The sequence below is a fragment of the Calidris pugnax genome, unplaced genomic scaffold (assembly GCF_001431845.1).
Source record: "Calidris pugnax isolate Ruff unplaced genomic scaffold, ASM143184v1 scaffold20, whole genome shotgun sequence".
Lineage (NCBI taxonomy): Eukaryota > Metazoa > Chordata > Aves > Charadriiformes > Scolopacidae > Calidris > Calidris pugnax.
In genome coordinates this window covers 22,719,438-22,863,616 of record NW_015094510.1, presented here as the reverse complement: position 1 = coordinate 22,863,616, position 144,179 = coordinate 22,719,438, and the positions used below count along the sequence as shown (strand labels likewise).

General features: G+C 44.0%; 1 protein-coding gene across 1 annotated transcript; it reads right to left on the bottom strand.

The window, feature by feature from the left end:
- Nucleotides 1–27,957: 27,957 nt before the first annotated feature.
- Nucleotides 27,958–88,875, bottom strand: UBL3 (ubiquitin like 3). Its single transcript, XM_014966022.1, has 5 exons — nucleotides 87,873–88,875; nucleotides 38,797–38,905; nucleotides 35,069–35,155; nucleotides 30,693–30,770; nucleotides 27,958–29,754 (listed from the first exon to the last, which is right to left on the bottom strand). Exons 1-5 carry the CDS (start codon nucleotides 87,897–87,899, stop codon nucleotides 29,702–29,704), a joined length of 354 nt encoding a protein of 117 aa, XP_014821508.1. The 5' UTR covers nucleotides 87,900–88,875; the 3' UTR covers nucleotides 27,958–29,701.
- Nucleotides 88,876–144,179: the final 55,304 nt, after the last annotated feature.

Here is a 144,179-nt window from a genome sequence, read left to right as displayed (position 1 = left end):
ATACCACTTGCAAAACAGAAACATGATATGGCACAGAGTAAAAGCCCTTATTCGGTTTTTGATCTGCTGGAACAGCATTATTTGGCAACTGCAAAAGAGAAAAGATCAAGAAAATTATACTGCAGAATAAATAGATACCTGTGTCACGACTCATTATCTCTCTACTTACAAAAACCAAAACCAACCAAAGTACGGGATCCAGATTTTCTTGATCTGCTCAGAAGTAATTTCCCTGATGATGAATTTTGCTCTCCCGTCTTATTCCTCTTCTGTGTGAATCCTGTCCTTGTGATAGACAAGCACCAGCTGTCATTGATATCAGAAGGGACTGAATCAAGGACTCTCATTGCTTCCTTGCTCTCCATCACTGTTCTCTCTCTTGCTTTGTTGGGTTTTTTTTGTGGGTTTTTTGGTTTTTTTTGTTTGTTTGTTTTGAAAAACAAAAATCACACAATCAATGACATGCCGACATGAGATTCCCTTTATTACTCACCACCTGGATTCGCAATGAAATTGTGAAATCACAGTCTTCAACAATATTTGATTGATGGCCTTTGAAGGTGGGACAAAAAAGTCAATAAAGTCTCATTTCTTCAGAATGTCTTCTCTGCTGCTTTCTCATATTTGCCCTGTGGGATATTTGGCAATTTTTCACAGAGAGCACATAACCAAGTTGACTTATCACACACAGTTCTTTAAAATAACACTGGAGGAATTCAAGGATTTTACTTAACATAATATTGTGAAGAAATACATCAGAGCTCTGTTTGCATTAGCTATAATTCCCTAACGTACCAATGGGTCTGTTCAGATGGAGCTTGAAATGAAGCTATAGAAGTTCTTTAGGCAATAATTAAGGTTTTAATAATGGAATTTTATATGGAGATGTCTTTGGGGAAAATCATTACTTAAGAACCTCTGTCCAGATCAGTGGTGACTTGGGGTAGACAAATGTCTCAAAAAGAGATTAAGATGATATGCAGGGCATTTTCTATGACACAGACAATTGGCACTGGTGCCTCCTGTGGAGTTTATGTTTGAGAGAGGAGCGAGCAATTCAAACTGCAATTTTCCAGCATTCCCAAACCCTGCTGCTTACATGGTCAATAAAGAGAAGCCATCAAAACACCCTAGGGAGGTACCTGTAGATTATGGTTTGACTATATGCCCTGCTCCTCAGCCAGGCCATAGAGAGCCGACACTGGGAAGTCAGGGGTGTAAACCCCTTCCTTGGATATCTGTGCCACAGGGGGCATTTGGGCAGGACACTTAAGGACTCAACCATCCTTTATGTTAAGGCTTAGCCCTTAATACACAGGGCAAGTTTTTTCATAAAACACAAGCCAGGTTGCTTTTATTGCAGGTTGTTTCATTTTTACTGCCTATGTCGAGCAGAATTCCAGTGCCACAACCCTGTCCACAGAGGAATACCCACTCTGTTGGCCTCCAAAGCAGCTCTGCATCAGGATGAGGTCGTGAGCCCTCAGCAGCCTATTTCTGGTGCAGCTTGCTCCACATGAATCTTGTGTCCCACCGTGGGACGCAGCGTTTCCACAGCCAGCAAAGCAGGGGTTCCTGTGCCCCAGAAACTTCTGAGGGACACTGCAAAGTCCATCAGCTTCTCCCCGGGTCTTCATTTGGAAGGAAGCTGCGTTCCTGGGGACAGCTCTCCATGGCCCTGCCCGTGCAGCAACATCAGTGGGCCAGATCCTCAGCTCCTGCTCAGTCTCTGTGCTGGGCTTATTTGAGAGGCTGACTGCTGTTTACCTTAATAAAGAACAAGCAAGAGACCGACTACTAGGTAGAGCAGAAACAGTTTCTCCCCTGTCTTTGAACAACACATGAAATGATAGAGTCCTCACCCTTACTGAGGGCTTTCTGGTGTTATCTTAATAAAAATAATTATCCTAATTGCTCACTTTTAAGTATCCCAGGTGCTGACAATAATAGTGCCTTATAAGTGGAAACATGGAATGAAAAAAATAGATGAAGCAACTACTCTTACAAATAAAAACTTAATCTAAACATCTATGATTCTATGATTAAAGCCCCATCACAGCACCAAACCACACGAGGAATGTGGCTGTAGCATCAGCATCAGACAGGGCAAGTTAGATGTATTCATCTAGTACTAAAACCTTCCTCACTCCACCAGCATTTGGGTCCTGCTTGTGCCCTGATCTCCCCTGAGGAAACCCATGTCTGAAGATGAGGACTTAAAGGATGCATGTGCCTCCAGGCTTCATATCACCTGGAGCTGGGTATAATGTGAGTGTCCATCTACATCCAGTGGAGAATATCCGTTCCTATGGGTGAGACACTCACAACTTGCAAAGTTCAGTGATGTTGCTCTTCCAAATGGTTATCTTCTGCCAAACCCCTGATCATTTCACCTTGAGGACCACAGCAGAAGAAACAGAGTGCACTGCACCAGCACGGTGTGCAAGGGGTGCCCTGACAGATGATAGCCATGTCCGCAGTAACCTGTGGTGACAGGTGGGAAAGCTGGTGGAGCAAAAAACTCTGTGTCTATGCTGTGGTGCTAGCGTGGGGCAAGTCTGCGTTGCCTCACATTGACATGGGAGGTCACCCCTCATCATTTGAAGCCCTGGTGAACCCTCGCCCGCTCTGCTCAGCCGTGTGCAAGGCAAACAAATCTCCTTGGAGCCAGCAGAGATGGCTGCTGGGTGTCTGGGGGAGCCACTCTTCCCTGTCTGGAGAGGACACTAATGGAGTGGGCATTTCAAGCCTGACGAGAGGAGCTGAGAGGGACTGTGAGCTCTCTCCTCATGCCTCAAGGGCAAGCAAGGGAAGGCTGAAGAAGCTTTCTGAACTGCAAACCAGTGCTGTCACAGAAGCCAACTGATAGCAGCTTGCCATGGCTGCACTTCAGCTGGGCACTCTCCGAGGGTCCCAGTGGGCTCAGAGCAGCCTCTGACCTGGCGTTCGGGGCCCCACATCCACCTGGATGTACTTTGTGGAGTACTTTGAGCGTGTCTTGCAGGGGAGCCCATATCTGGGACAAACTTTACAAGTTCCTAATTTTAAAGTACAGGTTTGTGTGACTTCAGTCTCTTCTTGCTTCTTTCCATAGTTTGTCACTGCCAGGATGATCCAGCCGTGGAACAACAGAGGCCCCAGACTGAATTTTATTCATTATGAAAATTTCAGGCCACCACATATCTTCAAGAATACATCCCTTTATAGAACTGGCAATGCTCTGATATGAGTCAGTCTGTGAATCACAAGAGATACAGCTAGAAACTAAATTAGACCATACCCTGTTCTTTAACAATAGAGAACTATTTTTCTATCATATCAAATGAATTTATTCTCTCAGATCATTACTTTTCCCCTTCCCTCTCCCAATTCTTTTCTTTTTTTCTTTAGAACAGTAGTTTATTTGTCCCTGACTGGAGGCATGTCCCAGCCCCAGGTCTGCATGCTGGTGCATCCCCCTTGTCACTGGGTGATGAGACCTGTGTGTGGGACCAGTGGGGATGCTCCTGGAGGTCATGATACTCTTTGCTCCGGTGCATGCTGCAGTGGGGAGCAGAAGTGTTTGCCAAAACTGTGTAAAAATTACATACGTGATGCGATGCAGGGGTGTTTCAGAGAACTGCAGAGTGGAGCCCCAGCTGGAGCTCTTGTCCAACCTCTTTCTCATGTGGAAGGGAAGCTTCATGTTGGAATATTTTGCTGCCCTGGTCCAGCCAGGGTGAGCCCACACAAATGCAAGTCTGGGATGGCAACCTCCTGGCCTGGGCAAGCAACTCTGTTGCTTGTAAGAGCTGAAAGCTGATTTTCCTGATGGTGAGTATGGTTTTTCCATGAAAAGCAATTCTCTGTGTGATGCTGAAGTGTGGAAAATAGATAGAGAGAAAAACTCTAGGGGTGGGAAAAAGTTTCCCATGAATTTTCTATCTGGTGCTAAATGATTTTACATTCAACCCCCTTCTGGCCAAGTTTTCAAGGGGATGAGCTGGCACGGTCATGCTGGGGAGGGAGAAAAGCAGTTTTCCCACAGGTGCTTCAACATCCATCTGTCCGTCCCTCAACAAATAACCTGACTCCAGAGCAGAGAGAAGCTGCAATTGGAGCAATCCCATTCATTTGGTAGATACAGACGCCCAGGCAGAAAAGAAGAAGTCACTTCTGCCTAGGCAGCAGATCCACGCGGGCACACTCCTGCCAGGGACAAGCCCAGGAGGAACCTGGGTTGGTTCCTGCTGCCCCTCCACCAGGGCTTTGATTTTCCACTTTAGCAGACAATGTGCCCAAACCTTAGTTCAGTTTGCCGGCAAGTTTGGAGGAGGGCTTTTCCCTCCTCAGTAAAGTGTCCCCTCCTGGTGGCATGAGCGCGCTCCCAGCCTTCATGACCATGCATGGCCAAACTGCCAGCCTCATTCTTCTTTATTCCTGGGCTGCTTTTGGTGCAAAACACAAAGAAACCTGGACACCTTCTCCCATGCTGGGTGAGCTCCCAGTTCCTCCTGGCTCTTCTGAGCTGGTGCTTTTCCCAGGTGGCCATGGCCACAGCGGGGCAGGGGAGGGGGCAGAGGTGGCTGTGCCACCTTTGTGCATTTCCATCAGGGGGTCCTGGGAAGCAGAGGGAAGCCAGGGAGCGTGCAAGCAAGGAACTAAAGCTAATGAGAGTAACTAGCGCTGTGTGGGGGCTGGAATTTCCATTTTGCAGGGAATTCCCCCGGTTTTGCAATGGGCTTTTATTCTCTGCTGGATCGAAACCAACAAGTTTTGGAATTTCCTATGAAACTAAACTCGAGAAAGACGAGCAGATCCTTTGATGCCTGTCAAAAGCGTTTGTTGTCATTTCAACAACTGACAGGGCTTTTTTTTACATTAAATGAATTTCAGAACAATATGTTGCCTCACAAAAGAGTAAGCCAAGCATTTCACCGTGGAAGGGTTGAAGCAAAGTATTTTATCACTTTAAGTGCAATGCTTCCTTCTTTGCTTCCAGGATTTTATTCAATCTTTTTTCTTTAGCTGTTCCCTTAAAAAAATTCCCCTAAAATGATACTTTCTCCTGGAAAAAAAAATGATACTTTTTCTTGTATTACTACAGCTCAGCAATTTTATTGCTTTTGCAGCCACAAGTCCATTTCCAGCACTTCTTGAATGCTTGAAAAACAGCCCTATGGAAATAAAGAAGACACTTTTTCCTTTTTCCTGGGTTTTCTTGAGTGCCACCGATGCCGGGAGGTGCTGGAGGTGGGGGACCGGTACCTTCCTGAGCTCCCCTCCCACCCCAGGGCCCCCGCTAAGAGAAAAGAAGGTGATACTGTTGATATGGTGAAGGATTACAGCAGTCACCCAGGCTGGGATTGACTGAAAATTTGATGACTGTGGGAACAGAAACAAAATTCGGCCTCTGAGCAGCTGCCTTTGACAGGCTGACAGCTAAATCCTGGAGAAGAGCAAGCCCTGATGGATCTATCAGTCAGGCCAGCTCTGCATATGTATTTATAGCTACAGGTTTTCATCTGTAAGAAGAAAACACACACACTTTATCCATGTCCCCAGTTTTCCATAAAGCACGATCCCCCTACAGTGAGGAGGTCCTGCAAACCCAGGTGCTCATGCCACAGGGTTCACCTCACTAGTGGCAGGAAGGGAGGAAGTTTTGAGGTGTCCCTCCAGAGGCCATCGGTGGCATGAGATGCACAGCCTGCCCCGCTGCTTGCAAAGGGCTGCTTTCCTTTAATTAATTTTAAGCAACCACGTTCTCACTTGATGCACTGATTCCTCCCCTGTTTTTCCCTGGTGGCTGTGCCCAGAGGCATGGTCCCCCTCGGGTTTTGGTGGGCACGAGAGCCACTGCAGTGCAAGCCATCCTGCCTGAGGAAGAGCACCCCTTCAACAATGTAAATCAAAGCTCTTGCCCTCTTCCTTGGCCATATTTGTTATTTCAACTAAGTCAGTCCCATCTGCATTCCTGAAAGCCAAATACCCTGATCTGCATACATAACGCGTTTTATCTTTATGAGAAGAGCAATGGGATCATTTCTTTGTATTGCTTTCTGGTTTGTGTCTGTACTAACTGCTTCTCTTCATTTAATTATTCATTTAATATCCGCCGCCCCTTTGCTGCTACCTGAAGTACACTTCAAAGCTCCAAAACATGAGCTAGGCGCATATAAATTTCAATGTAAATCAAAGCAAAGAGGAATTTCAGAAAACCATCAAAGAGCTGCATGGAAAAGCTTCCTGAACCGTCCCCGCTCCCAGCAGGCAGCCATGATGCCCCGTGGTTCCTCCCTGGTAGAAAAAAAACTAAGGAAGGATGGTGCTCTTCCAGCAGCAACAAGGATTACAGTAGGTGCCTAGATGGTCTGAAAACTGTTATTCCACAGGTTTCAATAAAATATCCAGGCCTGTCCATGAGTTGTGTCCCCCAAACAAACAAGGGACCATGAGTGCATGCTGCTGGCTTGGCTGTAAGTAGTAACTGGAGGAGAGTGCTGGATCCTAATGCCCTCCCCAGGGTGGGATGGCTCCTTCCAGCTCCTCCACAGCTCTCCCAAGGACACTGCCCTACACCAGCAGCTCCAACGCCTGGGTGAGAGGTGCTCTTTGGGTGAGAGGTGCTCTTTGGATCAATCAAGTCAAGGTTTAAACCCTTCTATGAATGAGTTGAACCAAGAAAATTACAATGGATTTCTATTTTTTTTCCCTAGTCCATCAGCTCAGTGAAGAGGTTTCTTTCTACCCTGTTGGTCTTGGAGTAGCTTTCCTTGTCTTCAAGCCATTTAGCTCAGTTTTTCTCTTCACTCTGCCTGCCCTGTGCCCAGTATTCTTCTATTTCTAGTGCCTCACAGGCCCATACGCGTTGCCATGTAGGGTATCTTTTAGGGGCCATTCCTGACACACATCCAACTCATCACAGCTGTCTTTTTTGACTCTTCAGTAGCAGGGCAGTTTCTCATGTTAGCTGTTTCCATCATCACATCATCTTTTATTTTCTGCAGCTCTGGTCCTGGCAGCCTTCTTTCCAGCCGGCTTGTTTCCACGGTCCCCATCCCTGGGTCACTGCTGTTTCTCATGCTCCAGCACCCTGACCCATTCAGTGGAGCTGTCTTAGACGTGCTCATTCCTGGCTTCGGCAGAATGTTGGGAGCACACTCCAGTCCTTGCAGAATTTCTAGTCCTGTACTTCTCCCAGTGCCAGTTTCACAGCCCTTATCACTGCCATTAGTTCTCCACCAGGTCTTGTCCTTGTTTTCCACCTCCCATTTCAATCTTTGCCTCTTCCTGTTGTTTTCCATTTGACACGATGTTTACTGGCACGCTGAGACTCTGTCCAAACTTTCTGCTCTTTTCGGTCCCACCTCGTCAGTTATTCTGTGCAGATCTTTCTTCATCAGTGATACCAGGTCAACAAGAGAACTGAGCTGGGAAAATGGCAATGAATAATTTATCTGACGAGCGTAGCTCCTTTGTGTGTCATGACATAGCTGTGAGCAGCTTGTGTTTCCCTGGACTGCCTCCAAGTCCTAGCCCCGTTTAAAAAGTCTATTAATCACCAGCAGTTTCATTATTCACTTACAGGCTCATCAGCCCCGGGCAAGCCAAGCCCTGTAGTTGTCCAGGCTGGGTCTCACCAAGCCCTGGCCCCCATCAGCACCTGCAGCTTGCACCCAGTACTGGCACTGGCAGATGAATGATTTTCCCCATATGGGTGCCTCACTGCTGATACCCTCCTGTGGAAAGAGCAGGGGAGAGATTCCCCTGGGGGCTGAAAATCTGGTCCCCACACACTTGTGGAGGCAGCTTGGCTCTTCCCCATCACTGAGGATGAAGACCAGCGAGGCTGTGCTGGGCAAGCGTGCATGGAAGCCTGTTCCCGTGGAAATTTTGAGAGGACCAGGGGATGAGGGGCTCTTCGTGGTACACAGCTGGGAGCTTGTACCTGTCTCCCATCACTGGGAAAACTCCTGACTTCTCCATAAGGAGTTGCGTGGACTACCAGATAATTTTAAAACCTAATTTCAGCATCAGTTAAGCCAGAAGAAAAGGTTGTCAGGAAGCTGTATAGCATGGGGAGACCTCTGACTCTCAGAAATGTCAAGGATTAATCAGGGAATCCTGTGCTCAGGACACCGCCTTTCAAGTAATCCTTTTAATGAAAAATGGATATATAAAGTGAGCCCAGCCCTTCCTCCACTTGTAACCCTGGTTGCAATTAAAAGACAGGCAGAGCAAATGCAAGCACAAGAGCATCGCGTGCGTCGCTAATGGGTTGTCTTTGTTCTCTGCAGGGACGGGATTTTTTTTCCCTTTTAGCTTCCAGCACTGCCTTTGCTTGCTGGACTGCAATGATAATTAATAGGAGGAAGACACCCATTGACCCAAACCAAAGCCCATTACAGTAAATGGATGCTGCCCATTGATTTTGTTGCATCCTTCCTCCCACAGCTTACTGAGGACTGATGTCCCTACAGATGGTCTGCAGTGATGCCGTTGCTTGAAAAATACTTGGGCCAGGAAGTTGGGAAGGTGCAAAGAGGAAGGTGTCTCTGGGAGAACCCTCCCGTGGGACCATGGCAGATCAACCCAGACACCAGTGACAAGGGGAGTTCTTCAGGGGTCAGTATTGGGACTGTTGTTTAACATCTTTGTTGGCAACATGGACAGTGGAATCGAGTGCACCCTCAGCAAGTCTGCTGATGACACCAAGCTGTGTGGCGTGGTTGACATGCTGGAGGGAACAGATATCATCCAGAGGGACCTGGACAGGCTTGAGATGTGGGTATGTGCAAACCTCATGAAGTTCAACAAGGCCAAGTGCAGGGTCCTGCACCTGGGTCATGGCAATCTCAAGCAAAAATACAGACTGGGTGGAGAATGGCTTAAGAGCAGCCCTGAGTGGAAGAACTTGGGAGTGTTGGTGGATGAGAAGCTCAACATGGCCCAGCAATGTGCACTCATAACCTAGAAAGCTAACCGTATCCTGGGCTGCGTCAAAAGAAGTGTGGCCAGTAGATCCAGGGAGGTAATTCTGTCTCTCTGGTCCACTCTCGTGAGACCCCACCTACTGCGTCCAGCTCTGGGGCCCCTAACATAAGAAGGACATGGACCTGTTGGAACAGGTCCAGCGGAGGGCCACAAGGATGATCAGAGGGCTGGAGCACCTCTCCTGTGAGGACAGGCTGAGAGAGATGGGGTGGTTCAGGTTGGAGAAGGCTTTGGGGAGGACCCTATAGCAGCCTTCCAGTACCTAAACGGGGCCCACATGAGAGATGGGGAGGAACTCTTAGTCAGGGAGTGTAGCGATAGGACGAGGGGTAATAGTTTTAAACTTGCAGAGGGGAGATTTAGATTAGATACTAGAAAGAAATTCTTTACTGTGAGGGTGGTGAGACACTGGAACAGGTTGCCCAGAGAAGTTGTGGATGTCCCGTCCCTGGAGGTGTCCAAGGCCAGGCTTTTGAGCAACCTTGTCTAGTGGGAGGTGTCCCTGCCCATGGCAGGAGGGTTGGAATTCGATGATCTTTAAGGTCCCTTCCAACCCAAACTATTTTATGAACACACCTCTGTGTCCCCAGCTCCACCAACACCAGTTTCTTGTGCGACAGGCTTTGGCTCTGGCATATTGTGACATTGCTTTCTGTGAAGCTAAGGGTACATACAGTTGCACCAAATTATTTTCAAAAATCATCACAGTGATGAACAGCAGTGGAAGAAGCCATGCAGGCCGTGAGAGGGGGGTGCAACTGCGTACGTAAACCCCCTGGATGTGGTAGGATTCACTCCAGGGGCCTGATTCACATCTCACTGACTCTGAAAGGCGCAGGAAGGGAAAAAGGCTCTGGAAAGAGCAAGTCGTGGCAAGGGAAGGCTGCTCCTCTGAAGGGCCCGATGCCCAGTCACATCATGCAACCAAGATGTGTGCAGACCTGGCTTCATCTGTTGGAGACAAAAGGTCTTTTAGTGTTGCAAACCTGTGTTTTTTTAGCATACTCTCATCTGGTTCATGGGAGATGACCAACCTACAACCCAGTCATCATCTTGCCCTTGAAAAGCTTCCCTTTTATATTGTTGCACTGGGGCCTGGAGATCCTAGTGGTGCCAACTGGTATGAAAGCCACCACTCCAGACAAATGTAAGATGCCTGCAGCTCCTTCCTTGCAATATCATTGCAAGGCCCAAGCAGACAACAAGCCCTAAGAGTGGGTTTGCCTGGATATTCACAAGCGGGAACAGGCATGACTGAAAATGGAGGTAAAAAGACCAACGGGCAACAGACACAAATTCTAGGCAACAGAAGAAGAAACCCTTAAAATACATTGAATGCCCGGGGCTGTTTTCTCTCCAGATTAAAATAGCTTACAAGACTTTAAATATTGGCTAGATGTTTGGACATAGCAAAATGGCATCTGTGAGCCAGGGAAGGTTGCTTTTCACCTGGGATCTGTTAAAAATGTTATTATGACCATTCAGGGAAAGTTAGGGGTATTACGCCACAGGCTCTTGGACACCACTCTGCAGCACAGTCTTATCCCCATAAAATCAGTGATGTGGCAAAGCAAGCCCTGGTAATATCTAGACGTGTTTCCCCCTGCAGCCTCACCGTGGGGCTTATGATGCTTGAAAATGGAATACATAGTGTGTTTGAATTTATGAGATTTGGAATGATTTCTGCGTAAAATCTCCCAAAGATATTTTTAAGTCTACATGTTTAAAGGGCCAGAAAAACAGAAAAGATGAAAAATGAGACAGGAGTTACTACAGTTAATCAAAATATTATTTTCAAAATGGGAAAACCCTTCCTCACTGCTCTCCACCCTCCTCTTGCTGCCGGGAGCCTGCAAACCCTGGGGAGCCCCAAGTTCAGAGAGCACATCCACAGGATGAAAAAGGACCATTTGGTTCCCTGTTCTGTGCCAAGTGGTGCCCTGGCCTCTATCTGCCGTGCTTGGCACTCGGTGGAAATATAAATCAGGGTTTCCCAAGCTGCGGTCATAGCCTGCACAATAGGAGTTAAATTAATGAGCACGTGGCCTCCTGAAGGCAGGCAGATCCTGGAGGCAGGGGCGGGCAGGAAGGGAGGCAAAGTGCCCGGTCCCTCGGACCTCACACGAAATGCAAATGTGTTGCCCTGCTTTGACCACGGGGAAATAACAGGGAAATAACGATGTCCTCTGGGCCAGCCCCGGGCGGCTTCTCGCCCGCCTCCGCCTTTCCCAGCTGCCCAGCCCGAGCTCTGCTTTTGTAGGCAGTTTTCCTGGGGATAGCAGAGGGAGCAAAGCCTGATGTCCTACCAAGATGGGTCCAGAATCTTCACCCGCTCAGTTGCTCATCTCCTTAGGAAGTCGTAACTCACATCCTATTTCCCACCCCTATCCCCAGCTGGCATCCACCTACCCAGTAACTCCAGTGGGAGATGGGCCATCGCCACGCACTGTGCCATGGCCCCTAGATCCCTGACTTGGCCATCAGTGGGTCAAACCAGCAATGAATAACCCAGTTCACGCTCCCACCTTCCCACTCCATGTCTCCATCCTGCCCACCCACTCATCCCCTCCTCATCTCACCTCTAAGAGCTTCTCACCGCTGGGACCACCACCTGCCCGGCAGATTGAGGTAGGGTCGATCAACGGCATCAGAAGCCATTGAGAGCAGACAGACCCAGCTGGCTGCCTGGCTGGTGAGACAGATGGTCAGACAGCTAGAATGAGTTTACACACGTCGTTTCCTCAGATATCTAGGCTAAAATTAAGTTTCCATGGTATGACAGCGATCGTTTCTATGATGGTGTGAAAAGGTTGCTGTGGGGCTCGCTGCACGTCTTGGACAACTGAGAGCAAAAGGTCAAATGATACATATATCTGGCAATAAAAATCTCCCAATAACACAGACTTTCTTATTTCTATGGCTGACAAAGAAATTCACCCCAAGCACAGAAGCAGAGACACAGAAAATAAGGCCAGAGAAGCCTTTAAATACCAATCCAGCCTCATGCTCCTCAGCTGGTACCCCTGCCCTGGGGTGGGGGGGTCTGTCTGCCACTGCCAGATGAGGAGGGGGAGGGATGCTGGCTATGCATCCCCCTACCCCCCATGCTTCTGGTGTGTTGGGGAGCTGCTCAAAGACATCTTTATGGCCAACAGGACCTTCACTCATGCAGTGCTGGGTCCCAGCCCACCTACTGCCCACCTGGGCTCAGCTTCCTTGAAAAAAACAGTCAGTTAAGTTTTATTTAGCTCATCCTCCCTTGCAGAAAAAGCTGTGCACTGCTTCAGCCCAGGGAAAAGCCTGTTCTGTCCTTTTTATCCATCTCACTGAGGAAGGGAGGACACAAGTTGGCCCGGAGCAGTAAGGTGGTGGTGCAGGATTTGTACCCACTGCCCAAGCGTGTCCTTTCAAAGGGACAGCACTGCTGCTTGCCAGGCTGGTGCTGGCCCACAGCCTATCTGTGGGGTGTCTCCCACTTCAGGGGAAGAGCAGAGAGATCATTCTCTTGCTGCGTTTGTTTCTGCTCCATCTGGCAGCGGTCACAGCAGAACAACACTAGCAACCTGCAGGTGGTCCCCAGCCCAGAGCCCCCAGGAGCTCTTTGCAGCTGTAGTTCTGCTTTCTTCCTTCCCACCCCGCTTGACAGACCGGAGAGGGGACACCCAAGGGTGGTCTCCAAACAGTGTGCCTACAACTCAGCGCAGCAAACACGAGCAAGGGTCTGCCTGGAGCAGCCCATCACCTCTAACCCAAGGACAGGTCATCCTGACCTGACCCTCCCAGCTCTCCTTCAGGAGGGCTTTTCCCAGGTGATGACAGCCTTTTGGATCTATAGCAGTAAAAGACTGAAAAAGCAAATTTAAAAATACCGTTAAGGGACATGAGATGAGACCAACATCTCCTGTGTCCAGACACAGGGTCAATAGGCCAGTGCAGGCAGGGGGTGCTGGGGACCAGAAGCACTTCTGAACCTTGCTTTGGGCAACTTACTTTTGGCAAAGCCTGTACAAGAGCCCAAATGCTTTCTTCTCTTCAGAGCACAGCTGCGGCTCCGCGCCACTGCACACGTGTAAGTCTCAATAAAATGTACTTTAAAAATAGATGAGCGAAACCCAGGGGCTGCTCCTCAGGCGAGGAAGTGGCCACCGTTCAGTGCTCCTCCACTTTACCGCAGCTGACATACTCGGCGCGGCCGGTGGCATTTTGCAACCACCCGTTTTTGCTTCTCGTCACAGTTTGCTGGTGCCGAGAAGATGCCAACGCTTTGCACCAAGAAGCAGGGAAGGACTACCTGCAGCCATCCCATCCAGCCGTGCCCGTCTCTGCAGGCAGAGCGTGAGCATCCAAGGCACCCTCTGACTTGGAGCAGTCTCTGCCTGCCTTCAATAGCCAACAAAAGAAAACGTTGCATGTGAGCAAGATACACCTCTGGGGCAGATCTCCTCCCCATCTTCTCCCTCTTCTTCCTGGTTTGTTGAAGGTGAAACACATGCTGCACCCTGACCACCCACATGCCGTCTTCAGGATGCTCTCCATGGCCGCGCCGTGCCTGGCTCCCGGGGCCAGGTGAGGGCACGCTGATGGGCTTTCTGTGTTTGTGAAATCACAAAGTGACACATGGCTGCTGCTCGGTTCCTGGTGAAAAACAGGGACACCAGGCAAGGGAAACAGCAGGGACGAGAGGAAATTTCCTGGCGTTCAAGCAGAAGCCACAGCTGAGGGTATTTTCTTTTTACCCAGAATTTCACCTGGCTGCAGCCATCCTCCTGGCTCCCCTTTTGACATGAATCTCAGTTGACATCTCACTCCTATAATTGGGTAATTATGTCAATTATGAGGGTGAGGGAAAATTTTCAAGCTCATAGGTGCCAGCACGGCCTTCTGGAGCCAACTTCTCACCACACAGCCAACGCCTATGGCTCGGGAAGCCTTCTGCATCCAGGATGAGAACCACCCCAGGAGAGACATGCCAGGACAAACCCATGTGCACATACGTCATCCATGGTCGGGGAAGGGCCAGGGCTGGACTATGGCCGTGTGATTTCCTGCTCGTCCCCCTCCTGCCTGATGTGGAGGTACCTCTGGGTCTGTCCGTACCCACTGATGCTCAGGGCTGTGGTGGTGGGAAGCTGCTGCCTCCATCCCTGGAGCACCACAACATGTGGCTCTGCTGTGTAAACGGCAGTGAAACAGACACACTTCTTTTTCTCCCTCTCCTTCCAAGCAGGCAAATGAACCACTCAACCCTGTGAAAGCCGTGGTGTGTGGCACGTGCCCATGAGCGATCTGGGCCCCACTCCATGTCCCTGCTGCAGAGCTTGGGAGCAGCAATGCAGCCTGCAAGGGGTTGGGGCTGCAGGGAAAGAGGCAAGGGGGGGACCAGCAGCATCCCCTGTCTCGGGGCACACACACAGAGGGAAAGGCATGGAGCTTGGGAGAGTTTTCCCCACGGTCTCCACGAAGAATATATCAAGGTATAACCTAAAGCCATTCTGCAAGCTCAAAAACCTGCTGAGCTGTAGCTAAAACTTGCTGGAGAGGGTAAAAGCATCTTCATTTACCTGATGATGTAGCACTAAGTGGGGGTGCTGCACAGCTGTGGGGCAGAACCAGGGGCATCCCACTCCAGAGCATGGGGCAGGAGTGGGGTCCAGCACTGCCCCTGCCTGAACCCTCTGAAATAAACACTGGATTTCCACTGCAGCAGCTTGTAACGGAGCCTCACAGCACTTGGGCTGATTTGCAGCAAAGGTCTTACTTATTCATCAGGAATTACCTTCTCGTTATGTCACCGATGGCAAATGGCCTCACAGGGGGATGGGGTGGCAGAAGGAGTTGCAGCTTCCAGGGATGGGGCTTTGTGGCGACAGAAGAGGGAAATGCCTTCAAACCAGCAAACTGAGCTGGGGCAGGGGAATCTGATGCTTTCTTGCAACGTGCCCAGCTCAATAGGCAAACCAACGAGCTCAGCAGTCTGCAGGAAGAGCGGCGAAGTAACTGCAGATAAGTGATCTCAGAGGCACAGGAAGGACTATATTGATTTAGGGGCTCAGAGACCACTTTCATGCAGAGGATGCACAGGAAAGCCAGGGCTGTTTAGCTGAAGCTGTACAATTTGGGGTTTTTTAAGCTGTGAGTGATCTGCCAGAAGAAAAAGATGGCTCAGATAAGAAATTAACCGCCTCGTACTTCTGTCTCATTACCCATGTATTTTTTTGACAGAATCATCTGGAGACACTGCTAAGCGCAACTGAGAAAATAAATTATTATTTTTCACACTGGCCTCTCCTACATTAATCTTAATATGGATTGCTGCTCCCCCATGTCAGTTTTCCTCCTCTGTCCCCACAGAGCTCCGTTGGAGGATGCCACAGCCATTCCTGTTCTTCTCCCCCTCCCCAGGGAAGATTCAAAGAGCAGGACTGTTTTTTTCCTAGTGGAACTGGACTGAAATCTCTTGAATTCAGAAGAGGGACGAAGTCTTTGGCAGGAAACTTCCATCAGAGCTCTCACCAGGTTTGGTATGGGCCAAATGCAGAAAAAAATGACTGGAGTGAACAGAAAACTTCCCTTGAGCTATTGTGGGTATCGGATGGGGCCACATTTTTCAGTACCCCTTTTCTTTTTGCTACTCCTATCTATCTATTGGCAATCCTTGGAGACCAGCCAAGTCTGCTTCCTGTGCTCCTCCTTTATCAGCATACTCCTAAAAATCAATATCCTTGCACTGGTTACTTCTGTTAGTGCATTATCATTTCCTGCAACAAGGATAGATTGACAAAATGAAGTTTCAGCTAATTAAAGTTTGTAAAACAGTTGTGTTGACGCTGGGTCTCCAGCACTCTCTAGGCCATTTCATACAATTTCACGGAATCACGGAATTGTCAGAGTTGGAAGGGACCTCTAGAGATCATCTGGTCCAACTCCCCTGCTAAGCAGGATTGCCCAGAGCACATTACTCAGGACTGCATCCAGGTGGGTCTTGAAGATCTCCAGAGAAGGGGACTCCACAACCTCCCTGGGCAGCCTGTTCCAGAGCTCTGTCACCCTCACGGTAAAGAAGTTTTTTCTCATATTTGAATGGAACTTCCCATGTTCCAGCTTGAGCCCGTTGCCCCTCATCCTGTCACTGGAAACCACTGAGAAGAGTCCGGCTCCATCATCCTTCAACCCACCCTTTAGGTACTTGTAAACATAGATGAGGTCTCCCCTCAGTCTTCTCCAGGCTAAAGAGGCCCAGCTCTTTGAGCCTTTCCTCATAAGGGAGGTGCTCCAATCCCTTGATCATCTTGGTTGCCCTATGTTGGACTCTCTCCAGTAGTTCCCTGTCCCTCTTGAACTGGGGAGCCCAGAACTGGACGCAGTATTCCAGTTGTGGCCTCACCAGTGCAGAGTAGAGGGGGAGAATGACCTCCCTCGACCTACTGGCCACACTCTTCCCTATCCAGCCCAGGATTCCATTGGCCCTCTTGGCAACAAGGGCACATTGCTGGCTCATGGAAAGTTTGCTATCCACCAGGACTCCCAGATCTTTCTCCTCAGTAGTGCTTCCCAGAAGATCCACCCCTAACCTGTATTGGGGTTCTTCCTCCCCAGGTGAAGGACCCTACATTTGTCCTTGTTGAACTTCATGAGGTTCTTCTCTGCCCAGCTCTCCAGCCTGTCCAGGTCATGCTGGATGGTGGCACAGCCCTCTGGAGTGTCAGCCAGCCCTCCCAGTTTGGTATCATCAGCGAACTTGCTGAGGATACACTCTGTCCCCTCGTCCAGGTCATTGAATATGTTGAACAGGACTGGGCCTAGTATTGACCCCTAATATTTCTCCTGGAGGAGACTCCAAAAGGTCTTGATGAGACTTTTTGCAGTTGCTATCCTTGCATGGTGCTCCGTCAGGGCGCTCCATCCCCCATCCATTAATAGGGATCACTTTGATTTGATTGACATGAATATCCTCTAGACTCAGTGGGCTGGGAGCCCTTTGCATCCCTGGCAGCACAAAAGCACTGAAAGGCTCCATCCACATGCAAATTGCACATCTGCCAACGCTGAATCCTCCCTCCCTCCCTCGTGGCACATGTGGTCCTTCACATGAATGAGAATCAGCCTCCCTGATTTCCAAAATGTTTGCAGCAGAGCACATGCCTGCTCTGAAACAACACGCAATTGCCAGATGGTTCCCAGCTTAGGCAGCCCAGTCACAACTTGTAGCCTTTGAAAGGAAAGAAGGGAAATTGTACAGCAATTTCTAGCTTGCTGATAAATTCCAGGGTTGTCTGCGCTGAGGAGGACTGAGCAAAACCCAGCAGGCAGCCGAGGCTCTCACACAGTTCACCAGGCCGGTTAAATTTGACAGATTGAACAGACCAGTTTGCACAACAGCATCAGGTAACACGTCAGGTAACGTCATGCATTTATATAAGGTGGATCCTCAGCTTTTAAGACAGATGCAAAAATAAAGCACCGAGGGACCAACACAGGAGTGAAGTTAAATAAGGCAAAATCAGTGCAACCTGCTTTCCCATCTGCCTGTTTCCTAACAGGGATGTTATATCAGCTTAGGTTTGTGTTCACATGCTGGTAGGAAAATCCCTCTTTCCCCTTCTCACTGCATGTGAATATTTGGATGCCCAGCTTGGTGTAACCCAAATGCAGAAGGCCCCAAAGAGAAGCTGCCATGGAAGTGGAAACTAAGAGCAAGGGTGCGAGGTGGCCGCCAGTGAGAGCAGACAGCAGGTCTCCACTGTGGCCCCCGGCATTCCAAGATGTTCATTTACATCAGCCCAAACTCAGTCATCACATGATGTACCTGCACATCAGCCCACCCCCCTGACTTTAATCTAAAACATTTTAGATTCCGGCTCGGAGTACAGCAGCCTCATTTCCTCCCTCCCCGCGTGGCTTGCAGGATGCAGTCCTCTGCTATTTTCTCTGAACTTCTCCTGTGATTGCTTAGTAATGACTGCATTAGAGCCAGCAGCTATTACTCTGCACACAACTGCATCCTAAAAGATGCCTACCTCATGTGAGGAAATACAATAGATTCCTGCTGCTGCAGCCCAGCAAACCAAATTTGGTATATTCCACATAATAAAAAAAAAAAGTATCTAAATACACAGAGCAGTGGTACAGGATCCACACAGAGATACAAAATGGGGACATTATTGTAGGATCTTACTAAAGAAGTTCAGAGACGTGCCCGATCATAGTTTTGTGATCCTGAAAACCCAGCAGCCTCATCCAAGGTCTGATCCAGACCCAGAGGAGTAGGTGGGGGTCACCACCACTGTCCGTGCTTGGACTGGCAGTTCCAGGGGGAGCAGTGATGGAGCAGCCATAGAGAAGGAGATCCAGCTCCTCTTGCAGGCATGGCAGGATCGATGGTGCAGCGTTGCCAAGAGTTTGTGCTACACAGAAAGGTGATTTTTCTTGTGGATGAAGTGAAGCCAGTACTTAAAAGAGGTGTAAAGAAGGGACATCACACAGGAAAAAGTAAATTTTTGTTGAATCAGGTTCAAACATTGTGGCTGGATTTTCAGCCTAGAGATGAGTAATAGCATCTATTACACACTTCTGCATCTTCAGTGGAATATACAGAATCTGATTTTTTTCTGGATTTGAGTAGAAAAATACTGGTATTTCCAAAACTAGGAAAAAAGTCAAGCTACTTTTATAGTACTGTAAAGTTGAGTAGAAGTGCTTGCTTTGGTATTTATCATTTGTGAGATCTTATTTTCGCATTTAAGAAAATGACAGTGAGCACAAATATCCCAAGGCAGCAGGAATGGCAGCAGGGACAGGAGGAAAAGTCCTGCTCTGCAGGTGCTGTGAGCACCTCATCAGGACCCGGCAGGAACATCAGATGAGAAGCCACGGCCTCTGCTCCCCACCCCAGCCGCTTCTGCATTTCCTAATATAACCAGCTCCCCTCCCTTGGGGTGTTTCTGAACACAGGGCTCTTTTCACACACAGAAATTGTACCTCTGTAAAGAAATAAGAACTCAAGAACTGCAGTTGTGAAGGACTATCATCAGATGTTGAAATTCAGCACCGGTGCCCAGGAATCAATAGAGCCTCAACACCACAGTCTGCAAAATCCCAAAGTGCCGGGAGCAGCGTTATTTACAACCAGCCCCTGGATGCTGATGCCCAGACACTGCAGTTCCCTCTCTCTTCCCCAGCCCAGTCGCACTCAGCCTTTTTTCAGGGAATCACAGAATCTTCTAGGTTGGAAGGGACCTTAAAGATCATCTTGTCCAACCGTCAACCTAACTGACAAAAATAGACACCCGCACAACAAACAAGGAGCATCATCACTAAACCATACCTCCCAGCACTACATCAACCGGTCTTTTGAACACCTCCAGGGATGGTGCCTCAACCACCTCCCTGGGCAGCCCATTCCAATGTCTGAGAACCCTTTCAGTGAAAAAATTTTTCCTAATATCCAGCCTGAACCTCCCCTGGCGCAACTTGAGGCCATTTCCTCTTGTCCTGTCGCCTGTGACTTGGGAGAAGAGACCGACCCCCACCTCTCTACACCCTCCTTTCAGGTAGTTGTAGAGAGCAATAAGGTCTCCCCTCAGCCTCCTCTTCTCCAGGCTGAATAACCCCAGCTCCCTCAGCCTCTCCTCATAAGACTTTTCCTCCCCCTCCACAAGCCGTGACACCTTTCGCCTTGGAAACTGGCATCTCCCACTACTTCAGGGGAGCTGAACAGATCATCTTTTGATCCTTCCGCAAATACTTCGTCCCAGTTTTGGCTGAAAGACCTTTCCACATGTTGGGCCAAACCATGCAATTAGGGATTCACACACCTCTAATTTAAACCGGCCACAGGCAGCTCCACCCCGCAGCTGCCGAGCCCCTTGCTCCCTCCTGCCCACGCTGGTGCCAGGGGGGCTGGGGCTGCCCCACGCTCCCCGACACGGGACCAGGGGCACTGGGGGGCTGCCAAATCTCACCATCTTCTCACCCAGTGGATAACAAGCTTCAGTCCCTGATTTTGCCAATCCCACTGGCTTTCCTCAAGGAAAGGTCCGGTGAGTCGGGGAGTGTTCATAGCTACCAGAGTCCACTACGTTTGTGTGCCCTCAGCAAAGGTCATCTTCTCTCTCACCATGTCCCTGGCATTAATGACCACAACGTGCCAGAGGTACAGGATCTGAACCGCTCACATTTAAATACCTATCAGCAGCTGAAAAGGTGAGCTCTGCATTAGCTGCCAATTGTGTTGTGCCCTCAGAAGCTTCATTACCTCCAAGCTCTTCTGTTTGTGACGACCCACTCGAGTTATTTTTGTCTCCGTTTTTCCACCTGAGAGGTATCTCTCTGGGTTTTCACAGAATCATGGAATCATGGAATTGTCAGAGTTGGAAGGGACCTCTAGAGATCATCTGGTCCAACTCCCCTGCTAAAGCAGGATTGCCCAGAGCACATTACTCAGGACTGCATCCAGGCGGGTCTTGAAGATCTCCAGGGAAGGGGACTCCACGACCTCCCTGGGCAGCCTGTTCCAGGGCTCTGTCACCCTCACTGTAAATAAGTTTTTTCCTCATATTTGAATAATCAAATATGTAATCAGCCTGCAGGGATCAGAAGAACCCTTCCATTTTTCCCTGGTAGCAGCTACATTTCACCCTGAGGAAGATGCAAAAAAGCCCCACGTTGGCTTTCTGTTGGCCAACCTATCCCCCTTGGAGAAGAGGGGAGTACCTAGACCTGCCCTCCAGGCAACTATTTCCAGCAGAACTGTTACCTGCGAAAAAAGGAGTGGATTAACTTCTGCACACTGGAAATGGGAGGGAAGTTCTTTGCTAAATGGAAGGGGAGGGACAGATTCAGACGCCACTACACCCACCCAACGTCTTTAGGAGGATATTTCCTTCAGCAGCCCACGAACGTGTGCACGCAAGCCCTGCCACAGCCGGGTCCTCCCATGCGTGGAGGGAGCAGCACCGTGCAGCCCTGAGGAGACAGCCCTCCCCACGGGCAGGGTGGGTGCCTGGCACGCAGGCAGGCAGCAAGTCATTGCACCTTCCAGATGCCTTCATCTCCAGAAGTAACGAGAGGCATCCCACTGCCCGGCCGCAGCCTCTAGAGCTTGACCTTTAATTTTCAGTTGATTAAAAGAGCCAGGCGCAGCAGCGCACACACGGTATTTAACATGAACAAAAGCCTCCTCATAGCTTTTACCCACCAGGCAGAAGGAACTACGTCTTTGAAGAGTGAAACCACCTGTGTCACCACCACCACACCTCCAGTCCCCACCTGGACGAAGCTGCCAGGCCAATGAGGCAAATGAAGGCCACAGGCTCAGACCTGGTCCCTGGCAAGCCCTTCTGGAAGCCCAAGTCTCCCCCCGTCCCACTGGTGGCAGGACACCTCCGGGGAGCTCACGGCAGCATTTAGCCCCAGAGGAACTACCTGCTCAGGTGTGAGTGCTGGTTTTTGGGACAAGGGGAAGGCAGTGTGGCCACTCCTTGGTAGACAGGCTGAGCCGTGCAGCACCACAGTAATCAAGGTCAGCTTCTGAAATCAGGGGTGGAAGCGAAGCCGAGCAGTTGAGCAGCCCCAGGAAGCCGGCAGAAGTGATCTGCACTGACTGCACTTCCCCAGCAGCTCTCCAAGGACAGGGCTGGCTCAGGGCGACCCAGCCCTGTGGTGACATCCCAGCCTCCCAACAGCCAGTTGAGGATTATTCTCATCATCACAATCCTTGAGATGGGAAAAATCGCGTTGGCAGCTGAGCAGCCCCCAGGCAAATCCCTCCCGGGGCAGCTCGGGGAGCTGGAGCCAGGGTTAGCTGTCTCAACCCTGCCCCACTAGGACAAGGAGGTCCAGCAGCCAAGGAGGAGCATGGCCAGGTCCCAAACCATCTCCCCATGCTCTCAGCCCCGTACCATCGTGGTGCTCACCTCAGCAGTGTGGGCAGAGCTAAGGGTACTCCAGACCCATGTCTGCTCTCATGACTTGTTATGGTTTGAGAAACCCACAACAATGTATTGTTTTATAGACAACTATCCTGTCACCCAGTGACCCCTCCCCACCCAGGGAGGGGAATCAGGAAAAGATAAGGAAACCTGGGGGTTGAAATATAAACAGATTTAATAGAATAAGACTAGATAATTAACATTAATAACACTAAGGAACCAATATTGATCCCAATACCAATATAAGATACACAAGGATCATACTCAGCCCATTCTATCACCAGGCAGCTGTGCACTCCCAGCAGTGGACAGCAAATATGGGACACTGTGAGCATCACGGCTTCTGGAGGAAGGGAAGAGCTCAGGGGTCCAGCATGGGGGCGAGAAGTTCTCAAGATCACAACCATCAAGGGAGAGAGAGAACTCCTCAGCAAACTTTCTAATTTATATTGAATGTGAGGTGCATGGTATGAAGTAACCCTGTTGGCTGGCTTGGGTCAAGTGCCCAGGTCTCGCTCCTCCTCATCCCTGCACCTGGCAGGGCTCGGAAACAATGAGATCTTGAAACCCACATACCAGAGCTGGCTATGAAGCAAATATTTTCACAAATTCAGACACTAGAGTCTTCTAAAAGTGGAGTCACTTTTAGACACTAGAGTCTTGCTCTTCCCAAGCATTAGAAGAGAAATTAGTCCTGTGTCGCTCAAACCAGGACACAATTAGACGAGGAAAAGCACCCAGGGTTACAGCCTCACTGCTGCAGGAGGTGCAGTAGCTCTTACCGGTTTGATCACCAGTGAGGTTCCTTGCTGTGACACTCAGTCCTGCCCAATTTGAGAGAAGCAGAAGCAGCTGGAGCTGGGGCCTGGCCAGTGCCATGAGTGGTGGGTCTGCCCTGGCTTGGAAGCTCAAAGCCTGTTCCTCTCCTCTGGGCAGTTCAGACTACCCACCATCGACCAGAGTCAGGGAGGAGTCCTGTCTGCACCTCAGCAGAGGCTGCTGCAGAGACACGCTGCATCCACACTACCAACGTCTTTTTCCAGTCCTTGCCATGGACGCAGCTCAGCAGAGCAGGTGTCCAGTGGCGATCACTGCCATCTGTGGCCAGAAACACCAGGCTGGGAGAAAATCAGAATGATGGAACCCTTGAAGACTTTGATAACGAAGCCAGAGATGGTCATTTCTCAGAGGACAAAAAAAATAGAGTCCGAGGCAGCCTTCATATCTGTTTGCTGAGAGAGCACCTTTCCCTGGGATGCTGGCAACTGGGGGGACCCGGAACCAAACGATTTGGCTGACATCACTTGGTTAATGCAAAAGCACAAGAGAAGACTCTTGTGGATCTGCTTTCCAGAAGAATACCCTCTGGATTTACTGCTCCGAAAGACAGAACACTCAGCTGTGGGTAGAGCCACAGGGATTTGGTGGAGTTCCCTCACCCAGGCACTTGCTGACTTGCCACGTTGATGCTTCATCCCCCTGAAGACGTAGGAGCTCCTCATCTCGCAGCGGGGTGCGCAGTCACGTCCCTCGGCGAGGCGCGGGGTGCCAGCTCCCTGCCAGCTTCACTGCCTGCCACGGCAGCACCGTCACCTTGGCAGCACCGGGGATTAACGACCCGTGTTGAGGGACACGTGTGAGCTGCAGAAATTAATGAACTGAAACTCAATCTTTCTTTAATTTAGCCAGCACAGGTCATGGAGACACCACTATGTGTTTCCCTGTCTTGGTCTGGAAGTGCAGTATCATCCCTCCGGCATAGCTGACTTCCAGTACCATAGGTTTGTTTTTATACTATTTTTTTTTTAAATATATAACCTTTACAGTTAGTTCCACTCTATTGTTCTGTCCCTCCAATGACTGGCACAAGATCCCAACCCCTTTTTTTTGCCAGGCAACAACCAAAAGCCTCATCAAGCGACCAGTGATCACCCCCTTCTGCCCTTCACTCACAACCTTGGCCACTTCACCCCAGCTATCAGTTGCCACACTGGGGGCAGTGGTCACCTCTTTCCCCCAGTGGCTCTTTGTGGCACAGATAGCTGCTGGTAGGTGAATTCTCACCAGCCATTTAATGCTTGATCCTACAGGAGGCATCTGAAACCTCTCCCATTATTTCTGCCCAGGGCCTCGTCGAGCCTCACCTTGAATCTCTCCCTGGACAGATTCAAGGAGAGGCTCAACGAGGCCCTGGGCAACCTGGTCTAGTTGGGGGTGTCCCTGCTGACTGCGGGGAGGTCGGACTAGATGACCTTGAAGGTCCCTTCCGACCCAGATGATTCTATGATTCTATAATTCTATTTAGTTCAAAGAACAGATAAAAGACAGCACAAAGAGAAAATTGTTCTGTTTCATCCTAGTACCCTGCCTCTGTTAAAAAAAAAAGAAAGAGTATTTTCTGGTAGAAGAGTCAAAACATTTACTACCTATAAATTCAGCGTCCCCTGAATGGATACAAACAGGTGCTTTCATCTTGCACCACTCAAGAGGCGTTTACTTCTGCCCTGAGGAACTGCAGGCAGTTCACATTCTCCACCGGCTGAAGGCAGCCACCAGTTCCCTAAAGCCTGCTTTGGGAAAGCACAAACATCACCTCAGCTCCCACCAAAAGTTCTCCTGGTGCAGCAGCACGTTCATACAGATAAATTTTGACCAATGACACGCTCGTCCTGCCCAGGCCAGAGCTCATGGTACACAGTTGCTGGTACACAGAATCATAGAATGGTTTGGATTGGAAGATCATCAAGTCCCAATGCCCCTGCCATGGGCAGGGACACCTCCCACCAGACCAGGTTGCTCAAAGCCCCATCCAGCCTGGCCTTGAACACCTCCAGGGATGGGGCATCCACAGCTTCTCTGGGCAACGTGTTCCAGTGTCTCACCACCCCCACAGTAAAGAATTTCTTCCTAAGATCTAATATAAATCTCCCCTCTTTCCATTTAAAACCATTACCCCTCATCCTAGCCCTCCACTCCCTGATGAAGAGTCCCTCCCCATCTCCCCTGCAGGCCCCCCTCAGGCACTGTAAGGCCGCTGGAAGATCTCCCCGGAGCCTTCCCTTCTCCAGGCTGAACAACCCCAGCTCTCTCAGCCTGTCCTCACAGCAGAGGTGCTCCATCCCTCTGATCACCTTTGTGGCCCTCCTCTGGACCCATTCCAACAGGTCCATGTCCTTCCCGTGCTGAGAACTCCAAAGCTGGACAGAGTGCTCCGGGTGGGGTCTCACCAGAGTAGAGGTTGGTAACACGCCAGAAGCACTTTTCCCCTTAAGAGTTGGGATCCTCATTGGAAGTTAATATAATGCCTGAAGGACAAACATTACTACACCTTATTGAGAAAAAGCTTGGCGTAACTAATTAGGATAATTCTGGAAATTCTATCAATTTTCATTGATACAGTGATCCATTTTCCTTTAAAATCTTGCTCAGCTTTTCTCCTTGACTTAGTCCTGGTGGAAGTGAGTGCCATTGATTTAATGAAAAATGTTTCTATCGGATTTGAATTTGTCACCTCTGCTTTAAAGACAAATGCAAAAACCAGGCCGGTAAAGCTACAAGACAAAAATAGAAGTTCTCCATCCATTTTCTCCATGTTAGTCATAACTGTAGCTATTTGACCCTCTCATTCTCTTCAATCTCTCTCTAATATTTCTGTCGTCTCCTTATTTTTGTTGTCATTTTCCAAACCCTGTGGGACTTGCAATACAAAGTGTTTGCCCGTGATGCCCAGAACTCAGTCCCGGGCTGATCTGGGCAATTTTAATACTTCAAGTTGTGCAAGTCCTTTGCTTTCTCTCACTCTGCCAGCCTTTGCGTTCAGAGCTGAACTTCATTTCTCACCGTGATCCATTCCGTGAGCCTGATAAGGGACCGCTAAATTTCCCTTTTTCTTTTGTGAGCTTGACTTTAATAACCTTCAGTATTTTCTGTTTCATTGCTCATTGCTTTTCCAGATTAAGAAACCCTTATCAATTTAAAAAAAAAAAAAAAAAAAAAAAAGAAAAAAAAGAAAAGAAAAGGCAGAAGTCAATCAAAACTATTGGGAAAACCCAGAGCATAAAGAGGTTTTTGTAATTTTTCAGTCTCATATAAGAAATCAGTAAGCAAATCAGCTATTACCTTGTAAACCCCTTGGCAGGTATGTACACGTGGCAGGGGACAAGTACCTACTCCCTTATGAGGATTCTTAACAACTTATTATCATGAATCATGCATTACTGTCAGCCTTTCGGATAACAACAAAAAGGCCTTTTAGTGCCCTCTGAAAAGAAGCTTGATACTGACAGGCTGTGGCCAAAACACAGTATCTAGGAAGAACCTAAGTACTTCAGGAAAGTACAGGGCGTAGGGACTCTCCTTTAAGAACCGTCACAGCCCTTGGCATTTCCCCTGATTTAAGCACAGAATTCCCAGCGGTTTCAGTGGTGCAACTGCTGTTAATGGTGTAAATGCCGCCTTCCACAAGACATATTACCCAAATTCTGCTTAAGCTTACCCATTTCATTGGCATAAAGCTAGTGAGACAGCTTTAGTTGGAGAAGTATATCTCTCTTCCTACTTGCTTCTGGAAGTAGGATTTGTATAACAAATCTACCAGGAGCACGCACAGAACCACAAAATCCACAAGCTTTACTTTACCAAAGAGCAGCAGAAACCCCCGACTTTTGCCCAGCCCGGGAATGACTGTTTTCCTCCTTGCCTATAGGAGAGGAAGGAAGCTTTCTCAGAGCACCGTGTGTTTCTCTTCTAAATTAAATCCCCGTTCCCCCGTTGTCACTGCAGTGTACGACGGAAAGGTGTTCAGAGCCTGCAGTGCTCACCACTGGATTAATATCGATGCAGCACCTTAGCAAAGCCCTTAACATTTAGTGGCCATACTTTCCTCCTCCAGCAGCTGAGCGAATCCCTAAGACTGTTTAAAGTCATACTTTCACTATCCTTTAAGAGAAGTTACAGACTACTTTCATTACTACCAGATATTCCTCAAGCATGTGAATATGAAGGTATGATTGATAACACACACAATGGTTTGGGAGACAGATGCGGCCCCTTCATGATATTTTAGAACACGAAGGGCTTCAATTCATCCTTCCCTTCCTCCGTGACACCCATTAACTCATCCATAGGGAAAATATCATTTCTATCTAACAGTGAAAATCAAATGTCAAACTCTTCAGCGTCTCATCAGACCGTCCAACAGCCTGACCCTGAAAAGACTGAGCTTTAATCTTTATGGGCAGCAAGTATCCTCTTGACTCCAATCAGTGCAGAAGAGAAGCCTATACGTGAACTTTAGCAGGGCTGAGGAATCTGGAATTAAAAGCTACTGCTTTTTGTTTTGGCAAATAGACAATCTGCAAAACAAAGCGTCCAAGGAAAAAAAAAAAAAAAAACCAACAAAAAAACCAAACACAAATCTTTTAGCAGTTCTCCCCCACAGTTTTCCACCGGCCTCACACCACAAGAGAAACGCTCTGCGACGGGCAGGACTCTGGCAATTTGCAAGAAAATTAAGGCAACGGTTCCACCCGCTTTCTGCGGGAGCTATTTTGGCAAACGCGCACTTTAAATGCCAAGCAGCACCTCAGGATTTGCTTGGACACGCACGTATGTGCATCTTGCTCATCTCAGCAAAAGGGAACCCCACATACTTTGCTCTTCAAGCTCGCCAAATATTTTATCTAGAAGCTACTGGATTTTCGTGTACTTACACTGAAGTACCCAGCTACTTTTTCAAACCGAGATTACGTTTCAAACATTCATTTCAAAATCAATGCATCTGAAAGACTTGTTTAACTAACAAAACATGTCACGCCTCAGTCCATTTCTTTTTTTCTTTTTTTTTTTTATTATTGTCATAGCCATTTCCGATCCCAGCCTGTGTTACTGAGGTGTTTAAGGTGTTGACCAATTTTCAGCAGGTTTTGCCTGCTCCCCCCCCAAGCTTTTTTTTTTTAATAAATAAAATGGAGTCCATCCTTAGTTTCTAGATTAAGAAGTATTATTAAAAGTAGTTACAGACCCAATTACAACCCTTAAAACACCACCAAAATGCACTACAATATTCTTTTATTTAGTTTACAGAAGAGTCTATCAGTACAGGTTGCAGAAAGAAAATGTTTAGTGCTATTTACAATTTGTTTTAAAACTCTGCTCTATACAAATTTAATTCTGATCAGTATGAACAATATTTTTGTAAATCTACTGCATATAAAGCATTTCATCAAAGCAGTAACAATGAATAAAATAACCTGATTACATTTGAATGATGCCAATCATTCAAAAAACAATTACACAGAACATCTGTAAGAGTTGTGGACACTTAAGTACAGAACACAATGTCAACCTGTGACTCAATTTTTTTTTTTAAAGGCTAAAGCTATTTATATGGAATATTGTTCTATTATACTACACGCCAATCTATATTTAACTTCTATAGTTATGTATTTTATAAGATTTTTATTAAATATATTCTACACATATTTGTAATTTCACCCAGGAAGAATTCCTCCCCAGTGAAAAAATATAAAATCTTTTATATTTTTTTAATTTTTATTTATTTTTAGTTTTTACAGATTTAGATGAAACTAGCTCATGCTTTAGTGCTGTGCAAATTTCTTTAGCATATCAACGTTTAAATTATTGATATGAAATAAAAGAATGGTATCCTTTTTAATTACGTATGCCTTCAAAAATCAGCTTCTGATTTTAATACAATTGCAAGCACTAACACCAAATGCAGATTACGTAAAGAAACAAAACTAGTACTATGGCAGAGGTTTTTCTTTTTGCTTTTTAAACTTTAATAATTCTTTTGAAGTCTCTAATGAGTAAGCATGACACTGGACACTAAGGTACAGATGAGAAAAATGACTGAAAAACACCAATTGCCAATATTCAAATACATAAAATTGATTAGTAAATGATGTTTTCTAACATTTATGCACAATAATAAAAGCCTATGAACTACAGGAAATTACCCCTCCCATATTAAGGCTAGGAAATGCACTCTCTGCGCTTGTTTGTGCTGTCTGAATAAGCACTCAACTAACGAAGGAGATCAGAGTGCACGCAGTAACCAAAAAAATCAGTTTCATCAGCCCTCTACAGAGTGCTTTTAAATTACAGGCACATAGTTTTTTTGTTTGTTGCAGTGAAAATATATATAGTTAGACTTGGTTTAGTTAGTATTCTGTGCCAGTTCGGCCACCAAGGTTGACTTAGGTAGAATTGACTTAACAGTTTTTCCTTCGATTTGGCCATAAGTGAGATTTGTACTAATTATAAATATACTATTTTCCAGTGTTGCATTATACATCGTAGGTTATTACTAGGTGTCCCCAATATTGTTAGAGATTGTTGATGAGAAACAGACCGTCAACCATATTTAGTGCAAATTGCATCTAGAAAGCTTGACTGGTTAGATCCGGTTAATGGAGATTTTTGTGGTAGCAAAATTATTCCTGCTATGGAAAACAACACATTAACTTTTCTGGAGATTGAATTCTTTCAAGAACTGATGTACTGTTAAGATTATTCAACAAACAAAAAGCAGGAATTAAAAAAAACCAAAAACACCCGACCGAAAACAAAACCATGAAAGTGTTCATAGATTTTTCTCTCTTTTTTAAAAAAAAAGACTAACAAGACAGTGTTCGTGTAATATTTCAGTTCCGTGGATTTACAGACAGGCTCTTCCTACAGGTGTCTGAAGCAAGGTAGGGCCTCTTCTATTCCAGCAGCATGAAAGACAAAGACTATATTACATCACACTCAGCAGGTAAAGCTAACGGGGTTTACAGGATTACACAGCAATTGCTTTCTCCAGTTTTTTCACGGTTCCTTTGACCTGTGGAGCAAGAAGGAAGTTTTACTTTACATGCCATTTCCAAAGCAATTAGGTTGGTTAGTGTGTGAGTATGTTTAATACAAGTATGTTTTTATTATTTTACGTTTTAAAATATTTTTTATTATTATATATATGCATACATAACTGAAAAATAAATAAATGGCTTTTAACAATAAAAACAAAAGGTTTTAAGGCTTAAATAAACTTCTGCATTCTACAAAAAGAAAAAACAGAATCACAGAATCTTCTAGGTTGGAAGGGACCTTAAAGATCATCTTGTCCAACCATCAACCTAACTGACAAAAATAGACACCCACACAACAAACAAGGAGCATCATCACTAAACCATACCTCCCAGCACTACATCAACCTGTCTTTTGAACACCTCCAGGGATGGTGCCTCAACCACCTCCCTGGGCAGCCCATTCCAATGTCTGAGAACCCTTTCAGTGAAAAAATTTTTCCTAATATCCAGCCTGAACCTCCCCTGGCGTAACTTGAGGCCATTTCCTCTCGTCCTGTCGCCTGTGACTTGAGAAAAGAGACCGACCCCCATCTCTTTACACCCTCCTTTCAGGTAGTTGTAGAGAGCAATAAGGTCTCCCCTCAGCCTCCTCTTCTCCAGGCTGAATAACCCCAGCTCCCTCAGCCTCTCCTCATAGGACTTATTCTCCAGACCCCTCACCATCTTTGTCGCCCTTCTCTGGACCCGCTCCAGCACCTCAATGTCTTTTTTATGGTAGGGGGCCCAAAACTGGACACAAGAAGGTTAATTTCTTAGCTTTTTTTATGAGCAACATGTACAAAAGCACTCCATTACTTGCTTCACAAAAGCCCACCAGGACTTGACTTTACTATGAAATACCCCAAAAGCCTGTAAGTGATCTGACCACTTTGCCACCCGCTCCAGTAAGAAACACCTCTAGGGCACAACGTACCTTGAGAGTTGGGCTCTGGCAATGTCTCTCGAGCCACCAAATGCATCACTGTTGTTTTGCCAAAAGGAAGTTTTAATGCTGCAAAAGGAGAAAGGGAGATTTGTTAATACATTACAGCAGTCGCCTTCTTCACACCACTCAGTTGAAACTAACTATAATTGGATTAGCATCTGTTCAAAAGTTCCGGCTGTTTGGTTTGAACTGTTTACTAAATACATCTATAAAGGCGTTTCTGGCTAAAATTTTGTAGATCACAGTCCTGGGGCACTACAACAATCACTTAAACCATGGTGTTCTTAGAAACATGATATTCCTGTTAGGAAACTTAGCCTTCCTCTTTTCAGTAACAGTGGGCATTCAGTACTCTTTATTGATAAGGACACAAAGAAGTGGCTAATTCAGCCACTAAATCGTTACTCCTGAGCCATCAAAACACTGAGACCCTACTACAAAACAGATTTTCCTATAACATACTTTGATACAGGTTTTCTGAAATACAAAATGTCTGCATCTTGCCTTTTAATATTAACCTGTAACGTCAGCTCCGTGTGAAAAATACGAAATTTGAAACATTTTAAATCAGCTAAGGTAGCTCTCACAATGCTGCCTTTGTGAGCTTTAGTAACACGAAATAACAAAATTGGAGCTCTCCACAATTCTCTCTGCTTGTTGCTGAAACTAAAATGATCATTTTCACATCCTGGTTTAAGTACACCAGCACAATGCTCTATTTATGTTTTTAGCACTGTAGTATATAATATTTTTCAAAACTTCTAGTCTCCTCGAAATGAAAGGATTCCCTGTTGCTCACTATCTTTAGCAGATTCTGTCAGATGCAATATTCTGAACTGGACTTCTTCCAATTATTGGGGGTAGGGGAGGAGTTATTTTTAAAAGTTCTTTACAAAACTTTAGTTTTGTTTCCGCTCTCTAACTCTTAAGATCAAGTATCTTGATTTTTTGATTACTTTTCGCAGAAAAGTAAGGTAAAGATCCTCTCTCTAAGTTTTGCGCTCCCCCCAACCTTACAGAGGGTAAGAGAGTTAGTGATAAATGTAGCAAGAATTTAAGCCTAAATACACAAATTCTGACTTGAGTAGAATTTGTCCTCTCAAATTCAATTTACATCTTCTGTTTTCACATACAGTGCACCAAGGCATTTTTAGGTTAATAATGAATGTCCAATAAACCTGAAAAAAATGCAAGTTATGATTAAAAGGCAGGTGTAAGCATCCAGAGGGATACAGAGACCCACAAGCTCCTCTGAAGTAGCTTTACTTTGAGAAAAGCCATCTCTACAGAAAAGTAGATCTGAAAAGTTGCTTGGATGACTTGAGCGCTGCCTCTGCCTGCAACTAGATGCTATTGACAGCTTACAGTCTGACAAGCATGAAGTATTTTGGGTACTTGATTCTGTGATACAACTGGAAACTCTGCAAAGAGCGTATTCACAGCCTGTTAAACTCAACAGCAAAGGATTGTCTTCACGACATAAACTCTTAAGAAGCCATTACAGAAAGAGCCAAATATGACAAACTAATCACATCAGGGACATCTTTCATAATACCAAGACACTTGAGGAGACTTGATTAGTGAGCCGTGGAGATTAATTATTTACAGTAATCAAGTAAAAGTATGCTAATATTTCAATTAACTAATTTCAGCTAGTAGCTTGCATAGTTCACACAACTTATTAGCAATTTCCAGCTTCTTGCTTGGAGCACCATGGCAGAATGTGAGCACCATACCCTGTGCTCAGTAATCCTTTCTTGCTCTTGTCCTTATTCTCTCACCCCTTTCTCTCACTTAAACTAAACTTTTATTTCATTCCTTTCCCATCTGTTTAACTCCATCTGTTTTCCAGATTTTCTGCTGTCAGAATTTACTTTTCAGCAGCTCTTTTGGTACGTGCATGGCACAGGGTGGGTTGGCTTCCCTTCCCCCCTCCCCAGTAAATAAGGAAGTGCAACGTTGCTGACTGCCATTATCTAAGAAGAAACGGAGAACTGTCAGTTATGTTTTACCTCCCTAATTAATATTATTTCAAATGCAAACTGCAGGCCAAATATTTAGCTAAAGGATGAAATTTCCTGTTGGAAGCTGAACAAGAGCCTCTGCCTCGCCAGCCAACTCCCCAGCCCTTCACGCTGGCAGGACAGGAGAGAACAGCGTGGCTCAAGCACCGCAGGCCGGAGTGGCACAGCAAGCTTCACAGAGGGGTCTATTCTTTTTTGTTTTACCACTTCCAGTGCCATTAGCTCCACTGTTCTTGTAGTGACAGTCCATTCAGAGAAGATGGCGAAAGAGATGGTTTGTTTAAAATAAAATTTTCTACCCAAAAGCCGATTTTTCCCTATCAATTTGTCATTTTTTGATGCTTCTTAGTTTCAAGGAGTCTCAAATTTTTAAGACACCACGTAGAGATGTGAGGTTACAACCAGAACACTACAATGTCATTTTTAAATGTGAACAAAAATGGACTCCTCTTAAAAAAGAAAACACCAAACTGTTTCCTTGGAAACTTTTGTTTCACTAGTTGATAGAGTGACTTTCAGTACAGCGTAGGTCCAAATTCCAGTCAATATTTCCTAATCACTTAAAGCAAATAAAACACTAAGTACTATCTCAGTTATAGAGAGCTGCAGATAGAAAAGCTTAACAGAATGGTGTTACAAGAGCACAAGAAACTATTGTATTCCCTTCCTCCATTCCTCCCTCCCCTTTAAAGGTAATTAGTTCGCTTAGGGTTACATCAAATGAACACCACAAACTTTTTAGTCTTCTTCATGAACTGCTGTTCCCCTTTCAGCTACATAATCCTAGTCCAGATAACTACATTAGCACTGAAATATTAGCTATTGTTTCAAGAAAAAGAATCACTAATACATTGCAGCAACAAAAAGATCTTTGAAAAACACTAATATAGATGTAAGATCCTTAGGGTAAAATAATGATGATTAAATTGCAATGCATGAATGATTAAGAATGAACTAAAATGAACCCAAGTAACTGTTCGAAATCTGTAGACCTGAGTTAATGCAACTGCATGCAGCTATTATTTTCCAGCTGAACTCCTTAAACAATTTATTAAATAAATATTCAAAGTTGTTTCGGATTTAGACAGCTGTTACTAAAGGGAACAAGCACTCGGGGCCAAGAGAAACACCTAGAGATGAATGGCAAAGAAAATCCCATTTAGCTATCCTTGCCTGGAAAATGCAGGGTAAGACTAGCATCTCTAATTGCAGAGACGATTCAAAACTGAACATTTGCCTTTCAGCCCTACTCCAACTGCTACTAACCACACTCATTGGCACCTGGTAAACACAACAAATTAAAGAGTGAATAAAAATTTCAGAGCTCTCCCAGTTGAATTGACAATGATCTTGTTTGTATATATAGCAGCATTAAAAATTGATTTATATGGAGAGTAAATCTATTCTAAAAGTAGATCACTAGCCAACATCAGTAATGGTAGAAAGCAAATCAATGGCTCTATCATCCCAGTCACTTCTTCATAGAAAGATCTCCATAAGCAGTCCAGAAATAATCTTTTCAGGCTCATCTTAACTTCAAGAACATTTCCTTGGTGATTATGTATCTCTGTATTGCATTCAAGTATCAAATGCATGAACAATCTGAACATACAGAGAAAGCAGAAGCATTAATTTATTTTTAAACTGGCACAGAGAATAGACTCTCAATTTTCTTGGTCATTGGTGTAGTTGATATTCACACAGGCAACATTTATCTACAAAAGGAAAGATTATTATTAAAAAATTATGTCGTGTATCTAAGATACTCATCAAAATATATAATTGTGAGGAAAAGCTTGCCACAAGGGGGCGTAGTTGAATTGCAGTTCCTTAGCATATGAAGTGAAGCCATTTACTTTTGTTTTCGCATAACTATGCAATTGTATCCCTGGGAGAGCACTGGACAGCAAGAATGCTTCCCCTCATTCTCATTCATAGAGTGTCCTCCTTCATTGCACTAAGATTTAAAGTATTTTTTAACCAATTATTATAAAGTTCATCAAACATTTCTAAATACTTCAGACATTTATGAAGTCGTTTATCCCACAAGTGCAGTGTAAGAGAGGGGGAACAAAATATTCCATTTAGAACCAGAACAAAGAAAAGCAGCATTACTGTTTCTTTATGCAAGAGAAGACTTGACTTAGCAGGTGGTACCTCCCAAAGTTTAACAACTAGTGGCAACAAGATGGAAAAATACTGTAAGATACAATGACACTCCATACAGAGGAAAAATAGTATATAGCAAGCCATACTGTTATCTTGAACAGTAAAGTAGTATTTACTACACTGTAAATAAATATCCCCTTTGTCTGGCTGTAATGAAAATTATTTTCATACCTCCTAATGTCACATTGCCATGAAGAAACCTCCCTTGATAAATAAGCCGCAAGATATTTGGACTGCTGACTTGTTCTTCTTCCCAGTCTGAAAAGAAATGAGAGAATTTTCACAGTTGCACTGTAATAAACACATATTTTGTTATATCTTTCACCTTTACCCAGGAAGAAAACTAAGAATAGGGCTCTTGCATGAAACACTAAAGGGAGAGCATAGGCTGAAGAGACAGAAATTCAAGGCTAGCACTCCTAAAATCTATTATTAAATTTATTATTTGACACGGGGCTTCGAAACATATAATTTTATGCCTGTAAGTATAAATATTACTAACTTCACAGACTGCACATACATAAGTCTTCCACAAAATATTTCAGAGTTGCTTCCTGAGGCTTAATACCCACTCGTCTCAAACACCCTTCATTTCTTCCCGTTCAGAAGATTGCCAGCCCGCACTCCTCCTCACCAGTTAGCTGTCTAACTGGAGCCCTTCCCCAGCACTGGGAAGCAGCCTCACACGGAGTGAAAGCGCATGTGATGGGTCATTTGCAGTAGGGCTCTCAGATGACAGCGCTGACAGCGCTCGGTGGTGTTCAATGCTGGCCAGATCCCACCAGCTACATGTCCAGAGGGGCCAGTGACCTGAGCAGCCCCGAACAGTCACTGGGGAGAGACTGAACAGAGGGCTCTCACAGAGCAGCCCCCGACGGATGTGTTTTAAGGAACTTCTGACAGAACAATCTGTGGATGTTTTTATGTGGCAAACAGTGATTCAGGAAAAGCTAGCATGCGTTTTCCTATAATGCATCTCCTATAACGCTTACACCATCATAAATCATTCATAAGCTTAAATGATCTTCTCTTGCTCTTTTACTGTTCCCTGTCACAATGCGAACAACAAATAAATCTGCACTCTGCTTTCAGAACAAATATCATAAAACCTTAAAATGTTGAATTTAACTGAGCTCACTGGGAATACAGCGTCTTCTGTTCCTCAGCTGACCAGATATCTGGTAACAGCTGTTCACAAATGCTCTCTCTTTCTGCTTTTGTAGTGCTCATACACCAAAATGAATATTCAGTGAGGGATCACAACAAGCAACAGAAACCAACCTGTTCACTGGGAACACACCATTAACATACGGCCAAGTAGCAACTGGCATCACAAAAGAAGAAGAACTGAAAAGGGGAGAAGGGGAAGCATTTAAAACAAAAGCCACTGCTGCGGAGAGTGTACGGAGAGGCATCTGGTGTGAAAAAGCAAGAGGGCAGAGATGCGGGCAGCAGGAGCCATGGCAGCCCCAGAAGATGGTGGATGGAAGGCTGGTACCACCAGCAGAAGCTGCAATATCCCCGGGTGCTGCCATGTGCTTAGTTTATGAGATTAGATCAAATTAGGTAACCAAAGCTATTTGAATTTCAAGTCTTTCCACCCAGGGTCTGATTCAATTGTCTTGCAATTCGAACACAGGCCCTTTTTGCTATGCCTGAAGCGGGCTACACTAACAATCTGAATTATGACATTGCTAGGGTAAAGGATTATTTTGGAAGATACAATTTTTTTTTTTTATTTTTTACTCCATACAGTCTGAACTCCACTATACTACTGCTGTAAAGAGAAGTTCAGCCAGTTTACAGTGCCATGACGCAAAACAGCAACCAGAACAAGACAGACAATATTTTTGGCACAGGTATTTGCTCTTTGGTAAGCTGCCAATTTACCCATCCTTTTAATTTTTGCTTTTTGGCTGGCAGTCTGAAACATTTCTTTCTGACATGATTTCAAATTTTAATTTCCACTGATGACTAAGTGAGCCAAGGAAAAAATATTTACCCACGCCATTTTTTCAAAAGAAGTTCAGCAGATAATTGCTGTACAAGAAAATGGTTAGTATTATTTTGAAGAAGGGGGGGAGGCCAGAACAGGTAACCTACTTAGATGATATATATCAATATAAATTTGGCATTTTCTACTATAAGTCAAGAGATCCTTAATTAACAGCTTAATTTACATCTATATTGCCAAAGGTGGGGAGGAGAGGTTTGCCTTAATCCTGGCAGCATGTGACTGAGTGTATTTCATGACTTTGTTTCCCCACAAAATCATGACAAGTCAAAATGGTGGTAAAAAAGAATAAATCATTTCATATCATCTCTATTTCAAGGAAACCTTATTCCTCAGCAGATTTCTCAGTACTGTGACAAAAAAAAGAGCACTCTCAGGCCAAAAACAGCCAGTGGGCTAATGTTTGTGAAAACCTATATACTATTCTGGAGCAGATTTTTCCTCAGTCTTTAAACTGACACTATTCTTCTTTGCAAAGGCAATTAAATATTCATCAAGATTTAGTGCACTCCCTCAGGACAGCAGGTATTTGAACTGAGACTTCCAAGTCAGGTTCTACCTTTCTGTTTCTTTAAAAAAAGAATACTTTAAAGTCTGGGTTTCTTCCCAACTCTAAACTCAAGAATCTGCAGCCTTCAAGGTCTTCACAAGACTGGGAACATATGACCACATGGTCATGAATAAACTTGAGTATGAAAAAACCCAAACAGTTCTGCCTTTACGAATTCAGATAAAAGTACACAAAGAACATGTGGTCAGGACAACTATGTTGTAGGCACACATTGAAAGATGTACAGTAGGTACACAGATGCTACATCAACCAGATTTTAGTGTAGAAGTGTTTTACATCTATATTTAACAATTCAGAGGACTAAAAGCCTCTTCCTTCATTACATATTTTACTAAACAGATAATGCTGCATCCCAGCAAAACAAAGAGCAAACAGGTCCCCTGAAACCCTGTTCTTCCTTACCTCAAAGACCACCTTAAAGCCTAAAATATGGATTATCAACACTAGCTTTTTGGCATGAATTATGAGCCACCGTACTTTTTTGACAAAGCCACCACAGAAACAGATATTGTAATGTTTTAGTTTGTAGAAATAGTAGTCTTTTTTAACATCAAAACAGTAACCAAAATGAAGTCCTGTACCAAAAGAAGCATTTTCTTTCATTGTATGTAATGCTATGTCTGTGTTTTGGCTATTTTCCCATGAAGTCATAGTCGGGGAGAACAGAAGCACTTTGTTTTTGTGGAACTATTCACATATGTGAATACACGTCTGAAGTTTTCAATTCCATTTTCCAAAGCTAGTGTTTCTGCATAGCACTAAACATATTTATATAAATAACCTCAGTTTCCCTTGGTCTTTCAATGTCTTTTAAGATATTCTTTTATATTTTATTTTTTTCTTGGAAAAAATATCATTACTACAGATCCTTTCCAAGATAAGGCAGTAAGGAAGAAGTACTTCAGACTAATTTCAGTAATGCATTCCTGTGACATGCCACATTTTACATTAGCTGTTCTCACATTTGAGGTTTTATATCTCCAACATTTCCTCACACTTACTAGATCCTCAAACAAGATTGATCAAGAAAAGTGACTAAAGATAAGGGGAATGAAGTACTTCAGTTCGGGAAGCAAATTTTAGAAATACAGAGGGCAACAGTTCAGACATCTAAAAATCTGCCCAACCGAAGAAACAGAGAAAAAGAAGGCAAGAAGATAATTGTATTTCTATATAAATCTATGTCCAGACATATAACAAACACACTTAATTTGAACGTTGAGACCAGAGATTGGTTTATTGACACTTAAGTCTGATAATACAGGGAAGCTTCTAGCTCGCCAGTCAAAAAGCCAAAGCCACACAGCTACTCACCCATGGGCCAGTTGTCATACACATGTTTTGCAATATCTGCAGCAGAGTCATTTGGTGAAAATAGGAACTCTTTTGTTTTCCCGCTTACCAAGATGAGGCGCAAATTTATCTGTTGAAAAAATAAATAAATACAGTATTAGGAAACTATCCAGAGAAGACTTAAATTATTGTTACTCTTTTTTAAAGTTACTAAAAATTTGCCATTGGTTCTAGAAGAAGATTAATCCAAAGTGATTTGAGAAAACAGTTTAAGATGGTATTAAAAATAGGGTCAAAGAAGTCAATAAACTTTGTCTATACATAATCTAGGAAGATTAATAATCTAATCTAGGAAGATTAATATGGCAATTTTTGCTGGCATTTTTGATTATAAGTACCAGAAGATTCTGATAGGTAGTGATTGAATCAACTGTGCCATTAAAAAAGCGCTTTCAGCAGAGTATAAAAAAATTGCCAAGACACACTGGCAACCTACCTTCTTGAACAAAGAGGAAAAATATAAAGCTGAAAAATTAACTGAAAGCACTAAAACTACCAAAATCTGCACCTGAATAGCCCATGACCCTCAGTAAAAGCCCTGGCACACTCCCTCCAGCATGCCATTTGTCAGCCATGATCTCCCCCACTGCATCTCCTTCAAACCACGGGGAGTCAGACAGCATCCTCCCTCAGTCCCAGCTGCCACAGAACTTGAATCTCTCTGACAGTCTTCTGAATCCACAACTTTGTTCCACCACCATCTTTCACTACAAAGTAGTTGAGATCCCCATGCAATACGGTAGTTACACCACATCACAAGTTTTTCTATCATTGATTTCCTTTATCTAACCATCAGCATCTTTAGCTATAATTTTCTTCTCTTCTATTTGCAATTTACTGAATATAATTCCTTTTTCATATAGCATTAAAATAACCTGTATAAAGAGCTCACTATGACATTACTTACAATGCAAAAAAGATTGAATTTTGTATCCTCAAGCAACTGCTAGCAAGGTCACAAAATGTGTTTGGGTAGCTAGCACTTACCAATGCCCACAGCAAATAGAAGTCTAGCAGCTTTTGTGTTTTGGCTTACAAGCCTAAATTGCATCAACTTTTAGCAAGACTTTAGCATATTAACTACTTAGACCCTTTTTTCCAAGTCATGCTCTCAAACTACGGCTCTCATTTTGAGTTGCAACAAAACTTTCCTTATTGGAATTCAGTAAAAAGTTTTCTAGATCAAACGCAGAAGGAAAAATTCACAGCGATGCTCAAGTTTTCAAGACTTCTTCAGAGTCAAAAATCTCAGCACATCATCGTATCCACAACATAACAGCCCTGCCTCAGTTACCGACTCTCTATTTATTTCAGAAGCTCTCCAGACAGATTGCCTGTTCTCTCTTGAATGCTTTGGCTTGGATTCATCCCACCTGTCTTTAAGCACCTAATGGAGGTACCCAAATTACAATCTTTATCATCCCACGCACTTCAAGGTCAATGAAGAAAAGGATGCCTCCAAAAAAGCAATTCAGTCTCTATTTCAAAGTGTAGCAAGGATAAAAAGAGTTAGCACAAAAGGGCTGGGTTCCCTTCCCTGTCCCCCTGCTAACTTCCTTCAGAAAATAACAAGTTCTGCAATTAGCCCAGGAAAGAAGCCAAGCAGTAGCTGTCTCTGAGAAGGCACCACAGCCACTGTAAGAGTATTGCTGCATACCAGGAAATCGCAAAAAAAACCCTTAAAGGACAGAAGCTGCAGGAATGCTGTTTAGTCAAAGACAATTATTCATAAAATTCAGAACACATCTGGCTGTAAAACTTAAAGTTCCATTTTCTTTGATATTTCCAGAATGATTACGGAATTCTTTTCAAATCTCACCAAGATTTAGCAGAAAAAGTAGACTAAGTTCCACTATTCCTTTTTACTCCCCAAACCTGCTATCCTCCCAAAACTACTGCAATCAATTACAACTTCAAAACGTTATGCCTAAATTTAGCAATGGCCAGATTATGTCCACTTGTTATTTTGCTTATATTGTCTTTCAGTTTAAATAGCTCCCTTCCCCCCTTAGCTGCCTCCACTTGTGTATGTATAGACAACACTTAATATATAGTTTCTTTAGTTGGAGTACCCAAGGCAAGCTTTGTCTAGCAAAATACCCATTTCCCCATTCATCCCAGGAGCCTGTTTCTGCACATTTTAATTTTGGCTCTTTTCTCCTCAAAACTAGTGACTATTTCTGAAGCATACTAAATGATGTCTCACCAAATGTTTGTATAACCCCACCAGTCATTTCCTCTGTCTACTGGAAACATCTTCTGTGACCGTGTCCCAAGAGCACAGATACCTTCTTCATAACTGCACCATCTCATTTGTCTTCGTACCCTTGTCTACTGTGATCCTTTCAATTATTCAGCCTCCAAGCTTATAACTGACATTTTGGCTGTAATGTGCTAAAGCACAAGGCTCCAGATTTCATCCCACTCCTATTACTCCATCCCTCCCAGGGAAAGGATGGATGTTAGGTGGAAAGAAGCATTCTGCACCACAAAGATGTTTCCAATTTCCCCCATGTCTGTGCCCAGGGCCTATGAATTCCCCCTCCAAAATTTCTTTGTAACACTTCTTTCTCTCTACATTTAAACCACTTTTCAAACTTCATGTCATCAACAAACTCTAGCAGCAAGATCCCGTTACATGTACCTTTGTCATTAAATGAATCAGGAAACGTAAGACTGATCTGACAATTTACCCGTAACGATGCCAGTAACAAGCTCTCTCTGAGCTGGTTTCCCCCACCTTTCAGTGAGGACCTTACTGTCAGGCCCGTAACACAGTCACAATTCCTCTATTAAATCCTAATTTCTCCTATTTAACCAACACTTTGAAATATGGCACTACATCAGTTACTGTGTACACATTTAGATGAAGCTATAAAAATGTCTATGTAGAAAATCTGTTCTTTTCATCTAAAGTCAGCTTGCCACGCTCCAGCTTTCAGAGGCATAGTGTGCTGCGCTCCAATCCACTTTCACTATACCTCATTATCTTTAATTATCCTTTAAGCGTTAATGCATCTCATTACACAACCAACACACTGCCAAAAACTTCGGAGGTTTAGACTGCGTCACAGACTGCTTTGTACTTGGGAACGGGCCGCCTGTTTAAAAAACAAACAAACCAACCAGTGCCTGCTCTAGGCACTAGTGGAGAGGAGCTTCTCTACCATCAGCCCTCCTGCCTCTCGCTTGAATTCCCCCACATCCATTTCCCCTCCTCTAACTGGCTCCTGAGACCCCCCCCTCTTCACTTGCTCCCTCTGGCTAAGCAGTCCCTCAGCTCTGTTTTTATGCAGTTTATCTAAATCATAGATGGTTTAGGTTGGAAGGGACCTTAAAGATCATCTAGTTCCAATCCCCTGCCATGGACAGGGACACCTCCCACTAGACCAGGTTGCTCAAAGCCCCATCATATCTAAAACCTAAGGATTTCTTTTCCTTCATCTGTGTGTAGTTTATCTGTGGTGGGGATTACCTGTTTTCAAGATATTAACACTTCCCTAGGCAGTAGACATATCATCAAACCATCAGCTCCCTTGAGCTATCTGATTTGGATCCTACAAGGAGAGGGTTTAAAAAAACCCAGAAGATTAGCGCTGCTCAGCACTTAAAATAAGATTAGAGCAGAGCATTAATATAGAACTAAAGTTATTCTTCAGCTAGCATAACATTAAGGAGACACATTTCTTTTTACTCTCACTACTGAGGTTTGAGGCTACCAGGCACACTAAAGTGAATACAGAAAAGAGAGTATCATAAAGAAATAACCAGAACTAACTTGGCTTCCTGGAAAATTTAATTAAGTCATACTTCTGCAGTTTATATCTAACGTCAAACCAATATAAGCAACAGCGTGGTAAAAAGTGAAAAAACATTAGTTCCTTCCTTCCCCTCACCTCCCCAAGAGGGATAACAATAGTGCTCAAGTGTTTTGTTGCTAAAGAGCATTTTTTATAGTCTTACTATAAAATATAAAAGGCATATCAAGACAAATTAATAATTTTACAGGATATACTACAAAGTATGCGTAAAATGCAGGAGGAATATTTTCATTTAAAAAAAAAAAAAAAAGAATATCACCAAATATCAGCAGAAGCCCAAAATAAATCCTTAAATCAGTCAAGCAGATGTTGCATCAAGTGCAAGGAAACAGCTGCTCTAATAAAAGGTTAAAGTATTTTCTTATTTATAGTACAGCATGCCACTGACACATTTAGTTTGCATGTTTGTCTATATATATATGCACACACTTGTATATATATAATATATATATACTTTTTATTTATATTTCTTAATCTTGGCTTGAAGAAATCTTAGTTTTGAGTTGCACATCACACTAGCTCAAAGGGTTTGAAGCAAAGAATCCCAAAACCTGCCCTTAAATTTAGAGTCTAATCTCCTTCCCTGCAAGAGCATTGAGAAATGTAATGGCTCGCAACTGCTGTACTACTTATTCTGCAAGGCTGAGAATCCCACATCAAACAGACTAGAGGGGATCTGAAACAAACCTTTATGGCAAAATGCTAATATATATTAAAAAAAAAAAAAAAAAAAAAAAAAGAGCACGTGGGTATATGCATTTACTCAAAGGAAAGTACAGGAAAAAAATCTTGGGTTAAGTAGAGAAGTTCTGACACAAAAGCAGCAAATCTTAATTTTTCCAGTTATGAAAGGATTCCTAGTGCTCTTATCTACCCTGTATCCTATTTCGTATGTTAAAAGTTAGCAAGGAAGTTGCATCTGTACCCCTTGTATGCTTAAAGCTCCTCCACCTATTCTTGTCAAAAGAGTCTTGGTCATGACTGGCCCTTGTGGCCCTGACAAGTTTGCCCTTCCACAGGTGACATAACAATGACCGTCCTGAATTATTTGTTTTTTAGGCTCCCAAAGGGAATTCCAGCCTTTTGCCCCAGCAAACTGATAGTCCCTCAGCAGACACATATCCTCACACTTCTGCACTGTAGCACCTACTGCAATGTTACTCCTGAAAGCAGTTAAAAAGAGCCACGGTATCAGAAGTGGGATTAAATACAATTTGTGGAGGACATCCCTCCCCTCTGCCTGCTTACATAATAGCCCATTCTGTCTGTGACCTCAAGCATGCAAACCTTGTCTGCTGTCCCCATCCCCCCACCCACCTCCAACCTCACCAGTACTGCTCCAGGAACTACCCCAGCACTTGCATCACATACACAATAAGAATGTCAGTGTAGATTATATAGTGTAAACCAAAAAAAACCCCAAACAAACCAAAAAAAAAAGCAAAGATTGTACTATCGACTGTGACCACAACTGTTGGAACAGAAATTTGGGTCACGTACATGCAGATGCAGCATAAGTTGTGTTTTGTTTGTTACAGGCATCTGCACCAGAGTGTGTTGTTCATTCTTTAAGGCCTAACAACAAAATGCCTTAGTGCCACAGTGCTTCTAATGTCACAGCTAAAGTTAAATAAAGGGGAAGCCACTTAAACATCAAAAACATTGTGTAGGTTGTAAATCTCTCATTTCTTGATGTTTAAGTGACTTCCCTTCTATTCAGTGGGACAAGTTATTTTGTTATCAGTTTTATGTTCCAGAAGCACCTTAAGATTCCTCCCATCTTAGAACTAAAATGCAGAGAAGGAATAATGTCATCTCACCACATGCTATATAATCCCAAATTTAAACACTGCTTTTCTTCAAATGATTAAGATTAAAATGCATACACAAGACTATTTCCCCGTCACTTTTCCTAATGTGAAATTGAATTTAACAACAGACCAGAAGGGAAAGTGATGCAACGAGCAGTCAGAAATACAGACTGAAGTTTCATTTCTCACAATCCAATACATTTACTTCCTAGTCCAAGTTCATAATTGTAAGAAATAAGTTTGTTCTCCAAACATGCAAAGGTTCTTAATGACTCCAGGCCAAAGAGAAACCTCACAGCACCACGCAGTACACTTTAATTCCACTAGATTCATGTAAGAGGTTGAACCAACCCTGAACAACAGTCCAAGTGAAAAAGCAGCAGTACCCAAGCCAAGTCAGCAGGGACCTGCAGGTTCTAGACTCCAGTCCCCTCCTAAAGTAGATGTATCATCTCGCATAATCCCTTCTGGAAATGTATTCACCTGAGCATAATGAAGAATTTCAGTTTTTATACTCCCTGGAAGGTTGCTCTAGACTTAACTGTCCCATCGAATGGAGCCGCCTTCTCATTCCCAGCATAAGTGCACTCTTGGCCAGATTATATTCATTGATGCCAGGTCTACCTTGTGTTTTAGTTATGATAGGGTTTCCCTCCCTTGGGGTTTTGATGTCTTTCTTCTGCACCTGCAGACAAGGAAACACTTCACTAAAATAAACAAGCAAAGGTTTTCCTCATTAATAGGCTGGCCCTTGGTGTGATCACTGTCTTCAAAGCTCTGAAGCACATCAACAGAGGTTACAGGAAATTGGGCTTGGTTAGCCTGGAGGGCACCTATTAGCAGCCTTCCTATGCCTAAAGTACCAAAACAACCACCTCTCTACAGGTCCAAGACAGAAGAATAACAGTCATACATGGAAACAAGATGCTTTGAACTGTGATATGGGAAAAAGGCTTTGCCTTGAGGGCATCAAAGCAGTGGAAGAGGTCACTCAGAGATGCTTTGGAAGCTCTGTCCTTGGAGGTTTTCAAGGCCCAACTGACAAAGCCCCCAGCAACCTGATCTGAACTCAGTGGTGACCCTGCTTCCAGCAGGACGTTGGGCTAGAAAATTTCTCAAGGTCCTTTCCAAAGTGAACAATTCTACAATTCACTTTAATCTGCATCTGCTTTAGTTTTGATTCATTATTGCTGAAGTATGCAATCAGAATGATACATATTTCAGGAATTTACAAAATGATACTAAAATCTCAAATTGACTGCAAACACCTCTCCCATTTTCCATACGATCAGCACAACCATCTCACATTTGCAGTGCATCAATCTTGCAATGCTTTTCTCTAGTCCACTTGTTTCCATGACATAAGCCTTCAAACTTGCAGTACAAAATGTTGCTTTTAACTACCCATGACATACAAGATATTTTTATATTAATACGATTAATTTTGTTGTTCCTAATAATTCATTCTTTAAGATAATCCAATCTTTTCCATACAACACCATGGTCTTCTATACTATTGGTGCCTCCAAATTTTCATCATCAACAAATTTCATCAGCACACTGAATTTCCTTGTGTTGGTGGCATAAATGAAAACACTAGAAAAACAGCTAGTTCCAAAATTAATCTCTAAAGAATTCCACTAAACATAACTGCCAGCCTGACACTTCCACATTGAACAATGTCTTACCATCTTCTCCATCCGAGTCCCACTATCAAACTCTGCTTTTCTAAAGCAATCCTTTTCCTATGCAACACCAACTATCTCTCTGTCCAGACAGATTATGTCTCTTCTGCATTTCCTTCATCTGAAAAACACTCTCCTTCCAAAGAAAATTGCCTGATGAATCTGTGATAATCTAACTTGGTAAATATGTGTTGTGAATTTTAATCCATTATTTCTTCTCTGTTCCCTCTCAATATCCTTCTTGAGGTAGTTATTCATCTGTCAAATTCAGTCTCTCTCTCTCCATCCTTTCACTCATCTAGCACACAAGTATTTTATACCTTTAATGTCATCAGTCTGAAGAAACATCAAGATGACAAATTCTTCTGATGTAGTAACTTAGTACACTTAGTTTAATCAGCATCTGCCCACTTGAAATCCGAAGCCTTTATGTACACTCCTACTTTGTTTATTCTTCCATTTGATTTTAACTGTATCAGCTCACGATCATTGGATCCAATGTCATTTTCCCAAGCAGCCTTCTGAAGATTTCCAGAGCTTTCTGAGAATTTAAGAGATACATCTAGAATAATAGCGTTACCACCTCCTTGGCCAAGAAACTAGCATGTGGAGGGGCCAAGATACTTTCTTATGTTACTCATACTTCTTGCTCCCTTACAGGTAAATCTATAGCTCAATGATGCAAGCGTTCTCATAAGCGAAGAGATCCTTAGTTCTGGACTCTTGTTCAAGAGTCACTTGGTAAAATAAATAAAACTACAGTTCTTATGAATCACCCTTCTAGACACCAGTTTTCAACAGATACTTTATAGGGAATACAGGTAACGTAACAGCACTTCCTCAACCAAACACCCAAAATTTCCATTTGGCAACACTCAGAACTCCTCTATTAAGCTTTTAGATGCACAAAGGGGCTTTGCTGTACCCTTACAATACCTGGCACCTATAAGAAATTTACTTTGTATCAGAAAAAAAAATAAATACGAGGAGAACATGAGAAGTAACATAAATTGTCAATATGACTGATCAAAGCTCTGAAGTTCCATTGCCAGCTGGCTGACAGACCTGCGTAACTCATTCAAAGCCACATCACTTGTGACCCCATGAAAGCACGACAGCACCTCACATCACCCTATTCAACATTAAGGTGAACTCAATAGCCAGTTTCAATGACATACTCATTAGATTATTACAAAGAGAAATAAATACATTTTTTTGGGCAACTTCTTTCTTCAAACAAGGAGTGGCTAAGACAACTTTGCACTGATAAAAACTAAGCTAGCGAATTCCAGACAAGTTTGAAGTGAAGGGAAAGACAAAACCAAAATGAAGCATAATCAAATTTTATTTAGAGGAGGAAAAAGCAAAATCCTATAAGCATTTAACTCAGTAGCTACGATAGAACTAGCTGTTTCTATGGAAACCAGGACATTCTTGAACTTAAAATCATAGTGCTTGGTCACACTTCAGCCATTCCCTCACTTCAGTTCAAATAACACAGGAACAATGGTAATATATTCTTCAATATCCTTCTAGGAGTTCCAGGGTTATCTTTTAAGAAGAAATGTCTACGAGACATTGCTCTTCAAATTAAATTAATACAGATACTATCATAAATAACCAGAGGAATACAATGGATTCCAGTGGCATTTACGTACTGTTTCCTTTGCTATCCTGACTATTAGCATTCCTGGGAAAAGGCTAGTTTTCCCCTTTTTTTTTTGGAGGGGGGTGAATACAACACATCAAAGTGTCAGCTGGAACTAGTTAAGAATTTTCAGTGAAAGTCAGTTTTAGTAAGAAAGTAAAAAAGAAGAATAACCTTTTTTTGAAACATACTATCATCAAAAGACTTCCCAATAATTTGATAAATTCGAGCCACAAATGACCCCCCAGGAGTAACTTCTCTCTCAGCAGTATGAGATAATGGAGGCACTCCATTACCTGAAATAGTGCAAGGATTTGGGTATCTGGTCCTCTCAGCTCAAATGGAATTTTGTCTACTGTATCCCAGGTGCATGCTTCAATGGTATGGTGCAGAATTAACCTGTCTCCTGCTGGCCCCCAAGTGAATCCACTCTGATAGAAAAGGTTCCAAGAAAGACATACTCCGATTACTCACTAGCCAGAGACAAGGCAGTTTCACCGAGCACATGCAAAATAGATCTCTCTTACATTGTCCAGAATTGTCCAAGTCCATCATAACTGCATTGTGTAAACTACAACATAGGTAAGACCATGTTTTAGAACTGAGCTTAAATACAAATGGGTAGCGAAAATGGCAGAAAGAGTTAACCATGTGGTGTTCAAGCTTGCTCTTTTCAAAGTGTATCCTTTCAACTCAGTGCTAGAGGAGTAAGTGTCTTCTCACTTGGAAATAAAGTGACTAAAACACAAAACAGAGAAACTGACAGACTCATGTTAACACGGAATTTTGGTAGAGATCATTTTAGCACTCAGTGTACCACGCTGAGCCAGTCATTTCAAAACACAAGGGTGGAAAAAAATAACAAAACTGCATCAAATGGCAATGCCCACATGAGAAGCTTGCATTTGCAGAATGAACTGGTTAGCTCTGGTGAGCACGGCCACAGCGAGCTGGTTTGATAACTCCGATGTTTTAGAGCTTTTGCTCTCAGGAGGAACTCACACAGGCTTTTGTGTAACTTCTTCAGAACATACATACAATAACAGCAGAGAAGAGCATTCCAGGTTTTCTTTCTGAAGTGGGAAAGAATGTGAGTAGGAGAGAGAAGAAGGTGTCTGTGTCTATTTTTTCAATCTCTATCTCCCTAAAAATATCGTCTACTGACATGCATCCCAACATTGGACTCCAGAATTTAAAAGTGAAATCACCACGTACCATCTGTGGTACTGTCCTGCCATCTCTTATCAAGAGCTGCCCTTGGATAAGCCCATCACCTTGTTTACACCCTCTCATGCCAACTGGTATTTAAAACAGAAGTTCACTACGCAACCGTGAATAATGGAAATGCTAGGCACTTACTTAAATTTGGATTTAATTCTGATATAACATAACATTTGATCTAATATATAGAGAATTTACATAATATTTTAAAATATTATTTAGGACAGTTCAAGGCCATCTTTAAAAAGTTTGTGAATGCTTGTTTTGTGAAATGCCTTAACCTTTCAGGTTTGAAAGTGAATACTACCGCTGCTAACAAAGGAGAAAATATAATTCCAAGGAACCAGTTCCATATGTAGCTGCTTTTTCCAAATCCTCGGGGCAGAAAGATATCCTCCACTCCTTCTTAATCTCCAATTGATTATTTTTTCCTATCTTTAACCAATTTTGTGGGGCTCAATTTGATTTAACCCACAATCTTGTAAGTTTCAGATGCAGGTGTTCCATGGTTACATTGAATAAAAGGAAACTAATGATGGGCAAGGAAGAGTATATTGAATTCTTTATTTGTACACTAGCAGAAAGCAGAAAACTGAGTTTCCTGCTGCATAATGGAAATTTCAAAAACCATGTACAATATACCTAGACTTGGAGGTATTACAATTTTTATAAACAGAATAGGTCAGTGAGACCACAGACAAAGCTGAAAGTAATCTTTCAGTTACAGCTTAGATGAAAACAAACATCAGCTTCAATTTGACCACAAATGACGTTCACCAAGAAAAAAAAAAAATGAACACAAAGAAAGTGTTAAAAATACAGGAAAAATGGACATTCCACGAGAGCTGCTATTAACTAGAGATAATCAGAACAATGACAATCACAAGCAGCACATGGTCATGGATATCATCTAGTTCCACGTGCTAATTTTCAGGAGAGACAAGTGCAAGGTTTTGTTTTAGGGTTGGTTTTTGGGATTTTTTTTTTGAGATGGAGTCTTAAAAAGTGATTTCTCATTTTAAGTTATTTAAGCATAATAAACGTATATTGGGCTCTCTGCATTCCTGAGTTAATCTTTACTGCAGAAGTCCATTGCTCTTCCCCCTGCTCCCACTTTTACTGTGCAAGACAGGAACAGCCATTAAGGATCACGTAAGTTAGCAAATCTATTCATTTTTTGATTTTCACAAAAAAAGATACAAGTAACATAGACCATTTAGAAAATTCCTTGGAAGATCTTTAAATGAAGAAAAAAATGCATTTATTTTAAATGAGGAAAAAAATTAAACCCACCCTACTTTCTTGGAAATAAAAGGTGCACCCTGTAGTTCTTTATGACAGCATAAAGATTCATGAGATGATACTTTTCCTCAGAAACAAATTAATTTCCAGTGCAAAGCTGATTTTTAAAACGTGCTACTCCTCAGGCCCCCAAAAAGGGACAGTGACGACCAAGCACAAAAATAGCCCGATTTGCAGCAGACGAGAAATAATGGAAGAGCAAGGGAACAACCTTCTGAATCCAATTTTGTCTTCTATTTTATTTTCTCTTGTAGTAACTGTTGTATTACATGGTTTTCATGCAGTTTACTGTGCAGTACAAAAACCACACTGCAACTAAGTAAAGGATTACAGCTACCATAAATACTATTTGCCATTTATACTAGATACAGCTTGAAACATTCTAGGAAAAAAGAAAGTCACTCCCTAAAGACAAATAAAGAGTGACTTGGTCCCCTAAAGTCCCCTCATAATCAGCTCTAAGCTATTAATGAGAACAATGTGTAAATAACAAAATAAAAACAACCAAAAAAACCAAAATACCCAAAAAACAAAAGAACAAAAACTTCCCTAAAATTCTTCAGGACTTACATCCCAATGGAAATGCCAGCAACAGGAGGTTAAGTTTGCAGCTCCTCACTCTTGAGTCATTTTGGGACTCTGCTCACCTTCTATGATTTTGTATCTTGGTCAGAACTAAAGTATTAAATTTTTAACCTTGAGAAAATTAAAAATTTAAATTTTAAAATTTTAAAGCCTTGAGACAGTGTGTCAAAAACAAAACTGAAAAAGTGTTAAATATCTTTTAAGACATGAAAGAGGCAAAGAGTTTCACCTTAACTTAGAGATGTATTTCAGTTCACTTGGGTGGAAATACCATAAAATTAAATTTTTATTATTAGCTACTGATTCCTAGCTTCTCTGGGTTTACTGTGTATCATGGCAGTCAGCCAAAGTTTTGCCATTCCAAAGCACTATGTAAATCACTGAGCTGTGATAACTAAAGGCAAGAGACAGGGCATTATATATTTTTGTCTCTGATGCAAAAGATAGTTTAAATTTTAATCAAAATGGATGTTTCAATGACCGTAGATCTCGTTTACTCTAGCGAAAGGAAGCAACTCAGATATGAATGAGAACACAACCTTTTCTTATTGTTTTCCTCCTAAAATAGCCCACAGAAAACACTGAATTATGCGATAAGAGATCAAGGATTGTGATGCTGATGCCAATTTATTCAGAATACAACTCTTCAAGAGCAAACAGCTTGACCTTGACCTATGCCTGTACCTCTCAGCACAGAATAATGAACACTCTTTAATTTCCATTTTTTCCTTCCTCAGTGAGTTACCCTTAATGTTCAACAAAAGTGGAAGACATGTTTATATAAAGCTTACATGTTTTTGTTCTATTTAAACATTATGGCACTAATTCATTCCCTTACTAAGCCTGCTGATGTCATCTGACTGAAGTTAATGGAGTGATATCCAAACAAGGTCTGATCGAGTTATTTATTGTGCTCTGCAGTGACTGCTGAATACTGAAAGGCGCAGCTTATCCACCTTTCTCTGTTACTGCATGTTAGTCAAGTGCTTGAGCTCTCCCAACCACCTGGCAGCCTAATAGCAATTCTTATCCTATTTCCATCATGAAGAGCAGTAGCACGTCCAGACTGTTCACTAATGACTAAAACAGTTCAAGCTGCCCTTTCATTTCGGTCTCCTCCTTCTCTGGTATTGTTAAGCCTTCTACAGAGTCAGAAACATACAATTTACCAGCTGTTAGCCTCCTGAGCAACTTCCTGATGCAGCATCCCTGTATGTCTACCACATGGTTTTGTGAAGTACTTGCCATCACAGAGTAGTCAAGCAGCTTCCAAAGCCGACTTCATCTGCCTGGCAAGGAACCTTAACCTTTTTCATCCACGAAAAGAGTTCTCCTCAAAGAAAATTAGATTTTAGTGAGGAGAGGAAAAAAAATGTTATCAAGAAAAGCTTTTTAGAGAGCACACTTTTAATATCTTTTTCCTTTCTTCATTTGTCTTGGATGCCCAGAGTCTACACAAAAAGCACCAAATTACATAAAGATGCTTCATTCTAGTCCTCCAGAAAAATCTATCTAGATAGAAATATGCGTAGAATCATAGAATGGTTAGGGTTGGAAGGGACCTCAAAGATCATCTAGTTCCAACTCCCCTGCCACGGGCAGGGACACCTCCCACCAGAGCAGGTTGCTCAAGGCCACATCCAGCCTGGCCTTGAACACTTCCAGGGATGGGGCATCCACAACTTCCCTGGGCAACCTGTTCCAGTGTCTCACCACCCTCATAGTAAAAAATTTCTTCCTGATATCTAATCTGAATCTTTTTTCTTCCAATTTAAAACCATTTCCCCTTGTCCTATCATTGCCCTTCCTGGCAAAGAGTCCCTCCCCAGCTCTTCTATAGGCACCCTTCAGATATAAGAAGCACAAATTTAAGATCCAATTGATATTCAGGCACCTTCTAAGCATAAATATCACCTTGGTCTAGGATCTCCCTAACCCTTAGCAGGAGGGGAGAACAGTGATGCCTTCTTGAAGGCATTACAGACTTTTAATCGGTAGCGATTATAAGCAACCCCAGCCAGGGTGCTCAGCTCTCACCGCATCAACAACCACATTCTACCAGGCCATCTGCTCTGTGTCAAAGCAGTGAGTAAGGATCCCCTCTGTGAATCCGGGGCAACATGTGTTATAACTTGCATCTTAATTATGGTTTACAAAACACTATGTATGGACAACTACAGAGGTATGTTATTGAAAGCTCCCCAAAGTGATCTATGATTCTTACCTTTAAAACAAAGAAGAATTAGTAATACTTCCCTGAACTAATTTGTTTGACTCTAAATACATAGGCAATAGGAGGATTAACCAAGGCTTTCCTCCTCATACATTGTGACTTTTGCTAGAATAAAATAATTTTAGATTTAATTTAGATTTAAATCCGTATTCCAAATCCAAACTTTCCTGCTCTCATGATTTTAGCACACATGGTCAAGACAGCTAGCACATACTGCTCACCAACTCTACACCTTGGAGTTCTCTGAGACATGGAGGTGACCTGTCTCTCTTCCCTTTTTTCTCAGTTCTCAGATTGTTAGCTTTTTAGCTACTTGTTTTGCTTTGCACATATAACACTTCCAGACTATAGCTCATTTACAGAACAGACCTTTTAAAACCGAGAGTGTTTTATTAACTGTTCCACAAATTACATAATGGGTTTTAAAGACCCTCTCACCCCCTCTTTTCATTAAGGCAAAAGGCATGAAAGTCTAGAGAGATAGCATCAATGACTTACATGTTATGGAAAAAATCTCACTGGTACCATTGGTTATGATTAACTATAGTTCATGGATAATTATTTCCCAGACAATTACTAAATTTTTGCAATTATGTCAATTGAAGCCTTACTTTGATGTTACAAGAAACAGCAAACACTCTCTCCCCAAAACAAACAAGCCAGAAGGTCTTCTTTCTTATTGGGACTCAACATGTTCAAATCAGAGTTGGGGATAGATGTTCATGTCAGCTACAACAACCAATCATTAACAAAAATAATTTTAAAAAGAAAATTTCTTTTTTTAAGAAAGAAAACATCTTTTCATTACAGGAAAGAAAGATGCCATACCTTTGCATTTGCTGTCATGACACGATAAAAGTTAAAGCAACTATGCTTTTGGAGAGAAGGGCATAAGAATAGAATTTAGCAAGCTCTATCAGGAGACACAACAACCTTTATTATTATTTTTTGGGCGGGAAATACGCATGTATGCATTCACTGAATGAAAATTCTGTATGTACAACCAGATGGTAACAGTGATATAGTTCAAAAGCTTCTAGTTATCAGCAAACTGTTTTTCTAGCTAATTACTGCCACGATTACAGCACAGTATTAGAATTGTAGATGTAACTATTTCTTACAAGGGTCTAGCATATACTCACAAGACAGTATAGAAAACACAGCTGCTCTATAGGAAGAGAATGAAAATCCACAGAGGCAGAACTATTTCATTCTTCCCAATAGTCTGGGAGACAAATCATTATACAAAACTGAAAGGAGGATCTGGCATTTAGAAAGAAAAGTGCATTTGTCATACAAAACAGCTATCAAGAAAACTATTGTCTTAAGCCACCCATGACTTGGGCGAGGATTCAGCTGAGAGTCAATCAGCATCAACCTGCGACTAGTGATACTGTCACTCCATGGTGCCAGACACAACTATGGCATCATCTGCTTTTCATATTAGCATTCTCATTCAGAAATTAGTTTTTAAAGAACATAATGAATTCTCATGTGCATATGACTATTTCATTGATTACTTTAACAGACAAGGCCGTTTACTTATAATAAACAGCTTATCAAATTACACAAAATAAGTGTTGCATGAACACTGTGTAGTATTCACAGTACTAATCAAGGATCTGGGTAGCTGGAGAAGTGTACACTGTGCCAGATACTGTCAAGTACCTAAAACTCACCACGTTACAGGAAAGTTCAGTCTTGTCATCTTGGAAATACATTTGTTATTGTGTCAGCTAACTGGCAGGTAACACCTGTGACAGTTTAGTTCTGATTCAGTCTAAATAAGTGTACATGATGCTTAAAAAAATTTATTTTTTTTTAAATTTTAGACTTTCTTTAAAAGTTTGAAACCACTATAAAGCAACTAAACAAGGCAGCCTGGAGGAGAACGACAAAGGACATTGGTAGAAGTGGAACAAGATGACAGGCTACAAAGACTTGTAAAACCTGGAAACTGTGTCCCTGGAAAAAAACAAGCAACAAACCAATCAAGCAAACAAACAAATAAAAAAAAACCAAACAAACAACAAAGCAAACGGCAGCAAAAAACCCCAAAAACATAGGCAACCTAGTTCCAGACTGCAAGGAATATACGAGTAACATCAGAAAAGAAAAGAAAACAGAAGAGCAGCAAAAGGAAGAAAATCAAGTATAACGACAAATGTGATGTGGAACGGGACTGATGGCAATCAGCTACAATCTTTGTAAAGCTACATGAAGCCTATGAGGCTCTAAGTCATGAAAAGTAACTGGCCACAAATATTCATGGCCAAGCAGTCAAAAATAAGTAAACCCAATGTACTAATCACTTAAGCCTCTCAAGTTGCAAACTTCTCACAGAAATATCAGTTAAATACACTTAGCATGCTATGCCCCAAATAAAAGCTTTCCCAAACTACCCCCAAGCCCAAGGTTTTGAAAGGTTTAGTCAAATATCAAAGATTATACTCTATCCTGGCAAAAATTAGTTTCATATTTTAAAAACTGCAGAATAGACAATAAGCAAAAGTAACAGACAATAAGCAAAATGTCTCCCTCCAAAACCCATGGTATTTTGGACCTTTCCAATACATGCCTCAAAGGTAGGATTAAAAAGTTTAATTAGTTTTTCATGCGAGTACTGAACCAGCTGATCATATTCACCTTCCTCCCCAAATGCGTCAGTAAAATCATCAGGGTACTATTTGCTCTCTATAGGAGAGACCATTACTGTGATTACCCGCTAACAGCCAAATCTCAAAAGCCTTGGTGTCACGGTCTTAAAACAATGTAGGAAAGATCAAATGTGTGCTCATTTGTTAAGCAGCATAGACCTCACAGTCTCGCACCCATCTAACTCTGGAAAAGAGAAGACACCCATTCCCTGTAATCCATTTTCCTTTCTTTAGATGTGAAGAGAATGGACTTCATCTGTAATAACTAAAATGCTTACATTAAGAAATGTAATATTACTTACATTACAAACACTTATACACATTATATTGGGATACGTAACAGATGATCATAATAGAACAATCTTCAACACACTAAATACCAAACCAAGAATAAGCCTCCATAAAGATATTTTATAAAAATCAGTGGAAGAGAAGGCCAAACAATGTGAAATTTCAAAACAGGGATCAAACACAAATGCATGTAAGAAAATGGATTAAGTAGTGAAAAAGTGACTAGCATTGTTAAAAAACACTGGTGTTTTAAGTATTCTCTGGAATACATATAAGGAGTAAATCTGGTTGCATTATAACGAAAAATGAATCACATTCAATGACGCTATGAAAAATTAAGATACCTTACCTGAACAAGTCAGTTTTATCAGTACTGTGATTCTACATACAATATTAATAATCCGCACTTTCACAAAGATAAAAGAAAACCAAGACAGTATTTCAATCTTACATTTCAGAACGCTTGTCAGCTCACAAGTTTAAACTTCTGAGATCCTTCCTTTGCAACTCAAACCCTACTGGCATTCTGCAAATAACATCTCTACCTTTCCCCATTAATGACTCTGCTAAATAAACAAAAGAGTAAGCTTCCATATACTAGCAAGCACTTCCATAATTATTAATTACAGTATTACTTCTCAGTATAAAAACTACTCATGGAGAATACTACCTTGAAGATGGATCACCGCAAAGGGTACCTCAATGCACAGCAAAACTGCCCTATGTAATCAGTTATTACATTGCAGTGTAAGAATTTCAAAGTCAACCCAACTAAATCTACACCAACTTGAGAACTTTCCAAAATTTCCAATTTTGCTACATCTAACTCTTAATTCAGAATTTAAGGTAAAACAAGATATAAAGATTAGTTTGTCATTTTGCAACATAGGAGTGAAGTTATAAAGCAACAAAACTGAGGGTGGGGGGAAGATAAAAAGTTGTTTAGAACTTTCCTTGCGTTGATTAAAGTGAAGGAATAAAAAAAATACCATGAAAAATCAATCCAAGCATCTAACATAGCTGGAGTCTTATTTTCACACAATCCTATTCTGGATATCTCTGAGAAGAGTAAAATCTTTATGAGGAGTCTCAGTTCCACAGTGGCACAACCGAAGGATGTTTTCCTGCCTTCAATGACTGTTTTTTGCTCTTGGAAATTAATAGCTGTGTTTGACATAAGTCATGACAGTCATTTTCACAATGATTCTTATTAAATCCCATCTTTTCTCTCATTAAAACAAACTAGGAAATTCTGCTGAGTACTTGCCTCACACAACCTCTATGCTCTTTAAATCTTAACAGTTCATTTGCCTCACTGTCCAAAGACAGTTTATATAGATATCAACTCCTACAGCACTTTCCCATCCTTTTTCTTACCTCAAAGGGTTAAGGATATTTTTCATATCCAAAAAGGTAGTAATTCGGCACGTGGGCCGAACTCAAATTTGATCTATTTTGAAAGATTGTATGTAATAAAGAAAAAGTGTCATTTTACCCCCCAAAGCAGCTTTTTTATCCTTGCATATACCTGAATTTCACGTTCTTCCTTGAATTTAAGGGCTAATAACAATTCATAGCTGCTGAGAACACACTATTTTCCAAGTTAATGTTTAATAGTAAATATAAAGGTGATATTTCCACTTATAGATAAAGCTGAAGTCAAATACAAATGCACTAAGTCTAAGTTGCACAGGGAGGTTTGAAAGAACATGACTTTGATCTTTCTTTAAATACTGATAATCATTACCACAAAACTCAGGCACATGCACACACAGAGAAAACACGTTTCTTCAGACTCTGCAAATTGCAACACAAAAACAAATGTTTCTTGCCTACTAATTACTTCTTCTGTGGTTTGGTAACAGCATTGCACACAGGGATGGTACCTGTGGTACACTAAATGACTAGAAGAACATAAATCCAAAGATTATTTCACCCTGCTTCTCTGCTTCACAAGCTACATTCACAGACACTCCCCAGTTAAAAACTCCCAAACTTTCCACAGGAAAAGACAATGGTAATTAATACTCCTTTGTTATTATACTGTTTGTTTCATCAAGGAAGGAAATAAAACTGACATTGCAAACCACAAGAGACAAAGTCGTAGTGATTCTTAATTTGGTTTGGTTTGTTTTTTCCCCTCTCTCTGTCAGCTAAGCTGTGCTCTGAATGGATGGGGTGTCCAACTGACGCTGATTCAATGGGGGAGATTACAAGGGAGGCCTCTGCATCATTTCAATGCGCTTGGGGAGGACCTGGAAGTTCACTCTCAGCCTCCCAGGCTGCTTCTGCTGCCTCCTAACAACAGGCTGAAGCCAAACAGAGTCTCCTAAAGACTAAAGTTACTGCTTTGTAGAAGAAAACCAAAGAGAAATATTAATGATGACAGGCTCCTAAATGGAACCCCTTCCATCCCCTTCTGTCTCTCCGAAAAACACACACGTGGTGTCATATGATTTTCCTCCTGCACAGAAACCAGTGCAGATAGAAACACTAATAAGGGGAGAAAACTATCCTATAAGCAAAGCAGCAAAATGAACAGGTAGAAGCATAAGTTCCTGACAACAGGCAAAAGGCATAAGCCTCAACCTAAGAAAACTTTCCATTACACCTTACCCTTACAGGCTGTGCTGTGCCTGTGCACACTTTGAACAGTTTCAGCCAGACATAACTGTCCCTTGTCACGGGTGTAAAAGCACTACCCAAAGTACATGCTCTTAGTTTGAGCTTAAGGGAAAAAAAGCAACATTTTTCACCAGTGTTTTCCACAGGCAGTGGTTCACTGAGCAAAGAATAAAACCAATGAACCATCAGCTTCCAAAATTAACAGATTTTCCTTTAACAGATGTTAGGCACTAACAATAATAAGCATTCTGTGTTCAGGCATAGCCGAAGACCTTACAACTTCTGAGCAAGAACGCTTAGCAAGGAGAACAATGGCACTTCAACAATAAGCTCACTTAAAAAATATATTATTTTTTTAAAGCTTAAAGTGTGCTCTAGCATAGAAATTGTATTACTAAACAAGTTTTTTGCCTTGGCACACATTCAAGTATGAATGCAGTACAAAATACAGAAATATTTAATTTCTTGAAATAACTCTTGATTGGTTCCCTCTCCATAAAAGCAATCATTAAGTGTTCATGAACTATAAATAAGTAATATCTTTTAATAGATTAGATCTTTTATATAGAATTAGGGTTAGTAGAGATGTTCTGGTTTTTAAACAGTCACAATCATTTAAATTGCTCTTCAAACAATAAGACTATATTTTTGCTGTGTAAAACTCCAGGTTGTATATCCACCTCAAACTTGTCCAGGGAAACATTTTTTAGAGAAGACAGATCCAGATTAATACTTGCAGCGTTAGAAGGAAAGAGATGGTTAACACTGACCAAGGTTTTCTATTGGAGCCTGCTGCCACTGATCACACAATATTCTGAGACTTCCGTCTGTGACACTGAGATTTTCTACACTGGTTCTCACTTAAGATAGGGCTTGCTCTGTTTGTCCAAAAGGAGGACCAGAATGAAATGACCACTTTTGAGAGAACTGAGGGGAAAAGGAAAAAGGAGAAGCACTTCTACATATTTTTTTAAAAAGCAACTTTTAAAATTAAAATTTCAGAACAATTGTATCAAGACACAAAGAAATTACATTTAAAGGTCCAGTGGTAAGGCTCGAGCGATGTACCATATGTTCAACATGAACTGATGATCTATACATAGCTACCTTCTAACTCAAGAGAAGAAAATTAATTCATCTATTTACAGTTATCTTGGAAACCGTATCAGAATACACTATTTACTCCTTCCTGTAAGAGTTACATCTTAATGGGAAGCTTTGCAACAAGCCATCCTTTGCAGATGTCCTTTTAGCTGATAAGTTTCTGATAATTAATTCATTGAGCAACATCACTGTCTGTAGATAAGGTTTATTTCCTACTTCAATTCACAATGAATTAGATGCAGCTACATAAAGTAGTAAATACAACTGACAAAACCATCTATCCACAACAATACAGGTAAATATACAAGGTTGAGGAAATTTTTATATGAGCATTACGTATCATACTCAGCTTCCCTCATGAATCATCCTACACAACTAACTTTACTTTTTTCTAGGTGGGTAAGTTCTTGCTCCTTGGGGAAAAAAACAGCACAAATCACTAGAAAACACATATTATATCACCCTTCCTGTTTGACCGTGACTTGTCAGGAAGCCAAAAACCAATTTATTTCCAGAAGGTGAACAAGAACTGCAATAAAACACCCTGATGATTCTGTTTAATCTCTAGTCTCCTCTGAACTGCTGTGATCCCGTGTGTTCTTTGCCCTCCCTGCCTCTTGCAACACTTCAGCTTCCCATCAATTTTCTTATCTATTCTTACAACTTTTCCCCCTTTCAGCAGTGTTACCTACTAACCAGCACTTATCTGACATTATACATCGAAACACTTTCCCCTCAGTTTAGTCTCCTTCATATCTGATAATTCATTTCATCTACAGGTAGCTCAATCTCAACACAATCCAAAGTAGGTTTATATTTTGCCTTCAAACTCTTGTCCTACTTGTATCTACTACTCTTGCCCCATTTTTCTGACTGCTGTGAGGAGCTGCTGACCAAGATTTCCGTCATTCAGGCACACCTTGCCCTTTTCAGATTGCCTTGATTATTTTTTTCTCCCTTTGTAAACACAGACAGACAATGACCACCTTTTCCTAATTTATCTGTATTGCAATATTGCCTAAAAATCAAAGTCTAACACACTTAACTGTGACCAGAATAAAGAAACTGTCCCCTGTAACCTCAGGTTGGCAAGGAAATACAAAAAGCCCCCAGACAAACCACAAAGATAGCACTGCTGACTAATATTACGGCCAGCGGTCTGGGAACATCACCTATGTGTTGTTAAAATTCTTGCAGAAATCCCCACAAGAAATTCAGGAAGAAAAAAAATGGAAAATGCTAATTTTCCAGTACACATAGACAACATTATTTCTGAACAGAATGGGCAGCTCAGGATAAAGGTCAAGAGATACTTGCTGCATCATTAAGTGCATGGGCAAGAGCAGCTGCCATTGAGAGCCAAACCACCCAGCAGAAAATAAAAGTGTATGATACAAAGAGAAGCAATCTATTTTTCATGAACTGGGGAAGAAAGAGATAGTGAACATCCGTTTACATTAAGAATGCAAACATTACATTTATATCTTTGCAGATCATTCTGGAAGCATATAAAGGGAGTCAGAGAAAAGGAATGCTGCAGTAACTGAAAAATGAGATGATGAAAACCTCTAGAGTTCTAGCTGTAGGGACAAGTAAAGAGCACGTAAGTTACTTAAGAGTTGCTATGAAACAAGAATCTGAAAGATTTAGATAAAGATCTCATTAGGGCCTTTCAATCACATCCATTCAGAAATAGCACCCAGATTATAGGCCCAAGTGATGATCAGAAAGCTGATACTGCCCACATAACCAGAAGAGAGGCAGGGCAGATGGCTTTAGGCCCAGTTCTGTTGGAGCTAATCAAAGATGTGTTAGGGATAGACATATTTTAGCCGGACCAGGAAACAAGCCTGGACTAGAAAGGTTTTTGTACAAACATGGCAGCAGATGGTTCTGTCTGTGAACAAGAAAATGTTTGGTAAAGTTGCAGCAGGGAGAGACAGGAATCAAAAAACAGAATTAAGAGTCATCTAAAGAGGGTGCAATAAAGACGCTGCAAAAGAAACAAGAGAAAACAACATCACAGCATCCCTGAAGGACAGACCACTTCAAATCCATTATCACCCTAAAGCTGTAATTTATTGCCATGTCTTATCCCAGATCTACACCCAGTAGTGAGATACACACGTTTATCTCATTTAGATGTTAGTGACAAGTGTGTTATTTACTGAACGTTGGACATAGATAGATGAGGTAGTTGAAGATAACATTTCTCTCAAAGATTTTCAAACATGTGAGCATGCACAGAAGGAAGAAGTTTTAAGCCTTCGTCAATTGCTTCTAGCAGGACAAAAACATAATAAAAAATGACACCTGATAAAACAAAATTGCATTTCCACCTTCAAGTAAGCAAGACACTACTCGTGTTAGCACAGCAGAAGACATTCTCTTAAGTATAAATTAAGAAGTTTCAAAGGAGAGATTAAACATGTTCACAGCCTTTCAGCCTTTTTAAAAAGTCAAGCATTGAAAAAAAAAAAAAAGAAAAAAAAAAAGAAAAAATTCAAAGAGCTTCCAAGAGAACTAACTACATATGGAACAAAACACAAAAAGACAGCATCCCTGTCAAGGTGGGCTTCCAGAAATAAAATATGGCAAACCATCTGGATACAAGAGGGAAGTCTTCCAGACTCAATCTCAATGTAAATCAATTAACTTTAATACTCTCTTCCATTCCTGTATTTGTGTTCTTTAAATAATTTCTGGTTTCTACTGGAAATGTTAGCGTGTGTTTTTGAATTCAACATTAACCTAGATGTAGTTAAAGATTTTTTCATAATAACTTAACAACAAAGCAGTCATTCAACCTAAGGATTTGGCCAATTTATGAAGCATCTTGAATTTCCAGCATTTTCTACTGGCTATCCAATAATGATAAAATAAATACCCTCACAGAAGTTGCATGGTGTGGTTTGGTTCACCATGGGTCAGGGAACGAAGGAAGCTCTTTTACTAACTGTTATGACTAGAAGACTTCTCTGGCAAGCAGCAAGATAGAGGAAAGTAAACCTGAACACTGAAGACATGCAGCAAGTTTATGAACGGGTCAAAAAAGTTTCATATAGATGAAAGCAAGAACAAAAAAACCCCCTTAATGCCATCAGTTATTCTTACAGTATTTTTTTCTTTAATTCAAAACCTCTCCTGTTCCAACTTATGACCATTGTCCTTCATTCTCCCACCTTTCTACTTAAGTAAAGAGACTGGCTCCATCTTTTAGATAACCTCCTTTCAAGTACTAGCATGCTGGTGTTAGGTCTCCCCAAAACCAGCTCTGCTCCAGGCAGAAGAAGTCCGGTTCCCTCAGCCTCTTCTCACAGGAGAGGTGCTCCAGCCCAGACCATCTCAGTGGCCTCTACTGAACACGCTGCAGCTGATCAATACATTTCCTCTTCCAGTGTGGTACAGGAAAAACCATCTAAAGCTGGACACCGTATTCCTGATGCAGTCTAATGAGTGCCAAACAAAGGGGAACAATCACTTCCCTTAATTCCCTGGTTTACGCTCCTCCTAGTATCACCTGGGATGCTGTTGGCCTTCACTCCTGCCAAGACACACAGGTGGCTCACATCTGGCCCACCATACTCCCCAGCCAGTCAGTCCACAGCATGTACCACTTCCAGAGGTTTGTCCACCCCAGTTGCAAAAGACATCTGTTCTTGCTGAATTTCATGAAGTGCCTGCTGGGCCATTCCCCAGCCTGCCCAGGTTCCTCTGAATGGCAGCCTGCCCTCACGCAGGTCAACTGCACCTGCAGTTTGGTGTTCACAAACCTAATGAGTCTGTCTCCTCTTCCAGGTCACTGATAAAGACGTTAAACAATCTAGGTCCTAACAACAGATCCCTGGGGGGCTGCTTGTAACCACCCTGCAGGTAGGAAACCAAACATTAAGCACTATCTCTTAAGCTTAATGATCCAACCATGAGTTCCCTGTTTAACTAAGCCAGTCTACTGGCTCATCTACTCGTTTTCCCAATTATTGGGATGGACTATCCCTGTGCTTAGAGGAAATGGAACTTGTAAAAAGCCTGATGAAGAAAGCTCAAAAAAGGGAAGCTTCAGCAGTTTGGCAAGGGGCATGGCACAGTTTCCAGCTGGCACTGTAGGATCTGTAGCCTACAGTATCTCCACCTTTATCTAATTTAAAAAAAAAAAAAAAAAAAAAAAAAAAAAAAAAAAAATAAAAAAAAAATCCCTCTGTTTCTTCTCCTACCATATGGCTGCCTACATTATAGCTGAATTAACATAGCCTTTCCCACCACCAGACCAGGGGTTTTAGGACTTTTAGGCCAGGGGAAAGTCCAGGGAAGTAAAGCACGTCTTATCAGAGTGTTTTCAATAGCTGGTATATAAACCTACTTAAAAATTATTCTCATTTTACTCATAATCCTCTCTTGGCACTGAGAATTAAATGTAAATTTAATAAAACAACCTTTGGATCTGTTTAGAAAGACAAACATATTGCAGGGAATAAATATGTGTTCAGGAAGTAATTTGGGATTTGAAGGTATTTTTTGTGCTTTTTTATTATTTCTTCCTATAACTACTAAGATTACGAAAAGGTCATTTTTAAAATTCATTAAAACAGCATGAACTTTTCTCTTCATGACTTATATTTGAAGGGAGAAAAAAAAAAAACCCAACACAGTGTCATTTTCATTAAAATTGAGATCTTCTGAAGCTTCACTTCCCTAGAATATTACCCAAACTCTTTACTGAGTCTACAAAGACTTACAGGTGGTTTGGGTGTTTTCTTATGTCATAATTTTAGTTCCAGTATTGAAATTGTTTCTTTGAGTGATAGGCAGAGGTATTTTTTTCCCCCTGTAAATCTGCAAGGATCAGAAGAGTCACCAGGTACAAGCACTCACACTCCCTTGATACGTCAACACCATACACATGCTTTTCTTCATGGACTCATTGCCTATTTAGACTTGGTATTAGAATGAGATAGCAAAACCAACATGCATAATCAGTCATAAAGTAAAGAATATTATCTAAAAATACTGTCATATCATCTAAAATACTACCTGGCAATTTTACAACGTACTGTGAGACACTTCTTGATAATATGCAGATGGAAGTACTGTACATTTGACATGACATTATCTGTATGGGATCAGCACAGGTCCCAATGGCCTCGTAGAATTAAACTAAGAATGCTAGTTGTGTTTTATTACACTTCAGAAAACTGAAGGGGTTTTTTTGCAAATAAAGCCAGGGGAACAAATATTCAAATAGAAGAGTCTTTGTTATATACAAATAGCATGGTATAGCATGGATGTCCAAGTGGAGCATCCACAGTGAAGCACACATCAAGTGTTTGCCCAGCCAGGGACAAGATCACTCACTGATGCCCCTTTCATCTTCCATAACAAAAGCAAATAGTAGTAGTCTGTTCCAGAAGATCTTCCTCCTTCCCAGCCATTAGTACCACATTCCACCAGGATGTGTATTTCAGAGAGGAGAACCTCTCTTGCAGTATCTATTTTCAAAAATTTATGAAATTCATGCCATGTAGTGTTGTAGAGAAAAACTTAAACACAATTTGCACCTTTTTCCATGTCTTTTAGTATCTACTGACACCATTCAGATCAAGACATTTTGATGGTGTCTTTTCCCCCTTTTTCTGTTCGTTTCTTTCAGTAGCCTGAATGCCTAAAATAATGCTAAAACAAACAAAAAACCACCCCAAAAAATAAAACCTCCAACACATTAAACAGAGTATATGAATGAACAAAAAGCAAGGAACAAAAGGTTAACTTCTGACCCAAAAAGATGGAAGGGAAGACATAACATTGGGCATACATTTTTAAAGTACTTTTTCCTGTTACAAACAGCAACAAAAGAAAAGAGAATGAACTTTTCTTTGTTTATTGCTTTTGCTTTACAAAACTCTTATCTACTGCTCCTCTCCATGCTTCATACATACAAGAGCCTGTTCTGCATTTGGGGAGAATTCTTTTCTTTGCTCCTATTTAGCTATCTATTTTTAATTGAAGTGTCTTGCTCTTTTTAAGTTCCTCTTTACCCAAAAAAATAAATCTACTTTCTCCTTCCTGTTCTCACCTAAATAACTGAGTTAGACAATTTTGGTTTGGTATTTCATCTAAGCCCATTTTTCAATAAAAATCCATAGATGGAATGGTTGTGATTGTACAGACAAGGGTAAACACCCTAATGAAGAGAAATCAGGAACGCAGAATGACAGGTTATTTTGAAAAAACCCTCACAACTCCCATGCACGGGCAAACTCCCTATCTCCTACAAATTTCAAATCAATCACAGACTTTAAAATACAAGGAATTCTGATGTAGCTTGGTTGCAAGTTCTTACTTGAAGAGCTAAAGTATCTAATAGCATTTTGTACCATCTTGACGGTCACAAGCTGCAGCAAGGGGACCTCCCACTGCACATGCAGGTAAACCCTCCCAGTGAAGGTAGTTTAAGCTCTGGCACAGAGAGCGCTGTTTCAACTCTGGCCTTGTCCCAAGATGCCAATTCCACCGCCTTTCAAAGTCAGAACTCAAGTAGGCAAGATTTGAGCAACATGATCTAAGTTTGAGGTTGGCCCTGCTTTGAGCCACCATCACAGCCAGCTCTGCTTTGGGCTACCCAACCTTCACAGGCCTCTTATAGAATCATAGAGTGGTTGAGGCCAGAAGGGACCTCCAAAGGTCATCTAGTCCGACCTCCCCACAGTCAGCAGGGATACCTCCAACTAGACCAGGTTGCCCATGGCCTCATCGAGCTTCATCTTGAATATCTCCAAGGAAGAGGCCTCAAGCACCTCCCTGGGCAACCTGTTCCAGTGTTCCGCCACCCTCATAGTAAAGAACTTTTTCCCTAATATCCAATCTAAATCTGCCCTTTCCCAACTTAAACTTCCTGAGGAAGCTGGCAGAAGTCATTGCAAGGCCACTCTAGATCATCTTTGAGAGGTCCTGGAGAACAGGCAAGGTGCCTGAGGACTGGAGAAAGGCCAATGTCATCCCAGTCTTCAGAAAGTCAAGAATGAGGACCTGGGAAATTACAGACTGGTCAGCCTCACCTCCATCCCTGGAAAGGTGATGGAACACCTCATCCTGGGTGTCATCTCAGAGCATATGGAGGAAAAGAAAGCTATCAGAAGTAGTCAACATGGATTTACCAAGGGGAAGTCACGTCAGAGTAACCTGATAGCCTTCTATGATGGCATGACTGGTTGGATAGATGAGAACAGGGCGGTGGATGTTGTCTACCTTGATTTCAGCAAGGCTTCTGACACAGTCTCCCACAGCATCCTCATAGCTAAACTCAGAAAGTGGGGATTAGAGGAATGGACAGCGAGGTGGATTGAAAACTGGCTGAAAGACAGAGCTCAGAGGGTTGTTATTAGGGGCACAGAATGTAGCTGGAGGTCTGTAACAAGTGGTGTTTCCCAGGGGTCAGTACTGGGTCCAGTCTTCTTCAATATACTCATCAATGACCTGGATGAGGGGATGGAGTGCACCCTCAGCAAGTTTGTTAATGACACAAAACTAGGAGGGGTGGCTGATACCCCAGAAGGCTGTGCGGCCATACAGAGAGACCTGGACAGGCTGGAGAGTTGGGCAGAGAGGAACCTAATGAAATTTAACAAGGGCAAGTGTAGGGTGCTGCACCTGGGGAGGAATAACCCCATCCACCAGTACAGGTTGGGGGCTGACCTGCTGGAGAACACCTCTGAGGAGAAAGACCTAGGAGTCCTGGTGGACAACAGGATGACCATGAGCCAGCAATGTGCCCTTGTGGCCAAGAAGGCCAATGGCATCCTGGGGTGTAGCAAGAAGAGTGAGACTAGCAGGTCAAGAGACCTCTACTCTGCCCTGGTGAGGCCCCATCTGGAGTACTGCGTCCAGTTCTGGGCTCCCCAGTTCAAGAAGGACAGGGAACTGCTGGAGAGGGTACAGCAGAGGGCTGCAAAGATTATTAGGGGCCTGGCGCATCTCTCTTACAAAGAGAGGCTGAGGGTCTTTTTAGCCTAGAGAAGAAAAGGCTTAGGGAAGATCTAATTAACGCGTACAAATACTTAAAGGGAGGGTGTCAGGAGGACGGGGCTGGTCTTTTCTCAGTGGTGCTCAGTGACAGGACAAGAGGAAATGGGCACAAACTTGAGTATAAGAAGTTCCACCTAAACATGAGGAGGAACTTCTTTACTGTGAGAGTGGTGGAGCACTGGAACAGGTTACCCAGAGAGGTAGTGGAGTCTCCATCTCTGGAGACATTCAAAATCCACCTGACAAGTTCCTGTGCAGCCTGCTCTAGGTAGACACGCTCTGGTGGGGGTTGGACTAGATGATCTCCAGAGGTCCCTTCCAACCCCATATGATTCTAAAGCCATTGCCCCTCGTCCTGTCACTACAGGCCTTTGTAAACAGGCTCTCCCCAGCCTTCCTGTAGGCCCCCTTCAGGTACTGGAAGGCTGCTATTCGGTCTCCCTGGAGCCTTCTCTTCTCCAGGCTGAACAACCCCAGCTCCCTCAGCCTGTCCTCATAGCAGAGGTGCTCCAATCCCCTGACCATCCTCGTGGCCCTCCTCTGGACCTGCTCCATCAGGTCCAAGTCCTTCCTCCAGGGCTCCAGACCTGCACATAGTACTCCAAATGAGGTCTCACCAGAGCAAAGTGGCAGAATCACCTCTCTGGATCTGCTAGCAACACTTCTTTTGATGCATCTCAGGATGTGATTGGCCTTTTGGGCTGCAAGTGCACACTGCCTGCTCATGTTCTAACCTTAAGACTACACGATCTATAAATATAGATTTTCTTCCTTTTGAATACCATTTGTATTAAACACATTCCATATGTCAAGGCACGACTAAACTGAGTGGAGCTTCAAAGACCATGTCTGGCAGCCAGCCCCACCAACAGGTTTAAGCCCAACTAATAAATACTGAAAACATAACTTATTATGGGTATAGAATTCTATATCTGTATTCACAAATTTTTTATGAGACTCCCAAGATTTAAAAAGGAAAAGAATCTTTTCTTCTACCTTAACAATCTATACGATTATCTCATTACTACCACTGATAGCTGAAGGGCTAAACAAAAAACATTTTACAGGAATAGGTGAACACCTCCAATGCCTCCCACACACATGCACATTATACCTTTATTAAAACTCATGTCCTCTGTCAGGCCAAAGGATTTTTATTGCTGTAGATTTCTCGCTGTTCCTCTGATTTATTCCCCCTCCCCACTCCACTCTCCCCCAAAGCAGCACTAGTAGGGAGATTAATTTCTGATAAATATGGCACCAGGAACACGAGAAAGGAGTGAGCAAATACTACACCAAAAAGGTATTAAAGTGAAAGAAACTTACTTCCTTAATTCTCCTCTTGGCTATTCAATTCCCTCTGAAGTTTACAACAGCAGTAAGTGTTTAAAATAAAGACTATTTAATATTCATGTGCCTTTTACAATTAATATTCAGTTCACAAAATAAAATTAAAAAAAGTCAGAGTGCTTCCATTTTGCCTGACAAGCAACTAATCCTTTAAGCTAATGTTCATTGTTACGATCCTCCTTGCAGATTGGTATTGTCTCAGCACGTTGGTGGTTACATAAATGTAAGCACACTTGGATCTCTAACATCCAGTTAGCTTGACATTTCATAAAGAGAGTGCATTTTCCATGAAAGGGATGCTCCCACTTTCTCCCCTTTTCCGGGGTCAGATCTAGTGAACCTAGTATCATCGGATGAGTCATTTTAAGCTGGATGTATGGAAAAGCTCTGGGGAAATTTCTGGGAGTACTCCATTAAATCACTCAATGGCCAATTCTTCTTTCAGCTGCATAACCACCAACCAAATCCTACCATAAGGACATGGTGGAAACACAGTCAGTGGAGGGCAAGTGTTACCTGGCTAGTCATGTATAGACACAGTGACTGCAGGGGAAAGTAGAGGGATAAATTGAATTGCCAAAACAGAGCTTATAGCACAATTTTGCCCACTGGTTCATCAAAACATTTGAATGAAGGCATTAAATGCTTGGTTTGGCTGTCCAGGAACACAGATAAATGGACTGTCTTGCAATCACCTTATATAGCCTGGTTTTAGCTACAAAGCTTCCAGTGAGACTTTCAAGACAAGGGCTGGGGCAAAGGAGATTTTAAAAGCATAGATTTGAGGTCCTTGATCTTCCTAGAATAAGCCTCTGCTGAGCTGGGCCAATAAAGTTAAGCCAAAGCAAACCACGTACTAACAGCAGAGACTGGATGCAATTAATTCTCAAGTTCAGTTTATCCAACTGACACATGCATATAAGAAAAGCAAGCATTTCAAATATTTTGATACCATAGCTTGATTAGTAGCACAGATGTCCTCCATACAATAGCGACAAATTCTTGTTCCCATTTTATATGCTTATCTACACTCCAGAGACATAGCAAAATGCTACTCCATCAAGCTGCACCAAAACAGAGTGCTGTTGTTCTGAGAAGAACAGAAAGCAAAGCTGGACAGGAGGAGAATATGCTGGGGTATTCATACACAACATTGAATTCAGAGGTTTCATACTTTTAAGTGGTGCAGACACCTTTAGCTAACTCTGTGATGAAGAACAAACAAACAAGGATTTCCACATGAAGCGAAGCCAAATCCTTTCCCAACCCAACAGTCTCAACCTGACAGAACGGAGGGAGCCAAGGAAAGGAGCTTTGCCATTCCAAGTGCGAGTGATCAGACGCAGCGCACAACGTATTTCATGGCAATCCAAATCAGAAAAAAAACAGTGCGTTGCCTCAGGTAGCTTCTTCAATTGACTTCTGATAGATTTTACTTGCAAATTATTTTACAAATTTAAAAAAGCAAAACTCCCGTGGAAGTCAGAAAATTAATTTCTAAAACTACACGTCAAAGCTAAAGCCACCCCTAAATTGCAGGCAGTGAAGAGCTGGTTTCTAATTCTGAAACATTTTCTGCAATATTTTTTTTTCTGAATACAGACTGTTTTGCTACAAACTGAAAGGCAGAGTAGAATGATTACCTGACCTGCAACAATTTTCTTTCCAGACTTTTGCAAATATAATTTTTTTCCTTGTCTCATCAGCCTTTCTATAAATTATAATTAAGCAAAACAACAACATAACATTAAAATCTGCCAGGTCACCCTGACACCGTTATTGAATAGGTCTTATTTATCATGAAGGCAACACTTAAAAAGGGCAAATGATTTCAGTAAATTCTACTGGTCTGTATTACCACCTGGAAACACTCATCTAAAAGAAAATAATGTTACAAAAAGCTGTATCATCTCCCGGGGTCAGATAAAGAAAGGAGAGTGCCAGACAGATTAACTAAATGCCTCTTGGGTTAGATGTCAATAGGATTAGAAAGGACTTTGGGTTGTCGCTAGCAAATACATCCACATGTCTCGCAGAGGGTTCGGTGAGAAGGCACATGTCTTGTCCTGTGGAGCAGCTCCAGACCTAAGTGGGAGGAGATGAAAGCACAGACTTGAGGAGTGCAACAGGGGAAAGGTTTCAAATACATTCCTCAGCCGGAGACTAAATATAAGGAAGTGTCAGACAAGCTAACAGAGCCACAGATCAAAATAAAAAAGCTTTTCTGTCAACTCACAGAAAGCCTACTGTGTTATTCTTAAATGCACGCCTCCATCCAGGCAACAGTGCAAAATGGACAGCTGGCTAAACCCATCCAGAAAAAAAAAAAAATAAGCTTCTGGTGAATTTAACAGATGGTGGCACAGGTTATAAAATTGGTCTTCGCTTCAGTCTCTGAATAAAAATTTTTTAAAGTAACTGAGATACAGTATTTAAATAGCCTTAGAATATTTTTCTAATGAAACAAAGCTAAACACTTATTGCAGCACAGGCAGTTACGTCTAGAACAAATACCACGTTTCTCTAGATTATATCCTAGTCTGCATTACTACTAAGAAAAAATCTCCACACTCAGAAAAATTAGTTTTAGGGTTACTTTCTTGTACCTCAAGCAAAAATTTAGAGGCATGCCAAGCAAAAAAACTAGAGGATGCCTGAACATTATGTTGCTTATTAGAAACAAAACTAAACAAACCAAACCAACCATACAAAAAAAAAACAAACACCAACAACACCAACTAAAAGCCAACCCCAAATCAATCAACTACCAAAATCCCTTCCTCTCATTTATATATCCACCAAGCTGCCTTCTATATACACTCCTTTGGCAGGTAATGCCATGCCACCACACCCAAATTTCCACAGAGAAAAGAGTAATTCCACCATCTTTGTTTTCCATCACAGGGGTTGGGGGAAAAGGGGATTTGTTTGTTTTAAATAAATACATTTCCCTTCTACTACGTCATAAAACAAATTCTTAACCTTCTTACAAGACATTGGGAAAAGTGAAGGTACCTTCTCAGACGAATCCCCCTCAGTGTTAGGGATTTTTCTTAAACTTGCAAATAAGGGTCCATCCTCCTCTGGTCACAGGACCGTAAGAGGTCCTTTAACCTCTTAATCAGCAGGTTCAATGACACAAAAATCAAGCTCAACGTAGGGTCAAGCTACTATTAAAAGTAGCACAGCCTCATATTCCACCAATTTAAAAGCAAAGCAAAACACAGGACATAACTGCAACTTTTCATTCTAATTTAAAAAAAAACTCTAATATTTGTACATGTTTTAATATCAAATTTGCTCATTTACAGAGATTTGACCACTCCTGAAAAAGACACAGGAACATTACTAGACTTACAAAATCCAAATACCTGTCATTACAGATTAGGCAGACAATTCTCCTGACATATATATTACGGTGATGCTACAAACATACATGATACTTACTTTAGAGACAGCATGAGTTAGGTAGGCTGACCTTCTCTCTAACACATTACAGTAGGTGAAAATTTCTATTCCCACAAAAATTAAACCCTAAAATTTAACACTGAATAGAATACTTTGCACATTCTATTCATAGATATGTAGCTATTAATCTAAAAATAATTGATTAATCATCAGTCTTCAAAGAGGAGGAAAGAAAAACTAACAAAGTCATACACGTCCACAGCTTTGGCAATAAATGCTTTCTACAGCACAGAAACCCAGAACTAGGTCACAGCTTTATCCTACAGATCATTTTCAGCTTAGTTTGAACAATAAAAGTCTTTTGAATAAACTGCCTGCATTCAACAATCATGATACGCTCATCCACAAATAGAAGCTGTATTATAAAGTGTAACAGCCCGTGTATCCACAGCAGAAAATGGATGGAGTTGAACAAATATACTTGCGGGGTGATAGTTCTTTGTTTTTCTTTATACTTAAAAATGATTTTTTGAAAAAAAAAAAAAAAGTATCTGGCTCTTCAGGTCAAGTGTTATTTCCAGGGTTCCTGATTTAACAGTTCTACTTTGTAAGTTTTTGATCGATCCCTGAGGAATGAAATCTAGCTATGCAGAAGAGGTCTGCTAGAAGCACAAATGCAAAGATTAATCTTGTCAAAGAAATGAAGACTATATTTAGATATGTATCTATTTATACAGTTACCATATAAAGATTCCTCTAAATGAAATTGCTCAAAATAGGAAGCGTTTAAGCAAAATAAGATGTAGCCTTTAAGTATGCAGAGACAAAATATGTTTAGCTTCAATACAGTCATTAAGTGGTTTGGATATTGTTTCCTCTTTTACAAATACTGTAACAATTAATGCTGGAAAAGTTTCACTTATGTTCAACATTTCTACCTTAACTTTAAAAAAAAACCACCCAATAAAAACCAAAAACCCAACAAACCACCACACACACAAAACTAATGTTTCCAAACTTAAACTGAGTCAAAACAAAAGTGCTAATATGAAACAGCATAAAGGCTTCATTCAGTCGTTAATTTAGCCTTTAGCAATACACAAGTATCAAAAGCTGCTCTCCAAAATATAAATGTGAAATGTATTTATCAAATTACAGGTATGACATTTACTCCAGTATACAACAGGAAACTTTGCTAAGGCAATGATAACAAGCTTCCCTGTGTTTATACCATATATAATGCCAAAAAAATCTTCATTATTTAATTATGTAAGCATAAATTTTCAACCCACTCATATTCACTTCTGCTCTGAGGATATGAAATAACTTGCAAACATTTCAGGCCTAATGTCAAGAGACACCTGTCAAACTTCACGTAGTAAGCTTCTTTCTTTTAATCTAACAAAAAAAATCCACCACCCTCGTATCTGACTTTCTTTACAAGACTGGTTATAAAAAATTCAGTATCATTAAAACAACACAACATTTATACAGATAGTATTCCCTGCTCCACAAGTGTGTGTGATCACACACTTCGATACCAAAACCATACCACATTTCTGCTGTGATGTTTAGAATAGACCATTCAAGCCCAATTTTACAAAATTAACTACAAAGAGGATGGATAATGCACTTTCACAGAATCACAGAATGATACAGGGTTGGAAGGGAGCTCTGGAGATCCTCTAGTCCTACCCCCTGTCCAATAAAGTCCCCCTAGAGCAGGTTGCACAGGAATATGTCCAGGCAGGTTTTGAATGTCTCCAGAGACAGAGACTCCACCACCTCTCTGGGCAGCCTGTAGGACTTCCAAGGACTTCAGACAATTTTCAAAATTAACCCAGTCGCATAGAAGTTTTCATTTGTTTAGTACCTTGAATTACTTTTAAATTTACTGTGATAATGTATATAAACCTCCATTTTCTTCCTTTTAACAGGTTGTGTGCAGCAGCTTAGACTGGATCACACTTGGCAAAGAGATCTGCAATCACACTCTACTTATTTCACCACAACTAGTAGTAGTAAATTTACAACTATTCAGATTTCCATATCGCTGTAAATAGGAGAAGATCTGCTAAACTAACCGGAAAGAAACATTTCAAAAAAGTATTTTGAAATATTTGGAAAATTCTTTCTACTGCAGCATTCACAACTGCAGATGTGGAAGTTTTCTGTAGAAAATAACAAAGCTGGTAGCACTGTGATTTACTGTAAACTAAAGCATTTAATGATTTTGAAGTGCTACTTAATGAATTGAAGCTAGGAAAAGATAACCTACCAAAAAGCAACATGAAAATGTTGCAAATGAGGTTTTAGAAAGCCCCTACAGCTCGAAAGAATTACCTAAACATATACATTTAGTGTTAATTTTAGTCATGGTGAAGTGCTCCCCCCATGCTCTGCAGCTGCTCTTCCCAAAGGGCATGGGTCTCCCATAGCTCATGTGTCACTGCTGTCTGCTCTCTCTGGCCATCCTGGACACATTGCCATGTGTGAACTGGCACTAAATGCCACGTTTAGGCAACTGAATCAAGTCTTTGAAGGCTTATTGGTTTAGAGTCTACATTTGGGAAGATTTACTTTTGCCAGAAGGTGAGATAACGTTTACACAGACACATCTCAATCATTTTTTTTCATCCAGCAAAGTAACAGATGCTGCTTTTCTATCTCCATTTAGCACCGATACTGAAAATACAAATATTAACGCGTGGACTTGGATACGTTTGTGTCTGGCAGGCAGAGAAAGGGTGAGGATGTTCTTCATCAGAATCCTGTTATCATCTGACAAATTAAAAGCGTCATTAAATGGAATTGAATCACTAAGAGTACAAACCTATGCATGGTAAGAGAAAATTATGATGACTCCTTCACTGTTTCTTGCTGCCCCTCCTGCTTGTGTAGCAAATTACTGGCCATAAGTAAGCCTGAAGGCTTTGACACAGCTCTGCTCAGTGCCTGTACCTTTGTCGCTAGCTGGTTGTATAATCATGATTTGGCTTCTCTCTGTACTCTTTTCAGCTGCTACTACCACCCATCCTACAAAACACTACAGCAGTCCAAAATGCCTACAACAGAAAGTGAATGCCATCTTTTCCAGCAACCGAGCAAGAACTATTTTGAAACAATTCAAAAGATTTCTCTTCCCTCTCCCAACAGCTCCACAGACACCCCAGGGTTAGCCAGAACAGCTTCAAATAGAGCACCACAAACCAACTGCTGTCTTTAACCTTGGGGTAAAGCCAAAACAAAAATACAAGACTATTATACTTCAAAATTCTGAATAAGTGATTTTTTTAGAAGAAACTTCAAATTCCCACAACAAAGCACTACGGTTCTTCCTAAAAAACTGTATCCCATTTTTTGAGACATGTTGCAATCTGATTTTACAAGACAAACTGATGTGACACAAAAGACTGCAAAAAACGCCGTGTTTATTCAAATATCATTCACTATCTTTCATCCCCTGCAAAACAACGTCTCGTAAAAGAAAAACAAAACTTCAAAACTGTACTAATAGAGGCATGAACTACATCAGCTTTCTTCCCTTCTTCATTTCTATATGCTAAGAATTACAGAACTATGCTTCTATCTCTATATGCTAAGAAATACAAGATAAAACAAAAAGGTTGTTTTCTTTTTTTTCCAGAAGACAATCACAATGGGGAATAAAATCATCGCCTAACCACATGTTCATTATAAATAAAATTCATAACCTAGGACACTTATTGAAGCATCAAAGTCAGGACAGATACACAGCAGCAGAATCAACTATAAAAGACAGGAAACTATTTACCTTCACTCTACCTTATCTGGCATTAGTCAGCACCCTGAATTATCCACTTCAGTGCTTACCTTTTTTTTTTTTTTTCAAGCTGAGTTTGAAATTTACCAAGCAGCACATTTGCAGATAAAGGCACTGACTGATAATCATTCTGTGCTCTATGGATAGGGCAAACTCGCTTTCCTACATTTCATTTTCTAAAAAAAAAAAAAAAAAATACAGAATTTGAGAGAGATAATTTAAGAGTCAAACTAAATCCCCGTGTCCTTGAGCATTAGAAACTCCTGTGGATTTGTTTTCTTCTCTTGAGACAGCACACTATCAGTTCAAATCTGAAGCAATTTGAAAAGTACAAACATGAAAATTGACAGCTATATTAAGGCAATATTTGATAATAAAAAGCTCAGAATTCCACTGGCTTTGAAAGATCAACAAAACCACCAGCAAAACCATGTGATTCTCAATCAACAATAAGAGCTGAAAGAAATACTGACATAGCCTTATAACAAAGCTGGTACGAAAACCAGCTTCCCCTAAAGCATTAGCCTCAAAACTTGCTTTTTACACCTTGTTAACAAATATGGTTACAATCCTTCTCCAAATGTTCTTGGGAGCATCTATCAGTGGATAATTATTTTATTGACTTTTGCATTATTTTAATTAATTCCACAAGTAGTCCTCTGGAATAAAACCATCAGCAGAGAGCATACTAGCTTGACCAAAACGCTGGTACAGTCATGCAACATGACTACTCTGAACAACCAAGACTGACAAGACTCTGAAGATGTACCACATCAGAGCTGGTCAGAGAAATTTCAACAAAATTAGACTAAAACATACAATGTCATTAAAACAAACCAACAAAAAAAAAAGCACAACAAAACCCACAAACAAGAAAATCTTGATCTTGTTTGAATTTTGGTTCTAACACACTGCAGTTCAAACTTTAAGTCTTCATTCCATGAGACTCTGCTGCAGAGTTATCCAGTATAGAGTATACTTAAGTGAAATTACATTCCACAATACCCACAGTTTTTGATAAATAATAACCTCTTCTCTCACAGATCTTCCAAAAATAAATTGACTTTTATTAAGAACTTGTTAAGGAGACTGGTAGGCACAGGAAGGCTCAAAATTAATTAAAACTTATCTTCCAAGGAAAGTTTGAGCAGTACAGGAAGGCAAAGCACCAATTCCATCTCTGAGCAATGAGGAGGTGCTGAGTAAGAATAGGGGGAAAAGCACACGGTTCTGGAAGAAGAGACAATTATGCATTTATACCACAGGACAGATAAATGTTGAGCAGTCAGGTATGGTACTGACTGGTTTTGTACTTCATTTTACAAGTGGAATTATTAATGCGAGTTTTCCTCTTAATGTGAGCTTTCCATGTATGACAAACAGCGTTACGGCACATACTCCATACTCTGTGGCAAAAAATACAAGATAAACTGTATTTGCCCAAAAGCCACAAACCTCTATTGAAAAAGACAACCTCATCTTAGAAGTGCAGGCTCTTTATAGCAAGATAATACACTCTTTGTAGTCAATTCAGGGAAAGCTATAGCTGTATCTCTGGAGTCCATCAGCAGCCAAACTTTGCAGGTTCCCCAATAAAACCCATTGCCACCTTCACTGGAGCCCTTATCACAACCCCGCTTACGGTTTACTCAACATTCCACCTACTACAGTGTACATTTTAACTTGCAAATAATTTTAAACAACCTGTAATTTGGAAAAAACATTTACCCATTTCCAGATTTACATGAAATCCTCATTTGTATGAAACTATACTGTCCAGAGGCACTGAGCAGACAGAAATCAAACACAGTTGCAGTTTCTCTTTAATGACAGCTCCTAGTCATCTTGCCATTAGTTACAGAAACAAGATCCTCAAGACAGTCAAATTTCTCAGTAACAAGCTGTTCTCTTGGTGGCAGATCTTACATATTGCACCTTAAAACCCCAGTCTTGTGCCTAGACAACTAGAAATACTCACTAGCATCTTTTTAATTTAAAGTTTATTTGAGATAAAAGCTTCCCTTCCTTTGTACTTGAGCTTGAAGTGGACTAGCATACAGCTGACACTCAAATAAAATACTTCCCTCATCTTTAAATTGCAAACGTGGTCTTTAAAATAGCTTTTCTTGGAAATGTATAGCACGAAACATACACATTACAGCACATTTTGGTACAAAATCTTTGAATACTCAGGTCATACAATCCCTATACATTTTTACGGCCAAAAGTAACATCAGACAAACCTCACCTTACAAACATGAAGTTCCTGACGGAAGATACAGCCAAACTCAAATGACTCCGAGAAACCCTACCGTGACCTTTGTGTATCAGGGAAAGCAACGCATCTCCTTAGACGTTCCCAAGAAGAGCTAAACCACCGATTCCCGTGCGCCAGCCACACCAAGCAGAGCAAGGCAAGGATTTCCCTGCAGCACCACCCACACCAAACAACTATCGGGGGGCAGCTACAGCGTGCACATGATGCCAGGCCACAACTAGTCCTGCCTGATATAGGACATCGCAGTCCAACAGTTAAAATCCAGAGCATTAAGGCAAGTAAAAACTCAGGAAGTCCTCATAAGACAGCTTTTTAATTACGAGTATAAACAGACAGTAATATATCCTTATCACCACTTATGTGCTATTATATGGTTATTGGAAGTTATTAATTTTGTGTGTGATTTCATGTTAATTTCATTATTACTCAATCATGTGGAGTTAGTGAATGGGGATTTATTCCCCTCACTTAAAATCTTTTAATAAAGCTTTCTGAAAGCTTGGGGTTTATTGCCAAGAATAGCTATACAAGCATAAAAAGGATAAATTGCTATAAACATGCAGGTCCAATAAAGCTTGTTTCCATCACAGATCAATAACCTGGATTCAGAAGTGAGAGCTAAGCTTTCACTATCACATGGCACAGCTGTTATGGTATGTTACAGATTAAAAGTATATTCATTCACAGGCAAAATGACATAAATATTCAGATTTAATATGCCCTAAGTAGTGTGTTGTGCATCAAATACAACCACAGAACACTGTTCCAAGATTTAAGTTTATTTTGATGGTCATGCTAAAAATACGAATTCTATAATTGAAGAAATAAAATAAAGTACTGCAACTAGGTATTTCAGGCTTTAAAAGCATACAAAGGCTTGTAGTCAGTCCCTTACAGGATATAGAAGACAAGCACGCCTGCAAGATGTTAGACAGCATATAATCTCTTAAAAGAAATACTAAAAAGGCCTATTTTAGAAGAATTATTTATAGTAATATAATTTATAATAACTTTCCTGAAGCTTACTCGCATATGCCACATATATTCACATGTAGGTTGGCACTAATCTACCTTTAAGAAGAGAATCCTAAATTTACATCCCCAGCTAGGAAAGACTTTTGACTAAGACTGCACTTCACTATTTTATCACTATTCCATTATTTCTCTATATTAAAAACATATGTCAGATTCCGAAGACAGATTAAGCAGTACCATCTAGAATATATGTTAAGTATCAGAGACAGATTACAGTGATGTGGATCTCTGCCAGACCACAAAGCATTACCATATCATAACTCCACTGAGGAGACACCAACCAATGCTACAGCACATGACTTTGAAGTACTTTTCTTTTTCAGATGAAACACATTGTTCTTTTCAATCTCAGAAAGAAAAACACCTTTAGTTTCCTTGTGTTTATTTTGAAATTGGTAGTACACTTTTACCAAGTGCTTAAGCAAATTTCTTATGCAACGTGAAACAGTGCATATCGCATAATGAAGATCACAAAATAGCTTCTGGAAGAGCTCAGGACCACCCTGAAAATAAAAAAAAAATTAAAAAGTAAAAAGGAGCTAACCTTTCATTCCCATCCAAACTGCTAATAGATTCATAGATTAAAATCCAGATCCTCAACTGCAGCTAAAGAGCACTCCAGGATAAGACCACCTTTGTTCCTCAGCAGTGGTCCAAGCCATTGATATAAATGAGATTAGCCTGAACGCTGATCTGTGCCAGCTCCCAAGAGGAAACAAAACTGGCACAGTAGATTGACACCAACACAAACATTTCCAGTTGCATCCCCGTGCTGTTGAACATGAAGTACCATTTTGGTACCTACATCCCACTAAGGCCTAGATTTGGTTTTTGGTAATAGAACAAACCTACCAAACTCCTCGGCAGAATATCTGGTTTTACTTAGTTGATTTATATTGGATACATAAAACTCAAGGAGTTTCTTGCTTGTTTCTGTCTCCATAACAACAGTATCATGGAATAAAGTCTCAGCTAAATTCTGCACAAACTTTCCATTTAACTCTAAACTGAATCTCCCAAATAGTTTTAAGTAAAAAACCAAACCAAAATAAACCCACAAATGTAATCCTGTCACTGGCAAGCTATTTTAAAACTCCTTTACAGAAAGTAGGGAAGACTACAAGATGTTGATGGCAGTGTCACAACTGTGTAATCTGCCAAATCTTCGTTTTACACACAGTTTCTATTTGTGAAAAATATACGTTCCATTTTAAAATCAGATTTCAACATACTTGCAGAGTCTTAATACAAATCAAGAGATAGCCACCTGTGCAGATGGTTTACACGCAGCAACAAATTTATCCTCTGTCAAGGAGCTAAACCAATCCCAGTTAGTGACCGCATAATACACCAAATTTCCACAAATACGTAAGAGTACTCAGCTGCAACAACATTTAAGTATTTCTGCAGAACTATACTTCTGAGGCCCAGCAGACCTAAAAGCACGAAGGTCTGAAACTTTTCTTTAAGTGTTGCTCTCAAAAATAAACAGACCTCCTAAATAATTTTCTATACATTCTTAGAAAGCCTGTTAGCAACTATTCTCCCCTCTCAAATTTCTTTTTGGATACAAAAAAAACATACTATTTAAGCACATAATGCTATTTGCAGAACCTCAACTGATGTCTCAGCAACTTTTTTTATTTCTTTTTTTAAACAATTCTTGCAGGGTGTTGATTCCTCATTCTTTCTTCCTTCACTATTCCCTCCCTATCATTGCTTTCAACACTTCGCGGTCCATCTGTGAATATAAATTTGTCGGGGAGGTACACCAAGTGAAAAACGTTCCAGTCATTACTTTAAGATGTTCTGCAACATATGTATAACAGAAGCCGTCAAAACTAAAGGCTGTCCTTCTAGCAGAATTTACAGGGTAATGTTCAAAAATTGCTGAATTTCAAAAGACACACCTCTAAATTATGTTAAAACTGATGAAGAGCTAGTGTCTCAAAATTTAGATTTGACATGAGAACAATGACATTAAAATTTCTCATTGACATTCTGCTCATTTTCAATAGCTTCTAAAAGGAAAGCACTGCACTCAGTCATATCTCTTTAATAATTATGGTGAGCTAAAGTTTGTATATGCAAAACTGTGGCAGGGAAGACTTGCTACTTCAGTAGGCTCAATTAATTGCTGTAAAAACAGACGTAGCATGGAAAAGAGTATCCATCAGCAGCTCTGCTGCTATTCTAACCATAGTTAGAATGAGAAATAACCAAGACAGTGGATCCAATACTGTACAAAGAAAAGACGGAAAATAAGCTGTACTTCTCTTTTACATAAAACCACAAGAATGATTAGTCACATTCCAGATATTTCTGGATTCCTGCAAGCTAGAGTAGCACTCACAGGCTGAGTCAGAATGAGCTCTCCATTCTGCTCAGTATTGCATAAGCATATAGAGAGACATCACCAAAAGTTTACATTCTGACTTTTACTGAGAAACAAAGCTGACCGATCAGAAATATAAAGCAAGTAAATCCCACATACTGCATATACCATGACCATGGTTTTCAACATTCACAGGAGTCGTAGTTAGGAAGAGCTCTCAGTTAAAAAACAGAAAGCATGCCCTTAGTCATTTTGTTTACTGTATCGTAAAAGTATTGCTTACCAAGTCTGCTGCAAGGACCACAATCAAACAGGCTAATTTCCTTCTACAGCCTTAAAGCAAGACAAGGAGGAGAACTATGGGCCTTGAATGATCTAAAGTTTAGATTTATATATGCACAAACAGCAGTCACCAACTCCAAGGTGAAATACAGAATACCATTACCCGAAGTTGTCCCCAATTCCACAACCAAGAGCTACAACTTGTCCCCATTCAGGTCCTGACTGAGCTGCCCAGTTCCCATAGATGACAAGTGGCAATTTTTTTTTTTTTTTTTAACATGCAGAATTGAATGTTCCTGCTGTAGAGATGGTCATTTTGCTATACTTGAATACTCAGCATTTATTTTTTGTCTCTCAGCTCTGCTGGAACCTGCCAGCAGCTACTGATGGTTTCCCAGCATTCCCAACAAGGGAGGAGTTAAATGTCCTTCAGTACACATCCTCTCCCGTATTTTAGGGAGTTAGACAACAAAAGCAGAGAGAAACCAATTCAGGTGACAACAACAACAAGGGTGGGTGGCAGGAAGGAAGAAACAGTTTATACTGCCAGCCTACGCTCTCATCTGAAGTACAGTGCTGCACCAAGGCCCAGCATAAATATCAATCATTATCTCATCCACAAGTTACAGCTGTTTATCTCTGAAAAAAATGAGATACAGGACATGCAAACACGGTTTTAGAGTATGTTTAATGTGTTAGGATGCTGAGGAATTTCCACTACAGTGTCATACATAAAAATGCCAGTCATGAAGGTATTTCTTTTTGGTTGCTAGATAAATAGGTAAGACATTTTTTAATCTGTGGAAGAAAAAAGGTGGGTGGGGGTAATAGTAAATACAAATTGAAACACACCCAAATATAAACATTCAATGTCAGCTTTGCAAGTTTACCCCTGGGCAATGTAACGAAGAGCGAGGTTCTTCGTTACAAGAAACACTGCAATATGCTACAAAGGCTGGCTCAATATATAAGAAGTCAGGAATGAGGTTCTTCAAGCTCTTCTTTCTAACACAATCCCACAAATTCCCTCTCCAAAGGGAGGTAAAAAACCCAAAACAAAATACTGAGAATGGCAAAGGATAATGAATTAAAAGGCAATGAATTAGAACTTTCAACATGCGCAGGTGTGCAAAAATACAGAGAAATAATTAGACCTTTATTATATAAAAAAAACCTTCAAAAACTTAAGGAACTAACTTATGACTACATGCACAAAGGCTACTAGGGATACAATAATTTTCAAAACAAGGAAAAAAGTTTTACTGAAGGCAAAAGGAAAAGCAGTTGGAATAGAAGAACAGAGATGTGTGACATCTTACATTTTGTTCCAATACATTAAAGTGCTTTGAGTGAACAAAGTATTTTTTTCCTATTTTTCCAAGTATATTATAATTATATTGCACTTATTATTCTGAAATTAAAGAATTGTTTAAACTGAACAATGGACAACAAAGCTCAGCTGCCATACAGCCAGCTGCTCCTTTGAGTCTCTCCTGTCTGAATCTTATTCCTGGATGCAAGATTCCCCTACCGGTGCGGCAACAGTTACACACCCACCCTTTTCCCTGTTAGCATCCATTAGGTATGTATTAAAGAGTCCTTACATATGTTAAGCTATTCATCACTATTCTATGCCATATTTCCCAAAAAAGAACACGCACATACACACTTCCACTAAAGATGCTGACACTAACAAAGGTGTGAACTGAGCAGGGTTTCTATTTGTTATTCCTCCTCCATCTGTTGCCCCCTTCTAATATTGTCCATGAATATAAGCGTTTTAGACCATAGACTCCAGCCTCTTGCACATCTACATGTCTCACACTAAACATTCAGTTTTATTAAAAATAATCTCTCCCCTATGGCCCACATTAAGTATAGCACATGGATTCAATAGCTGTACATAATAAAATTGAAAACCTTTAACTGTTTGATAGATTTCAGTGTTTTGCTGTTTATCAAATGCCAAAAAAAAACAACCACCAAAAACCAAATCAATCTACCAAAGAAAACCCCCACCAAAGGCCAAAAGCATCACTCTCCATTACTACTCAGACAGAAAAGGAATTTGATATCCTAGAGGGCACGCAAAGAACTTCCCAGGAAGAAAGTGCTGGCAGAGCCTTTTTGTACCTACATAAACTGCACCGGTAACACAAAACAGCGGACACTTTCCAGTCATACAGACCCCTTTTACTGTGAACTTCTAACATCCCTGAAGAATTATATCTGTAAGGAGAAGGATTACAGGCACACAGAATACATAGACACAGCTTCCCAGATTCTTGAGGTAACTCCACTGAAACGAAGGGGGTTATCCAATTGAGTAACAACTTCTGGACTGCATGTAGGATTTCCATAGATTTATCTTTTTTTTAAAAAAAATAGTCAGCTACAGCGTTTAAACAAATACCAAAAAAACAAGGTGATTAGCTTCACAAGTCCATAAACCACCTCATGTGTCTTTATTATTACAAAAGAAACACAACTTGCAAACAACCCTACTGTTATTCACTGTCAAACTCTAGCTGCTACTAAACAGCAGAACTGATAAATTATCTGATTAAATTATTGAACATATTCAGAGGTACCCTGTTGCCATCACAAATTCCGGTACTTATGTGAAAAAATTAAACAAAATTGGGCTCTAGATAAGCAATACAGTCTTCAAACACTGCCCCATACACATCTAGTCCTAATCGAGTTAATGAAACTACTCAAGCACAGAGGTCAATATTAGCAGGTTTCATTCCAGGAGTGGAGTTTTAACCTGTAAGTAGCACACATTGCTAAGGAATAATGCACCACAAACTTACAATACCCGGAATGTGGTGTGTCACTATCCAATTTATTAGTGGAATGCAAATGATAAAGTACTGTGTTAATTATTTAAGAAGTAATGTTGAAATGGTTAGCTAGTAAAATCTGCTGTAGTTCTGGAAAGAAGTCAACTACATGTCAGAGAAAAGGAGGCTAGATCAAATTATGCCTACATACAAGTACAAAGCTTAGTGAATATTTGATAATTTACTATGAATTTACATATAGCAGATCCTTCTCAAAGGTGGGACAGGAAGACAAATTAACACATTTTTAAGAAGCAGCAATTATAGTACTTTTGTAATTATTATTATTATGAGAAGGTTAGTTCATGAATCCGACATAAACAGTTTGAAACATAATTATTATGGTACTTAAGTAATTCATAGCAGATTTACTAAGTGTGATGGAGTCCTCTTAATACAACACTCCGTCACACTGATGCCAACTCCTACAGAAATAGGAAATAATTTTTTTTTTGTATATGCAAATTACACAGTGGGTGGATAAGAGAAATGCAAACTGCAAAATCCTACCCTAAATAAAAACATATATAAATAAGGTGACAGCCTGGTAAGTGCTCCTCTTTAAAGAGCAATCAAATAACAATGTTATTTTCTTTCCTGAACTAGCTCCTTTGAACTAAGGAGGATGGTGACAAAAGGAGACCCAAAAAATGAGTTTTCAAGTGCTCTTTTTACAAAGTAATATTTATTAGCTGTATTTAATAACTCAAATTTCTACAATACACTTCGAGAGAAGCTGCAGCTAATAATGCAGAAACTCAAGAAAACAATCGGAAGACAGACCAGAATATGTCTATTTATTCAGTTAAATTCTACCAACATTGGTAACATCTTCATCCAGATGTTTTTGTAATGAGTCAGTATTTAAACATCACTATGTATAATAAGCTTCTTCCTGATTTGAAGAAACAAGAGCATCGCTAGGCCTAACTATCCCTGTCAGTGGTATTCTCATTACATCATAGCAACAGAGGGAAACAGGCGACATACCATTTCCTTTCTGTGAAAGCTATCTTAAAAATCTGTGTATTTTGTACAAAATGTCAAACGTCAAATATTACAAGCCTAGTGGCAGCATCACGACTCCCAGGCAGGCAGGCAGGACCTAGAAGTCGTGTGGAGGTGGCAGTGTGCTCAGCCCGGGGTGAGAGGGAAGAGGAGGAAGTGCTTTATGTCACTGACAAGGGACTCCTCCAGGCAATTTAAAAAGCAGCACTAAGAGATTTGCATCTAACCCTCCACAGCTCAGGAGAGGATTTCTGTGATACAATGCAAGAGAGACATGTGCAAGTCAGAAGAGGGTTCACAGTGCTCTTAACAGCCTCAGAGACCCTAAAAAGAAATACATGAAAAATAATAGTTGGAAGCATTTAAAGTCAGAGACAATAGTATCCTCATCACCCTTTTCTTCCAGGTGGCAAAATTTACTTATAATATTTTAAAAAGGTGAGGGGGAAAGTGAGCTTAAAACCACGTTTGATCATCCTCTATATCTTACTGGTTTTGGCTTTTTATTTTTTTTTTTTTGGCAGAATTCACTCATTTTGACTGCAGTACAAAAAATTGTGAAGGAAATACTGAACGTAAGCAATTAAAGGACAACATTATTTTAATAGCCCATTTGTCATACATATGCACCATTAATTGTATATCGATGGCTGAAACAAGGGCTACTCGTTTTTATTGTTATCGTTATCAGAGCGGGTTTTACTCGCAAAACAGAACTTCAACCTGAAAGGAAAAAAAAGCATGGACAAGTCCACTGCTTTTAGGAACAAAAGTACCTTTATATATGAACAATGGTGGGGAAATACATGAAAATATTCTGCCATAAAAATGAAGAACTAACATAGCAAACCTCAGCCACAACTTTTTTTTTTTTTTCCAATTAAGTGATTTATGGAAATATATACAAATGGGGAAAGTTGTGCTGAACAGAAAGATTACCTAGCAGAGCTGATTCACCCTCCCTTCTCATGCCCTGCTATACCTTCCTACTTTAAATGTACCGAGGCAGCACAGCCTGAAGTACAGTCCGCCATAAGAAGTACTAGGAGTGCCCTTGAAAAATGTCCAGATTGCAGCTAGTGCACAAAGGGCCTCGCTATGTAAATACAGACATGAGAATTTCTCTGTCGCTCCTGACCCAGCAGCAAGCGAAGATATTTACTTCCATCAACGCTGGAAGACAAAGCGTCGGTAAGAAACAAGCGAAGTTTCAGAGAAGAAAAGGAAGAAAGGCTGAGAGTCAATTGCATCTGGTTTAGAAAGGAGAAAGAAAAAAAAAAAGAGAGAGAGAAATTGTTTGTTTAAATCATTCCGAATGTTCTACTTTGTATTTCTCTTCCCCACCAAACTGCTCGGCAGAGCTGAAGAGCAGTGCTAGGCGAAATGAGCCAGAGCAGTCGGATAGTTACTGCCATAGGTAAGAGCAGGCAGACATCCCCCCTCTCCCTTGCTACACCGAAGGCGACGCTGCAGATTTCACTCCGCTACCAAAAGGCAAAGCAGAACCAGCATCTGGGGAGGGAGGAGGGCTATTAACTGGGAACTTTTTGTTCCTTAAATATGTAACCGAGACCTTTCTTTTTTCTTTTTTTTCCTTCCCACGCCCCTCTTCTTTCCTCCTTCTCTGCCAAAAGAGGCCGAAAGAAACGTTATTCCATAACAACACTATTAAAAACGAGTGTAAGACTTACCATATCAGCTGGAACGCTGCTGGACATCTTGATGTTACCCTAAATGGCTTAAAATCAACTTAAAAAAAAAAAAAAAGCACCAAGAACAGCCCGCCGGAGATCTTTCAAGAAGCAAAACCGGTGTCAGTGTCGGAGGCAGCAACTTCCACGTCCCCGACGAAAAAGAGGTGCCCGATGTGCAGCGGGGAAGGCGACCGGCTGAGGAGGAGAAATATCCAGCGGCCAGCGGTGCCGGGGCTGTACCGGGGGAGCCAGCGGGAGACCAGAGATGGCAGCAGATCCCTGTCAGCAGCAGCAGTAGCAGAGGCAGCGGTGGTGCCAGGTAGACCAGGCAGGACTACACCGCCACATGAGCCGTGTGCGGGCTCTTTTTCCCCCCCCCCGCCACCTCGCTCCCTCTTCCTTCTCTTCCAACCCTCGACAAATGACGACGGGATGATTCACGGGATAATGGTGCGTCCAAGTCACCTCCTCAGTCAGCGCAGGCAGGACCTCGCTCCTGCCCTCGGCGGGGCAGGGAGGCGGGAGGGCCGGGGTGGGCCCGGGGCCGCTGGGGAGGTCGCCGGGCTTCGCTCCCCCCTTAAGCAGTGTGCGACATTCAACAGGGTCTGCCGGGGAGACGGGGCCGGGGAGGGCTGCCTGAGGGGCGGCCGGAGGGGAAAGCCCTCCCCCGCGGCGCTCCGGCGGCGACGGCACTCGGCGGGGGCCGGGGGGGCGTTCAACGGCGGCCGCCTCCCGCTGCCTCAGGTCTCCGCTCGCATCGCCGCCGCCGCCGCCTCCTCCTCCTCCTCAGCCCGCCCTCCTTCCCTCCCTCCCCCGCCTCGTCCTCCGGCGGCTCCGGGCGGCAGGGGCGGCCCCCCCCTCAACTCCTTCCCCCGCCAGCCGCGCTGCCTCGCCCCGCTGCGAGCCGGAAGGTGCCGGTCCTCAGCGCGATCCTCGCCCGCAGCCGCCCCCTGTCATCTTCGTCTCAAACCAACATGGCGCCCGCCGAGCCCAGAAAGGGGACACGGCAGGGGAGAGACCGACCCCCTCCTCCGCCGCCGCCGCCCCTCCCGCCGAGTCACGTGACTCCCTCCCGCGCGGCACCATGGGGCTTGTAGGCGGCCGAGGGGAGCGGGGCGGAACCAGCCTGGCCACGCCCCCTCTCCCTAGCAACCGTTGCTAGGGCGGGGAAGCGGCCTGCCGCGGTGCGAGGCCTCGCTCCGCCTGTGCCCGGGGCCCCTCGTCCCCTCGTCCCTGTCCCCTCGACCCTCGCTCCGCCGGGGGAGCTCCTCGCCCCCGCCCCGCGCTCGCCTTGCGGTGGCGGTGGAGAACTGTGAGGTCCCCGGGGCACCGCCAGGGCCTCAGAGCCGCTTCCAGGCCCTGGCGAGCGGAGACCCCGCCTCCCGCCGCCCTCCCCGCCACCCCGGCAAATACCACAGAAACCGTCCTCTTCCCCGAGGGTGGCTGCAGCTTCCTCAGGGCTTTTGGGGGTCCCCCTTGCAGCCCTTTCTCCATGGATCCCCTTCCCAACACGTGGGCCTCTGCTGGATGGCTTCCAAAAAGGAAAAAAAAAAAAAAAAGGAAATTTATATGCTATTGTTTTAATTTTTTTGGCACCACTGATCCACAAGTCTGTACCTGTATTTGTATTTCTTCGTATTTCTCATTTCTTACATTATTTTTTAGAATTTAAAATGTCAAGGTCCTTTTTTTTTTCCCCTGAAACTGTATAATTTTGTTAATGAAAAAAGCTCCTGCAAGATACACAGTGAAAATGACAACTCCCGACTCGGAAGCATCTGGAGAAAGGGCCCTTAGCATGTAAAATGCCCCCTTCAGAAGCCGTCCCGCTCCCCAAAGAGCTTTGCGTTCGTTACACATCTGCGTTATCTTAAATGGTGTCTGTAACGGGTATTTTTTTCCTTATTCCAGGCTGCTCCCAGATACCAGCAGTCAACAAAGAAAGGCTGTGCCTGATGGAAAATGCAGCCCACTTGGAAGACACCAAAAAAAAATGCTACACAAAGTGCAGATCTATTGAAGGCCTTTTGAGAGGGGTGTAGAGAGGCACATTCATATGCTGGTACTGTGAAACCGTCCAAAAAATAAAAAAAAGGCAAGGAAATCAAGTAGATGGAACTTGTGACAGATGCAGCCTGGTTCCTTCGGGAACAGATCTCATGTAAAACCACAGGAAATTAAGACAGAGTTGTTCCCTTTAATACTAAAAGTTGGAGGCTGCTTTAGGACTTCACACAGCAAAGGCAACCCCTGGCAAGACACCATCTTTTCTTTATACTGTGCTCCAAAATAGCACAAAGCTACCAACATTAGAAGACAGACTTGACAGCAAGCAGCCCTGTCTGATGCCTGGGACAAGAGTTGGGGGCCAGCAGAAGTGGCCCCACACACATGGCCTCTGTGAGGATCCTGTGCTGTCACATGTATGACTTCAGGCATGTCACTCCCTCCTTAGTCAGCCTAATTTGCTTAGATGGTACTTTTTTTGGGAGGCAGTGACTGGGGCATCTCTCACAGTAGGAGAAGATGAGCGCTAGGACTGTTCAGCATGGGAAGAGAGATCATAGAGGGATCATAGAATCATGAAATTGCCTAGGTTGGAAGCGACCTTCAAGATCATCGAGTCCAGCGGTCAACCTAACAGTAACAAAACCACCACTGAACCATGTCCGTAACCACCTAAGCTACCCATCTTTTAAGTACCTCCAGGGACGGTGACTCTACCGCTTTCCTGGGCATCTTGTTCCAATGTTTGATGCCTAGGTTGGAAGCGACCTTCAAGATCATCGAGTCCAGCGGTCAACCTAACAGTAACAAAACCACCACTGAACCATGTCCGTAACCACCTAAGCTACCCATCTTTTAAGTACCTCCAGGGACGGTGACTCTACCGCTTTCCTGGGCATCTTGTTCCAATGTTTGATAACCCTTTTGGCAAAGAAATTTTTCCTAATATCCAATCTAAACTTCCCCTGGTGCAACTTCAGGCCATTTCCTCTTGTTGCCTGTTACTTGGGAGAAGAGACCAAACCCCACCTTGCTACAACCTTCTTTCAGGTAATTGTAGAGAGCTCATCAGTGTAAGTGCCAGGGTAAGTGAGAGGGAATGAAAGAGAGGGAGTAAAGAAGAGGGAGCCAGGCTCTTCTCAGTGGAGCCTACTGACAGAACAAGGCAATGGGGACAAAATAAAAAACAGTAATCTGAACATAAAAAAACCCCTTTTGTTACTGTGAGGGTGACCAAACACTGACTCAGGTTCCCCAGAGACATTTTGAAGCCTCTGTCTGTGAAGATACTCAAAACCAAACCGGACACAGTCATGGACAACTTGCACTGGCTGACCCTGCTTGAGCAGGTGGTTGGACTAGATGACTTCCAGAGGTCCCTTCCAACACAAATGATGCTGTGAATGAGATTCTCCCCTGAAAAATGTTTTTATGGTACCTTATATCATCATCCCCAATCTTAGTCAGGTCTTCTAGCTGCCAACAGGTTAAAAATGATCATGTTTGTGGGAGTAGTAGCAAATTGTTGAGGCATTGCTTACTTTTTCTGCAATGGACTATCCTTGAGGGACGGAGAAAGTGCGTTCTTCTTTTTCCTTTTTTTTCTCTTTTTTTTTTTTTTAATTTTTCTTTTCCTTTTCCTTTTCCTTCTTCTTTCATAAAGCATCTAAATAATAATACTTGTAGATGAGAATGCAAGGGATGAGCCCTGAAGAATGCCTCTCTATCCCAAATAATACACATTCCTGGGCACATACGACTTTCTGGTCATTATTATAGTTCTGAAGAACTATAAATAGATCTTTCTGAATAAAGCGTATACTTAAAATGTTATAAATCTGGGCTTTTCCATGAAAAAAATAAAAAAACCCTTATGTGCACCCACTTAAGTTTAAATGGTCTCTTGAGGTCTGCTCCAAGGCCATCTTGCAGCCCAGCCCTTCACTCCACATGTACAGCAGCCCTGTGCAGGTGCCTCGAGGTGATCTCAGGGTGGTTTAGGAGGTGTCCTACCCATGCCTTCCTACTAGCACTCTCGAACAGGGACAAGAGAATAGGCACCATGGCTGCTTTTCAGCTGCTGCAGCTCACAGCTGTCTTCTCGTGTAAACTGAAATTGGTGGCAACTCAAAATTATGTCCTTGGCCACACTATGACAGTTGAGGTGCGTGGCCATTCCCACCTCCTCTGCTACAAGGAGACACAGCAGACAGCAGGGCTTTGTAATCATTTACAGCTCGCAGGATGAATCGGCAAGGGTTATGTGGAAAGACCCTTCAATCGAGCACCAAGAAGTCCATGTGCCCAAGCAAGTCAGGCAAGTCAGGACACCAGCAGGCACAGGCAAACTGGATGAGGGGTCAGCAAGGCAAGCAGGCAGCAGCAGGGCACATCCGCTGTACTGGAGCTGGCTCTTTTAAATTATTTAGATGGATGAGCTCATCTGTGGCGCGTAAAGGTCAGCACATACATAGGACATAACCATAGGAAAGAATACAGAAGATAGAGAGCCTAGGTCAGCATGATTCTATAGTCTTTACTTTTTTGCCTTTTGTTTAACAATCTGTTAAAAGGAAGGATCACGTATTTTGTGTTGATGAAGCAGTGGGGCACAGGAGGAGTCAAGGGATTGTCCTTGCTACTTCATGTACGCACTCAGGTTGGTCAACTATACAACTTCTGCCAAGTGTTGTATAAAGGAGGATGAGCTTCTCTCTCTGACACGCTGCTGTGCTGTCCAAGAGACAGCATGAAGCATTAGCTTTTTTATTCTTACACATTATTATTACATATTTGAATCTGCAATTATGATTGCAGGCCAAAATCCACTGTCCTAGGCACAGTATATCCAAGCACATGTCAGAGTTTCTGTCTTGAAAGGTTCATAGTACCAGCTTTACGCTACAGTTGACATTTATATCACATTTACATGACTTTTTTTTCCCCCGGCTCTCAGCTATGATGACACCACACAAGCAAATGGAAGATCCAGCACAGCTGGTACGTGTTGGAGATCATTTTAGGATGATTGTGTGCCGGGCAAATGAATAAAAAGAGCTGCGTGCAGCTACCAGTGGTCCTGGTAGAAGTTGTATTATGTCTGATGAAAGGGATAAATCCCACCAGTTTCATGGAGGTGAGGTCATGTATTTGAAATGCAGTGTGGTCAGATATAAAACAGAAAAAGATCCTTTCTCTGTGGCAGGTATTGAGAAAGGCTGTTATGATAGAATTCATTTCACATTCGCACAGAGAGGAAATGAGAGTTGTGGTCAGCAGTAGTCGGCTGGAACAAGGGACCCTGCGTCTGGGATCAGCTTGTGGCTAAACCCCGAGCAAATGCTACAGCCGTACACATCTGAAAACAAATCTTTCCCACATCCAAGGATCAAGCAAAAAGGGAAGTGCTGTTCGACAGAAGTGCTAGCAACATGGAGAGCTAAAAAGGCTATTCCGCTTTTGGGACCTAATCCTGAACTCAGATACACAAATCTTATTTCCATTAAGTCTCCCTGGCAGAACTGTCATGTGAATTTAGCCGTCCAGGTACAAAATCATTTATCATCATTACTTTGGCAATTTATGAGGGAAAATGATGAAGTACATGACTGATATTTTGCTTCTCATTTGCAAAATACAACATGGCATAAGTAAATAACTAGAGTTTTGCGAAGCTCTGTTCCCTTTGAGAAGAATTGTGCGGGTACCCTATTTACGGGTAGGTTGAACTGCAGTTTCAGTGTTTCATGGCCATCAGTACTAGTTGAAACCTGACTCTGTACCGAGACGTGCTTAATAGGAATAAAAGGTCTGTTATTCTAAATCAGATTAGTAGTCCAGCCAATGTGATATCCTGTCTCCAGCAGTGGCCAGCATCAAATGCTTCAGAGAAAGACACACAAAACCCCACAATGGACAATCACGTTATAATCTTCTTATTTGCTGAGTTTTCACTGCTGCCAAGGCTGCCGGAGAGTCTGGTTTATGCCCTGAAGCACAAAACTTCATGTCCTTTATAGCCTTAATGGCAGAATAACCCATTGATAACATGTAAGACCAATTGCCATTTTTCAAAAGAGCAGTGCTGTCTCCCGACGGATGTTATTGCTGGGGTTGGAGACCACGTCAAACCTACGCTCCAAGACCAACATTAAAAGCTTTGAGCCTGATGCTGTGCTCCAGCATTTTCCCTTTGAGGCAAGCTGCAAACAAGAGCATCTTCAGGAGAAGGAACACACCACCATGAAATTTCTTTTCAGGCCAGAACATCCATCGCTTCTGATTTCTCTCCAGATTTTCAGAGCAAACTGAGAAGGTTAAAGGCTCCTGAGACAAAGGGCTTAATTCTCTGGGGTTTGGCCATGGGACAGATCAGGATTCTTTCCCTCTCTGGCAGCCACAGAGGCAAGATATCCAGGGCAGCAAGGAACACACTGGGCTAGACAACAGGATACTTTTAATACCTTTATAGAAACACGTGGCCATTTTTTTTAACTCTTACAGAGCCAAGTTTGCATTTAACTCAGTGTGACCTAGTTCTGTTGAATTCAGACCCCTTACAAGAGAGCGTTCAGGCAAAAGCCTGCACTGGAAATGAGGGCCAGATGCTGCAGCAGGCTTGCAGCCTGCTCTCTGCTCCTGCACGTGGTCGGTGTCTCGTGCAGACCTCTGGAAAAACCTCAGATTTTGTGTTTTCAGTTATTTTTTTCATACTAAACTGATTTATTTCCCCTTAGAAGAACATTGATTTTTGTCTGTTTGCTGCTTCTGTGTCAAGCCAAACCAGCATGTGGGTCCTACCGGCTCTTCCATCGATGCCAGCAGGCTTCTGGGAATAGTGTTTAGCAGCTCTCGCCTTCCTCAGAGCCAGCAGGAAAGCAACAAAAGGACCTCTGAGGTTTTATAGAGTTTACAATACACACCACCGGCCACCATCACGGTTTATTTATGTACTTTTAAAGTTATCCATCAGACTAATCTTGCTAGAAAATGAAAATGCACAGCCATTTAAAACAACTCGCATGGTGCCCCCGAATGCCCCAATGTAAGGATTTATTTACTTCCCCCCCCGCCATGTTTGCAGTATCTATGTACAAATACAAGACGATAGGAAACAACCAAGCAATAGCAAGTGCCAGAGGTTCCTTCTGACCTTTCTGACACAGCTGAACCAGGCAGGACCCGTGCTCTGCCAATCTCATGGGCGTAGCAGAGATATGACATAGCGGAGTTACAGTTATTGATGTCATAAATTATGTCAGGGATATCTCCTAAGAGCAGGGATGAAGGACCGATAGAGGAGGGTACAAAAGTGCAATAAGGAGAAAGGAAGACCAACATGAATGAGAAGAAGAAATCCCTGGGTCTATTTCAGACAGTGCTCAAATCACCAGCGTTCTTGAGGTGGTTTAGCTATCCATACATCTAGGAATTAAAAGATACATCTGTTCAGTCTGTACAGAAAAATAACTCTGAAAACAATCAGAAGTAGTTCCTTATTTTCTAATAGATAAGAAACAGGAAGGAGAAGTTTTAGCAGAGAAGCATCCATCTGGATCAGCTTCCTGGCAACGAGGAGGAACTAAGGGGAACATTGAAATAATGCTCAAGCTCTGAACTTGAAACTTGAATTTAGTGAAGGATTTACAAAGCATTGTAATAAAATGCTGTTTAATATCAGGAAATCAAATCTGTAGAAGTGTGGGACAAATCTCCTATGCAACTGGTCTTAAGGGTTGTGATGGCAGAAATTATTAAAATTTGCCAGTGAAGAGGGAGGTTGAAGGCCCCTGAAAGTGCAATATCAAATTAGTTGACAGCTTTGCAGAAAAAGGAACAAGAATCTGTGACTGGAGAATGGCTGTTGCAAAACTCAATGTTGCAAAAGAAATTGTCTGGAAAATAATTACAGAAAAATACGCACTTAGTGTGTAAGTGTAAAAGCGCCCGAAATCACTCTCAGTCTGACCAAGGATGTAGAAGAAAAATGGCTTTGTAAAACTGTTAAACACGAGAGCTAAAGCTTAAATTGCTTGTTGGTGCTACGGGGATCCCAGCCCTCATTTGTGTCTTACAGGCGCTGCTGCAGCCCAGGGCTGAGTGTAGCCTATTAGCTGTGCGGAGCCAAACTCAGCGGGGACCCTGGAGTACTGACTGCCTTTTATCATCCCTCTCTCCTGCTGACTGCAGCAGGTTACTTCTTACATTATCAGGCAGCTAGGTTCATATGTATATATCTATATATATATACACACACATAAGGGTCTCCAGTGGGAAGCTAAACATTAGTGATCTCCCATTATAGTTCGTATTCCCTATTTATAAAATCAGTACTAAAAATGCAAAATTGAAGTCAGAAATCATTCTTGCTCATCTGATTTTCATGTCTGTTATCTACACTACATTGGAATTCTTCAGGTTTTTTAATTTGAAGCTGTTACTTATATGCATATGCATTTGTATATATACATTTAACACGTTTATATAGGTTTTAAATCTATATGCACACAGGCGTATTAATTTTGTGAACATTTTTTAAATTAACTGTAGCACTCAGATAGATTACACTCAAATCTGATTGTTTCCTACTTGAACTGAAACAAAAACCCATCTCAGAATTTGCGCTGAGGAGATAATTGTTGTTTACATACGTTATGTCAATGTAATATAATGTTTCATCTGCCTTATTTTCTATCATTCATTAGTCTCCAAATCAGAAACAATATCTGAATGAAGCAGTGTCTAGAAATGCTATTTTTAATTGGCTAAAGAGATTGCTTGACCTCTGGTAACTGGTTACTGTTGTTGGGGAGACGCTCCATGAGCGGTGGCACATTGTTTAAACAAAATGGGACAATAGACTCATGTCATCTATAGGATATGGAGACACCACAGTTTTGTGTTTCTTTTACTTTATTACTATACATGCGAGGCACAATCGACAAAGACTTCCTGAGGATGAATGTTGTCAGTATATGAAATACTGAATGACTGCTTTTTGTTTTGCTGAATGGTCCCCTTTCTTTCAGATTTAAAGGGGAAAATACAGAAAAAATAGCTCTGGGGAATGGAGTCTTGCATATAGGCTTTTTTTTTTTTTTTTTTTTTTAAACAGAGAGGCTTTTAGCTGCATTGAGATCTTACATTATTTTAAGTAAGTGAGTTTGACTCCGTTGACGTAATCTCAATTATTCCTGGTCTACAACAAGGTGAGAAAAGGATTGAGCAAATTAATAGGAGCCTGAATTCCATGTTACTTCCAAGCTCACAGTCACCTGGGTCCTGAATGTTGCTGATGTTGGCATTGATTTTTTTTTCTATTTTCACTTTTGCTCATCATGACCATAAAACCCAAGAGGACCTGATTTAATTCTAGCCTCCCTTTCTCATTCCAGTCCCAAGGCCTATGTGGACAGTAATAGGTGTTTGTGTAGTATAGATGAGTGCTCCCAAAATAGCCAGCACTAAAAATCACCTAATTGGTTTACTGTCAGCAAGAGTCTTGCTAGAGACAGCAAGAGCGTCTGAAAGACTGAGTGGACAGGTTTTACCGCATTAGAGTCTGTTATATGTATGTGTAGATGCTGTTAAAGACTTTAATTAGTTTTTATTAATTTTAATTTTATTAAGTCATTAGAATTATTTTAGTTATAAGTTAAATGAACAAAAAATCTGCTAGTCAAAAGTCTCACTACTCATTTATGTTGCATCTGTCATTGGCAGTGGGCTAGTGCTCTGGCTGCCAGCTGCGGGCATAACAAATGAATGAGAAGCAATAGTGTCAATGGTTGTCCATGTGCAAAATCTATGCCACATTTTCAGATTCCCTTTATCAGAGGGTAAGGATGGATAATTCCACCTAACTGTAGTCCTTTGAAAATACTGGATATCTCATCTAAGCTACTTGTCCGGCCTCCATCTGTGATCAGTGGAGCAAGGTACGTTCACCACCTTGACCTCTTAAATGAGACTCTTACCTTCACCCTATTGACTATTAAAAAACCTGCACAATTAGTTCAGACTAATTTTTATACAGCTGAAAATAACCATGGTGATTCTCTTTCCAATGTTTTCCACTTCTCCCCACCAACACGGTGTTTTCATCTCCTCACAATGATTTGTTGCTCAGGGCTGTTCTGCACCCACCCGCCCAGACCTTGGCGTGGTTCATGCTCCAGAGTGCTGAGGTCCAACTCCAGGGATGCTGCAAACATGTACGCAGGACCTTCAGCATGAAGGTGGTACCGCCATGGCTGGAGTCACAGGCTGAATGAATTACTTAACAGCAAGCAGAACTAGTTACCCTCTTAAGCAGGTGCATAAACCTTGGCAGGATCAAGGCTTAAATCATCATCACCTCAAGGCAAGAAAATGTTCTTTTGTTTCCTTTGCAGCACAAAACTTGCTATTGTCACTTAATTAAATCAGTCTTCAAACTGATGAACGATGAAGTAACTTTGGAAGCGTTACAATCATGGCATCACTTAAAACACCTCCCTGCTCTCCCCGAGAGAGGTGAGAAGGTAATGGGCTGGCTGTTCTGCTAAATGGGGCTCCTCAGTGATCACAGCCCGTGCTTTGGAGTCTGTGAGGACATCAAGTCCTCAGGGCACTGCCTGGCAGCTATTAAATTAGAGTCCCACTGCCCAGGTGAGAGTTGCATCAGGTCTGAAAACCTTTCATTTTTCCACAAGGATCCTTACATAGGACACTGAGGACACGGTGAGTGAGCTGATTGTTAAAGGCTTGTTGAAAGAGAACAAGAAGAGGACGTGAAAGCTTGCAGGAAACATGTCTACATCTCTTCACAGCTTTAACATGGCATGTAACAGGTATCCTTTCTAGTTCACAGTTGCAGATTTCTCTGTAGATGCAGCAAGAGGTAGTTCTTAAACAGAGACTGGTTACACAGAATATTACAAAGTATTTTCAAGAGTATTAAAAATGCCACCAAACAAAGATCTTTTTCACTTTCCCTGCCCTTTTTGTGACAAATGACTGCAGTAAAAGTGAACTCCCGCTTTTCCTTATTTATGAAACACCTCGTGCCTTTTGTATGAAAAACTAATTTTCCTGTGCTTTAGAAAGTATATAAGTGGCAGTTGAAGAAGCAGGCAAAAGCTGTACATTAGGGTAGAGGAACAAGGCAAGTACTGAAAAACAAAAAGCTATTCAGTATTTTTTTTTTCCCTAAAAGAAAAGGAATGAAAACTGTCATCAGACTGAATTGTTCTATTCCTGATTACTGTGTGTAGCATGATGAAACAAAAAATGCATTTCCATTTTAGCTTTCACAGGCAATATATGCCCGCAAACCTTTTGATAAAGAACTGATTTTCAAAGCAGCACATTTCTGTAGGCTGTCAGTGATCCAGCAGAGCTCTCACGCTGCTTTGACTTTTCCAGCTCCCAAGAGTATCAGACCTTTACAATTCTTTCTAGGATCTCAACCAATTTAATAATATGGGCAAACTTCTCCATAGATTGATTTTGGATTTACAACGCTCCTGGCTGCTTGCTTACATAGAGGTAACCAACAGGCAGAATCCACACATCAGTCTTGAGAAAAAACCTCATTTAGACAAAATAGATTTTACCCGTCAGCCTCTCCACAACTGCGACTGGCAATGTATCACACTTGGCCATAAACATTTCTCCAGGAAGGAACTGGTCTTAAATAAGTCAGTTTAAATAAGATCAGCAAAGCCATCTCTAGTGATACCATCTGGTGACTCTTAATCACATCCGAGCCTAGAATGTTGCGAATATGAGTCAGGTTAAAAAAGACATGAGAAAAACAGTGTGAGCACAGAAATGCAAGAGTATTAAGTTAGAGTAGCTCACAGCCTGTAGGATCCAGAAGAGCAATAAAGAGAAACACATAGCTAAGCAATTAATAAACTCAGGAACTAAGGCAATACATTGTTGTTAAAGCACAGCCATTTACCAACACTACCCAGCCCATTCTCGTGTCTGGTTTCGGCTTTGTTCTTAGGTACTGCCCAGGTACTAATACAGGGGCAGAGTTGAAAGATAAAAGCTGAGAACAGAGTTGAGCTTCGTGTGTTTGCCATAGTTGCACCAGCACCTAAGAGTCACTTCCCTGCCTGGTCATCCATCACAGAAGCACGTGCCCTTCTGGAATTACGCAAAAGCCCTTGAGACCAACGATTGCATTTGCTGTATTTTCTAAGCCATTGGAAATATCTTGTAAAATTTGAATTTTTATATGGTCAGCTTTTCTCTTTTCTACATTTGCTTTCCTTTTCTGCAGTTCAACCCTTCAACAAACAACAGCCTGTAGCAACTTCTACCACAACCAACAAGGAGGAAAGGTGGGCAACACCGAACGCTGTACTGGATTGAAGTAACAAATAATTTAAACAGTCTGCTTATAAATTCTTTTGCAAAGCATATTTTTTTTTTTTTGCCTGCTGGCATGCATCGTTAGATTCAGTTTCATTTCACTGACTGCAATGCCATTCCTTCTCAGTAATGAGCATCTGAATGATGCGTCACAGGATTGCTGTATCAGGGAATGTTGACAAATAAATGGATGTGCTGATTTCTTCAGCCTTTAAGCCTTTCATTCCGTCCTCTAATCTAAAGACAGGTGATTTCTTAAAATGGATTTACATGCTAGGAAATATAAATAAGCACTTAAAATGATGGTAGAGACAAGATCTCTACAGACTCAGAAATTATTAGGAAAAATGAAAAAGGTAAGAGTGGTTTTCCCATTTCAAAAATATTTTCCAATTATTTTAACAGGATTTTAAGTGATGTTTCATGGTTTTATGGACAAGTAGCTGAATAGTTAGACCAGCATGTGTTTAATCTTTTTCTGAATATTTTGTTTGCATTAAGCTGCTAGCAGAGTGCACATCTGTCTCTTCATCACCAGCCTCCATTCTCATACTCTTTATTTCCTTCTTCTGACAATTAGCACACCCATAATCCCAAGAAATCCCTAGTCCCAGGCTGTTTATGTGTGGAATCTAAGCGCAGCCTGCAGTATTTTGTCAGCCTGTGCTGAGACTATGGGGGAATCCATCCTCTCCTGGGAAAGACTATACTGTGTGTGCTGTGGCATGGTGCTGACTTCCACTGGCCAAGGGTGGGGAGAAGACATCATCTCCCTGTGGCCATGGCAGCCCTCAGGTCATGCACACCATGATCTTGGAGATCGGTCTTGAAGCACCTGCTGTGGCAACTGAAATCAGGAGATCATTGAGCTATTCAGGTCTAAATGCCAGGCCCAAGTGCTTGGCTAAGTCTATCTTAGATGTTTCAGAGTGGCTCCTGCTTGTAAGGTCCACAGTGTGGCAGGTGTGGGTACAGCCCTCTTTTTTCTTCCTCATTCCCAGATTGAGTCCTGGCTTTACAGGTGTGGGGAGCAGGAACTTTTAACCACTCCTTGCCTTTTTCTCACACAGTGGTTGACCAGTTCTGTCAGAAGTTCCATGGGGACAGTCCCTTCCCACTTGTGACCTTGCCCCACTGTCTGGGAGTTTGTATAAGGTGGAACAATGTATGATGGATGCTCTTGTCACGTATTGATCAGATAATTCCTCCCCAGAGAGTCTGGGCATCCGCTTCCTGCTACTGGGGAACAGCAGCTCTTGGAGAAGGAAACAAAAAGTCCTGATCAGATTGGTGAGTGCAGAAAAATATATGTATCAAATTATATATTTATAAAGGTATATGTGCATGTGTACATGAGTAAAGCCAGTTGTTTCATTTTCCCCAAATTCCCTGCCTGTGACTGCCATTACCTAGTGCTTGGCCCTCAGGGCATTTTGGGTTGTTGTAGAAGTAATTGAAAAGTTTGGTGGGGTCTTCTAGTGAGGGGCATTTGGGGCGTTTTAGTTAAGAGTCCAAAGGGCACTCTGAGGCCCAGGGAATTTTTACGAGTACTCTCACTCGTACAGAATCAGATACACGTGTGCAAAGTAAAACAGAGAAGAATACAGTTACTTTTATGATTGGTTCAGCTTGAAAAAGTACGTAAATAGAGAGTTTTTTTGTCCTTGTACTGGATGGGTTTGTTGTTCTTCAAGCACTTTTGTGAGCAAATGAATATGTTAAATTAGGTCCTGTAGAGACTTGTCAGCAATTTTAAAGACATAGCATAATGAAGCTTGTTTCCAACTCTGCAGGGATAGCTTCTTTTGTTAATCTACCAAATTAAGTATTGGGTAGACTTGTTTCGTTAGCAAATGGGAGAGGAGATGCCAAGAGCCCTATTCTTTCCTGCTCTTAGCTCTGTGCCCACCCTCTCTTCCCTGAGGATGAACCAGAATTCTGTTTTCTGAGGGGTCAGTGCAAACCTTTACTGACATATGAGCCTGTTTCACATCAAATGCCTCCTTTGAAAAGTACTGACACACATTTAAAGAAAAGATTAACCAAGACAGAAGAAAACCCCATCTATTAATTTCTTAACAGGCTTGGCATTTGTTGCAAGCAGGCTGGATTAAAAAAAACACCCCAACAACATAGTCTCGTGAAGAATATGTCAGTCCTCCAATTCAGAGAGGTCTTTTAGAGCAGCTTTGAACACTTAGAAGTGGATTCCCCTCAAAGCCATCTGAAAGGTTGGTGTTTACCTTAAGATTCAAATGAACTACAAAGAAAGGCAAGAGCAAAGGGAAAGTCATCCCATCTTACTGGCAGCTGTCTTTGGGTTGATGAACCATATTTTGGCAACCCATCTCTCCTCTGACCAGACAGGCAGCCAACATGGCTATCATCCTAGATTAGATGTCTGACTCTTGAAAAGCTAAATTTAGGTGATAGGAATCCCAACCTTAAATTTTTAATCTTAGGACAAACTGAGTGGCTCTGGGTCCCCCAACACAACTTACTGTTCCTTTTCCAAAAAAACCCAAGCGCTTAATGTCATGCCATATTGACTTTAAAAAGTGGCTGCTTCTCAGCCGAGATGCAGTACCATAGATTGCTGCTGCCAGAGCATTCCTGCTCTGCTGATATGCAAAAAAAAGAAAAATACCCCCTCCAGCTGCACGCTGAGCAGTGAGGAGCCTCGGGCTGAGAACAACAGAGAGCTCAAGTGATTTTGGCCAGTACATCTGCATAAAACCACCTTCATAATATTAGAACAACAAAACACTTTACTGCTCTTAGAACAACAAACCACTTTGTGCACAGTAGCAGAGCTGCCCTCGCTCGTGCACAGTGATATCTCAACAAGGGATCCATGCCTAACCTTTCCAGCGTTAATCACTGGAAACGCCCGCGCTACCAATGTGCTTTTACTTGTATTATATACTGTATTATGGAAATGATGGTCTCATCTATACACAGTGAAATCAGGGGAAAGGCAATAGCACAAAGCCCTGGGTAGCTTGCATATCCTGTATAGCAAAAGCTGGCAATGTCTCCTTGTGCAGGAGCTAAAATGCTCTGCTTGAAAATAAAGACAATAAGAAACACTCAAAAGCCATTTCTGGTACCCGTGTATTTAGTGCTTCTCACTTTGAAACCATAAAGTGCTTGTGCCTTTTAAAAATCTAAACACACACAAAGCAGAAAATGTAATCACTTAATTTGTAATGAGACCCAGGGGCAGGAACCCATGAGGATTTTCTCCATGATGTTGAACTCCACATTTCACACACAGAGAAGCCACATTCTGGCTTTGGCTCCCAGCTCCATCCCTGAATGCTTTCTGGCTTGAAGAGGAGAAAGCCTTCTCTGGTTACCTTCAGGCTTGTCCTTGGGTTCCAGGAAGAGAGGAAAAGGACAAAAATGTGCTGGTGTCAGGAAAAGCCTGGTGCCTGAGCCGCTTCCTAGAAAATAAGCACACAGAACTACTGGTGATGCTGGGGTTTCCATTTGTCAAAATGTAGGCACCTGCAAAACCATTCTTCTCTCAGCAGCAGAAGGTCCTTCAAGGCAGCAGTGGCCAGAGTAAATATTACCAGTCCCACTCGCTACTGCATGCTACTGCTCTTCTCCAGCTTTTAAAGCACAATTAAAATCATCTGGCTCTACTCATGGATGCAACAAAAGTCACTTATTTATTTGATGGAGAGTGAAAAAAGAAAATGTAGCAGTACCCAAATACAGATCCTTGCAGGCACAACGCTTGCTAGAGTTGGGACCGCAATAGCTGCTCTCCTCCCTAGTTGTTTCCAGAGCATGTGAAGTTCTTTCATGTGAAAACACCACCATTTTGTTTGATCTGTAGACAGCCAGCTCAAACCACATTTATCCGTGTCTGGATGGACTTACTTCACACCTGCAGCCCGGAGTCTGGATACTCTCATCTTTCCTGTAATTCCTCCCAGTACATCTGTGTCAGGGAGGGGAGAAATTGCCACTTTCAGAAGAAGAATTGAGCTAAAGCCAAAGGTGAATGCTGGTCTAATGTGTTTGGTATTTCATACCGAGTCAGAAAGAAAATGATCCGAAAGGCCTGCAAAATTCCTGGGGCAATAATCTCAGCTGCTGGAAGCACCTACATGTTTTGGAGTGACTCCCTGCCTTTGACACAGCTGGTTCTCACTAAGGACAACAAATGAGTTTTTCACTCCAGGAGCATCCTGCCCGATACCAACTTCATAGAGAAGTGTTCCTCACATGACTTTTATCTTTGCGTGTGGTACAGCTTAAGAATAGAGGTAAAGGATACAGACAAAAGGCAGAAAAACATCAACATACTAAGGTGCTGCATGAGAGCACCCAATGTGGGGTTGCTCCATTGCCCACACAAAGGAGGCTCCAGGCTGTCCTGGCTGCCAGAGCCAGGCAGGGTGGCCAGGGTTAGCGGGTGGAGGATGTTCAGACTGAAGCAAGGATAAATGTAAGCTTCAGCCTGTGCAAACACAGGCAAGAAACTCTGGGCTCTTTGCTCAAAGTCATTCCCCCTCCTTCAGCGTCTCCGGCTCCTGTGGTGTCACCATGTGCCTTGTTTGCAACACCAAGGAAGGGAAGCTGGCAGAGGTGATTTCCTTACACTTCTGGAACCTTTCTAGCCTGAACAAAAGACTTATTGCTTCTGACGTTGGATTCCTGTGTCTGATGAACCCCTGACTTCTCTAACTTGAATAAGTAGTTTAATTCATAGCAGAGCTGATTTCAGTGGGTGGTGTTGAACTGTTGTCATCATGGTATCATTCAACACAGGATAGAAAGGTGACCGGAAAACTGAAATTAATAGTGCTTTTATATGGCCTTCCTAGAAGAGCCTGAACAGAAAAAAAAGCCATAACTGCAGAGGAAATATTGCAATGTCTGTATGGAAAGGATTCATGCTGCCATTTGCTCTCTGGTTCATTATATTTGCTTTCCACCACCACCCCACCTTTACCATAAGATAGTAACTTTTCAAAAACCTCTTCTCCATTGACGTTTCACCTCTACTTCATTGGCTGAGACAATTTGAAGTGACTTGGATAACATTTAGTCAAAGAAAATAGCCTGAATAAAATCACACATTCTTTTCTTTGACAGAATGCTTAAAAGCAAACCAACAAAAATACATATGAAATATATGGTTAGTTTCATCATATGTTCTTCATTTTATTGGTCTACTAATTGATAGGGATTGTAAAAGGAGACATTATATAAATCCTGTGTGAACATATGGCTTTTTTTGTTCCCTTCCGAGATTGCAGTCTGAGTCTATGCAATCCTGTTAACGAAATAAGCCTTGTCGTTTGAGGAGCAACGCTTAATGACAGTTGTCAGTCATCACTAGGTACCACACTCAAGGGACATCTTGATACGTCTGTGACAGACAGATTAGATATTGTCTGGGGACGGTTATGTGCCAGCTGTAAGAAAGCCCTGGCTGAGAGGAAATGAGGATTAAAAAAAAAGAGGGAGGAAATCAGATACAGCTTTTCCAGCCCCTGTTCTCTGGAGCAGATGATCCTCCTGCTCAGGTATGAGCCGTGTGTGTCTGAAGCTGATGGCTGAATGGGAGATGGCCACTGCTGTAATTTAACTTCAGTCACCCAGAATTGCAGCTTTGTTGTGCTCAGATGGAAACCTTCTCTTCCCCTCAAATAGTTTGTGATTTAATAGGTTTTCCTTCCCATTCTTCATACTCCCTTACACTGAGGGCAAAGGTAACCAGCACAGCTATGCCCGAGGCAGAAAGAGATGGAAATCATTTGGCACTTGTGACTTCCATCATCAGCAGCGGCAGGTAGCAGAGGGATGCTGCTGCCCTGTCCTCATGCCCTGGCATGAAATGGGACGTGTTCAGTGCTGGTAGAGGTCAGGGGCTGGTGCAGGACCCTGCTTCCCCTGCCAGGTTCCTGTTGTTGGAGAGCCTGAAGGCAGCCCTGTGGCTCCTGGCGCAGGTGTGCCTATGGGGAATGCCTACCAAATAGCTCTTTGCCTCCCTCGTCCTTGTAAATTGGCCATGTGGAAACCAAAGAGATGCAGGGGTCAGCTCAGGAGTCTATGCACATGCTGCTCACACAAAGACGTGCTCTATATCCGTGCACGACCAGAGGCTGAGGCTGTCAACCAGAGAAAAGGCTTTTCATGCATTTCTAGTAATAGCCACAAGGTCATTCAACGTGGGTACAGGCAGCAGGGGATGGGATCTGGAGCCTCTGCTGCAATAGCCCTTCATCTTTTTTCAGCCAAGGGTCAAACGAGACTGCAGAGAGAGAAAGACAAATGAGACACCAGCCCCAGGAGACCTGATGCAGGAGGCCAGCAGAAGCTTGCAGAGACTGGGGGTCGTACCACACCTGATGCTGCTCACATGAAGTTGAACAGGGAAACCGCAACGCTATGGGGCCCATAAAACTGCTCCCTGCTGCCTCCCTGGGATGGTGATGATGATGAATGACACTGGCTCCACTCCGCAGGATGCCTGGCCTTGGGAACATCACTCCCGGATACTGCTGATACCTCCTGGCAAACAGGAGGCCCCAGGAGGCTGCAGTCAGTGTCTCCTGCAGCGAGCTGCTCCCCGAGGACCAGCCCTCTGCTTACAGCAGCTTTCTTCTCCTGTGAAGTCAAGATACTCCAGGAGGATTCATGAAGTGCAACACACTCAATACCTTAGTCTTGACCTTCATGTCCAGAAAAGCAGGTATGAACGGACACACTCCTCAACATTAAAAATCATGTAAAAAGAAAGTAAATAAGTGACCTAGATGTGTGGAGGAAGCAAGAGAAAATGCAAGGTTTGAAGTTAATTAGCCCTTGAACTGTCAGGCCCAATTACTTCCAGCAGGCTCTGACATTTCGAAGATTAATTAGGGAGTTAGCTGTCACATCTCACAAAGGACCACCATTACGCCAGAGAAGATCTACCTGCTCTCTGCACACAATGTCTTGAAATTTTGCACTGGGAAATTTTATCCAAAAGCTAATTGGGGACCTTTGGTAAAAGCTTTCTGATTATTATATTCATTTTGAGGAATGCACTGCATTTATATACTGAAATACAACTGGCTGATTTGAAGGACAGGCTTAACTCATTGGATGGTGAATTTAAATACTCCTGAGCAAAAGGCCTTTATATTCCTCTGCTTCTTTTGCAACACTCCTGTTACATACAGTATAGACCATACTATACTGCTCTACCAGTATATATCAATTCAGCATACGTTTGCTCCCAAACAGATCCTTGTCTATTACTGTGTACGTCTTCCTGAAATCAGCCTCCTAAAATGTTTCTGAGCAGCAGAAATGCACCCTTCCAAATTTGAGTCAGAGGTGTGCCCCTGCAACAGCAAAAGCAAGCCCTCTCCTGGGTTGGACTAGCGAAGGCACAGCCAGCAGAACAGGAGGTGGAATTTCTGCTCTCTTCTCAGATCGTTGGATGGGCCCAGTTCAGTTTTGGTGGGCCCAGTTCAAAAGACACATTGGAAAATGGGAGAGGGTGCGGTGGATGGCTACCGTGGTGCTTAGTGAGCTGGAAAATTCAATCTAAGGCCCTGCTTTCAAGAGAAAGTCACACCAGGCAATCTCCAGAAGCTCTTTCCAACCTGACCTTTTATAGGATGATATGATTTTTAACCCTTTGTTCTTCCCCAGGACAGACCAACTCCCTGCAGATTTTTCTGGTGCAGCTCTCTCTGCAGCAGCGAACCAGAGCCGTACCTGCCAGTCTGTCCTTATCGTACCATTAAAAACATTGTTGTAAGCACCTTAGCAGATAAAAAACTCTCCCTGCCTCAGAACAACTGAAGTGTAAAGCACCGACATAGTGAAATGTGGAAAGGATCCTTCAGAAAAAGTGGAACAAAAACAAAAGAAAGGAAAAGGAAATGAAATCCCTTTTTAGACACAAAATGGTGTCTGGCTTATAGCCATCCGGATATTTTTAACATGTCCATCAATACCGTCTCTGTGCACAGCAACTGACTGATTCATGACTCTGTATTTTGTGTTTCCGTCTCTCCCCTCATGACCAGAGAGTGTTTGAAAGAGTAATTTGGTCAGAGCTAGTTTTATTTTCCTTTATAGTCAGGGCGTACCTATGGTGTGAAAGCTGAGCTGTGGAGAGCTGGGACCTCCTGGGAGGTGGCTAATTCTGTGGTTCTTCTGGTGTCCATTGGGAGGGGGTTTCCACGGCCAGGACAGAGCTGTATGCAGCAGCCAACCTCCTGCACAGTCACCCACAGCCCGGGCATGGTGAGCTCCACGGCTGTCGGTGAACATGCTGTCCAACCCTTGCCACCAAGATGGGAGTCAGGGATAAGCTGTCTGATCTCACCCAGCTGAGGGAGATGCCTATGAGCCAGTGTAGCTGCTCTCCTAGCAGTGATATAACCACCTATTCTCACATTCCTGCACCTTTGCAATCCCACAAGGCACCTACCAAAAGGCTTCATGCAGCCAAGAGCTACCAGAGATGTTTGGAGAGCTCTTAACATGCAAAGGAATAAGACAACAGAAGGGATAGTTCTTCCCAATTCAAAGGCAGTGTCCTGAGGACATTAAGGCTAGGAATCATTCTAGCCATCTTCAGCCACCTTAAAGTTAGGCAGCTAACCAAGGCAAGAACCTCTCTTTTAAAATGTTCTTTTTAGTAGTTTTTTTTCAGAGAGCACTTTATCCCATCCCGAAATAGGTGGGACCAAAATAGGTTGGACACCCTCTATCAGCTGTAAGGAGGACCTCCACAACCACCTTTGGTGAAGCCTGTAGTATTTGTGGGGCCTGGTCCCAGAGCTCAAGGGATGACCCTGACCAATGGTTTGCCATCACAGAGAGTTAGACCTGAACTTTTAAAAGCCTAGAAACAGGAGTGATGGATACTCCCTTCTCACTTTCCTGTCCAAGTGACCTGTTCAAGGTCACACAGAGTTGGCAACTAGACCAGGAAATTATGTGCCCCAACCACAAGCCTGGGTTTTTTCTCTCATGCTTTTCTAACCATTTGCAAACCTACCAGGAACAGATCAGCATTAAAAAAAAAAATGCCTGAGATTCCAAATGCATTCTAATCGTCTGTACCATCAATGCCGTAGTCATAAATACCCATTGGAGCCAACCCAAGGCTGGTTTTCCATTTCAGCTTTCAAGGGTTGTTTTTTTTTTCAAGTCAAGAGAAAAACTAGTTCCTCTACAGAAAACAGTTAATCATTAATGGTACGTGTAAAACATAACATACTTGACTCTTTGACGTGGTAGAAGCAGCCTGTAAGTGGAGATGACAGGAACTGTTGGTTTACTCTTCTCCCAGACAGATCTGCTTCGCCGTGGGAAGGGAGGAATTGAAATCTTTACTGCCTGAGCTTAGTGAGGATGTTGCCTTTGAAAGAGAGTAATTGGGTACTTTAAGGCTACTAGCTTGTAGCCAAGTCAGTCGTTCTGCCTAATAAATGCAAAGTCATTGATGCTTTGTTCTTGATGTCCAACATCTAAGGGGCAAGTGCTTAGTCAGCCTTATTTTGCTGACTCACTGACTTTGCTCTTGGAGGCACAGTCAGTGTTCCCTGGGCAGCGCTCTGCTCAGTCAGGGCTTGTGCGGCGCGGGGTGAAATGCAGGAGCTGGCAGCCCAGCAGGCTGTGAGCAGCATCCAGCATGGTCCTCTCCCACCTCAGAGCAGCACCCAGCAGGGTCCTCTCCCACCTCACAGGCACTCGGAGATGCTGCACAAGAGAAGTGTCTCTGGGTCCTCCTGGAGCATGAGCCAAGGCACCGAATACCCTCGGCTCCTCGGGCTAGGAGGCTGTAAGGATGCTTGGGATAGTGTACACCCAGCCCTTTGTTTTCCAGGGATATACGGGGCAGCATTTCTTCATCAGGTTTTGCGTGAACAGGACTTTGAGAGAAAATCACATCTTATAAATTTATTTTAGAAATTTACCCATCGAGTGCTTTTCAGCTCTGGGCTCACCTGCACTGGGATATAAATAAAATTTAAAAAAATCTCCAGAAGCTCTTTCCAACCTGACCTTTTATAGGATGATATGATTTTTAACCCTTTGTTCTTCCCCAGGACAGACCAACTCCCTGCAGATTTTTCTGGTGCAGCTCTCTCTGCAGCAGCGAACCAGAGCCGTACCTGCCAGTCTGTCCTTATCGTACCATTAAAAACATTGTTGTAAGCACCTTAGCAGATAAAAAACTCTCCCTGCCTCAGAACAACTGAAGTGTAAAGCACCGACATAGTGAAATGTGGAAAGGATCCTTCAGAAAAAGTGGAACAAAAACAAAAGAAAGGAAAAGGAAATGAAATCCCTTTTTAGACACAAAATGGTGTCTGGCTTATAGCCATCCGGATATTTTTAACATGTCCATCAATACCGTCTCTGTGCACAGCAACTGACTGATTCATGACTCTGTATTTTGTGTTTCCGTCTCTCCCCTCATGACCAGAGAGTGTTTGAAAGAGTAATTTGGTCAGAGCTAGTTTTATTTTCCTTTATAGTCAGGGCGTACCTATGGTGTGAAAGCTGAGCTGTGGAGAGCTGGGACCTCCTGGGAGGTGGCTAATTCTGTGGTTCTTCTGGTGTCCATTGGGAGGGGGTTTCCATGGCCAGGACAGAGCTGTATGCAGCAGCCAACCTCCTGCACAGTCACCCACAGCCCGGGCATGGTGAGCTCCACGGCTGTCGGTGAACATGCTGTCCAACCCTTGCCACCAAGATGGGAGTCAGGGATAAGCTGTCTGATCTCACCCAGCTGAGGGAGATGCCTATGAGCCAGTGTAGCTGCTCTCCTAGCAGTGATATAACCACCTATTCTCACATTCCTGCACCTTTGCAATCCCACAAGGCACCTACCAAAAGGCTTCATGCAGCCAAGAGCTACCAGAGATGTTTGGAGAGCTCTTAACATGCAAAGGAATAAGACAACAGAAGGGATAGTTCTTCCCAATTCAAAGGCAGTGTCCTGAGGACATTAAGGCTAGGAATCATTCTAGCCATCTTCAGCCACCTTAAAGTTAGGCAGCTAACCAAGGCAAGAACCTCTCTTTTAAAATGTTCTTTTTAGTAGTTTTTTTTCAGAGAGCACTTTATCCCATCCCGAAATAGGTGGGACCAAAATAGGTTGGACACCCTCTATCAGCTGTAAGGAGGACCTCCACAACCACCTTTGGTGAAGCCTGTAGTATTTGTGGGGCCTGGTCCCAGAGCTCAAGGGATGACCCTGACCAATGGTTTGCCATCACAGAGAGTTGGACCTGAACTTTTAAAAGCCTAGAAACAGGAGTGATGGATACTCCCTTCTCACTTTCCTGTCCAAGTGACCTGTTCAAGGTCACACAGAGTTGGCAACTAGACCAGGAAATTATGTGCCCCAACCACAAGCCTGGGTTTTTTCTCTCATGCTTTTCTAACCATTTGCAAACCTACCAGGAACAGATCAGCATTAAAAAAAAAAATGCCTGAGATTCCAAATGCATTCTAATCGTCTGTACCATCAATGCCGTAGTCATAAATACCCATTGGAGCCAACCCAAGGCTGGTTTTCCATTTCAGCTTTCAAGGGTTGTTTTTTTTTTCAAGTCAAGAGAAAAACTAGTTCCTCTACAGAAAACAGTTAATCATTAATGGTACGTGTAAAACATAACATACTTGACTCTTTGACGTGGTAGAAGCAGCCTGTAAGTGGAGATGACAGGAACTGTTGGTTTACTCTTCTCCCAGACAGATCTGCTTCGCCGTGGGAAGGGAGGAATTGAAATCTTTACTGCCTGAGCTTAGTGAGGATGTTGCCTTTGAAAGAGAGTAATTGGGTACTTTAAGGCTACTAGCTTGTAGCCAAGTCAGTCGTTCTGCCTAATAAATGCAAAGTCATTGATGCTTTGTTCTTGATGTCCAACATCTAAGGGGCAAGTGCTTAGTCAGCCTTATTTTGCTGACTCACTGACTTTGCTCTTGGAGGCACAGTCAGTGTTCCCTGGGCAGCGCTCTGCTCAGTCAGGGCTTGTGCGGCGCGGGGTGAAATGCAGGAGCTGGCAGCCCAGCAGGCTGTGAGCAGCATCCAGCATGGTCCTCTCCCACCTCAGAGCAGCACCCAGCAGGGTCCTCTCCCACCTCACAGGCACTCGGAGATGCTGCACAAGAGAAGTGTCTCTGGGTCCTCCTGGAGCATGAGCCAAGGCACCGAATACCCTCGGCTCCTCGGGCTAGGAGGCTGTAAGGATGCTTGGGATAGTGTACACCCAGCCCTTTGTTTTCCAGGGATATACGGGGCAGCATTTCTTCATCAGGTTTTGCGTGAACAGGACTTTGAGAGAAAATCACATCTTATAAATTTATTTTAGAAATTTACCCATCGAGTGCTTTTCAGCTCTGGGCTCACCTGCACTGGGATATAAATAAAATTTAAAAAAATAAAAATAATAATAATAATTAAAAAAAAAAATTAAAAAAGGGAAAAAGCAAAGAAGTTTTGATTTCCCTGGGCAGGGCGGTGAGAGTGGCGGTGCCACCTGCTGGCGACAGAAAGCCCGGTCCCCTCCCTTTTCCTTTCCTTCCCTGTCTCTGGGATGGTTTTTGGCGTGGCGCTGGGTGGGGGTCCCGGTGCCGGCGGATGGAAGGGGGTACGGGGATGGGGGCCGAAGCGCTGCCGGCTGCATCCCGGGTCATCCCGGTGGGAATGATTAATCCCTTGTGGGGGGCAGCGGTCCTCACATCTGCTGTCACAAGGCGGGAGAGGGTGTATCGTGTGGCTGGGTTTGGGGTGGAGAGGGGGCAGGAGGAGACCCTCTCTCCTCAGACAGCCCCACGGGCGCCGTAGGGGTGTGTTTCCCATTTCTCCTTCTGCCGCCGTGTCTCTGTGGGTCCTTAACGTACGGCTTTACATCGGCAGTGGCTGAGTTCCCCATTGGTAATGCAGGAGCATGCAAGGAACGACACAAAGAGAAGTTCAGAAACAAACAAGGCCAGAAGCAGGGACTGGAAATCACGATCTTCCTGCCCCGCCGGGTCTGCTGCCCGCTCAGCACTGTGCCCAGGCTCCTCTTCCCCCTCCTGTGTCTGCCTGCCTTAGAGAAGGGGGCAACTTCAGCAGCCACACAGACCCCTCCAGGCTCACTGATACCTTACAGGACATGTCTGAGCAGATGGGGGATTGTCTTTGAAATACCCTCGAGCTGTAAACCTTCTTATTCCCACGCAGCTGCCTCAGCTATGCTGGCAAGGGAAGGTGGGCAGCACATCTGTGCCAGGGCTCCTCCTGTCCCCTGGGCACCTTCTCCTCCAGACCCTCAAATGCCACAGGAACCGCACAATGTCTCCTCTGGCCACCAGATCATTCTGCCCAGAGGCAGCCAGCGCTGCCTAGGACTTCATCTGCATCTGCCTGTGCACGACTTCCCCAAACTCACCCATGGAGTCAGGGTCAGGGCTGGGACTGAGCATACTCCTGCCTGACCTCTTATCTTTGCCCTTGGGGGAACTTGGTTCCATGTCTCTCCCAAATGCTTTGGTCAGACTATGTTGTTAAAAACAGGGGGGGAGGTGGAAGAGGTGAGCTTAGGGAAGCAAATACGGTAATTCCAGAGTTAGGGAAGTTTTGACCCTATATGCAGTTTGCAATGCACCTTAGCATCTACTGCATGCCCAAAGAGTATGAGATGCACTGCGTGCTGTAGCTGGTGGGTGAGGCACACCCTGGCACAGTAAACCTGTTAGAGCTTCTTATTCAGAGCAAACAGTTCTGAAAGAAATATCAGATGGTAAAATGCATACAGAAACCCTCCTGTGGTCAAGCTGCCGGCCCTCCAGCAAGACTAGAAACTCTCGAGAGGTTTATACAGGAGCCCCCGTCTCTGGGGGATACTGGAAAAAATCCGGGGTCGTTCTTCCAGACTCTGGAAGTGATCTTCACCTTGAAGGAGTGCTTTGGGCTGAACCCCAGAGATGGAGGGAGAGAGGGAGATGGCAGAGCCAGGGGAAGTGATGGCCCCATGCAGCCGGTGACTGCAGTGCCACCATGATCTCCCACTGTGTTGTAAATCATCTTTATGTAGGAGTCTGGAGCGTGAGGCACCACCACAGGACCTCAGCATGGGCTGGAGGACAACCTCCCAACGAATGACTCCCACATGCTGTGCTGGTGCCAGAACCTTCACAGCAGGGTAGTGGGTGCCCCTGCCCACCGTCCTGCTACTTTCCACAAGGGTGTTACAAGAGCTGAGTGTCCTGAGCTCCTGGAGCCCCAGGAGCAGGAATGCCTGGCTCTGTCCTTACCAGCACCCTCCTGGGACCAGGAAGGCACAGGGGAAAGGGAAAAGAAAGGCCATGCTTCATGCCCAGGCAGAGACTGACTGATCTCAAGAGGAAGCACAAAAAAATAGTGTCTGGTTTAAAATATCCTCAAACAATTTCTTACTGCCCTTTCTCATGGTTATGGCTTTGATTAATGACAACAGGCTCCCGCCTGACAGCTGGACTAGCTGCTCAAAACAGAGAGAGGGAGTGTGTCCACCAGAGACATCTTCCTCCAGGGCTGCCAGGCCACGGCCTGGGCACTCAGGGAAGGCCACCATTTCAACTTCCCCAAACACTGGCATCTCGGCCGTGACTTCTGTGAAGAGCTGTGTTGAGGACTGGAGGGTGGTGACAGCCAGGCTGCCCCAGTGCAGTCTATGCAGCATTGGAGTTGGGAGGGCAGGTCAGCAGCTCCGGAGACCACTATCAATATAGCTGGCCATTAATTTTGGCAGAAAGATACCCTGCATAAAGTCACAAAATAGAAAATGGGGGCAGGAGGGGGGGCCATAAACCGTTTAATTGCTTGCATAACTCAGCTGAGGAAGCTGCAAAGAAGAACTTGCCATTCTTGGCTGTTTGCCCCAGGGCTATGTGAAGCTGGGGAAAGGAGAAGTGAAAGGAAGAACCTCCTGCTTGGGTACCGGAGGGTAGCATGGCACTGCTAGAAGAAGTCAAAGCTTAAGTCTGCAATAACAAGGTCAAAAAGGTACACAGTATGTAAAAGCACTAAAGCAGCCCTAACTGTACACGCAACAGGAACATACGGTGCCAAGGGGGTCTGAGTTCATTGCCTGAGTTCCCTTCTGACCTGAACTCTGGCCCTGGGCAAGCCCATTCACCTCCGTGTTGGTCTGCTCAGATTTCAAAACCTCCAGGCTCTCCCCCCTTTTTTTTTTTGACACAGTGCCCAGGACTGCTGCAGCCCCACTAGTAATAAAGCGGTAGCAAGGTCTTTTGCAATGTCTGTCAGCCCTGACTGAGCAAGACAAGCCCCTCATAACCTCACTCTCCTTGAAATATTTCATGTTGTGCTTGACTTTCTGTCAAGTAACTACTTGCCATGGCATCAGAGACCTGGAAAATCTGACTCTGGATTCAGGAGCTCCAGAACATAATCCCTCAAATCCTGATGACCTACTTCATCGTGTCTTGGAGGCCAGGCTATGTTTCTCTGCTAGAGGAAAGTTGGTTGTTGAAAAAAGTCAGATCTTGGTTTTTATTTAGTTCCCATTCATTTAATTCCTCAGTGTTTTGTCAGTTACTCTCTCCTTCATCTTCCTTCCTTGGTTTGTCTAAATGAATGTCTGAAAGGTCTCTTGCTCCCTTCTGATTAATGTTAGTTCCCTCTGCTTATTAGCTGCCCTCATCTCTCCCACTTTCTGAACAGTTCTGAGTTCATTTAAAAGAAAACAGATTATTTTAATCAGTTTATAAATATAGCTAGTGGTATGTATAATTACTGTGGATGCAAATAATGACTTCTACATCACTTGTTTTAACATGTGTTCAATCTCTGTTCAGGACTCTGTGACTGAAGAAATGATCCTGCCTCCATCCCTCTCGGGCCGTACATGCACAAAAAACCCGCATCAGGCACTTTGTGGACTGGTGAAACATCTCTGCTGGTGCCCTGTACAAGGTGTTACCCAGCCTAATCCAGGCCCTGGCGTACAATGCACTGCAAAATTTCTTCATTTCTTCAGTGGTTTCCAGCAATAGGACAAGGGGCAACGGGCTCAAGCTGGAACATAGGGAGTTCCATTCAAATATGAGAAAAAACTTCTTCAGGTGAGGGTGACAGAGCCCTGGAACAGGCTGCCCAGGGGGGTCGTGGAGTCCCCTTCTCTGGAGATCTTCAAGACCCGTCTGGATGCAGTCCTGAGTAATGTGCTCTGGGCGTTCCTGCTTTAGCAGGAATGATCTTTAGAGGTCCCTTCCAACTCTGACAATTCCATGATTCCATGATTCCGTGAAAAGGAAGATGCACTGGCTGTACTGGGACCTGGAGGCTCCTTCCACCTGGGCTGAGCCTGCTGGGCTCCCACAGATAAGCTGTCACAGCTGTGGAAGTCCACTCTTTCTGCTGTACAGGGAGGAAAAAACCCAAATCCCATCATGCAAACCAGGTGGAGGATGTGGAAAAGGCTGGCATGGCCAACCTCCCAGAGACCCTTTTCTTTCTAACCCAGCAATCATTCCGTGGATGTCAGTGAAACTATCTCAGCTCTGACAACCCCTCATGAGTGGGAAGAGGAAATGAATATTTAGATTCCTCCAGAGAGAAAAATCAGCAGCAGAGATGGATGTAACTGAATTGACATGGACATACAGTTTTTGCTACTGCTAACCAGGGAATAAACAGGGTCACTGCAGTCTCCTCCGACAGCTCTATCTGGGGCACCAGAAATCCTAGGGCCAAGACTTGACTGCAGGCTACCGGACCTGTTTATACCAGTTGTCAGTATAAAAACAGATTTAAATTGAGGAAAGTTAGAGGAAAGGACCTGTGGGTGGGCAGAAGACTCGTCTCCCTGGGAGGCTGCTGGCCGGGAGGTGGCCACCAGCCCCAGCCAGGGTTCCAGGCTGCCCTGGGGCACAGGGTGGTCTCTGGGGATAACTCTTGTTGCATCGCCTGCTACTCTTTCTCTACTCGCTCCCTCAGCACCTTCAGGGGCTGCACGACTCACCAGGGCTTGCCAGATGCAATGTCTCTGGTCGCTGCTTCTTCTGGGCTTTGTCCCCACTTGTTCCTCCTCATTAATGAGACCAGCATGGCTTCCAGTGTTGCAAACTGGCCAGCCCTGCCTGTGCTACATTAGTTTCACCCATGAGACCTATTACTGTCTTGGAGCAGAGATGTGGCTGGGGTGCAGTTCCCAGGCCTAACCCTTCTGGGTTTTTTCCCCTCCATGGTTAGAAGATCAATTGATTTTATTGTCTAATGGACGTTGTGGGAATCATCAGTGTCCAGGATCTGGTTTCAGCCAGCAGCTTATCTCGGGGCTCCCTGTGGGCTGCCAGCCCCGGGACAATGGCTGGTTGTTTGGTGCTGTAAGCAGATATTGCTCTGCTCCACAGTTCCCTCATGGGAGGGAGCACTGCAGTAACACACCAGCCCCTGCCCGGCACCGACCACCACGTACCAGCAGCTCCAGGCTGAAGCTCACCGAAGGGTTTCCAGCCCCTATGACTGCCCTGAGGAGCTCAGGAACTTCACAGGACACCACACTCTGATGGTGAGGGATCTTCCCTCTGCAACCTGAGTTGTGGAGTCAGGTTATAATTTTCTGATGCCAGTGTTTACCTTAAATAGTTTCCCCCCCCTCTCTCAGGCATTTGCAGAGGGCAGTGACAGCTCCTTTTGGCTTTTCTTTGGGCACACCACAAACTTCAAGTTTCTCCTTGCAACAGTCTCCATTTCCTTGGTCAACTGGTTCCTCCAGTACTGGTTCTTTGTGGGGCATTTTGCTTTTGTAACTAACAGCACTGTTTGTGTAGTACTAGAGCACCTCCTGCATCTGCGCAGGCACAAAGAGAGGTGCCGTATAGTGTTGCCTTCCTTGCTTGCTTTTCTCATGGGCAGGGACTCGTGATCCCGTAACTGGATCGTTATTATTGGCAAATGTGCCCCTGTGCAGTCTTTCGGGTGCGGTGTTGACAGCCAGAGCCACTAAACCTGAAATATTTGTCTTCCCAGGACAAGCAAATAGATCCTTACTCATCTCCAAAATCTTTCCCTACACTTCTCCTAAGAATATGTGACGATGGATTTTGTTGGCCTGATTTGTCTTCTCTCGGAAGTGTACCTAGCAAATTATTCTACATCTTCTCCAGGATAAGCTCTGTTAAGTTATTCTAATAATTTATTTTGGTATAAATATGGGCAGGCTTATCTCTAGGTCTGGTGCCCTTTTCTCCCCATAGTTTAGTTCAGTCATCTGCCTTGTATGTTGTGATCATTCGGAGAAAGTGTTGAAACACAATTTAGGTTTCTGGCAAGTCTCTTAAATTGCTGTGTCCCTGATATCCCACGAGGAACCAGATCAACCTTGGACTGAGGGAGGAGGTCTCTGCCACCTGCAACCCAAACTGCTGTCAGGAAGCTGTGGGCCCAGCAAAAGCAGCTGTTAACTTTAGCACTGGGTATGGCGCATCTAATGGAAACCCACTTTGACAACCCCATCTACTGAGAAGGAGACAAAATAACCTCTCTTTTGTAATGCAGGGATTTATTCTTTTTTTTTATTGCTAGAAAAAAACATGATTGCAGATGACAAGTGTCTTAGGCTGAGTGGAAGAGCATCAGATGGTGATTGAGAAAACCTGATTGTTTGAGAGAATTATCCCAGAATCGGCTCATGAGAAGAAAGGAAAGGGAGGTTAGAAAGAATCACTGGCTGTGCTTGCTTTTCTTCTTTTGTTTTTTGTTTGTTAGTTTGTTTGCTTGGTTTGTAGGTTTTTGTTTTGGTTTGGGTTTGGTTTTGGTTGTTGTTTTTTTTTTACAGTGCAAGACCTTCTCCATACCTTTCAAGGTGGAAGCTCTTAGAAGGGTTTCACTTAGTGCCAAGTGAGTCCAGGACCATCAGTGATCACTGAGTCCAGGGCAGAGGGTCTTCTGTGGATGAAGGTGGAGCAGACAGAAACCCAGGACATGCTCAGCAGGCCAAAGAAAGTAGCTCTGCTGTCATCTTTGCAAACCAAGGTGTTTGTGGGGCTGTAGATCTGATGTCTGCGGACTCAAATTCAGTACAGTAAGGATTACATTCAGCCAAAATATCTGTTTCAGAACATCCTGGAGCAACGTGGTTTTGGTTTTGGAATAACAGCCAATAGCTGGCTTTGGTGTAATTCTTCTGGAACAGCTGAATCTGTAAATTTTCACATTTGGGCAAGCTGTGCGCTGTTGTAAATCTGTATTACACCATTGAGCAGAAGAAAATAAAACTAGATTTCCACTATAAATTTAATCATGATGAGTGCTGGCCTGATGATGACTGTCTTTTCTCAACTCAATGCACTTTAAAGGCACCAGATCTGGGCTGAGCTCTCCCACAAAGGCCAGGCACTTTGACCCCCCTCAACTTTAGCATCTGAAATGGCATCATCCTTCCTCCGTAAGCCATCCCGTGTCTGTCCACGGTCAGCACAGAGAAACGGGCATGGGGAGAGCATTGGCTCACTGACAAGACATTGGTCCTGGCCACAGGAGAGAGACATCCAAATGTTTGGATGAGGCTTTCACATGGTGCAAGCTAAAGGAACCCAACCCCAGAAGTCACGCTTGAAAATCATGGCTGTGGATTTTAACCCAGGTGCCACCGCTGTGGCCACTGGAGGCTCTATGGGAAGCATACAGACTACCAGACAATGGACATGAAACCTAAGGAAAAAGAAACGTGATGAAAAACTGAACATAACTGGCCTTTTCTTAGTTAAGTAGTCACCCTGAATATTCCAGCAGGGCGCTGTTGCCCTTCCGGTATTTTAATCAGAGGGTCCCACGAGCCCATTGCACTTAATGTATATTAAACACCCTAGCCAGGAATGCAGGCACCGTAGACAGGAACACTCAAAGATGAAGTACCTCTTAATGTGTTTTCCCGTTTAAACAAAACCATGTACTCACTAAACACAGCTAAGGAAAGAGGCAACAGCCCTTGGCAAGCAAGCCTATCTGCAGCGTGCTCTCGGCACATGTTTACTCAGTGGGTTTGAAAAGTGTACCGAGTATATTGACATTATAATGCCGTGTTCATCGTGCGTTGTGCAAAGCAAGAGGGAGGGCTGGTGATCTAATCGCTGGCCCCAGCATTACTCTAGCCCAGGACGTCGTTGTTTCTTTGCAAATAGCTGGCGCTCAGAGGAACCGGATTAATTTCCAGGCAAATTTAGAATAAAATTAAGTTCTGCCACCAATCAGAGATCCAATCACAAAGCAAACCCAAGCAAAAATATTTGGGGGGGGGGAAGTGGGGAGGGCAGGTGTGTGAGACAAGGACCTTGCATGACAGCTCACAAGGCCTGTCTGGTTGTGGAGGGACATCACAACTTGGGAGAGACACTGTTGTTGGTACACAGCCCCCGAAACAGCATCTGGCTGGCAGTGGAGACACAAAGGTCTGCCCGAGGCAGGACAGACACCCTGCTCCCTTCCCTTCCTGCATGGAAGACAAGTCTCATCCCCAGGCTTTAGAGACCCCTCCAGCACATTCATGTCATCCTGCTTTTGGGACAAACCTAGGTATAGGCAAGATTTCCAAGCACCCTCACCTGGCCATTTACTTCCTATCATGAAGTTGACATAAAATCCTGCTATTTGAAAAAAGAACTATGTATGTGGCGCTTTCTTTATTTTGTTTTTTGGTTACAAAGCATGATCTCACTCTTTTCCTGAAACCGTGAAGCCAAAAGTCGGAGTGAAACTGAGATGCTCAGCTGGGCAGGGGACCTGTGTGGAGGCACAGCAAAACTCAGAGCTGGCCCAGGCTCACTGAGAGGCACAGAGACCTTCTGAGCTCAAACACATTGTGACAACCTGCTTTTCTAGTGAGCCAATGCAAAACTGGTGAATGAAGATGCTTCACCTCCCCTGGTGGTTGAAGATTCTTCATCTCCCCTGGACGCTACTTTAGGTCTTTTGTTGCCCAGCCCCAGACCCTCTCCTGGTTGCCCCCAAAACCTTCATCCTGCTTGTAAAGACTGAGACTTTAAAATCACAGCAGTTAGACATCTTTCACAACCTTTTTGGAGCCTTATCTTCAGGACTTGGGGTTTCAAGCTTTCTTCTCCCATATGTAGGAGAGAAAGAGGAAGCTGAAATGAAATGTTGCAATGCTGCTAAAGCTGCATGACTGCAGCATCTTGGTCCTTAACAAAAGCTCCAAACACTGGAATTTAAGATTAAATAATTGAGATTGACAACAATGTATTAAAAGCACTAAATACATTTTCACTCTTATTACTCTATTACCCTCTGTGTGACTGTACTTGTGATGACAAATCCTGCTGCTTAGATAAGGAACCAGGCTTTGAAGCCAGGACTTGAACTGGGTTTTGGTGTTTTTTCCTTTGGAGGGAACTCCGCCTGTTTGGTTTGTTTCTTCCCACATTAAAAAGAAATATACTCAAACCAGGAAAGCTCTGCTTTTCCTTCAGTTCTCTTTCAATTCCAGCTCATTTTGGCTCAGTGCCTCTTTATGCCATCCAAAGCATCACCCGCAATTCAAAGAACAGAAAGAGAGGAATCCATTCAATTAAAAAATGACATGAAATAAAAAGGGCTTTGGAGGGCAGATGTCAGAGCTGAGCAGCATTCTCACACTCTGACTCTTAGGAGTTTCTTAACCTTAAGAATTATTAACAGAAAATTCATTTCCTGTTCTTACATAGATTTCATCTGCAATTTCTTGAGAGCTGGTTTGGGTTTTTTTCTATTCTGAAAATGTTTTCTCTTGTCTGTGTACACTGAGAAAATTCCCATTATATCTCTCAAGAAAAAGTAGTATCTCTATTAAAAGATAAGCCGTGGTGCTTATGGAGTCCCCACCATGCACCGGAGTGGAGGGACCCCTTCTCTGGATGCTGCTCTCCAGCCAACATGAGAACTCCCTCCCTGCTCTGAAGCACATAATTTTTGCTAAACTTGGTAAAACGTCTATTTGAGGGATCAGTATGCATATGGGCATTTCTCCAAAGCTGTCTCCTTCAGCACAGAGCAAATTAAATTCAGTGTCAGCCCCAGGTCTGCTTCCCTCAGGGCCCTTTGAAAACCCCAGCTTTTATGTCATGCCTCAGACTTGCAGCGGTTTACTGTAAAACTTAACAAGCTTAATTTGGTTGGTTTTCTTTCTTTTTTCCCCCAGACTTAATTTGTCTCAGAGCGCACAGTCTTCGCCATATTCCAGAAGGGTCTGTTTTGAGCAAAAATGTGCCAATATAATATACACACACACACACACCCTTAAGCTGTTCTTTCATAAGGTGTCCTAAAAATTGTGCATGTTTAGCAAAGGGAGGTAGGGCAAGTTTGATCATGAGTTGGCCTGGTAGAGATTTCCATAAGATTTGAGCAGGGGTTAGTGGACAATAAAAGTTTAGGTGTGGGGTCATGGTTTTGGTGGTGTTAGGGTAACCATTGAGAGGTGGGGGAAGAGGAACCTGCACATCTCCAGCCAAAGAGGTGAGCATCGTCTGGACCTCCAGCCAAAAAGTTGAGCATCATCTGGATCTCCAGCCAAAAAGGTGAGTATCATCTGGTGACCCAACTGGGGGCAAATGGGAATAGACCCTGAGCACTGATGTGGCCACCACAGCAGAGGTGGGAGCGGGCAGGGGCTCGGGGACCAGCATCGCCTCGCGCTGAGCTTGTGGCTCTGTTTGTAATGTGGTGCACGAGGAGCTTATGAATATAATTCCAGGGAGGCTCTGTCTGAAGTGTCATCGCAGGCAATTTCTCTAATTAGGGGAAGTTCATTTAAACATGGAGATGTGCCAGAGCTAATCTCTGCGTCCGGTTACCACTCTGCCTGGGAAACGCCGGTGTCTCTGGGCTTGAACTGATGCAGACTGAGCAGCCATCTGTCGCAGGCCCACACCAGCCAGACACGGAGGGCCAGGGAGGAGGGGAGAAGGTGTGAGGAGCTGGGTAACAGTCTCCCCTCCTTTGCCTCTGAGCACATGGGTACTGATACAGAAACACCCACGGACTTCCACAGAAAAATGAAAATATAAGGGAGGATGAGCTTATTTCCTGGTTCTAAAGCAGGGATGATATGAGGGGAATGCAGGGCCGCAGCATCACTCCCGCTCCTTGCGTGGGAGGAGGATGTGGGGGAATTGAAGCAGCCTCCTGTGTGCCGGGCGAGGGGGAGGAGGGCAGGGGCTGAGGGGGGCAGTGGATGGCCTCACCACCAATGGCTTTTTCCAGCCAAAACACCTGACCTCTGATGGAAATACTGAATTGTTTCGGGATGCGGAGAAAAATGCTGGTTAGTAATGGAGCAAGGAGCTCAGGTGAGGGACTGATGAAGAAGAACCTTTAATTTCAGACAACTGAAAGGCCTCCCAGAGAAAGCCCAAGATGCAGCACAGAGGAAGCCGGAAACAATTATGGAGACAGGGGCTGAAGATAAAGGGGTGAGATACCACCAGCTCTCAGATGTTGCAGCCACAGAACTTTCTCCCCTCACAGATCAATAAAAAAGATGCAGAGAAAAAGAAAAGAAGAGAGGAAAAAACCTGCTTTCCCTGGTAAATACTCCCTGAAGCATCAGCTCTTGGCTATATTATCTAATATCAGCCCTCTCTGAACTTGCTTCCCTTCCATTCATTTCTAATCAGTAGGTATTGACCCAAGCTTTATTTTCTGTTATTTCATGTTGTTTTCACCACAACAGCGCAAGGCAGCAGCATTGCCACTGTGCTGTGTGCTGAGGGACAGCCTGTGAGCAGAGAACGTTGGGGGCTGCAGCCACAAAGATGCTGAGTGCCCCCATTTCACAGACACTGATTGTGATTTACGTGCAGACAAAAAGTCTGGGAAAGGACAAGAAGCTGACACCAGGCTTCCCAACGACGGCCCTCTTGCATTTTTGCTTCTCCAGCCAGGGCAAACCTGTATTTTCTCTCTTCTCCCACATCAGCATCATTTCTAGTAGGAGTCTTTAAATCCTTTAAAGCTTTTAAAAGCCTTCGCACTTCAGCTTTGGGTTTGAGATCTATATAAATATGTGTATACATAAGTTGTGTGTGGGTGTAGGCATGTATACCTTAAGGAGCTACTAAAATAAGAGGCCCCTCAAGATTACGAGCTGAGTAAGCACTTCCATCCATCACCTGGCCTGCAGGGTCCCTCCCTGGTGGCTGATGCTCTGCCCAGCATGGCAATGCAGAGAGCCTTGTGCATGCTCAGCCCAGCACTGATGGCACATTTCCACTGTGCACACCTTGAGGCTGGGGTGGGGTTATTTCAGAGATGGTGGTGTCCTCTCAGTGCCTGGGGGGAAAAAGGGCAGCCACAGGGTCATAAAGCTGCCTGGGCCAGAGAGTCCATGATGGACCTCTGTGTGACCAGCTGCAGCAGGAAGCTGGAGCATCCACTGCTTCATAGATTCACCAGCTCTGGGACTCTCCAACACCTTTCCCACAGGCATCATGCATCCTGCGCTGCTGCAGCCTTCACCCCAAAAGTGCTGGCTGTACCTTCCAGGCACAGGCATCCTCTGTGGCTTCACCAGGGGCAAATTGTGCCTGACTACTCTAGTGGCCTTCTGCAATGGGGTAACTGCATCAGTGGTCAAGGGAAGAGATACTGACGCCATCTACCTAAACTTCTATAAGGCCTTTGAAAAGGTCCTCCACAACATTCTTACTTCTAAATTGGAGAGATATGGGTTTGATGGATGGACTGTTAGATGCATAACAACCTGGATGGATGGCCACATCCAAACAGTTATAGTCAATGGTTGAATGTCCAAATAGAAAACAGTAAAAAGTGGGGTCTCTCAAGGGCCTGTGCTGGGACCAATACTATTTGATATCTTCACCAATGACAGGCAGTGGCATCGAGTGCACCCTCAATAAGTTTGCAGATGACACCAAGTTGAGTGGTGTCAGAAGGGGTACTCTAGAAGGAAGGGATGCCATCCAGAGGGACCTGTACAAGCTTGAGAAGTGGGCCCATGTGAACACCATGAAGTGCAACAAGACCAAGTGCAGGGTCCTGCACCTGGGCTGGGGTAACTCTCCCTTATCAATACAGTCTGGGCTAAGAAGGGCATATGGGTTTGATGGATGGACTGTTAGATGCATAACAACCTGGATGGATGGCCACATCCAAACAGTTATAGTCAATGGTTGAATGTCCAAATAGAAAACAGTAAAAAGTGGGGTCTCTCAAGGGCCTGTGCTGGGACCAATACTATTTGATATCTTCACCAATGACAGGCAGTGGCATCGAGTGCACCCTCAATAAGTTTGCAGATGACACCAAGTTGAGTGGTGTCAGAAGGGGTACTCTAGAAGGAAGGGATGCCATCCAGAGGGACCTGTACAAGCTTGAGAAGTGGGCCCATGTGAACACCATGAAGTGCAACAAGACCAAGTGCAGGGTCCTGCACCTGGGCTGGGGTAACTCTCCCTTATCAATACAGTCTGGGCTAAGAAGGGCTTGAGAGCAGCCCTGCCGAGAAGGACTTGAGGGTACTGGTGGATGAGTAATTGGACGTAAGCTGTCAATGTGCACTGGCAGCCCAGAAATCCAACTGTATCCTGGGCTGCATCAAAAGAAGTGTGGCCAGCAGGTCGAGGGAGGTGATTCTGCCCCTCTACTCTGCTCTTGGGAGACTCCACCTGGGGTACTGTGTCCAGCTTTCTAGTCCTTACACAAGGAAGACATGGACCTGTTGGTGTGTGCCCAGAGGAGGGCCACAAAAAAGATCACAGGGCTGGAGCACCTCTCCTATGAGGACAGGCTGAGAGAGTTGTGGTTGTTCAGCCCAGAGAAGAAAAGGCTCCCAGGACAGCTTATTGTGGCCTTTCAGTACTTAAAGGGGTCTTAGAAGAAAGATGGAGACAGACTTTTTACCAGGGCCTGTAGTAACAGGAAAAGGGGCAATGGTTTTAAACTGAAAGAGGGTAGGTTTATATAAGACATAAGGAATAAATTGTTTACAATGAGGGTGGTGAGACACTGGGACAGGTTGACCGGAGAAGCTGTGGATGCACACACCCAGTAAGAGAAGGGCTGTGGCACAAGGACCTGGAGAGGGTCTCCTGTGGCACGGAGAGCCGTCCCCACAGCACTGGGGAGCCTGAGCCATGCCACACGCCCAGGGCTCCTCTGGCCCCTGTGGCTTCGGAAAGTGACTCCTGTTTTTAGCTTTAGTAGGGGGATTTTGCTAACTTATGGACTGTCAAGACTGATGTTTCTCTGACCATTTGTCAGAAGCACCACAGCAAAAATAGTACCATTAAAAATGGATCATACACGTGACTTGAAACTTGAAGCCATTACGTGGGCTGCCTCTGAAATTCATACCTTAATATTGTGAGATGGGTTTTTAAAGGAGATTCTTTTTAAACTCCCATTTTTGTCTCTTCCTGCAGCCAGGGCTGAGTGACTATGAACAGTTTTCTGGTAGGGTCTTTGTTTACACCCTCTTTCACTCATCCCTAAAAATCACCAACTGAGTTTTCCAGCGTCCCATTAGTCACCTAAGAATACAATTCACACTGAAATTCATTATTTTTAGCGTAAGGAGGATCTGTGGCACGTGGTAATTAAAGCTTGGTTAAAAATCCTTTATTTACCAAGAAACATTTCATCCACCTAACAATATTTATTAACAATCTTTAACCCTCACCCAAAAAATGTTCTTTTGTGGGTGATGGGCACCCTCAGTGTACTCAGGTCAGGTCACACACGTGCACAGAGAGAATGGCCAGCAGGACAGAGCTTATGCACTCATAATTTTCCAAAGGCTCTGCACACACACCCAGCAAAAATTAGAAGCTTTATATTCCTAAAGACGTGCTCACCCATACGCGTCATGCTTCCAGGCCCCCTGGAGAGGACCATCCATCACCTCCCCTGGTGAGTAGGCAAGGAAAGGCAGGCAGCGAGAGATCTTCTCCCTGCACCAGTGGCCAGCTCCTGCCTTGGGCTGTACTCACCTCGAAAGCCCTATGACTGCTTCAGCGCCTGCATTTGACTATTCTTACATTTGACTGTTTCTAAATTATTAACGTGCCGAGCACCCAGTGCCGTGGCTTTGTCTGAAGCCTTTCCCTTTGATCTCCATTGCCTTTGAAACTCTGCCTGGATGTGCAAGGAAGCCACGCTGCTTCTCCTGCAAACCACCACCCTCCGGGGTGATCTTTCTCTCACTGAAAAGGGTGCAAAAGGTCCTATATATACTATAAAACTCAGGCCACAAACTGATGTGTTGTTTTAATATTTGTTGTTTGGGTTTTTTTAAGAGCCTAGCTGGCTGCCTGTGTCTCACAAGGTGTGGAGCTTCTCCTGGAATCACCAGCAGCAGGGAGAGCATCAACACATTCTCAGAGACCCACAGGGTCTCACAGGATTAGATCCATCTGTTACTGCAGTAGGTTTCTACCTTTTAAGGGCCACGCAAGAGCATCATCACTGCAGACGTTTCAGTGTATTGCAAAAATGACCACACTGTGCCAGATCAGCAACTGGGTTGCCCAGAAAGCTGTCTGAGAAGTATCACAGAGTCACAGAATCATTCAGTTTGGAAGGGACCTTAAAGATCATTGAGTTCCAACCCCCCTGCCATGGGCAGGGACACCTCCCTCTAGACCAGGTTGCTCAAAGCCCCATCCAGCCTGGCCTTGAACACTTCCAGGGATGGGGCATCCACAGCTTCTCTGGGCAACCTGTTCCAATGTCTCACCACCCTCACAATAAAGAATTTCTTTCTAGTATCTAATCTACATCTCCCCTCTTTCCATTTAAAACAATTACCCGTCATCCTGTCACTACACTCCCTGATAAAGAGTCCCTCCCCATCTCTCCTGTAGGCCTCCTTCAGGTACTGGAAAGCTGCTATAAAGTCACCCTGGAGCCATCTCTTCTGCAGGCTGAACAACCCCAGCTCTCTCAGCCTGTCTTCATAGGAGAGGTGCTCCAGCCCTCTGATCATCTTTGTGGCCCTCCTCTGGACCTGTTCCAACAGGTGTCCATGTCAATGGACAAGAAATGTCTCCTACCAGAGGAGTGTCAGAAAAAGGATGTGCCAGAGCAATCTCACCCATAATGTGTATGAACCCTCCAACCCAAAGCCATTTCAAGATACTATGAGGCTGGAGTTTGAAGCCAGGCTTTGGCATGCAGGATGGACTCATCATTACTCTCCACATTGACCTTAAATTCTGAAACGTGTCAAAGAACAAAACACAGGAGCAGGAAAGACTCAGCTATGACTCTTAGCAAATGAAATGGACCGTCTGATTACCTGTTGATGAGCAATTTAATTCGAGCTCAATTATACGCTCTGGAAGTCTGGCTGTCAGGGAGGTAATTACCCAAATTTCCGCCCTCTGATGAAGCCCCACCTCCCCAGCACACCGGGCATACATGATATGGGTGTGAGCTCTGGTGCCCACGAGCATCCTACCGGCTGGCAGACATCAGGGTGCAGTGGGCTGCCCCAACCAAAGGGCTGACCACTATGCAGGGGGGAAGACAGCCCTGGTTGCAAAGTGCAAGAGGGAACCATGCTGCTCGTCATCTTACGCCATGGCACCTTTGAAACACCAATTAATAAGGGCTATCTTAAGAAAGCTTTTAATTCAGAAAAAAAATAGTTTTCACCCATGGGCTGACGTTCAAGGATGATGCTGTTTGATTGGAGGGGAAGCCAGGAGATGGCCAGGGAACCAACACCCCCTGACATTAACACGAGCTGGCTGGGCCCCTGAGCAATGGCAATTATATTTACTAGAGACTTTATCTCTTATGTCCGGTTTATATTTAGGCCTGGTTGTGCAAGGCTTTCCCATGCTGCTGGGCATGGACTCATTTCCTCTGACATTGATGGCAGCACTCACACGAGGGAGGACTGGCTAAGGTGAGCAGAGGGTGGCTTCTGGGCTTGTGTGAGAAAAAGCAAAGTTTTCAGAAAGGCAAAGGGCTTCCTCTGGACATTTCGGCTGCAGTTCACATTTCAACAACCAAGGGCTTGGTCAGGGATTACGTTTTGGGAGGACATCATGCAACCAAAAGGGGAGATAATTCTGGCTGTGGCAGGAAGCCTCCTTTCTTTATACTCTTAACACTTCAACACTTTCTTAAACACTCCTGTTATGGTCTTTGGTAACATGTTTGAACAGTTGTTTCTTTGTTGTATAATTATTTGTGCCCTGATCTTGCTCTTTCAAAGCAAAAGGAGCAGGCATGTTATGAACATAACTGTGGCGAGAGTAATACCAGCATGATTGCTTAAAAATTGGTAGCACTGGGGCATGCACCGTGAGCCAAGCAGTTGGTATTTCTGAAGGTGAATGAGGTCTTATATTGTTTTTATCCAGGATCTACAGGAGGAAATCAAATTTATGTACTTAAAGATCACATGCTGTAAAGTGCAAACAGTATTGGTTGTGGAATATCTGGCAGAGCTTTGTGGACACAAAGATGGATCATTAATTAGGAAAGAATATTTCTGCTGTTACAAGATGACGTACTTGGGGGGTAGAGAGAGGACACATAGCAAAACTGGGGTCTGATCTCACTTCCACCTTGTGTCACCAGCGGCAGTATATGGTCTCAGCAGAGCAGACACCTTCTCCAGCTTCTATCCATCACCCATTCTGGAGCAGGTCTGTTCCCTCAGCGTTATCCTCATCTGTCAGCACACACATGGCTACTTACAGCATCAACATCTGAAACCACCACTTGACAGCCAAGATTTCCCAGCCCAGCTCCTGATAAAAGCAGGTCTAGCTCTGCAGTTGCCTTTACTTAATACAAAAAGAAAGAAAGGGTGGGAAAAAAGATTATTATCAGTCAGATTTATGTGTCCTAGATTTCTATGGCAACCAGACGCAGTTCAGCAATGACACCAGTACATCCAGGCATCCTCTTAACAGCATCCACTTCAAAACAGCAGCCTGCAAACTGTGCTGGGAATTGGTCCCGCCACCCCAAGAGCGAGGCACGGGAATTAGAGGGCCAGCACAGAACCTCCCCCCCGTCGCCGCGGCGTTTTGGTGCCTTTACTAGAGGGCAGTCAGGCATGAGTCACGATGTGCAGCGCACAGCACATGATGGCCAGGCAGCCACATCCCCCCATTAGGTGAATGAGCACATGTTGTCAGAAGGCTTTCAAATGACCCAGTGAGCAGCTCCGGGGAGTGTGCACCAACTGTGGGGTGATGTGAAGGATCCAGCAAAGAAGGGAAGGCAGCCACAGGAGGTGCAGGCTTTGCCGTAGTTAATGCTTTCCTGTAACCAAGCAGGTATCAAAATGTGCCTGTATCAAATTGTGCCTGACCTTCACTGCCTCCCTCTCCACCGTTTTGGTCCAAGCTGTGATGGGAGAGGAGTGTGCACGGGCAATCAACCATCAGCAAGAAGCCACATCAGTGGGCATGTGTTTGTTGTAGCTTGAGGAAGATGTGAAGGACAAAAAGGGTGTGTGTTTGTGAACTGGCTGTTCATGATATGACACCTGGAGAGGAGAAGCCTTGGGGGAGACCTTATAATGGCCTTCCAGTACCTGAAGGGGGCCTACAGTAGAGATGGGGAGGGACTATTCATCAGGGAGTATAGTGATAGGATGAGGTGTAATGGATTTAAATTGAAAGAAGTGTGATTTAGATTAGATCTTAGCTCTCCAAGATACTACTGTACTCAGCAGAACCATGTTTCCCTGAGAAGGGGGTGCATCCCATCTCTTCCACATCTGTCCTTGGGATGCCGGGGGTCCCAGGACAGACTCCTCTGAGTGCCATGTACTTGTCTATGTGGCAGCCCTACCACCACCAGCTGGCCACATTTTCATACATGGGCTGAAAGCCTAGCTGGTAAAGTGTGTTTGGGGCACAGATTAAAACTAAGAGGCAGCACAAGAAAGAGAGAAGTTTTTTTCAGGGAGGAGTTGTTGAGAAGACCGATACAGCCCAAGATTTTGTGCCACAAGCACTAGTAGGCAGTGACAGGAATGCAAAGAGCCCAGGAGTTACATGGAGGTTTCCTGTATGTGCTGAGATATTTGAGGGATTGGAGCCAGTTTGGGACCCTGCTTTCTGTTGGTTGGTAATGCTCTGAGTGGCAGGAGGGGAAAGGAAGGCACATGAGTTTCGCCACCTCCCAAACTGGCTCCTCTGGTGCTCTGTGGGCAGCAGCCTGGACTTTGGGGCAAGAGCATCTGGGTCTAACACTGCCCGTCCTGATGGCTGGACTAGTTTTGTTCCACTTAAGCCTTAGAAGATCCTCAACTTGAATGGGAACTAAACTTGTTTAATACCTCCAATGAATATTAGTCCACACATTTCACCGAGGCTGAATACCTTTACTAGATTATGTCCCCTTCTTTCTCATTTCCTAAATCATTCTCCTAATCTTATTCTAAGCAAATAGAGATTTTAGGCTTCTTGAGAAATCAAACATTTAAGGAACTCTATCAGAGATGGCATTTTCCCTCCAGACTCTGTGACTATGACATCATTGCATGTTTAGAGCTCTGCTAAGGGGAGGGTGAGGGCTGGCCACCCATGGGGCCCCACCAGCAAGAGCATAGTCAGCACATACCCATGAGGCTACATCTGGGGTGCTGTGTCCCAGTTTTGGACTCCCCAGTATGAGAGAGATGTGGACATACTGAGAGGAAGGTTCTGAGGTGGAGGGTCCTAATGTTGTCTACAGAGCAACCTAGTGCAATTGTCCATTGCTTAAAGGAGACTGTAGGGAAGACAAGCAGGCTCTTCCCAGAGATACACACTGAAACAACCAGGGCAATGGTCACAAGTTGCAACAAAGGAAATTCTGGTTTTGATATAAGGAAAATATTTCACAATGAGGTTGGTCGAACACTGATACAGGTTGGCCAGAGAGGACATGGGATCTCCATCCCTGGAGAAACTCAGAACTGAAGGCCTGAGGACCTGGCCTAACTTTGGAGCTGACCCTGCCTTGGGTTCCTTCCCACTGAAATTATTCTCTGCAATTCACTAGTATTGACTCTGCAATTCTATTATTCACATATAAAATTACAAGAAAAGTAAAAAGAAGAGTAAATGTGTTGTTTCTGTTTAAATTCTGATGGCAATAAAAAATAAAGCAGCAGTCTTGAGCACAGCTCTGACATGATTCAGTCTGATGAGTCTGCTGCTGGTTGTGCCTGAGAATTACACGAACTGCAAAATATAGCTAAACATTGTTTATTCTAGACCTAACACAAGATTTTTCCTTTTTTTTTTTCTTTTTTTTTTTTTTTCCTCCTCATGAGACTTCAAATTCACACAGGGCATTTCTGGGCCCCCTGCTAGCTGCACATATATCAAACATGGGGTTTGCTTTGTTCTGCAACAGCAGAGAGTCGGAGCTACCTGGTTTAAGGCTGGTAATTCTTGCTCATTATGGCAGGGTGGCCATTTTATTTGCTTCTGCCTGGGAACTGAAAGAAAGCCTTCTTTTCATTTTCACACTTGATCTTGGGTTTTCTCAAAAACCATAGCCTTATCACTACAAATGTACTTGCAGATGAAAGGCTGGGCACCCACCCTCTGTGAGGTCTTTTTGCCGAACGAGCCACGGGCACTGCCCCCTGCAAAGAAGCTGTTTTATTCCCGCTGCTTTGCTACAAACTCCCCTCATGCTTTTGCATGCCCTGGGTCCTTGGGCTGCCTTTGCAGGGTGCGAACTCCACTCACAGCAGCCTTTATACTCCTTTTCTTTCTTGAAATCTCCCAGGGGTGCGATTCAGATTCAAGTCTCCCTCTCTCCCAAAACGTTATTGAACGCTAATTTCTTCTGGGGGTAGTGTTTCTGGCTGCTGTCATCTCTTTGGAAACCCAAGGGTTTCTCAAGCAGAACGTATGCCATCTCACAGGGACAAGATGCTCTCCCTCAAGGTGGGCAATACCAGCCTGCGGCTCCATCATCATGAAATTCAGCAAAATCGCAAAATCGGCCAGTTGGGCGTATCTGACCCAGGTTAAACATGGGTACACACATGGGTGTATTTCTGCCAAACTGGCCAAGGAGCTGGCACAAGGGTTTCACCAGCTGCAGAGGGACAGACAGTCCCTGATGTCACACAGTGGTTACCCATGAGCTTTCCAAAAACAGGTTCCCACCAGCAGAGCATGTTTATTCTAGATAAGCTTTCTGTATCAGGGGGTTATGGCATTTCTGATGCGTTGGAAGAAGTCCCAGAGCTCCACTCAGCCTCCTGCCAAGCACAAACCCAAGGAGTCCTTTCTGTCCCACCAATCGGTGTTTCTGCTAACACCACATGCTCCAGCAGCCACATCGAAGATGTAGGCACAGCCATGGTGTGAATACCTGCAGCTCGTGTCTTCCTTGTGAATAAAGCAGTTCTGGGAGCAACCAGCTGTTTGAGGTGATGAGAGGCCTGAGGTCACTGAACCCCAGTACCATCTCCCAACAGATTCCACAACCTGGAGCCCTACACCCCTTTGCAGACAATGAGATGGCATGGTGATCTCAGCTGCCCCACTTCACACAAAGCCTCTGGGATGGTGATCATGGTCAAACAGCTCAGAGAGAACCAGAGGTAGCAGCTCAGATATGCTCCTCTTGGCTCCTGCAGCTCCTGTGAAAGCCTGAACAGGTCTCATGGTGGTTCCCCTTGGCTGGTCTCCGCTGCCAGGAGCTTTCCCCTGCTTCTCCAAAGTAGTGTACAGCTTCTGTAAACTCCCATGTGCTTTTAGGCACCAAACTTCCTGAAGAAGGGTAGCAGAGAAAGCTAAAGAGGAGCCTGGTAGTCTCTTCTGAGTGACACCAGAGAACCAAAACAGTGGGTTTAAGGCCGGAGCGTAAAAGGGGATAACTCACAGCTGCCAGGATGAATCTCCCATGGGTTGCCTGAAACTAATCCTCTAGGTATGGCACTTCTCTGTCACAGGAAAGGAGTCACTCTCGTGTGCATGACCGTCAGTGGTGATGAGAGATTAGGAAGGAAGAGAGCTATCACAGTGACAAGCTGTGTTCATATGACGTACTGCAGCACAGATTCAGATAAGGATTCTGTCTCAACAAGGCAAAAATAGCATAGTGATTGTCTGGACAGGTCAGAGGATGATCATGAATTCGGAGGGGTAGATTTAAGAGCAATTAGAGAGGTATCTCTGCAATGCCCGTGCCCTGTTCCTGTGCCGTACGGGTGGTGCCTGCTCCCATAGCTAGTCACAGAACATCCTTGTGGAGCTCAGGGACAAAGCATTAGGAGAAGCATCACCATGGTCTGCAAGCCTCTGTCCCATACTAGGCAGGACATTCTGCAAGGGACAGTGGAGCACCAGGGACCTGTCAAGGGGACACCTACCCAAGGAATAAATCAGGCAACAGCACATGTTGAAATGGTTGCGGCAGCTCGGGCAGAGCAGGCACCCCATGAGTCATGGTGGGGCGGGGAGCGAAGGACTTCTGCTCCTCACCCAGCAGCCCTGACTGAGCCCAGGCAGGTGGGAAGTAAAAAGGGTGCTGCCACCTCCAGCTCCAAGGCCCTGGCAGCTCCTCCATGACAGCATCTCATTACAAAGGGGTCACCTCAGGGGTGACCTGATCCTGGGTTCTTGGGACTTGTTGGGGTTTGCCTCCAACCTCTGTGCTGAGAGGGATGCGCCGTGAGAAGGAGACCATTCCCACACACCGCCTTTCTTTCTCTTTTACTATTTTTACCCCTGTCTAATCAAGAACAAAGCCAGCACCAAGGGAACGCAACCCACATCTCTCTGAAGTGATGTGCCGGGGAGAAACCCAAGAGAGATCCATGCATCACATGGGATATATATAGAGACGCAACCCTGGGAGGTTTCTCTACAGGTGGCTGGCAGCCCCTGGGACAAGGTGACCATCTCTGGTGGTCCTGCTCTCACCAGACACAGTCGGGGCTGCTGGCACTGCTGGGCTGCTGGGGCAGGGCCAGGAGAGCTGGTTTCATGAGGTATGGGACGTGCCTTTGCTCCAGGCTCAGCCCTGCTGTCATCAGGTCTTCACCCAAATCCTCTGGGATGCTGTGTCCTTTATAATCAAGAGGCCAGAGCAAGCCCTCAGCCCTGGGTCTCACCTGTGTGTTGCAGGATGGCTACTGAGCCCAGATGGCCGGCTGCTCTCCGAAATCCTATTGCACAGAAAAGCCACTCAGCCCATCTGCTTGGGATGTTTAAGCATTGCCTCAGCATCTTAGGAGACTTTATTGATCATTAGGCAGGTAATGAGGAGTGAATCTACCCACCTTTCCCCCCCACACACTTGCCTTGCACACAATATGCTCAGGGAACCAACGTTATATTTCCATTTTTACCTGCTTGTCGCAGACACGTACACCGAGCGATTATGGCACACGGGAATACAGCAATAAGAAGTATATATAGCAAACCTGACATCTACTTTTTTTAACTGCGAAGCTGTGTTTTATGCTGGGTATTGCACAGCTTACTCACCACCTTATTTGAAAAGGTAAAGAGAGTGGAAGAGCCCAAATGACTCATCTCCTTGGCCAGCAGCAAGCTGTGCTGCAGCTCCTCCCTCCTTGGCTCCAGCTGCCGGCCCCGGGTCCCTTCGGGCACAATGCTGCTGAGGTTCCCTCCACCAGGGACATTTGACATCAGCAAAAGGCCAGCATGTGAGGAAAAATCCCGAGCACCACCAGAGATGGTGCACACATGAGAGGGTGCATTTGTGTGCACACAGGCACATGTGTACAACGACCAGGGACTTGTTTCTGCAGCAAAACCGGCAGCGACCTGGGTATCCAGCTCCAGCCCAGAGACCAGCTTCCTGAGCATGTGGCTGTCGCAGAGTCAGTCTCTCCCCACTCAGCAAAAGTCAGAGACTGGGAAGAAGGCAAACCCCTATTTGTAGGGACACACCTGCCCTTCTCCCCATACTCCAAAATGATGCTGGGGTGAGGAGCTTGCTCGGGCTCATGTGGGAGGAGGCAGCGAGAAAAATTCAGTTTTACAGAGCCCAAGTGATGGTCTTTGCCCTAGGAAGGGTTTAAACTGAGTCTTCCTTCCCTAGCTCTCATGCACAGATCAAAGGGCAGGATACCATGCAGGCTTTTTTGGATCAAAGATGCTTTTAAGGGGAGAGAAGCGTCTCTTTCTAACCTCTTCCCTCCCCACTCCAAGATGAAGGATCACGCCGGGCTGGGAAGGCAGCATCCCCTGGAGGGAGTTTTCACCACATGACGTGTGGTTGCAGCCATGGGAGGAACAAGTGATAGCATCAGCTGAGATAAGAGGAGAGAAGCCGTTATCCTTATCCCGGCAGCCTGGAGGTTGGAAGAAGAGGCGACTGCGCAAACCCCAGCTCCAAGGGCTCAAAGCACCACAGCCATGGATTATTTTGTAATAAACACACATGCACTGCTCCCAGTGCTGAATTGCTTTACACCATCCTTTCCGGAGCAGTGCTGGGGTGGCTCTGGTCCTTCATGGAAGTGGGGGCTGTCCCGGGGCTGCTCCGTGTGCATCTGCAGCTCACACACGCACTACAAATCCCACGTGGAGACAAGCATGGACCAAGCCTCCATGGCCTGCAGAATGGTCCTCTCTAATAAATAAACCAGCACAGTCTCTTGCAAGAAGAGTCACTTTATCTCTGCCTCGTCCCAAATGAGCAGGAGTCAATATGACCCACGGCAGCTGGGTTTTAGCATCCTGAAAAGGCTCTGGGCTCGGATCACCGGGCTGGGAGCAGCGTTAGGAGCTGCTGCCGCGCAGCTGAGAGGCTTGCAGAAAGGAAGGTAAATTTAGGTCCACGCCAAGTACTTCCATCTGAAGAAGATTTATTGCTCTGCCTGGCAGTTGTGCCCACAGAGAGAAATAAGACACTATCACCAGAGAGATGACTGCCCACTCTAAGCATAAACTATGCCCAGCTCATCTTTTCTGGGTCGTTCCAGATTTTGCCTGAGGAACCTGTCAGAGAAAAAAATAAATAGATTTTGCTGTCAAATGCACGTGCTGAGGCCATTTTTCCCCACATGATTTGGCTGCACAGTCCTGAATGCAAAACCAGGTGGGACGAGCTCTCTGCCCATGCCCTCGGTGGCTGCTGCTGCTGGGTCCCCCTGGCCTGGTGCCCCCTGCTCCAGCAGATGCACCCCGGCATCCCAGCACCCCAACACCACACTGCTCTCCCAGTCCGTTTTCCTGCAAGCGTGCACACGTGTGGGTATCTGTTCCTGCCTCTCTGCTCCTCTCCGGAATAATTTTTGACCACCAACTCCATCCAAATGTGGCAGCAAGGCAAAGGCAACTCAGGTGTCCAGGTTTGTATAAATTGAGTAAAAACAGGCCCCCAGATGCCCTCTGCACTGGGAAAAGCTGCATGAAAAGCTGGTGTCAATGGGACATCAGGAAACCCAGATGAAAATGATCCCTAATGTGGGCATAATATGATGGGGAAAGGTGTGTGATGGCCCAAACATTCATGGAAAAGGCCTGGTTTCCCCCAGTAAATGTGCTGAGAACTGCAAATCCCTGTGTGTGCCATGCTCCCAGCCAGTTTTAAGGCCAGGAATCAAGCCAGCTTTGCAGCAAAGCCATGAGGACACCGGGGAGCTGCCAGCCCAGCGGACAATTTAATAAACCAGTAACACCACAAGAAGGGCCAGGTCTGAGCTGGGGCAGTCTGGCTGCTCTCGCAGCGTCCCCCCAGCTTCATGCTAACCCTGGACCACCATAGCCCACAGGCAGCCATATGCCTGGGCTGCAGCAGCAGATGGAGCATCTGCCACCGCGCTGGCTGGCTTGTTGAGGGCTGGGGGGCACGGGTCCAACGGGAGCAGTTTTATTTCCCAGTCTGGAGAGGTTTTTCCTCCATTTGGAAGAGGACTATCAGCCTTTTCTGACCTTCTTCCAAGGGACAGATGTTTTTGCTCTATCGTTCATTCACTGCTAAGGCTTCGGGCAACAGCTACCGCTATTTCTTTTAGGTTTTGGATTCAGTTCCACGGTAGCGGTCCCTGGCTGAGTTAGCCTATTTAATTAGTTATTAAAATGGAAGCGCTTTTTTTTTCATCACATCTCCTACCATTCTGGAACGGGTCCACTAATAGTAGACACAACTCAGACAAGCATCTATTACTCTGCCTTGAATAGGCGGAATAGTTTTGGCAAGTCAATCTTTCTCCCTTGGATCTGCCAGGCATCTGACTCCCGCTCGTGTCCGCTTTCAGGAGAGCAGCCGGGCTGGGCACAGCCCTCCCTCACCCCCAGGGCAGCTTTCCCACCCAGCGTCACAAGCAGGTATGGGGCTGCTCCATCCCTTTGGGGTGATGGTTGGCTCTGAAAGCCCGATTAAAGCGCCGCAGGTGTCTCGTGGCAGGATTTCCTGTTGATGCTGCCCTCCGCCTCGTTATTAGCATCACACCCCTGTTAAACACACGTCCTCGCTCTGCAGCTCCGTGGAAGCGGGGCGGTTTGGGCAGCTGAGTCAGGAAAGTGCTGGGAGCGATGGCCCCAGGCTGGATGGGGAAAGAGGGGGAACTGCGTGGGAGAAGCCTCACCATATGAGGACGGCCCCCAGCGTGCCTCCTCTTCCCCCACTAAACCCAGCATTCCCTTTCCAGGAGCACCCCAGGTGGAGGTGGGAGCCCACCATGCATTCATGGAGGGTTTGTTTCGGCAGAGAGTGCCTGGGAAGCAGGCGTCAGCCAGGCAGAGCGGAGGAGACCACGTCTGAGCTCCAACTCTGCTGTCAGCTCTATCAGCTTGCCCTGCTTGCTAAGAATAATTTGATTCTTGTTATCTTAACACAGCAATGCCAGGGGTGCAGACAGACACTGAAGGGTCCCAGGTTGCTTTCCTTGGCTGCTTTTTGTCCTTTCACGCGTTTTACCTTTCCAGCCTGCTCATCCCCCCAGGAGGAAGGTGCCACAGGCTCTGCCCTACATGAGCAGCCTCAATGGGGCTGGGTCACCCTGGTCCCACCACACAACACTCCGCTGTGTCCCACAGCAAATTAAACAGTGACTTATGAGTCGGCTGGGCACCAAGGAACCAGCTCCAGCCACTTGACAGAAACAAATCAGCATTTCAGTGGGGGATGCAAGTGCTGCAGACATTCCAAGGCAGTGTGAGGGAAGCCAAACCAGACAACAGGACCAATATTTTGGTCTCTTGGCTTTGTAACAGGCTGGTAATTAGCTTGGCCTTTGCATTGGACTAGTGAGATGTCTCTGCACAAAGTGACTCACACTCCCATGTCCACCTCTCAGGATGCGTGGGGCACTGCATCACCCAGGAACAGCTTTAAGCCTCTCCTTTAGAGGAAGAGTGATGATTTCTGAGTCCTCAGCATCTAACAATATTCCCTTCCCTGGCAAGAGGTGTTTCCTGGGCCTGGGCTTTTCTCATGGCAGAAAAAAAGTGGAAGGATGAGGATATGTGCCACCCCCAACTATCCAGTGTTCCCACCACCGACAGGCGTGGTGGGTGGTAGCTGAAACTTGGGAAGTTAGCATTGGTTTTTCCAAGGCTCTTGGGAAAAGCTGAAGGTTTGCTTCTAAAAAAGGGAAAACTATCAAAAGCGAGATTTTCTCATCAGACATGAGTGTTTGCTGCCACGAAGTAAATAAGAAATGCCTCGAGGCTACACCGAGCACTCATGATCACCCAGCTTTAAGAATTTGCATGTCTGGCCAAGGGGAGGGATGATCACACCATCTCTGCCTCTGCGCGTGACCTGGCACACCTTCCTGGAAGCCAAATTTGCCGTTTATCTGAACTTTAGTAAAACTGTGTTCCCGCTAAACGGCTTAACTAGCACCACTGTGAGGGGGGCAGAAGGCAGGGCATGTCACCCCACCATTGCCACAACCATCACTCATTGGAGGTGGCATCATTTCACCAGGTGACGGAGCTGTGGACTATGTGAAAGGGATGGCAGGGCTCAGCACCTGCAGAAATTAAAATTTTGGGGCTGACTGTCATGTACACCCCTGAAACTGTAAAGGCAGCTTGGGAAAAGTGGACATCCAGCCCTTTGCTCCTTAAAATGCTCATGGCCGTGGTCGTGCACGTCTCTGGATGCTGGGATGACCCCTCTGTCCGGCATGGAGCCAGGACCTGGCTGGGGCAGGCAACTGGTCCTGGGGCGTAGGAAGTTTTGCTGGTCCCAGCACCAGCTCCCATCAACGCCAGCACCACCACCGCCACTCCACAGGGCTGGGTGCTGCCTCTGGCCTGGATGGGGTTGAAGGTGCCTAACCCTGACAAGGTTGGGTTGTACCTCCTCTGGGGACTGCTCTTGGTCCCCAGGTCCCTTCCTCAGGCTACACCAGCAAAAGCCACCCCCAGCCTGAGCTCTGGGGCTGCAGCTGCTCTCACAGGACGTGTGGGGGACAGCCTAATGAACATGGGGGTGGTCAGGGTGAGGATCTCCACCCTCAGCCCTGAGCAAGGTGCCATTACATCCCAGATTTACTGCTGCAGCTAGGGTACATACTTTCTCACCTGCCTTGGCAGCACCACAGGGAAAGGGTCTGCCCCTGCCCTGGGCTGCACACTCTGACATTGCACGTGTCCAGGCAGGGCAAGTCGCAAAAGCTGAGGCAGGAGGACAATTCCTCATCCACCATGTGCTTCCAGCTTGAGCAGAATCTCTGCTCTTCCCCACCACCCGCGAGGAGGGCTGGAGCCCCACCAGTCCAGCAGAGCTGTGGCAGCACTGCTGGAGGCCTCCCATGCTGGAGGTGGCTGCAGGCAGCTCCATGGATGGACAGATGGACAGACGGCTGCTGCGCTCCAGAGGCAACCCCGGGGTGCTCCCCTCCAGGCAGCCCCACAGTCCTGGATAACACACGTGTTGTTTGCACTGTGCAGCACACAGGGCAGGGCACAGGGCATGTCACCCCACCATTGCCACAACCATCACTCATTGGAGGTGGCATCATTTCACCAGGTGACGGAGCTGTGGACTATGTGAAAGGGATGGCAGGGCTCAGCACCTGCAGAAATTAAAATTTTGGGGCTGACTGTCATGTACACCCCTGAAACTGTAAAGGCAGCTTGGGAAAAGTGGACATCCAGCCCTTTGCTCCTTAAAATGCTCATGGCCGTGGTCGTGCACGTCTCTGGATGCTGGGATGACCCCTCTGTCCGGCATGGAGCCAGGACCTGGCTGGGGCAGGCAACTGGTCCTGGGGCGTAGGAAGTTTTGCTGGTCCCAGCACCAGCTCCCATCAACGCCAGCACCACCACCGCCACTCCACAGGGCTGGGTGCTGCCTCTGGCCTGGATGGGGTTGAAGGTGCCTAACCCTGACAAGGTTGGGTTGTACCTCCTCTGGGGACTGCTCTTGGTCCCCAGGTCCCTTCCTCAGGCTACACCAGCAAAAGCCACCCCCAGCCTGAGCTCTGGGGCTGCAGCTGCTCTCACAGGACGTGTGGGGGACAGCCTAATGAACATGGGGGTGGTCAGGGTGAGGATCTCCACCCTCAGCCCTGAGCAAGGTGCCATTACATCCCAGATTTACTGCTGCAGCTAGGGTACATACTTTCTCACCTGCCTTGGCAGCACCACAGGGAAAGGGTCTGCCCCTGCCCTGGGCTGCACACTCTGACATTGCACGTGTCCAGGCAGGGCAAGTCGCAAAAGCTGAGGCAGGAGGACAATTCCTCATCCACCATGTGCTTCCAGCTTGAGCAGAATCTCTGCTCTTCCCCACCACCCGCGAGGAGGGCTGGAGCCCCACCAGTCCAGCAGAGCTGTGGCAGCACTGCTGGAGGCCTCCCATGCTGGAGGTGGCTGCAGGCAGCTCCATGGATGGACAGATGGACAGACGGCTGCTGCGCTCCAGAGGCAACCCCGGGGTGCTCCCCTCCAGGCAGCCCCACAGTCCTGGATAACACACGTGTTGTTTGCACTGTGCAGCACACAGGGCAGGGCACTCATGTCCAGACAAAAAAAAAAAAAAAAGAAGAAGAAAAATAAAATATGCCAGTGTTTTACCATTTACCCTTTGGTTGTGTTATCCAAACAGAGGCGTTTGGGGCGATGGTGGGGTCCCTGGGCAGCTCGGTGCTGCGTGGGGAGCTGCAGGCTAAGCACACCCCCTGTTTCCAGGCCAGACGGAGCCCAGGGAGGATGAGATCCACCAAGCACACCACTGCGGGAGCCTTTCTAGCTCCCTTGGGAAGGGACTGAATGGCTGCAGAGGTGGGAGAGAGGCAGCAGAGACCTGTGGCCATGTCGTATGGGGCACCAGGCTCTGGTCTCCCTGCTCCCTCCAAGCCCGGAGCTGTTTCACAGCTCCCTGCTACAGAAGGCTCTGCTGAACCCAATGATCAGCTGTGGTGTCCCTGGTCCCTGAACCACACAGGTGGCCTCAGTTCATCCTCAGTGCTGATCCCTGCCGTAGGGAGCTGTATGGAAAGTTGCTTAGTGGAAGCAACGCTCAGGTGTCTCTGGAGCTAGACCCTGGCACCAATTCTGGCTGACCTCACCTGGTGGGACAGCAGCTGCACGGTGAGCAGCAGCAGGGACAACTTTTTTGCTTTGGGGTCTCTGTGTTGCTCTGCTTCTGGGCTTACCACCACACTGTTCTTAACAGATTGAATCTGTCTCCTTAAACTGAAGACCTGGGAGGATGAAGAGGGCTACCCTTGGCCTGCTTCACCACTGAGGAAGAGGAGCCATGTCCACCATGAGTGGTGGACCACCAAGTCACCACACTCCAGGCATGGCAGTGCACCTGTGGGGCCACCAAGGTTTTCCACCACAGCAATAAAAGCTATTTTTAAGCTTTGAATTTCAAGGAATGAAGTGTCCATGGGGAAGATAGCAAGTCTCTGTGTTACACCCCTGCCATGGCTCTTGCTGCACAGCAAAGGGCTGCCACAGAAGGGAAGCACAGCCTCATTCTTCCTTGCACCTCTGTCCTCACACACAGGTACAGGGTACCCCACCATGACTGTGGGTGTACTGCCAGCTGGGCCACCTTGCACGCTCATTGCACACTTGCGTGCCCAAGGCAGGGCTGGTGGTGACCTGGGATCACTCAGTGTCTCTCTGCCATGTGGCCTTATGGACTTGCCAAAGCAAAGATCACAGGAGATAAATTTATAAAACATTACAGCTGCTGATGTGTCTGGGACAGGACATTCAGAGCTGCTCATAACACCTGAATGCATTTTTGTACACCTCAGGCTAGGTGAGGTGGATTCCCACAGCTCCCCAGTTAGCTGTGTTTGCAGCCCTTGAACCCTGGGGTTGGAGGTCAGTCACCCCAATACCTCTGTCATCCTGACATGGGCAATTACCATCATGGCTGGACTCAGTCCAGCCCCAGTGATGTCTCAATGTTTGCAAATAAAGAACAGCTGCCAGTTTACTCATTCATCCAAAAGCTGAATTTGTGGAGAGGCTCCACAGTCCACTGCTGTTAATGCCAGGTCAGTGTGGTGCAGGGTCACTCGGAGGGACACGCTGTCATCAGAGGAGGTGAGAACGCCTGTCCTCACTGCCTGCACTGTGCAGGGTGAGTTTACCCTAAATATTTTGTCTTATGTTGGCCACAGCATTTGACTCATCATGAAGATCCCTCACACTGGAGTAGGTATTGTTGCACTGAAGCTTTGAAAATTGATATATTAAAGAGGTGTTTATCCCTTAGTTAAGCACTGAAGAAGTTGCTAAGGGTACTGCTTACTGTCAGGTCAGAGGATGACTGTGCCCAGCCTCCCTCCCTGCAGGACATCAATGTTGCCAAAAAAGTGTTGCAGGAATTTCATAAACTGTTCCCTGCATAAGCCGAGAATCAATAATGCTTGGAGAAAGGAAGGAGAGGGAATTTTTCTCCTAAGAAAAGTGGGGAGGGGTGTGGGGTGTTGTTTCTAGATGCAGCATGAAGCTCCATGCAGCCTTTCATCTGTGACTGCAGAGCCAGGTCCACAGAAGAAGTTG

Excerpts from the sequence above, each read along its gene's own strand:
- UBL3 (XM_014966022.1), bottom strand. The coding sequence starts at position 87,899 with ATGTCCAGCAGCGTTCCAGCTGATATG. Across the intron at positions 38,906-87,872 it reads GCAGCGTTCCAGCTGATATG|ATAAATTTGCGCCTCATCTT; the intron begins GTAAGTCTTACA and ends TTTTTTCAACAG. Across the intron at positions 30,771-35,068 it reads TGGCAATGTGACATTAGGAG|CATTAAAACTTCCTTTTGGC; the intron begins GTATGAAAATAA and ends CTCCTTTTGCAG.